Below are 135,568 nucleotides of genomic sequence, written 5' to 3' on the forward strand. Positions count from 1 at the left end.
CCGTAATTACATCGTTTTGTGTGGTATAAGATTACCCATATTATTTTAAATATATTATTTTATATGTGTGTGGGGGAATAGAGACGGTCGTTATTATTGTGAACGTATGTATATGTCTCGGTTGTAACACACTTGTAACAAAACGTCATCTCCCGGACGTGACGTGTGTGTCACAAGAGAAGGAAGTTACCTGTCCAGGTAGGTGTGTTGTGTCTCGTCTCTCATTTTGTTCCCTACACACAGATAAATGTTAGATATTCAGGGTGAAAACTTGCACGAGTAAGTCAAGATACTATCAGGCTGCTGAAGGTGGTGCCTATACCTTGATTCGTTCTGCGTGTATCTTCAATGTTAGTGTTAGTTGACTGCCACACAATCCTACTTTCGGTTTACAGCGTGGCCGGGCTTCATGTTCATAAGTAATGACCCACTTTTACTGTTAAAGTGTATAATAGAAAACCCTCGGCCGTGTCGCCGTGTTTAACAGAGGAAGGGTGTGTACTCGTTAACACAAAACCTATCTTGAAAATATTTAGATGACAAATACCTATAGAATAGGCAGTATAAGATTAGATTGTTAGCATATATTCTCTTTCTGTTGTACCACCATGCAGCCTGTTAGTTGTTGGCATACATACAGCTGTTCCTGCAAAATCTATAGTTCAATGTTATATTTGCAAGAGCCATTACTTCCTGCAGGTTACATTGTTTGTGATGTGTCTTTACTTATTGCATGTTATAGAACGATTTGCAGCTGATTACAGTAATGTTCAATGTGCTTGTGTCATATAGAGTTGTGAAAGAAACTTTCTTGAGAAGTCAGAAACATATATCTTTCATTAACTATTCTGGAAAGATGAAGACACATGTATAGCGGTATCACATCTATGTAATGACGACGAATACTTGTTGGGGATTCATGGGATTTATTCTGTCTATTCAGATCGGTGAAATGGAGATCCCACCACAATATGGCTATGGATGATGTTTCCCTAAAATATAATATAATAAGGTTGAATTAGTAATATACAATTACAAGAATCTATAATTAAACAAACATATTACATTTACTGTTTACCATGAACATGAACTTAAGCATATATTATCACAGTATTTGTTACAGCTACAAATCCCATGTATATGATGCAATACACTTCAAAATATAACAATATATCTATACAACTATAAGCACATAAATACCAACCTCGTCTTAGGGACGCAGGCTCATCACGTTAATACCAACACTATGGCTTTATATGTGCCTCTAAGTCTAATAATGAAAAGACACAATTAAGTAAAATGTATATAATACGCACACAAACATGCTTTCTCTCTCACACTCACACGCACACACACATACACACACACAGAGTAATTTAAACCTAATATATATACATATTATATATATATATATATATATACCGCAATACCACAATATATATATATATATATATATATATATATACACACACACACACATACACACACACAGGTCACGATATGGCTGAAATATTGCCGATGTGACTCTAAATATTTACTCACTCACTACACATACAGAGTAATTTAAACCTAATATATATACATATAAATATATATATATATATATATATATGTATATATATTAGGTTTAAATTACTCTGTGTGTGTGTATGTGTGTATATTGATGCACTACATCAGAACATATTTACTAACACTTCACTTTGATAGAACTATGTACATAATCATCAACAAACTCATTCAAGACTTTATGTACTAAAATGCTGTACAATATATTATTACATTTATAGTTGAAAGCTTCAAATTATTGCTAATGATAAATGTATTCTAACAGATACAGCTACTTTCAACTATATAAATTACTGAAAGCACCTTATAACAATATGGTTGCTTAACACTAATTACATTATATTCTAATTGGTTACTCTAGCAATGACTTAATATTACAATTCACATTAAAGTATCATGACTTTGAAGAATATGTGATATATTAACAACATTGCGTATCGTTTGGATCATACTGCAAATTATACTATATAACAAACATGCAATTAAAATAAGTGTGCTTAACAAGACTAAAACATCAGACCCTGACCTCCTTATGATAAATATAAAAATACTTAAGAAGTCTAAATTAACTTACCCCAATCAGTGCAGTGCTGTGAGTTGAAATGCAGGAGTGACCAGAGAAGAGAATTATTGAAGCGTTTAAGGCTAAAAACCTGGTCACATGTTACAGAAACAACAAGATAGGCAATCACTGGACAAGCGTGCTCAGGTTAGTTAAAGGAGCTTCTATCATGCTTAACTCAATTATTTACCTAAGTCTAAAATACCTAAGTTAAAATACACACAATTACATTCTGCTACACACATACAAATGTTCTTGTATTCTGACACAGGTTAGACACTGAACCGTGTTCACACATGACATGTCAACGCAGCTGACTTTACAATGGTCAACATTTCCATCCTTTATGTAGCAATTGAAGTGATTGGTTTCATAAATACCGCACTAGTCTTTCTCCTATCATGACATTGTTACGTGTCGATTCCAAAATTGAAACAAAATGTTAGCCCATAAAAAATGTACATACAAAATTTTAGCGTGAAACCGACAAACAACCAGCACAAAAATCTCTTTTGCATAATTAACTAGTTTTACAAATCAATAGAAATTACTGCACAGCAATTACAATGGCAGTGTGCAATAGAGTGGCAGAACAATAATCAGTGAGAGTATCAACTACAACTATGAGGACAGTGGACATAGTTAAAAGTTAAGTGATAATAATATTCACCTATACCCAACAGTGGTCAAACTTCCGAGATATGCCTAAGCTGGGAATCCGGGGTGATAAGTGATCTTCACACAACCACTGGTCTAGATGTAATGTCAGATGAAATGTCAGTAATATATAGATTATTCAGTGCATTGCGAAATAGTCACATGCCATCAATATTCTATATTTTGACTTCTGAGAAGTAATCTTTATTTATTAAAATAATATTTGTTTTATTAAATTTGGATCAAATATCAAATACACCCAATGCCGTTCGAACTATGAAATGCGTTATATTGAGATACATGTTAACGCAGAGTATCTGCATAGTTGTTTCTGAACGAATGTGCGAATGAATAGCTGTATGACTCATTCTACGCAGTTGGTTTGTTATCAATGGTGGCCTGGATACGGGGTTGTAACCCTGTACTGTGGGAGTTACCTAATATCAGCTTTCAATTCAGATCAGAGGGAACACGGATTTTTAGGAGAGTAGCGACAAGGAATGCAGCTGCTTTGTCGAAGTGTTACGTCTAAATGCTCGTCCCTTGCACCCTTGTCGTTTTGTTAAGGTGACCGAAGAATTAAGTTACTTAAACATCAGTAAGCTGAATTGTTTCAGCATAAGGCGCTCTAAAGAGGGTGAACGATTTCAAACAGTCGGTGCTTCAATAAACAAGGGCCAATTGAAGAAATATTAGTTCACTTTCATTCCTGATAGAAAATTTCACATTACTATGTAAAAATGTCCTGTTGTTTTCAATCATACTAAGTTTAGGACCAAAACGAATACAAAATTTGAATATTTTCATGAACATAACTGAATTACTTTGTTGAAGGTGTTTTGCGTTTCATGTAGGGAATCTTTTTAAATCGTGAAATTTGTGCAAATTGATTTTAATAATCAAATCTCCAATTTCGCAATTTTAAATGAGTATAAATTCACTATATCGTATCAGTAATCACCACTAATATAAACTAGCAATGTGATTTCCATTACTAGTATATAATTGGGGTATTTTTTATTCCGTTTGACCTTGAAAACACTTTGAACTTTTGTTGATATATTAGGATTACAATTCGATGTTACGTTGAATATGAAGGGACATGATTCATGTATTTGCGATGTACACGCTGATGATTTTCTTTCCATAAAAGATCGGCAATGATCACCCCCCACAACAGGTGCGCGTAATGGGCGTGACAAACTGTGTTTCAAAATAACATTCATGCATTGCGAAATAGGACAAGATGTATAAAATAAAACACTATATACATACATCGTCAGTGTTAGTTTCGCATTAAGTTTGGGATAGTTAAAGGATTGTTCCTTTTAAAGCAGTGTAGATTTTATTCCTGGGATGTGTCACCAAATAGGTAGACTTGTTCACTTGGCAACACATTTAACAATTTGGGTATTTGAATACATGTCAGAATTTCACAAACTTCAACATAAGAAAAACTCTTTCTTTTAGTGTTACATTTTATGTACCTATTATGTATTGGGTGTATGCGTTTCTTTCAACTGTTTGCTTGTCTGCAATCCAGAAATGTCGCAGTTAATTTTCAGGATACCACACTCATACCCCGTTTGTCAGATACCCCAGAGATGTTAGAGATTTACCTGTTGTGGCAATGGGCCAATCTCCATAGACAATTTAGAAAGATGTTTGAAGTTGGTAGGTGAAATAATTGATCATCTCAGATACAATAGGATTATATATTGTTTTATTTTTTACTCGCACAGATTTATCTATATATCTATCTTTTATCATTAGATCATGACAACAGTTAAAGTTCTCACCTCAGCTTTTTAAAAACCGAGAAAAAATCGGTTTTCTCAATTTACATGCTTTTACTAAAGTGTAAATATTGACAGATAGGGGTGGTGGGGTAGCCTCGTGGTAAAGCGTTCGCTCGTCACTCCGAAGACTCGGGTTCGATTTCCAACATGGGTACAATGTGTTAAGGCCATTTCTGGTGTCCCCCGCAGCGATATTGTTTAAATATTGCTAAAAGCAGCATAAAGCCATAAACACTCACTCACTTTTGACATATATATCTGAAATTGTCACAAACATTACAGGTCTGCAGAAAGTTGACGTTGTTGCGTCACACAGAGGCACGCCGCAGGTATATTTTCAACTTTGAACTACATGTAGCTATTGCGATGCGGCCTCGTCCACGCGCGGGTTGTCTACGGCTACTGGCATCCTGAAAACTGGTAGAAGTCAGCGTGCAGTGGCAAATGCGTTCAACGTGTCACCATCATTAATTAGCAGGCTATGGAAAAGATACCAACAAATCCACAATGTTGACGATCGTCTCCGTTCAGGTTGCCACCTGGGATCAAAAGGAGGACGGGATAGATTGATACGAAACCAGGCTCTACGAAATCTAACTAAAATTGTCAGGCTACTGGAGTTCAAAATACGGGTCAGACGATTCGAAATCTTTTACATGCATATCCATACTCTGTTGAAAAATGTTGTGTCGGCCTTTACAAATTGTTATATTGCCATCAGGCCTCAACAGTGCACACAACGTCGAAACTGGGGTTATCGTCGCCGATCACGTGTCACAACTATCAACGCCATAGCTATAGACATCCGACCTATTTGGTTTGCCTGGCGGAAGCTGGCAATTGGGAGACTCGTACACAGAATGCCTCGTCGAGTAAATGAATGTTTGACAAACCGTGACGGTATCACGCACTCCTTATGCAAAAACGTAAACTTTGAAAATTTTCCATCTTACATGTACATGTACCTCTATCGTCCTTCAATTCGTAGGGGGTCATAACGTCTACTGTTATACTTCACTATCAGACTTTTCTGTCTACCTTAATTCAGGGTATGAAACTCCAAAAAATTTCAGCCAGACCACAGACAACTTTAAATCAAATTCATTGAACATGAAGTAATGCAAGAAAAGAAATAGCAAACACTTGTTAGGTTAGATTTGTATTTATTATATCTTAGAATACATCATGTAAATAATGCTTATCATCCGGAAATATTTAAAATATTTTTACATATGAATATAACCCGACCGTCGGGCAGGGGGATTTGAAAATCTGACAGCCCGAGTTGAAATCAACCCGTCTCGGACCGTCGGGCAGACAGGTATTTCGAACACTGTTCAGGCTGAAAGTACAGTGATGTATATCGGAGCTGCCTGGCTTAAGTTGAGTAGAGTGTTGTATTATGTGGTTGTCTGTCTTCTTGGGATAAAATTGGTGTATATAGGGGATGCCTGTATTCAGTGGAATGCAGTTCTGCATATAGGAATGGAGTTTTGTATAGGGGCTGTTTGTCTTTACTTGAGTATGGTGATGTATACCGAGGGTGGCTGTCTTCCGTGGAGGACTTTGTTGTATATCGAGGTTGCCTGTTTTCCGTGGAGTAATGTGTTGTATATCGAGGTTGCCTGTCTTCCGTGGAGTACAGGGGGCACGGGTGGCCAAGTTTCCGCGATTCGCTGTGCAGATATGCGTCCCCTGGCACGCCAGAAACCTATGAGTACAGTGTTGTATATCGAGGTTGTCTCCGTGGAGTAAAGTGATGTTTCTCGAGGTCGTCTGTCTTCCGTGGAGTACAGTGTTGTATATAGGGACTGATTGTCTTCACTTGAGTAGAGTGTTGTATATCGAGGTTGTCTCCGTGGAGTAAAGTGTTGTTTCTCGAGGTCGTCTGTCTTCCGTGGAGTACAGTGTAGTATATAGGGACTGATTGTCTTCACTTGAGTACAGTGTTGTATATCGAGGTTGTCTCCGTGGAGTAAAGTGTTGTTTCTCGAGGTCGTCTGTCTTCCGTGGAGTAAAGTGTAGTATATAGGGACTGATTGTCTTCACTTGAGTACAGTGTTGTATATCGAGGTTGTCTCCGTGGAGTAAAGTGTTGTTTCTCGAGGTCGTCTGTCTTCCGTGGAGTAAAGTGTTGTATATAGGGACTGATTGTCTTCATTTGAGCACAGTGTTGTATATCGAGGTCGTCTGTCTTACGTGGAGTAAAGTGTTGTATATATCGACTGATTGTCTTCACTTGAGTACAGTGTTGTATATCGAAGTTGGCTGTCTTCGATGGAGTACAGTGTAGTATATTGGACTGATTGTCTTCACTTGAGTACAGTGTTGTATATTGAGGTTGCCTGTCTTCCACGGAGTACAATGTTGTATATAGGGACCGATTGTCTTCACTTGAGTATAGTGTTGTATATCGAGGTTGTCTCTCTTCCGTGGAGTAACGTGTTGTTTCTCGAGGTCGTCTGTCTTCCGTGGAGTAAAGTGTTGTTCATAGGGCTGCTTGTCTTCACTTGAGTACAGTGTTTTATATCAAAGTTGGCTGTCTTCCATGGAGTACAGTGTTGTATATAAGGACTGATTGTCTTCACGTGAGTAGTGTTGTATATCGAGATGGTCTCTCTTCCATGGAGAAAAGTCATGTATATCGAGATTGTCACTATTCCATGGAGAAAAGTCATGTATATCGAGATTGTCTCTCTTCCGTGGCGTAAAGTGTTGTATATCGAGGTTGTCTGTCTTCCATTGAGTAGTGTTGTTTTTAGAGGCTGCTTGTCTTCACTGAGTATATGGAGGTCTGTCTTCCGTGGAGTAGTCTTGTATATAGACAAGATTCCACTGGATGGAAAAGGCAAAACAGGGGTGAACATTATACAAATGGATCACCGAAATTCATTGTAAGAAACCTGGAAGTAATGCATTTCGAGATAGAGATGTGTTTATGGATTGATGTACATATACTGCTGTAACAATGTGATAGTATATTAAATGATAGAACTTATATTATTATAAATCAACTGCATATATGATGTGCAACACTTGAGTGGATTGTGCTCGTTTGCTCTGTCACGAGTGGCAGAGCTGACTAGAGATTGTCATATTTTCCAAGCCAAGCATTATCATTAATTTTGTGTTTTTCATCCACAAATATTGCGGTTTTAATGAATACGAAATTGGGAATCTTTCAAGAAGGGGCGATAACTCTATTCAGTTTGTACACTTAATTCTCCTTAACATTTATTACTTCAAAATTAAAAACTGTATCATACACAAGCACGGAAGCACGTCCCGCGCACTCACGCACACACATTTCATATGAAATAGAACAATTATCACTATTATAATATGTCGAAAATACACCCGGACCTTATAATATTATGATTAACATGTATGATTAATAAACATATGGAGGATATAATTATAATTATCCTGAAATGTATGAATATATCTTGATCAAATAGAGTTAGTAAACATACAGATGAAAAGGAATGTACAATTGTTGATGGAATGAGACAAAATCTAATATGAAATAATCAATACCTGTGCCTGAGGCTAAATTGTGTGATATTTAATTTATGCTTTGTGGCATAATTTTGAGATCCAAATAAAAATTGCCTATTCTTCTTTGGTATAAGTAGAAATTAATTGCATATATCTCACTGGTGAAGTTCAATATGTCAATTAGAATATTGGAATATTTAAGGCAGCAATATGAATAAATTTAACTTGGCTTCTGGCATAGTTTCTACTTGTGCATGCCTTCTTTAGTATTGCACCTGAAGCCACCAATTGTAACACTATTCATATATACATCCACTGGTCATCCAAATCATAATTTCATAATGTTTCGATCCCTTGTATTAAAAAAATAACTATATGTGTACAGTATCAGACTTACAAGATTGATATATGTGAATAATGTTCATTACGATAATATAAGTTTAAGAATGTTTTAAATAAATAAACTCATTGTAAAATGACACCAAAACAATAATTGATCAAGACATCTGACAAACCCTTTTAGCGGGCTTAGAATATCTTGAGCATGTTCATGTTGTCTACATGGACTTCTTTAGATATTACGAATATAAACAATGTTATCTAACCCTAATTTCACAAATAAAATGGAATAAAATATTGGAGAAAATTTTACCACACAGCCTGTTGTGTCATTTATAAATATACAAAAGGTACAATTGGAAGTGAAAAAACTATTTGACTTAACATCACCCTCCCATCTCCGCCACTCAAAAGAGGAAAAAATGTTCTGTTTCCCATACATGTAAGAAATTACATTCAGAAATCAGTCAAATTATTATTATTTTGGCACCCTGTAAACCAAATAATAAAAATCAAGCCCAATGTGTAGAACAGCCAAACAAACACGCATTAACATTATGGTTGGGTATTAGTGACAAGTGCAGCTATATAAAACATTCTGGATTTCAAAACAGATAGTGGTATGTCATTGTACCAGGTGTCTTTTGATCTTAACTGAAAACAGAGTATTCTGTGTAAACAAAAGATGCATTGATTTAATAACATTATGTTCTGTCTGCCTCATTGACCACATTGTTTTCAGAGTAATATTTCACAATAAATAAGATGTGCATTTTCTTGCTCATTTGACGAGAAAATTGTTTCTTTATTTTTCGTTACTTCTGGTCTTGAATGAAATTTATTAATGATTACGCCACTTGATTTACAAAAGAAGCTTTCAAGAAATACGATAAGAATAATCAAACACTACTTATTGATGTTTTTATTTCATATAATAAGCACAAATATCACTTAATGTATAGTAGCATGTACAGTCAATTATGCTTTTTATGACATGTGCTTGCATAAAAGAAATTATTTTATTTCAAAGTTTTTAAACAATATATTGTTGTACATAAAACAGGGATCACACCAGATTGGTTTCTGAGAACCTACATTAGTTCTCCTTCAAACATTACTTACTTAACCGAATTATATGGTATCGTGCATGACAATACGAAAATATGTAAAATCTTTAAAATCTGTAGAAATTAAAGATCAAACAAAAAGGTATCAATATCATATGAAACCATCTTCCCGAGGAAAGGGAGTTGGCTGACGATAACATAACTTTCAACACCAGGCAATAATTCTGTGTCTCCTTCGTAGCGCCACCAGTCGCTTTTATAAGCTATTTCCCTTCTTGGTCCCCGCTATTGACCAATCAGATTCCGTCTCTCATATCACCTGCATTTGCTTCAACAAAATGGCGACACCAAAATCAATCTGATCTATTAATCAAGCTCTTTATTTTTATAGAACGGGTCTTAATTCGCGATAGCATCAAATCATTTGAGCACTTAGATTAAAAACATGAAAAGATTTGGAAAATATCTAGATCTGTCGACGCCAAGTTGATGGCCCACATGCTCTGAAAATCGTGCAATTGACTGAAATTTGCACAGCAGCCGCCATGTTCTTTATAAATCGGTTGTCGAGTTTGTTACACGATTTGATTTGACTTTGCATAGACTCGTTAGTCCAGCCAAAATGTAACTCCATAATTTCAGCCTAGTTCGGAATGTGAACTGTTATAGTCAGTTAACTCCTTTGCCTCGGGAAGATGTATGAGACAGAAGATATCTGAAACAGCCTCTTGAAGAAAGACCCTGAACTGATTATATGATAGATCATTAATAATAACATGGGGGATATTAATAGCATTACCCCGAACTTTATGAAAATATCTTGATAAGATACAGCTAAAATAAAGATGAAAAGGAATCTTCTTCAGCCAGTGATCAAACCAAGAAAGAAGAAATGTATGAATTATATCAGTCGAATAGGACAAAATATAAACATAAATATTCAGTAAATCTAACTCCCTGTAAAAACGTAAATATATGTGATGTGTATTCATGAAATCTCTTTGAAAGCCAAATATAAGTTCGTTTGCTGGGCAATATATCATTATTATAAAGAAAACAAGGTAGCAATCTGGATGTGTAGAACATCTATGTATATTTAGATGTGTCGTGTCTCGTCTCTCGCCTAGTATGCCACTTGAGAGATAAGCCAAAACTTGCATGTACATGTGCATATGCTTTGATGATCCCTAACAGGTACACATTCCTCTGTTTCATAGTGTTTCATAGACTGTGGAGCCTGTAGTTTACTATAACGTGACTACACTATTTCTCTTCTTCATTTTACAAGGACGACGGGTAAGCCATACTTACAAACCATGACACACTCAAACTACTGCTATGTTTTGTGTAGATAACGCGAATAGCCTTATGTGCCGTTTAATTTGTATTGCATAGGATGATAATTTATGTCCGTAATACATATTAGTGGCTTGTAATTGTAAGTCTTACCCTGGGCCCACTTGCACGGATAGATGTCAGTGTTAAGATGATCGCAAATCCAACACTTTAACAATCACAACTGAGCATGAGCACGAAAGGTCAAGTAGTCTGAGGTACTTCAGTTCACCATGCAGAGTTGCGTCCCTTGGGAAATCTAGAAACCCAGGACTGTAGGTTCGAATTACGCTTCGCCATGATTCCTTTCCATGTTTGTCAATGTGCTCGTGGGTTTTCCAAAGTGGTGAACGGGTAAACTTCAGAGACCTGCATCACGTCCGGCTTTCCTTCCACATTGAGCTGAATGTGGCGTGATATAACTTGAATACAGTTCAAAGCGGCCATGATCTATGCATGGAAACATGTCCATCTTACCATATTTCCTGTAAGTGCTGGAAGTACCAATGGCAAATGTGTAAAATTCCAGGTGTAGGCGCTCCTCGCTAATGTCAGTTGAGTAGATGTTTTTCTGTTATCTGTGCACAGATCCAACGAAACGAGATAGCAAATGACAGAAGATTGTTGTGTTCCGATTACAATTGAACAGTTACTTCTTTCAGATGTATAGTATTGTTCTGTATATGGTGCAGATGCAGTGATCATTGTGAAATACATTGACAAATTTCGACATTAGCCTGTGTAAAGTTTTATACACACAGGAAACAACAAGTCAGGCTTGAGCAGCAAAAACTTCCGGAACTTCCCTCTCGGACAGACAATTCCTTTCTTTACTTTTTGAAAGAAGGATTTCTCGCATTCATTACCTCTGTGTTAGGTGTGGTAGCGCTATTATAAAAACAATAACAACGACATCTTAAATTGTTTCATCAATATTTTATCAATTTAAATTCTTACCCATAAGACCAGGCTCACAATTAAGATCTTAAATGTCTCATTGTGGATTGTTTCTAAGCAAATACATAATCTGTGCGCTTTACATTGTCCACATGTATACATTTACATTTGATGCTTAACACATAATTCCCCATTGTCTCACTCTGCTAGCTTAAGCATACTTGGCCATAGTTTTAATACTTCATTTACGAACAGTTATCTGCCATTGGTTTGATCATTTTATGCATCTGTGGTACAAACCATACGGGTTTCTACTTATCTATAATGACATACTTCTGTGCATTCCATCACGTAGATAACATTCATGTTTATGATTCTAAGTGATACTTTAGCTTCTAATCAACTAGGATACACAACCTGGTGCAGAGAGACTCTGGAGAAAGAACATGAATCATGCAGAAATTATCAGAAAGAACCTACCTGCACTCAAAAGTGAGCTGCACCCAGAAGAGGTGCTTGACAACCTGTGGTCTACCGGAGCATTCAGTGAGTTGGAGTATAGGAGCTGTAAAGAAGAAGACAAGAAACGAGCAAAGATTGAAAAGCTGCTGGAAATATTGATGAAAAAGGAAGAGGATGTGTATAAACAATTCTGTGTTGTGCTACACGAAAACCACAGACACCTCAAAGAGCAGTTGGACAAAACAGCGAAACATGAAGGTAGACATTGTGAAAAAAACTATCTGACTTTAATATAACCTTACTTGATTTGGTAGTGTGTATATCTGACATTGCTAATGAATTAGGTAAAACCTTCTTGAATGCTGCCATTAATGTCATCATACCAAATGCCGATTGGAACCCTACATATCAATATGATCAATAATTAGCATTTTTATAACTCCACAGAGCATGATCAATAATTGAATTATTTTGCAACTGGCTTCCTGTGTGGCTTGGAACCTTGAAAAGAGGTTAGGATTGCACTTGGGAACATGGTAATTAAACTGCTTTAACTGATTGTGAATCAAAGTCGTTTAACACTCCTCCTACACCGTCCCCCTCCCTCTGTCCTCCCAAAGGTATTGAATGAGCTTGTTAAAATTGATAGAATTGACAGACCTTATGTTTTTGGCTTATTTAGTCACAGTGTGCATGTAACATTTTCGGTTTTGTTCAAGATTCTCCAAGCCTGGTATTTGTCAGTGAGACAGAGGTACAGGAGCGGGTGTATGTAATGGAACAGAAGGTTGCTGTCTTGCAGGAGGTAGACATTAATTTTGTAATGGCCCTGGAGGTTTTATTCTTGTAGTAATTGTTTTGATAAGTTAACAAAGGTTTATTATTTTCAATTTTTAAAACATATTTTATGAAGGGGATTATTTGAGTGGCTGTTAGGTGTATATATACCACCAGTATGAGTAAACGGACCTTACATGAGACCAGATCCTAAAAATGCAACATTCGCTTCAAGGCACTAGATGATTCGAGACAAGAAGCACAACATACCAAGGCTGAATGGGAGAAGGATGTCAAAGAATTAAATGTGCAGCATGGACAGCAGGAAACATCTTTAAAGAAGGAAAATAGCATATTGTCAAAGCAGCTGGAGCAGGAGAAGAACAGGACGAAAGCGGGTAAGACATCATGATACAAGATACCATTCCACTATTTGTGTTCTGTGTATAGTGTTTGGTGTAGGCAATAGAACCTAACGTGTCTATCGGAATCAAAATGTATGACATTTACTAAAAGAAGAATATACAAATATAAGTTTAAATAATGCATTTAGATGGCAAGGTTTTGGAGGATGTTTGTTTTAAAATATTCCTTGATTGGATTCGTCATTTTGTTTTCGTTTTTATTCAAGTTCAAGCATTGTTAGAAGAGGTGAAAGGCAAAAATGAAAGTATGTCCAAGGTAAGCCTTCGTTACAGTAGGCAGGTGGTGCTTATGGTGGTTCATTATCTGTTATTAATTCGTTTCATTGGTTGGAAGGGCAAAATGCCATGTCGCTGGGCGGCGTCGGGTACCTTAGGTATGAAACAAACCTATGCGTCTTGTGAGTCATGTGGGAACATAAAGGGACATTACATGACACGCTGTGATATACTTCAAGTAATGTTTAAAGCGACATTGGACCACGCGCACACGGTGATTGGAATGTACAGTTTCTTTTTTCTGCTTCAAATGTCCTTCATCATCACATGAATTCCACAAAAATATTGATGTCATTTTGCATATTATGCGTAGTTGATGTAATCTCAATATGTCATTATAAACATTTATTTGGTATAGAAATTATTATAGAATATATTTGTTAATTTGCTTAATTTCAGGATTTGAAAGAAATTGAGCAAAAGTTTGAAGCCCTTACCACCATTCACACTGACAGAGAGACCAGAGAAAATAGTGGTTCAATAACATCTCAAGGTTGGTCTTTTTAACATGTACTGATATGCTTCCTTGCAACTGTTAGGTTTATCACTTATACACTTTTATTAACGCTTTCAGCGACTCTAGTGGAGGAAACTGGGTGTGTTCTGAAAACTTCTTCAGGTTGTGACACCAGACAACTGCTCCTGTTGCCATGTCTCCATGCCGCCTGTAAACCCTGCATTGACCAGCTCGACCAGCAGAACATTGTGTGTTCATGTGGGCGAGACATCAACATGGTGGAGGAAAGTGGAACAGTCGACTTCGTGAGAAGAAATGAAATCACATTTGCAAAAGAAAAACCTGAATGTGAATACCAAACAGAACAATGCAAGGGGGACGTTGTACATCATTGTAAGACGTGCAACATATCTATGTGCGCTAATTGCACAACGAAACACGAGACGGCAAGAGCAAACTCTGAACACACGGTTGTACTGGCTGAGGAGTTTAAGAAAATGCCAATTCGGGAACGACTAGGTCTCTCGACCTGTTCAACTCATCCTCGTGAAATTGTCAAATATTTTGACAAACAATGCAACACATCAGTTTGCGATGTGTGTATCAGAGGAAACCACACCGACCATGGTATTAAAGCACTGGATGTAGCATTTAAAAAAACTGAAGAGAGTCTTGTTAACAAAGTTCGTCAGCACAAGGAATATCTGGAGAAGATAAAGGCCTCCTCCAGACAGCAACAGATCCGGGTTACAGAGCTGGAGGAAAGGGCAGATCAAGTGAAGAAGGAAATAGCTGATGTCCATAGCGGCCTTGCTCTGAGTTTGGTTCAAAGGTTAAAGCATCACACCCAGAAAATAGAAAATCAAGTAGAGGAAAACAGAAGTATTCTCCGGAAAGATATGGAATGTCTGGAGACCAATAGCTCAGCTGTACTGACTACATTAGGTTATGCTGAAAGAGCCATGGCATCTACAACACACGCCCAATTCATGAATCTGTCATCTACCATTGTCAGCAAGATAGACGAAGACCTTCTCCGGTCTCTTCCCGAAGATTCAGTGAAGTCACAGTCCATGAGTTTCATTCGTCAAGGACATAGAGCTCTTCACGAATTGGTTGAAATGTTTGGCACCTTCAGCACCTCTGACAAGGGCGTAGATGAACTAGATACCATGCCGACCATAACAGGTAATTTTCTTTCTTCATGTGGTATAAATTGAGTTCGTGTGTTTGAAATCATTATTTAATTCTATAAATTATTATATAAATTTACAAAACATCGAAATATCTTATATCCATTATAATGGGTTGAAAACCAAAACCACATCATGATATCTTTCTAGATTACACTCACCATATATATTTTTTGTTATTGTAATTTCTAGACTTGCAAAATGAGATCGTCATTTTCAAAGATCAGGAAAAGGTAAATAAAAGAACAAACAACATGTTAAACTTTTCATTTTTTGTCTCCGGTGTATTTTCTCCATGAATATACAATAAATTAATTATGGATTGATAAACATATGTAGTGCACATGTTATCCCACCATTCGTACATGACGTAAGTAAATGACTTCACTTTATATCAGATGTTATTTTCACACTGGCAAGTTTTCCCAAGAGATTTTCTCTAGTATAGTTGTAGTACATATATTAGTATAACATGCTATGTCATAATTTTGTATGATAATACACGCCCCTTAAAATTCTTAACTTAACATGAAACACACGAAGTCGTATCGCAACAACCAATGTTATATTAGAATTTGTTTCTGTTTTTAAATTAGGACTTCAAAATGGAGAGGAAACGCTTGATAGAAAATGCCACGTTCTTAAACCTGGAATCCCTAGGTAAGATTCATCATGTTAATTTCAAGTGAAGTGACTGCTTATTATTGCTAATGGTGTTTACAATTCTTCAATCATACTAGGTCATCTTGTTAGTTGTAATGTGTTTTTGTATTGCGATGATACTAATTTAGTTTCGTGTTCCAGTGTGACTTTCAGATGTGAGGATAGGAGTGCCATCCCTAACACCCTAACACCTCAACCCCCACAGGATACTTGAGATTTCTGATTTTTTCAATAATAATTTCAAGAATATAAACAGGTTTCCGTGGAATTCATTACTTGATAAGAGGAAGACAAAGAACTCCAAACAACTAATCATAACTCAGATGTTAGAATATGTTATAAATAACATACTTCCTCTGGAGCCAAGCTCGATGTGTCATGTCGACATGCAGTCTAGGATGCAGATAACTGCACATTGTCATGTAAAATACCTAGAGAAATATCGATGCTTTGGTACTTGCCAACGTACGAGTTATTGTAGTCATGAAATGATTCTGAAATACATTGAGTTTTCTCTTCTTTCAGGAATATACTTCCTGGATGCAGGAAAGATTGACTGGTCATCTATCCTTCAGTGTAAGTACATGCAACATATGTTACTGTTGTCATATCCTGTCGTATGTGGTTGAAGTTTACATGGTAACACATAAATACCTCACTTTAGTTCTAAGTGGAGGTAGGGCTAAAATATAGCCTCACTCTGTTGATTAGGGAAGGCAGGGATACAATATAGCCTTCCTCCATTTTCTTCTTCTTCTTCTTTTTTTTTTTTTTTTGGGGGGGGGGGGCTACAATATTCCCCAACTCCATTAATTAGGGGAGGCACGGCTACAGTATATCCTTATTTCATTAATCAAGGGAGGCAGGGCTGCAAGATACCCTTATTTCATTAATTAGGGGGGCAGGGCTACAGTATGCCCTTATTTATTATTTATGGGAGGCATGGCTGCAATATACCCTTATTTCATTAATCAGGGGAGGCAGGGCTGCAAGATACCCTTATTTCATTAATCAGGGGAGGCAGGGCTACAGTATGCCCTTATTTCATTAATCAGGGGTGGCAGGGCTGCAAGATACCCTTATTTCATTAATTAGGGGAGGCAGGGCTGCAAGATACCCTTATTTCATTAATCAGGGCAGGCAGGGCTACAGTATACCCTTATTTATTCTTTATGGGAGGCATGGCTGCAATATACCCTTATTTCATTAATCAGGGGAGGCAGGGCTGCAAGATACCCTTATTTCATTAATCAGGGGAGGCAGGGCTGCAAGATACCCTTATTTCATTAATCAGGGGAGGCAGGGCTACAGTATACCCTTATTTCATTCATTATGGGAGGCATGGCTGCAAGATACCCTTATTTCATACATCAGGGGAGGCAGGGCTGCAGGATACCCTTATTTCATTACTTAGGGGAGGCAGGGCTACAGTTTACCCTTATTTCATTCATTATGGGAGGCATGGCTGCAAGAAACCCTTATTTCATACACCAGGGGAGGCAGGTCTGCAAGATACACTTATTTCATTAATCAGGGGAGGCAGGGCTACAGTATACCCTTATTCCATTCATTATGGGAGGCAGGTCTGCAAGATACCCTTATTTCATACATCAGGAGAGGCAGGGCTGCAAGATACCCTTATTCCATTAATCAGGGAGGCAGGGCTGCAATATACCCTTATTTCATACATCAGGGGAGGCAGGGCTGCAAGATACCCATATTTCATACATCCAAGTAATTTTCCTGAAAACCTCAATAAGGGTATATTGCAGCAGGGCGTCACTTCATGGGGTATTATCAAGTCGCTCTCAACGTCATATGGCAACGTCGCATTGCAACCCCACCCGTTCGACTGAAAATTACACTTTTTGAAGTGCCAAACATTCGGGCAACTTCGGAATATTGACGTCTACCCTCTATCGTGTTCACAAGTCGCCATTTGGTCTGTTAATTGAGATACTGCCTATGTGGCATGCTTTAGCGTGTGTTTAGCTAAAATGCATTTTTGGCGCGGTTTCTCGTTGCAAATGCGCCTCACTCTTACTTTCAAGACATTATAACTCTCTCCACTTGAAATATCACGTCGCAATGATTAATTAACGTCAGTTGTTGTCGATTTGTTGTTCAACGCCGCACTCAGTAATATTCCAGCTTATATGAGGGCGGTCTGTAAACAATCGAGTCTGGGCCAGACAATCAAGTGATTAATATCATGAGCATCGATCCACGCAATTGGGATCGATGACATGCATCAACCAAGTCAGCGAGCTTGACCACCAGATCCCGTTAGTCACCTCTTACGACAAGCGTCGTCTCTTGATTAAGAAGAAAGCTTAATGTGTGCCAATATGTATTGAGTGAAATCAAGCCTTTCCGCCAATAGAAATATTACTTACGATAATGTAACAAAATTTAAAGTGCGATTTTCAAGAAATGTTCATTTTCTTTGCAATAAAGATCATCATTGGGTTTAAAAATGGGGGAAATTCTACAGTCAGGTGACTGCGAGCGTAATATTTAGCAGTGACCTTGGTCGATGGCCCTTTAAATACTTCATCTGCACGTACTCTCCTTTCAGTTCGTGCTGGTAATGTTCGTACGCTCCAAAACGCTGCTAAATATATAATCGCTCGCGGTCAGTGACTGCCGATCCTCAGTCGCTTTCTGACAACATGACCAAAACGCAATTAATAATTTGTATTACTGTAAGTCATATTCCTTATCAGCGAAATGTCCAGTTTTCGATTTATAAGTATCAGCACTCATGCAGCTAACTTCGTTAATAAATAATCGCGATATTTCGTGACTCTATGTCAGGAGGCGAGGACTTTAGTTCCCCTATTATTTGTCGGTAGTATATTTCACGAGCATCACACAGAGGAGACTCACGGTGTGGTCCAACAAGAACTCTGATATGTCTGAAGCTGTGCGACTGTCAGCTATTCACTTGATGGGTCAAGATAATTTATAAAGGAGCCAGCAAAAAGAAAATGTGTTAATCGTATGACGTACAGGCAGGTACAGTGAATTGTTCAACATTCTCCTCATGTTGTTACCATGAACACTGTTAACTGTGTCGCGCCTGTGTGAATCAGTTCGACTGCATTATTATTCTATTTCTTAACAAAATCGCCGACTTATTGACACTTGACAATATACACTGACAAACTTTGTTATGGTTAGTTTGTTGGTTCGTTAACGCCGCATTCAGCAATATTCCAGCTGTATGATGGCGGTCTGTTATAGATACACTACCCGTCGCTCACATGTAAATACACAACGTATCAGATGATTATCCCAATGTTATAGAACTAGCATTGCTACACGTTGAACATGCCGTAGACAATGTGTGTGGCCCCAATCTCAAAAACATGAACATCTGGGTTCAGTAATCACGATTTAAGACACTGGAACTTCCACATGTTCGTCCTGTCATTCCGCCTACTGACCTGGAGATGCGTTGAGACGTGGACCTACCAGTGACCAAGCCTGACAACGCGATCCATGCACTCGCCTCTTGGCTGCTGGGGAAACATACTGTGGCCCAGAATCACCATGCCGTTAATTAGAAGAAAATGCATGCCAAGTTAAGTGTAATCAGCTGTAGGATGATGCATTTACACTGATGGCCTCCCCTTGTTTGGCTCCATGATACACCCCGTTATAACGCGCAAAGCAACGAAGTTGACGATCGAAATGACACGGTGGGATGACAGTTGCCATTTTAAGTTTGATGTAACTTCCATAGTTTGTTCAGGAAAGAAAGCCAAAAGACGAACCGGACAATTTACAGAGAGAAAATAAGGTGAAATAGATTCCGAATATTGTAAATTGTCCAAGATGATAGATAGATACTAGTATAGAAAACATAAGACGAATAGTTATTCATTAGATATCTCACACCATGGCCGAGGCATGAATAAAAAATGCAATGTGTGCTAATAAGTAAACCTAACATTATTTTGGTATCATTGCACCAATTTCCCCAATGAAGTAGACGAATACTCACTCACTCATCGCCCACGCGAATAGCTGCATTACTAGTGCTGGTAATTTTATAATAAGCAACAGTAAAACACTCACTCCCATGTTATGTCACGTTAATTTATGGAAAGGGTTTTGTCGATTGTATTTACAATATTTCAATCGTTTCTAATGGAAAATGCTATTTAACAACCTCTTTTTACACTTATTCAATATTCCTTAACTGCATATATAAATCGGGAAACCACAGTAAATAGCTAGAGTTATTGATTAGTATTTACAGATTTTATTTGGATAATTGTGTTTGCGACCATTGACAAAAATTATTAAAAATATTTCTTATAGATTATAATCAATAAAATAAATGATCCCGATCCCTAGGTCACTCGTGTGATCACAACTGGACATGGTACAGTTAGTTGAGTTCTATTTTCACTCTTAATACCCTCTCTGTGGTATAATAGAACTTTTTCCATGCACTGACACGTGTACTACGCTTAACATCCGAGTTTCAAATAACCAACGATAGTCATAGAGTAAACTTTGATTTGCGACTATTGTTTTTGAGAAATAAATACGTAATTTCATTGGTCAGTCAAAGTTCGAGAAAGGTCGTTCTGACGTGACCTGTAATGAGGATGTCCTCAGCGGTAGCGAGTATCCGATTTTAAGAGATTAAGGTAATCTAGGCATGTGATAAATCCTGTTTTGTTTATTTAAAGCAGTAATTGTTTATTGATAAGCAAGTTTATCTGTGCAGCCGTTGAAATATGCAGCTACTCGACGATTCGTCTCGTATCAAAACACAGACTGTGTACTCGCAGGGAGATGACCACGGAGTACGCTGATCACTGTGTCGGATTAACGAGACTGATTAATGAGTGATTTCGGTAATTTGCTGCAAGTTAGGTGTGTCGGAGTCGGAGTGCGAGACGGTCGGATTAACGGGTCTAAATAGCACTGATTTAATCGGTTTCCATCATTAGTGTCGGATAAAGCCGACTGTCGGATTAACGAGTGTCGGTTAAAAGAGACTTGACTGTAGAATGAAATTTGTAACCATTTTGTCGTCTGCTCGCATCTGCTTTCTGAGCTAAGGGCGGTGTCGTCACGAGTTGCACGTGCTTGACCGGCGGCGAATCTATTTCGCACGTGAAGCGCGATGTTCCTTGTCACAACAACAAGCTGGAAGTTTTGTTCTGTTTATTTGTGTGTTTGTTTAACACCACACTCAGCAATATTCCAGCTATATGACGGCGGTCTGTAAATAATCGAGTTTGGACCAGACAATCCAGTGATTGACATCATGAGCATCGATCCACGCAATTGGGATACGATGACATGCATCAACCAAGCCAACGAAACTGACCACCCGATCCCGTTTGTCGCCTGTTACCACAAGCAAGGTTTATTATCAAGCCGGATCTTCACGGGTCTGCGGGAAGGTTGTTCGAATAATATTTGTATATTTACATTCAATTCAGCTGCTTTTAGTCTCAACAAGTTCTTCATAAAGAAACCAGAAGGACTTTATAACATATATGTAACATCTACTCCAAATTACAATCTACAAGAATATTCTAGAAATATATCAAAATAGTGTGGTTTATTGTGTTATTTATTGTTTGTGGTTGTTGTTGGTTTGTTGTTTAACGCCGCACTCAGCAATATTCAAGCTATATGACGGCGGTCTGTAAATATTCGAGTCTGGACCAGAACATCCAGTGATTGCTATCATGAGCATCGATCCACACAATTGGGATCGATGACATGTATTGATCAACCAAGTCAGCGAGCCTGACCACCCGATCCCGTTAGTCGCCTTTTACGACAAGCATAGTCACCTTTTACGGCAATCATGGGTTGCTGAAGACCTGTTCTACCCCGGAATCTTCACGGGTCTTATTGTTGGTATCCTCTACTGACAATGCTGCCTAACCATACTATCATCCATCGTCAACCCACGTGCGTCCTGCAACGTGCCACACAATACTTCACCAGCTTCTAGATGACGTCACCGGGTCACGTGACACTGTGATCTCAACATTGACATGCAATCTACATGTTCCTCATTATACCACGTTCATTAGTGTCTCTGAAATAACACGGTGTACATTGTGATTGCGTCTGTTCGCCCATTGTGTGATTGTCGTGCTCTGTATATCCCCACGTATTTGTAATTCAGTATCTCAACTGCAAATATTTTTTTACTTGTGTGACGTAATTAAATTAATGTTGATGTCGTGTGTCTGCCGTTCTGAATAATTTGACAACTGACGAGCCACGCACTAGACCTGTCACTTACTAATTCTACAGTCGGGTTAAAGGATTATCAGTGAATCCAATGTAAACACAAGGTATTACACAGTAGGTTTTATGTTCTTACTACTCCACTGTGATTATATTATACTGTTTGTATATGAGTAAATTGTGAATTTCTTTTATTTAAATATCATTATAGAACTTGACTATCACTATTTGTCTTATGTTTTATTCACAAGTAAACTACATTCATATGTTGTAGGTATACATCTGAAGTATGACAAAGACAGAGTCAATCTCGACTGGGCTCACATCAACACAGAAGGAGACCTGGTCAACAGGGAGTCGGACACCAGACCTGCAGGGGAGGGGAGACTGAAGAAGTACTGGGGCACATGTAGCACTGCCCCCCTCCCCCGGGCTGGCTGTCCCCAGTACTGGGAGGTGTTGAACAGGGTCAGTCTGGACAAACCACTCACAGAGGGCGTCCTCATCCTGGAGGTGGGTGTATGCAGGGAGGAGCAGAGGGACGTGTATCATTCTATCAATGCACGATCCAGCTCCTACAGCCTGGATGTCTCCCTCTGTCCTACACACGGCGGGATATGCAGGAGGACACGGAAGGAGGAGGAGCGTGTGCTGTGTCTGCCTGACACTCTCCCCAACACAGCAGGGGCATCACACACACTACATTACGGTGTTGTCTATGATGACACCAGGAAGAAGATTGTCTTCATTGATGTGAAGGAGAACAAAGTGATGTCGACGTTAGACAATGTAGACTCTAGTCAGACACTGTGGCCGATGTTCGGGGTGTATAACCCATCTGTCCTCACTGTCAGCATGACACTTGTAGTGGGCAGCGACATCAACATGACAGAGGAGAAGAAATCAATGATTGTCAAGGCGCTGTCGTGATGGTGCCAATGATTGTCAAGGGCTGTCATGATGGTGACAATGATTGTCAAGGCGCTGTCGTGATGGTGACACTGATTGTCAAGGCGTAGTCGTGATGGTGACAATGATTGTCAATGCGCTGTCGTGATAGTGGCAATGGTTGTCAAGGCGTAGTCGTGATGGTGACAATGATTGTCAAGGGCTGTCATGATGGTGACAATGATTGTCAAGGCACTGTCGTGATAGTGGCAATGGTTGTCAAGGCGTAGTCGTGATGGTGACAATGATTGTCAAGGGCTGTCATGATGGTGACAATGATTGTCAAGGCACTGTCGTGATGGTGACAATGGTTGTCAAGGCATAGTCGTGATGGTGACAATGATTGTCAAGGCGCTGTCGTGATAGTGGCAATGGTTGTCAAGGCACTGTCGTGATGGTGACAATGATTGTCAAGGCGTTGTCGTGATGGTGACAATGAGTGTCAAGGCGCTGTCGTGATGGTGACAATGATTGTCAAGGCGTTGTCGTGATGGTGACAATGATTGTCAAGGCGTTGTCGTGATTGTGACAATGATTGTCAAGGCCCTGTCGTGATGGTGACAATGATGGTGATATGAACACACAGATTTGTAGTAGACACTCACTGCTCAGGAACAACTGCGGACTGTGGTAAATACAAGCATTATCAACTTATTGTATCAAATTGTGTATATCTTTTGGTTTAACGTGAAATATGTTGTATGCAATGAGTAGATTTAGCACAAAATATCAAATATATATTTAAATACACTCTCAAGCATTTCTATAAGACATTTTGCTACAACAATTCCTCTTGATCATTTCTTACGACAATAGTCCAGAACGTATTTTACATCCGCTTCAGTTGGACGCAAAAAACCCACATGCACCCAAAGTGATGCTCCAACAACGAATTTATCTTATAGACATGTTTTAAACTCATTGCAAAAGAATTAAAACAAATCCAAAATTGATGGAAAACAGCTGTTCGAGTGAGCTGAGGTTAAATTTAGGTATGTCACGCGACGTTGCGTGACTCGAAAAAAATATATTGTGTTTTCTTTTGCTTCGAAGCGTGGAATAAGGGACTTGTTCGTTCCCACAGAAATCAAGTACAGCTTGTCTTGTTCGAGGCGGAGCATAAGGAATTTATTCTGCCGCTCAAAAATTGATTTTTCTCCCAGACGGGATACATAGATTTTTATCAAGATCACGTGATCCAATCAGATCTCATCACTCTGACATGGTGTGGTGGGGTGAAATGAGGTTTAACGTCGCGTTCAATTATATTTAGATAGTGGACTAGCCTCTGAAATAACTGACTCGGATTTTCTGTCATTTCTTTCAAACATTATATTTGTTTGGAATAACAGAGACATGGTTTCAGGTTAGCTCGGGCAGCAAACCACGGAAGACTGTTAGGGGGTATTACCCCCAGTTCGAGAAAATCATCATTCAATCATAGATATACCTTTACAGGAGAGAACGCTATTTTCTTAGTGCTGCACAAGTCTTTGTTTGATTTAGAAAAGGGTGTCTTTAGTGTGTTCTTATATCAATCCTGTGATTGCGTGTCCACCATTGCTTACACATTGCTCTGCATTCAATGTCATGTCGAGGTCAGACTCGTTACCCCTGCCACTAACTTACAGATTTTGGTCCAGAAACTGAACTCTTATCTGATGGAAAACAAGTTGAACCAACCTCACCACACACTGACGATCCTTTCGCTCAAACAGAAGCTTGAATGACGAGTTGATTACAGATTTTACGAACACTTCCAGACTCTTCCAGACTTCCTGATTTTTTAGATACAGACTTGAGAGATCACGATTGACCGTAGCCTTACTACAAGTTGTGACCACAAAATAATTTAATGGTCTCTGCTACAAGGTTGCCCTGTGTGTTTAGTAAGCCTGCCCTTACAAAAGGCAAGTCTAGATAAGTGAACTGTACGCCAGTCTTATAGGGACAACTTGTTCTTATTATTTATATAATCTAGAAATTAGCAAATAAGTCTGAACACATGAAATGAGCTACATGTATTTTACTCACTCACTCAGCCACTGATTCACTCACTCGCTCACTCACTCACTCAGCAACTGATTCACTCACCACTCACTCTGTTTCACTGGTTCACTTACTCACCCACTCATCAACTCGCTTGCTAACCAAACCACTCAACTCACTCTCATTCACTCGCTCATCTTTGATCAATATATGTCGACTGTAATTATTTCCCATTAAACACAGTTACGCGACGAAATATGTTTTTTATGGAATAATAATCACTGACCTAACCAGAAATACCAGTTTTGTAATATTTCATGTCCGAATAAACATATGTTCTTTACTGTAAACAATGGTTATTTTGTAACCGTCAACATGTGGAATAGATCTTCAGCAACCCTTGCTTGCCTCAAAAGGTGACTGTTCTTGTCGTAAGAGGCGACTGACGGAATCGGTGGTCAGGCTCGCTGACTTGGTTTGATGCATGTCATCGCATCCCAATTGCTCGGGTCGATGCTCATGATTTTATATATATTTATATTTTTATATTCGTCAGCAAAAGATATGATCACTGATGGATATCCTGTGACGCCCAACATCACCTTACACCTACTAGTTTATATGTATACTTGTATATTCGTCAGCCTAAGATATGAGCACTGATGGTTGTCCTGTGACGCCCAACATCACCTTACACACACTAGTTTATATGTATATTTGTATATTCGTCAGCCAAAGATATGAGCACTGATGGATATCCTGTGACGCCCAACATCACCTTACACCCACTAGTTTATATGTATATTTGTATATTCGTCAGCCTAAGATGTGATCACTGATGGATATCCTGTGACGCCCAACATCACCTTACACCTACTAGTTTATATGATTGTATAGATGTATATTCGTCAGCCTAAGATATGATCACTGATGGATATCCTGTGACGTGAAACACACATGTCACATTGATACAACATTAAGTCTGAGGTGAGGTATGCAAGGCGTGAAACAGACGTCACATTGATACAACATTGATTGGTCAAGTTTGCTCATACTATCAGTCACTGGTTTGTATGGTCAAGACTCAGTTATATAAAGGTCACGGCCTCATAGATGAGTGTGACGTTAAACAACCAATATAAACGCATCTTTTAGTTCTACTGTAAAACCCTACAGTGAACAAGACTGGTGATGACGAACGGGTAAGGGGAACAACTCTTGTTGGCTTAATATTACTCAGATCTGTCAGAACAGGTACATTCACTAGAGTGAGCGTCTCTCCTATGAAAGCGCATGTCCGTGTGTGTGTGTGTGTGCGTGCGTGCGTGCGTGTGTGCGTGCGTGCGTGCGTGCGTGCGTGCGTGCGTGCGTGCGCGCATATGTGTGTGTGTGGCTGATTCCACCAGTCCGGACCTTTGTGTGTGTGTGTGCGTGCGTGTGTGTGTGTGTGTGTGCGTGTGCGCACGCGCTCTTGTATGTACGAGACTGGACTCACGAATAAGTGTTTTTTGTCAAAACAGACTGAACTTATAAAGTTATGTTATTGGCTGGGCTTATTAAATAATGTCTGTAAGGGCTTATTTGAGTCTATGTTTATGTAAACAATATGTTGGTGGGTGTATAAACAGCTGATCGCCATGCTAGATGAACTGGCCACCGAGCACATCCCACATTGGATGGATACCGCCTGTTGTCAGACAGAGGAAAAGTGTAGCAAGACAATGATGTCGCCTTGAGAATATGTCTAGTAGGTTAAACAAACACGTGTTTAACCGGGCTGATAGATACGCTGTAAATGGTTGTACAAATTGGAATGGTAAGGTAAGAAAGAAGTTTACTAATATGGATTTAGGACATCTATTAAACGCTACAGGTTTTATTGATAAATTTTCTGTTTGTACATAGGTGGAACAATGATGTAAGAATGAATATGTTACCCGTTGGAGTGATATGTTAAGAAAGGAAGAGGGTCGAAATGGGCTTAATAAATGGAGAATGTACCGATGTTACAAACAAGTATATGGGACAGAATACTATGTTTCAAATAAGATGCTCAGAAACTATAGATCGGCACTAGCCAAGTTTAGATGTGGCGTGGCTCCTATTCGAGTGGAAACCGGTCGGTACGAAGGTGTACCTGTCAACAATAGAAAATGTTTTCACTTTAATGACAGCGGAGAAGACGAAGTCCATGTTTTGTTTCACTGCGTATTATATGATGATATCAGGGCAACTCTTTTTAATGAATGTATTGCTAAATCTTATGTTTTAGATATACCTGATATCGACAAACTTTGTTTAATTTTCAGTGACTCCAGTGTGTGTTTTGTACTTGCCAAAGTCTGCTTTTTAATTCTTAATCGTAGAAAAACATCGTTTATATGGATAACTTCTTACTATATCATCTTTATATCATTTATGTATAAATTCTGTGATAATTTGTCTCTCATAATTCTATTGAATTGTTCTGTACATTTTATCTATGTCAAGTTGTACAAAGCTGTTTTATGTATGTACAGAAGTGAGACGTTAATAAACTATTGTCTTTCTGTCTGTCCCACGTCCATCGGACCAGAAGGACTGATGATGACGTTTGTTTAACAATCCCATGTTACCCAGGGGTCAGGCGGCCGGGAGACGTACATGCTTACTTCAAATATACGTCTTTACTAATTAAATATTATATGTATCCAGATGCCAAGAAGTGATGTTCATCGTTAGTCAAGTCACACCATGATGCGCCCAGCAATTCCCTTCTCAAGTCAGGATGTAAAGGTTACAAACAGGATTAAATCGAAATCAAAACCAATCGTCACAGCAGGACCAGTGCCTGGTTGGACAAGGGCGCGTTCTCCCGTGTTGGTTGTGTACTATGTACGTGGGGAATGTATGATGACTATGTAGAACTTCATATTGTTTCTGTCTTGTCAATGAGTTATCGCTCCTGATATGGGGCCTCAAGTGAATTGTTTAAAATGAAAATGGTGTCATTTCGAAATTATTTGTTGTTTATATTTCCCGAGGAGAGAATTACTGCTTGTGTAATGGTTCATTTATGTAAAGAACATTGATTGCATTCTATATAACAATTCTTAATTCAAAATTAAGAAATCATTTTAAGTATATTTTAAAAATCAGTAAATGGGTGTTAGTACTTGTGTGACTGGCACTGTGTCCGAGATCGACTCACATGATGCAGATGTCATTGTATATAATAACTGATCGACATGGGTGTTATGCGACTGGAACAAAGAACTGCTGTCGTCTTACCAATGTTTCTCTGAGTGACATGACACACTTCGTCCGAAGTGTGAAGAGAGACTTTAGTAGGGTGGTATAATATTCACAGTGTGTTGTGTACCTTGACGACCATCTTTCTTTCATTTCAGTCAGTTGAGGTGTGAGTACAGTGAGTCGCGTGTCAACATTTGGATAACTGAACAGCGAGACGTCGTTTATCTTGCGGTTAGAGGCAGCATGTGCAGTAATGGGTGGATGGAGATGCGCAGGTGTAAATGCAGTTGTAGAGCGAAGACAAGCTGTTTATTAAATAAAGATCAAAGCAGCCTCCTCTAGTCTTATCTAACAAATAAAGGTCATGCGATGACACCCTTCGTCAACCCCATTCCCTCAATCTCCTCACTAACACATATTTACCAAAATATAGCCTCGTGGAATCTCACTGAATGAACTACATGTTACGTTCAAATTATAGTTTGGTCTCAGGTTAGGCTGAGGGGTAAACCCCACAGCAACAGTGACTGCATGTGCATAAACACACTACACTGATATATATATATATATGGGAATAGACACAGTCGTTATTATTGTGAACGTATGTATATGTCTCGGTTATAACACACTTGTAACAACACGTCATCTCCCGGACGTGACGTGTGTGTCACAAGAGAAGGAAGTTACCTGTCCAGGTAGGTGTGTTGTGTCTCGTCTCTCACTTTGTCCCCCTACACACAGATAAATGTTAGATATTCAGGGTGAAAACTTGCATGAGTAAGTCAAGATACTATCAGGCTGCTGAAGGTGGTGCCTATACCTTGATTCGTACTGCGTGTATCCTGAATGTTAGTGTTAGTTGACTGACACACATTCCTACTTTCGGTTTACAGCGTGGCCGGGCTTCATGTTCATAAGTAATGACCCACTTTTACTGTTAAAGTGTATAATAGAAAACCCTCGGCCGTGTCGCCTTGTTTAACAGAGGAAGGGTGTGTAACTCGCTAACACAAAACCTATCTTGAAAATATTTAGACGACAAATACCTATAGAATAGGCAGTATAAAATTAGATTATTAGCATATATTCTCTTTTAGTTGTACCACCATGTAGCCTGTTAGTTGTTGGCATACATAAAGCTGTTCCTGCAAAATCTATAGTTCAATGTTATATTTGCAAGAACCGTTACTTCCTGCAGGTTACATTGTTTGTGGTGTGTCTGTACTTATTGCATGTTATAGAAAGATTTGCAGCTGATTACAGTAATGTTCAATGTGCTTGTGTTATGTAGAGTTGTGAAAGAAACTTTCTTGAGAAGTCAGAAACATATATCTTTCGTTAACTATTCCGGAAAGATGGACCACAGGCCAAAATCGTACAGATACCTGAGTGACGACACATGTTACAGCAGTATCACGTCTATGTAAAGACGACGAATACTTGTTGGGGGTTCATGGGATTTATTCCGTCTATTCAGATCGGGGAAATGGAGATCCCACCACAATATGGCTATGGATGATAATTCCCTAAAATATAATATAATAAGGTTGAATTGGTAATATACAATTACAAGAATCTATGATTAAACAAACATATTACATTTAATGTTTACCATGAACATGAATTTCAGCATATATTATCAGAACAACAATCAGTTGATTATTTATTACACCTACAAATCCCATTTATATGATGTCATACACATCAAAATATAACAATATATACATACAACTATTAGCACATAAATACCAACCTCGTCTCAGGGATGCAGGCTCATCTCTTCAATACCAACACTATGACCTATAAGTCTATTAATGAAAAGGCACAATTAAGTAAAATGTTTTTAATATGCACACAGACATGCTTTCTCTCTCACACACACGCACGCACACGCACACGCAGAAAGACACACACGCACGCACACACAGTAATATAAACCTAACACACACACACATATATATATATATATATATATGCACTACATCAGAACATATTTACTAACACTTTCATAGAACTCTGTACATAATCATCAACTAACTCATACAAGATTTTGTGTACTAAAATCCTGTACACTATATAATTACATTTATAGCTGAAAGCTTCAAATTATTGCTAATGATAATGTATTCTAACAGGTACAGCTACTATAAACTATATAAATACTGAAAGCACCTTATAACAGTATTATAGGAGCTATTAACTCAACTAATTAACTCATGCTTAACTCAATTATTTACCTATGTCTAAAATACCTAAGTTAAAATACACACTATTTACATTCTGCTACACACATACAAAAGTTCTTGTATTCTGACACAGGTTAGACAATGAACCGTGTTTACACATGACATGTCAACACAGCTGACTTTACAATGGTCAACATTTCCATCGTTTATGTAGCAACTGAAATGATTGCTTCATAAATGCCACAATAGTCTTTCTGCTTTCATGACACTGTTACGTGTCGATTCCAAATTGAAACAAAATGTTACCCCAAACATCTGTACGTAAAAGAATTTATTGTGAAACCAACAAACAACCAGCACATGACATTCTTTCAAAAATTCTTTTGCAGAATAAACTAGGTTTACAGATCAATAAAAATTACTGTACAGTAATTACAATGGCAGTGTGCAATAGAGTGGAAGTACAATATTCAGTGACAGTATCAACTACAAATATGAGGACAGTGGTGAAAGCTTAAAGTTAAGTGATAATAATATTCACCAATACACAACAGTGGTAAAGCTTCCGAGATAAGCTGGGAATCCGGGGTGAAAAGTGATCTTCACACAACCACTGGTCTTGATGTAATGTCAGATGAAATGTCAGTAATATACAGATTATTCAGTTCATTGCAAAATAGTCAAATGGCATCAATATTCTAGACTTCTGAAATCTTTATTGATTAAAGTGATATTTTTTGGATAAAATTTTGATCAAATATCAAATACACCCAAATGCCGTTAGAACTATGAAATCTTGAGTTACATGTTCGCGAGTATTTGCATAGTTGGTTCTGAACGCCTGTGCGAATGAATATCTGTATGACTCATTCTACGCAGTAGTTTTGTTATCAATGGTAGCCTGGATACGGGGTTGTAATCCTGTAATGTGGGAGTTACCTAATATCAGCTTTCAATTCAGATCAGAGGAAAACGGGAGTAGCGACCAGGAATGCAACTGCTTTGTCGCAGTGTTCCACCTGAATGCCTTTCCCTTGCACTCTCGTCGTTTTGTTAAGGTGACCGAAGAATTATGAAGATATTTTCTATGTTTACACATATGCATACGCACTTTGCATTGTTTGCGATATGTTGGTGCATTATAGAATACAGATTTTTTCGTAAGATATATCATCCTCTCCTTAAGTTACTTAAACATTAGCCAGCTGAATTGTTTCAGCATAAGGCGCTCTAAAGAGGGTGGACGATTTCAAACAGTCGGTGCTTCAATAAACAAGGGCCAATTGAAGAAATATTTGTTTACATTCATTACTTATAGACATTTTCACATTACTATGTAAAAATGTCCTCATGTTTTCAATCATACCAAGGTGAGGACCAAAACGAATGCAAAATTTGAATATTTTCTTGAACTTGCCTGAATTACTTTGTTGAAGGTGGTTTGTGTTTCATGTAGGGAACCTTTTTAAATAGTGAAATTTGTGCAAATTGATTTTAATAATCAAATCTCCAAAATCGTAGATTTGATGTTTTCTATCAGTAAATAACAGCGCGATGTTAAATAATGAACCATTTCAGTAAATGTATTATCCAAACGTTAAACAGAAAACACCTCAATTTTCGGGGTCATCATGTCAGTTGCAGAAATACGACCATTCGTGTTCATCTAACGTGTCATGTTATTTGCAGGAAAAATTAATGACTCATAAATATTCACCAAACTAATTTCAAGTGTTTTGATTGAATATTTACGATATACGAAAAAACAAATCCTGTGTAATGATGCTAGTAGACGTTCGGAAATCAAACATGGCGCGCTTCGTCCGACCTCGGCATAACTTATTGCTATTTTAATATCAACAAAGTTAACATTGCCTTCATATATATGCCTTTGTGAAAGTTGACGATCTTCTCAATCGAAGAATGTATCATTTGTCATTTTCCGTTTAATATGACGAAAATAAAGATCGTGAATTCTGACAGCAATTATTTCAGTAAGTGCAAAGGTCACCAGATGTGATGTCACTGAAAGGAGTAGTCTGCTGATAATTTTTCGTTACAAAACAATAAACGTAAATTTTGAAATATTTCCCCTGTCACATACAGAATAAACCCAAATCACTACAAAGTATCAGTTATCACCACTAATATGAAATAACAATGTGATTTCCATTACTAGTATATAATTGGGCTATTTTTTATTCCGTTTGATCTTACATGCTCCCGTGACCGGTAACGGTGGACGATGAATTAACATGCCACGAGCAAGTTTCTTGGTATCTTTTATTTGAACTTTTGTTGATAGATTAGGAATACGATTCGATGTTACGTTGAATATGAAGGGACATGATTCATGTATTTGCGCTGTACAAGCTGATGATTTTCTTTCCACAATAATACGTATTTCCCACGCAATACGTCTGTAGATATCGTCGATCGGCAATGATCATCCCCCACAACAGGTGCGTGTAAATGGGCGTGACAAACTGTGTTTCAAAATAACATTCATGCATTGCGGAATAGGATAAGATGCATAAAATAAAATACTACGTCAGTGTTAGTTTCACATTAAGTTTGGGATAGTTAAAGGATTATTCCTTTTAAAGCAGTGTAGATTCTAGCATGATTTTAGAACAATTTCACAAAGAATTTTTAAATTTATTCCCTAAATATATAGATCGCAATGGTTGCGTTATGATGAAAGATTTGTTAAGGTTTAATTTTTTACACATGTTCACAGCTTTTAAAATTGTTAATTATATTGTCATAATTAGTAGTTATTTTTTCCACAATGGATATGTGTATGGATACTAAATATTTGTCAATGCATCAGCACAGTGTTACTGATGTAACTTTGAATTGTTATCTCTCACCTGTACATCAATAATGTGAATAAGTAATTATTTTGATGTCATATTACATTTTAGTATTCCATGAATTATAAATATGTCGATAACATCATTAACATATACATACAAAACTCATGTTGACACTACTCTTGTGTATTTAGTGGTTTGTTTCCCAACAAAACAATTCTAAAAAATGTTGTAATATGAATTTGATACATTAATTACTTGTAACAGTGATATGTCCTTGTTTAATCACAAGAACCGCCTTTGTTTGTTTAATCACAAGAACCAGGGTGACACTTCAGCTGGTGAGTTAGCCATATATTATAAGAGGATGTTATCGTTTGAAAAAGGAATAGAGCAAATACATATACATTGACAATTCTTGCATTTCTGTTCTGTTGGAAAAAAGTAGATGGAACATATCCTACCTTATTTTTTTTTTCTGGTGTCTCACCAATGACATAATGTGTAATTAGTCAAGCAGAACTTTTTAGGTTTGTTGCAGTATGCTCAGGTGTGTGACAGTGATACTCATGCATGTCCCTTAAGGAACATGAACCATGAATTGTGAAGTGTGGTCAACAGATTTTGTTCTACCAGTCAATGTGATGTTTTAGAAACATCCTTAATATTCTAAGTTGTCATTCTTGCAACAACAGACCACTCACAATATTATGTTGTTAATATTATGGCATATCTCAATATAGTTTTCCATATTTGCAGTGTTTCTTCACTTTGTTCAACTAAACAAATCGCAAGTTGGGCCACGCCCAAAAGTGTCACTGACGTTTGTCGGCGTGAAAGTCCGAAAGTTTAACAAACGAAATCATTTGCAAAATCTATGAAAACGAGATATTTTTTACAAAGATTTATACATCGGAGTCAATAAATCTAGAAAACTAAGTTAGATGTCACAAAATGATTGTAATAGTATAAGGGGATCACAATGTATGTGGAGTTGTTTGTTTACCACCGTTGCTATGATCGCAAATGTTCCATCCAATCGATTATGTAACGATTCCGATTGTTTTTGTTTATAATTAATTACACCGAAATTTGCTTTTTTTAGAAATTAAGGAACTTGAGTGTGTTTTTTCGTCAGCTTACAAACAATTATGACAAAATGTGAAAAATGATAAGATTATAAAGAAAATATCGGAATGCATGGCGCTCAACGTGAAGTGCCAAAAGTCAACAATGGCCGTTTCTGGTCGTTGTGTGCCGAGAAATTTGGCAGATACTTTTTTTCTTTTCGAGGTAAATAAACTACTGATAGTCTTGATTGTTTTCAAGCTGAGCATTTATGCATACCATACTTAACTTAAAATATACGCAAAGTGTAGTCGTTGAACAGTTATAGCGAGTTTCATTTGTGTGTGTCCTTCGACTATGCGCCTGTCGACTGGGTTAGCATTAAATACAGAATTTAAAACAGTTGTCCTCTCTAGAGTTTGTTTAAGTGGAAGTAACCCATATTATGATTATGTACAAGAAAGCATTTCTACAGTTATGCCGGTTTTTAAATATAAATATGGGCCTCAGAATCGTTGCCACCCTATTCACGTCAACCTCAGTTTAGCAAGTAGTTTTCCATGCAGTAATACAGGATAATCATAATCGTAATGTACTACAAAACAATATTTAATAGACAGCAGTGATTTATCTGAATATGTATAAAACGTTTTACCAAGTTGAACATTTTATTCCTGGGATGTGTTACCAAATAGGTAGACTTGTTCACTGGGCAACACATTAAACAATTTGGGTATTTGAATTTGGGTATGTCAGAATTTCACAAACTTCAACATAAGAAAAACTCATGATTGTTATTCAGTGTCTTTTTGTGTTACATTTTATGTACCTATTATGTACTGGATGTATACGTTTGTTTTAAGTGTTTGCTTGTCTGCAATCCAGAAACGTTTAGTTAATTTTCAGGACACTACGTTCATACCCCGTTTGTCAGATACCCCAGAGATGTTAGAGAGTGGGGTAGAAATGGCTTGTCAAGACCTGAGATTTATCTGTTGTGGCAATGGGCCAATCTCCATAGACAATTTAGAAAAATGTTTGAAGTTGGTAGGTGAAATAATTGATCATCTCAGATACAATAGGATTATATATTGTTTTATTTTTTACTCGCACAGATTTATCTATATATCTATCTTTTATCATTAGATCATGACAAAAGTTGAAGTTCTCACCTCAGCTTTTTAAAAACCGATAAAAATTCGGTTTTCTCAATTTACATGCTTTTACTAAAGTGTAAATATTGACAGATAGGGGTGGTGGGCGATATTGTTGGAATATTGCTAAAAGCAGCGTAAAGCCATAAACACTCACTCACTTTTGACAGATATATCTGAAATTGTCACAAACATTACAGGTCTGCAGAAAGTTGACGTTGTTGCATCACACAGAGGTATGCCGCGGGTATATTTTCAACTATGAACTACATGTAGCTATTGCGATGCGGCCTCGTCCACACGCGGAACGTCTACAGCTACTGGCATCCTGAAAACTGGTAGAAGTTAGCGCGCAGTGGCAAATACGTTCAACGTGTCACCATCATTGATTAGCAGGCTATGGAAAAGATACCAACAAATCCACAATGTTGACGATCGTCTCCGTTCCACCTGGAGTCAAAAGGAGGACGGGATAGATTGATACGAAACCAGGCTCTACGAAACCTAGCTAAAATTTTCAGGCTACTGGAGTTCGAGTTACGGGTCATATCCATGCTCTGTTGAAACATGATGTGTCGGCCTTTACAAATTGTCATATTGCCAACAGACTTCAACAGTGCACACAACGTCGAAACTGGGGTTATCGTCGCCGAACACGTGTCACAACTATCAACGCCATAGCTATAGACATCCGACCTATTTGGTTTGCCTGGCTGAACCTGGCAATTGGGGGACTCGTACACAGAATGCCTCGTCGAGTAAATGAATGTTTGACAAACCGTGACGGTATCACGCACTCAACTATGCAAAAACGTAAACTTTGAAAATTTTCCATCTTACATGTACATGTACCTCTATCGTCCTTCAATTCGTAGGGGGTCAAAACGTCTAATGTTATACTTCACTATCAGATTTTTCTGTCTACCTTAATGAACAGTGATGTATATCGGAGCTGCCTGGCTTAAGTTGAGTGGAGTGTTGTATAATGTCGTTGTCTGTCTTCTGGGGATAAAATTGTTGTATATAGGGGATACCTGTATTCAGTGGAATGCAGTTCTGCATATAGAAGTGGAGTTCTGTATAGGGGCTGTTTGTCTTTACTTGAGTACAGTGATGTATACCGAGGTTGGCTGTCTTCCGTGGAGGAATTTGTTGTATATCGAGGTTGCCTGTCTTCCGTGGAGTAATGTGTTGTATATCGAGGTTGCCTGTCTTCCGCGGAGTAAAGGGGGCACGGGTGGCCCAGTTTCCGCGATTCGCTGTGCAGATATGCGATATGCAGATATTCACCGAAGTGGTAAACGTCAAAGACCTGCATCACTTTGGGCTTTCCTCACACATTAAGCTGACACCCCGCGATATAACTGGAATACTGTTTAAAGCGGCGCTATACCCAACTCACTCATTTACTCACTCCGTGGAGTACAATGTTGTATGTCGAGGCAGGCTGTATTCTGTGGAGTACAGTGTTGTTTATAGGGCCTGCTTGTCTTCAAATGAGCACAGTGTTGTATATCGAGATTGTCTCTCTTCCGTGGAGTAAAGTGTTGAATATAGGGACCGACTGTCTTCACTTGAGTACAGTGTTACATATCGAGGTCGTCTGTCTTACGTGGAGTAAAGTGTTGTACATAGCGCTGCTTGTCTTCACTTGAGTACAGTGTTGTATATCGAAGTTGGCTGTCTTCCATGGAGTAGAGTGTTGTATATATGGACTGATTGTCTTCACGTGAGTACAGTGTTGTATATCGAGCTTGCCCCTCTTCCATGGAGAAAAGTTATGTATATCGAGATTGTCACTCTTCCGTGGAGAAAAGTGTTGTATATCGAGGTTGTCTGTCTTCCATTGAGTAGTGTTGTTTTTAGAGGCTACTTGTCTTCACTGAGTATATGGAGGTCTGTCTTCCGCGGAGCAGTCTTGTATAAAGACAAGAGTCCACTGGATGGAAAAGGCAAAACAGGGGTGAACATTATACAAATGGATCACCGAAATTCATTGTAAGAAACCTGATGTAATGCATTTCGAGATAGAGATGTATTTATGGATTGATGTACATATACCGCTGTAACAATGTGATAGTATATTAAATGATAGAACTTATATTATTATAAATCAACTGCATATATAATGTGCAACGCTTGAGTGGATTGTGCTTGCTTGCCCTGTCACGAGTGCCAGAGCACAATGAATAAGATGTGCATTTTCTTGCTCATTTGACGAGAAAATTGTTTCTTTATTTTTTTTTACTTCTGGTCTTGAATGATTTATCAAATTTATTAATGATTACGCCACTTGATTTACAAAAAAAGCTTTCAAGAAATACAATGGTCAAGATAGTTAAGAATTATCAAACACTACTTATTGATGTTTTTATTTCATACACTAAGCACAAATATCATGTAATGTATAGTAGCATGTATAGTCAATTATGCTTTTCATGACATGTGCTTTCATAGAAGAAATTATTTTATTTCAAAGTTTTTAAACAATATATTGTTGTACATAAAACAGGGAGTCTCAGACCAGATTGGTTTCTAAAAAATCCCACATTATTTCTCCTTCAAACATTATTTACTTAAGCAAATAATATGGTATAGTGCACGACAATATGAAAATATGTGAAATCTTTAAAATCTGTAGAAATTAAAGATCAAACAAAAAGGTATCAATATCATATGAAACCATCTTCCCGAGGAAAGAGATTTAGCTGACTATAACGTAAGTTTCAACCCTAGGCAATAATTTTGTGTCTCCTTCGTAGCGCCACCAGTCGGTTTTATAAGTTATTTCGCTTCTATGTCCCCGCTATTGACCAATCAGATTCCATCTCTCATATCACCTGCATTTTGCTTCAACAAAATGGTTCTGAAAATCGTGCAATTGACTGAAATTTGCATAGCAGCCACCATGTTCTTTATAAATCGGATGTCGATTTTGTTACACGATTTTGATTTGACTTTGCATAGACTCGTTAGTCCAGCCACAATGTAACTCCATAAATTCAGCCTAGTTCGGAATCTGAACTCTTATAGTCAGTTAACTCCTTTATCTCGGGAAGATGTATGAGACAGAAGATATCTGAAACAGCCTCTTGAAGAACGACCCTGAACCGATTATATGATAGATCATTAATAATAACATGGAGGATATTAATAGCATTACCCCGAACTTTATGAAAGATACAGCTAAAATATAGATGAAAAGGAATCTACTTCAGCCAGTCATCAAACCAAGAAAGAAGAAATGTATTAATTATATCAGTCGAATGAGACAAAATATAAACATAAATATTCAGTAAATGTAACTCCCTGTAAATACGTTAATATATGTGATGTGTATTCATGACATCTCTTTGAAAGCCAAATATAAGTTCGTAGCTGGGCAATATATTATTATTATAAAGAAAACAAGGTAGCAATTTTGGTTGTGTAGAAAATCTATGTATATTTAGGTGTGTTGTGTCTCGTCTCTCGCCTAGTACGCCACTTCAGAGATAAGCCAAAACTTGCATGTACATGTGCATATGCTTTGATGATTCCTAACAGGTACAACCTGTGTTTCATAGTGTTTCATAGACTGTGGAGCCTGTAGTTTACTATAACGTGACTACACTATTTCCCTACTTCATTTTACAAGGACGACGTTAACCACAACCCGAGACGTTGCAGCAGTTGGCTTTTGCGTTGCAGGCTGAGTGGGCTACCATTCCCAAGGATGATATTCGCATACTCGTCTCTTCAATCGGCAGGATATGTCAGGCCGCTATCGATTCCAACAGGAGACATACGCGTTATTGATGGTAGCTGACCTCCACCTTGGACTTTTCATATGTACCGAGTGTTCTCTTCACAACATTTTGGCTCAAACCCTGTTCCATATCCAGTGTCAAAACTTGCATGTATATGTCAAGACACTGTCAGGCTACTGTAGGTGTTACATATACCTCTATTTTTACAGTGAATATCCTGAATATCAGTGTTTGCTGATTGCTACCCATTCCTACTTTCGTTTTACAACGAGGCCGAGCTTCATTCAAACAAGTCATGACCCACTTTTGCTGTTATGGTGTATAATAGAAAACACTCGGCCGCGTCACCTTGTATAACAGTAGGGTATAGACAGATATGTCCTTGCTTACACTACAGCGATATTGACTGTATTTAGACGGCTAATAACTGTAGAATACACACACTGTGTAAGATAAGAGGGAGTTATTTTCTGTTATTGTGAATTATCGAATGGCGATGCTTATCATGTGTACACCCTATTGATTCTATGTTGTTGCTGAATGTACATGTACAGTGAGGATCTCTCATAGGAGGGTAGGGTAGCTGTGTGTATGCAATGAGTGGCCTTGAACGCTGCTTTAGGCTTTGTTTGTTTGTTGTTTAACGCCGAACTCAGCTATATTCTAGCTATCTGACGGCGGTGTGTCAAAAATCGAGTCTTGACCAGACAATCCAGTGATTGACACCATCAGTATCGATCCACGCAATTGGGATACGATGACATGCATCTACCAAGTCACCGAGCCTGACCACCCGACCCCGCAGTCGCAACTTACGACAAGCACAGTCGCTTCTGCTTTAGGCAGGCTGTAAACAGATGTTTATACATTAGTAAAGACAGAGTGTTGAATTATTTTGTTAAAATGAGATTGGAGATGGTGGAATGTAGTGTATATGCGGTATTGATAATACTGATGCTGCTTGTTCTGGAGTATATGTATATGGGTGTATATTGTACCTGAATATACGTGTATAGTGAGAGGTGCATGTACTGGTGCTATGCACTTTGTAGCCTTTCATGCATTAGTGGATTCTGTAAAATGAGTAGGTACTTATTGAGGAGTATATCAAGACTAAGTAAAATACACATCCACCCATTGTGATATGGCCCTTATTCATTTTGTCAGTGTAATACCTGTCTAACACAAATACCAGTAGGTGTTTGCGACATTGCCCTACATGCCGTTTTGATTCTGCGAGCATAGTGTGTAGATAAGAGAGTGGGGTAGTATGGTTTCTCGCAGCTTTCAGCAAAAGTCACCGGTAATTGGTTTCGCGCATTGTACCCATGCTGGGAATCGAACCAGTCCGGACTAGTGACTGCTCCACCTACTAGGCCACCCACCGCCCAGCGGTAGATAAGACATCTAGAAGTAATTTGTCTGTATGGACCCGCCCACTACATTTGCCCCTGTCTCTACTATTATATTGTAAACACTGTTTAGGAACAATTTTCTGAATTTATATTTAGTTTTTGCACCCGTTTCTTATTGTGCGTCAGATTCACAAGTGAACCTATGCCATAATTTAATATCTGACACTAAAACGGGTCAACAGAATCAAACCAACCATGTTTACAATGATGTTTCATGTAATGCAAAGATGGTCTCAGAAAAGCATGTTATTACCCTGTCTGGAAATGAGTGCCAAATTAAAAAAGTACCACATATTCAGGGAAACTTAAGTTGATCAACACAAACCTGGCATGTCTACACCAATGCAAATTTGGATATGTATCGCAAAGTTGGTCAGTATTGTTTTCTGTCTTTCAGAATGGACACCTTCCCCAAGTGTTCCGTCTGTCAGCAGCAGTTTACCCTGAAAGGTCCAGTCCCCTACTTACTGCCTTGTCTACACGCTGTGTGTGAGACGTGTGTGACATCTGCAGCTGGCGGTGTGATATCATGCTCTACATGCCAGAGGGAGGTCAACCTCACAGAGACAAGTCTCCAGAAGGATGCAGTGAGACAGAAGGAGATATTCCACCTGACAGTCAAACATCGTCCAACAGAGCTTCTCTGTACAAATGAAGATGATGGAAACCAGGCTGTGTGTTGGTGTGAGGAGTGTGAAGACTTCCTCTGTGAATACTGCCAGAACATGCACAGCAGCGTCAAACGTACCGGAAACCATCCCGTGCACAAGTTTGGGGATATTATTCCGCAAAATCTCGAAAATGAAACAAATTGCAGTATTCACAACCGTTATCCACTAGATTTGTTTGACAAAAGCTGCAACATGTCTATCTGTGGTCGATGTAGCAGAGGAGAGCACGCGGATCACGAGGTTGAGGATCTGGATGAGGCTGCTGAAGGTGTTAAACAGCGGATTGAACAACACGGGAAAGATCTGTCGGCGCTACTGTCTCGTCAGCAAACACACCTTCAGAGTATCAGACAAGATACAAAGTTAGCAGACAGTACACAGAACACATTGAGAGAGACAATAGGACATACGTTCCAGTCTTTAAGATCACAGCTTGACCAAAGGGAGAAGGAACTCTTGATTGATCTTGAAAGTCAGACCAGGGAACCCAAAGCAACTCTCCGTGCTCTTCAAACCTCATGTGAAGAGGATCAAGCAAAATGCACCGGGGTTTTAGATTACATCAGAAAAAGTGTTGTCTATGCTTCCAAATCGTTTCTCTTGCAACTAGAGAGTTCTGTTGAGGGGATAACTCGGACTTGCCTGGAGACTGCTGCACCTCAAACACACGATGTACCCACAGCGGCCTTCAACACCAACGGTTTGTCCAAACTGAAATCAGATATGTCTGGATTTGGTACCATCACTGCTTTGAAAGAAGAGATTATTGACACAGGTGATGGTATGTAAATAAAGACATTTCTTGTCCTTTGAGAATGATATGTGCCAAAAGTCTGCAAAACAGAATTCATGTTTTTCATGTGCTTTTCACACAGTATTATTTTCAGTTCCTACTTTTTCAAAATTTGCTTCTTCAATTTCAGATAAGCAAACACAGACTGATGATGACTATTTGGCGGACCTGGAACAGAAACACGAAATGGTATGTAAAATTAGCTAAGGATTCATATAGGAAGAAGCCCACAGTCAAGTCTTCACCATACCAATCATAATAGTGTATGCATTTTATCTGAATATTTTAGAAGCACCTTGAAGACGAAAATAGCATTCTGCAGAATCTGTCAGATTTTAAAGTGTCTGACATCAAAAGATAAAGATTCCATACAGAGTGTCAGATAGATGATATGCTGATATTGATGGAGCTGACTTGTTAGAGCGTGGCGTTTGTGTCTTCTCTCCATTCTGGTGGAGTGTCTGTTGATGCAGAGAGCAAACTGATACATGATGTTAATCCAACTGTTCTCATTGTCCACATCATCCCTCCAGCCTGGAGAGACCTGCTGGATTTCATGTACGAAATCTAGCAGCTAACGTCATTATCAGTATCAGATCAACTGACAGATAGTATCAAAACAATGTGTTGGAGGACAGTATCAGAGATGGTGGCTGGGGATACTGGACAGATCAGAGCACTACTTCCAGAACGTGAAGTTAGCTTTCTTTACTTCGTAGGCCCAAATCATGTGATGGACATAAACTCTTGATCACACAATACTTGCATCAACCTGATGTAACTGTAAGAAAGTCTTTTTGCTGCTTGATTTAAAAGTATTATTTTACAGCCTCGAACTTCTATCAAAAGGTATGTTTTACTTTTCAGGAGCTTGCAGAACTGAAATCAAATATCGCTTCAGACAAGGAAAGAATTGAATTACTACAAGCCCTAATGGACAAATTGAATGATGAAGCAAACAGCATGAACATGGTTTGTATATCATTTTGTCACACTCAATAATCACAGGCATATTGTTATATCATATTCCAACTATTGGAGAGAGAGAGAGAGAGAGAGAGAGAGAGAGAGAGAGATCGTGAGTGAGTTAGTGAGTGAGTGAGTGAGTTTGGTTTTACGCCGCTTTTAGCAATTATCCAGCAATATCACGACGGGGGACACCAGAAAATGGCTTCACACATTGTACCCAAGTCGGGAATCGAACCCGGGTCTTCAGCATGACGAGCGATCGCTTTAACCACTAGGCTACCCAACCGCCCCAGAGAGAGAGAGAGAGAGAGAGAGAGAGAGAGAGAGAGATAGAGAGAAACAGAGAGAGAGAGACAGAGAGATTCCGAAAATCACTGGTAATGACACAATGTAACAGTGTCTGCTCCAAATGAAACTTCCGCGCATTGAATACTCAATGATACCCGCAATTCTGGAAACACATGCTGTCACCTCCTACACCATGTCCACAATACAATATCGTTTGTGCACAAAGGAGGCTGACATCGGTTAATTGGTCTACACGTTTGTTTCACATTTTCAGATGACACTTTGTGTGACATCCTCCCAGTAATCCAGGATATTTGTTGGCACAACAAACAGGGATTGGTTTGCATTGAATAACACTTTAATGTGTAATCCGGGGGAAGAACTGCCAGCTATAACCTGACTGATTGACCCTTCTGTTTGTTTTGTCCAGACTTGATATCTCCAAGCTCCCTTTTTCCAATTCACGGAAAAACAACCATTTTTCCCATCAATAATGTTTTTTATTTGTTTCTTACAGTGATATACATATCCTTGATATAGATATTAATATCCCAATTGGTTTATATCTCATGACCAGCCAGTACATTTTTTTCCTTTCTAGACGCTAGCTGAGAAAGACGAAACCTGTAAGATCGCCTCAGAGACCATTGGCCGTCTACATACATCCTTGATTGGTATGTCCAGAAATATTTCTGAATACCTTTGCCAATCTCAGTTACATGTACACAACGCTTTTCTATTGAAACTAAAAGATGGGGAAAATACCTTTTACTGAAAGAAAATGTCAATTTTGTAAACTATTTGATTTAGGTGATGAGTTTCACTATCTATTTATCTGTCCACTATTTCAAAATGAGAGAAATCAGCTAATTAGAAAATCTTTTTACATTTCACCAAACATGTACAAAATGAATTTGCTTTTTAATAGTAAAACATAAGGAACACTTAGAAACTAATGTTATTTAACTCTGTCAGTATGTTTCGTAACTGAACCTTTTCTTGTATCTTTATTTACTGAAGCCACTGCTTGGTGAATCTGTTGTTATTTATTGTATATATGTATATAGTAATGTATCCTCGTTTTTTGCATCTGCGCAATGTAATCGAAAGCACAACAAATTAATGTATATCAACTTCCGGTGTTTCCGGAGTAAATATCGTCCTTATACAATCCTTATATTCTTCCTGATTACATGAAAAGAAATATTATTTCAAAAACACACTTTAATTTGTAATCGAGTGATGTATACTAGCTACAGTCATGACATCTTCGTACCACGTAGATTCTATGGTATCTTTCTCTGTTCATGTGCTATTTAAAAGTGCCAGAAATGCTATAATCAGGGAAATGTGTCGATATAATAGAATTAAAATAATGTGAGTGAAGATTCTTTACTATTTTCCCTCCATACTGTGCAAGCGAGATCATGCCTTCGTTCCAACAGCAGACATTCAACACTCAAGATTCGAGGACACGTCTGATATATATTGGGGCAGTTTGACAAGAATGCTTATTTGTTTGAAGAAAGTTAGTGATGACAACATCTTCGTATTACACCCGGAAGCAAACAAGACCAAAAATGTTTAGAAAAAGCACATCTATGGGTGTCAAGCACAAGCCCAGGCACGATTCTTTAAAGTTTCACAACTGGATTTTGTTGTTTTGTTGTCAAAATAATTCTTGCTGCTTGTGTTCAGAACGTTTAAAAATTATTCATATCAAGATCTGTTAAGGTCAAAATTTGAAAATGACAATCTGTTTGGATATTTAGCATATTCAAGTTGTTTCCCGTCGTCAATCATGCCACCTGTTAATGTGAACTTAAAGATCAGTCTCCTTTAGTGTTTACCTAGAATAAGAAAAACTTACAAAACTGCCTTATTTAATTTCAGTTTAGGTGGGTATAACAAAGGTGTCCGACATTTTACAAACGCACTTTGTTCGAGTGTCAATCAGCATTTGAAACGTACATTTTCAGTCGCTTCTAAATCTGTGTTTTTGACTAGTGACCCAAATATTGTACACGTATTTAGTAGCAGGAAAGTGCCACTGTATCTGTGTGATACACAAAGAAAAATATATAATATAAATGCCCACTGACAGAGTGTACTATCAAAGTAAGTAACCTCAGTGCTTCCATATTTTGGCACTACTTTATCATCACTTTTTCATACTATCATGACATCCGGTCTGTGGTGTGCTCCCGATAATGTTCCTGGTTTGATTCCCTGTCATGATAGCTGAAATGACGTCATGATGGCCTACATGTACCAACTATGTTTTTCGCTCGAGATAAAAAGACCCAGCAGCATGTGACACCAGTACTTCTGTAACTACTCACAGGACAATTCCACAAGCTCTGTATATGCTGTTGTTGTCTTGCAGGATTCCCTACTGACGGCTGTGTTCACCTGATGAAGACAGGTGTAGCGGACAGATGCATGGTCCTGCATTGTGAGTACCTCAATAACTCCGTTCAGGAGATATATACACACGTTTAATCTGATGAACCACTGCACCTGATGAGTAAAGACAGGTATGTACAGGATATTCCATGTGTTTAGTGAAACAAAGATGAGAGAAACATGGTATTTCATGAGACACAGGGAATATCCTATGTATTATACACTTTTTTGTGGAGATGACTACCTGAAAATGTTCTATTTCATTAAAATATAAAACCTTGAAACTTCACATGCAGGGACGTGTCAATACCTTTCGTAATTGCAACTTGAAAAGTATTTCCGCGTTCGCAAAATCTTTAAAAACCCATGCACAAAAGTAACAAATAATATTTTAAGTCAATAAAAGTCATACATTTGAATATGGCTACATACAAAATAAAGTCGAACAAAACATATTTTTTGAATCTTGGAGACCACTGTTGGAAGCGAAAAAGTACATACTGATTAAGACACAAAAATGGCGCTTTGCGAAACGAACAGTCTCGATTGACAAGTTAAATGAGAAATTTATAATTTTATAATGAAACATTTTCCAGAGAATAACAAACCACAAGAAGCGATATTAACTCCATTAATGGCCATCTGCCTTTATTTTGCCTTGTCAATGTGGAACTAAAGTGAAAAGGAAGCCAACAGGGGAGATAATTTGAGGGTAGGTAACTCCTGTAAGACAATGTTCATAGCAGTGAAATATTAAGTGTTATGTTCACTGCAAAGAAAATGTCACTTTCTCAAGTTCAGAATACGAAGTCTTTCACACTGAAGTATATAATAAAGCCCTCTCCTACAGCAATGCATATGATTTGGTTAAGTTGGTTCAAATTCGTTAAGTGTGTACCCAATACTTGCCTTGTGTCTCAGTGTCACGGAAGACTGAGTGGACGCCACTTTGAACATGTCCAGTACTTCACAAATGCGATGGCATGTCAGCTCGTGTAGGAGAAAAGCACAAAGGATAAGATATGAAGTAATTCTTTAAATCCTTAAAGTTTGGCATGAATTATCCAGTCTCGATTATCCGCTGAAACAGATTCGATTATGCCTAAACGGCGAAATATCCGTAAAAATTATATGAATGGATAACTGAAAACAGTGATGACACAAGGTGTTCGCGAAAGCATGTCCTGCCCTACCGATAGTACACGTCACTCACAAAATGGGCATAAAAAGTTTTTCTGGACACACTCGCATATCAGTACTCCTGCCATGCATTGGCGGCCTGTACACAAACCAGACAAGCGATGGACCAGACAGAGAAGCCACTGACATGACAGCGCATACTAAAAGACGGTGTCAGAGCAGACTTATTAGACTTACAAGTAGAGACATTTAAGAAAAGAAAACGTACAAGAAATATGTTTGTTTTCTTCTGGTGATACAATGTTTTTCAACATAGCAATCTCAGATCAAACAAAGTTCAACGTTGAAACAATGCCATGTGCCTGCTGGGTCATGTGACCAATCTGTGGGCATCGATTGGATGATAATGAGACACTAACGTCTTCATCTACTCGTTGAAGTACAGCCATAATCCAGTGAGTTTCAGCGCAACACCTGTCACGTGACAGGGCTTCTTGATTTTGTGACTTGTGATATACTCTCTATTATATTTCCTTAAGTATATGTTCTTTATTTCTATCATGTTATGTATACGAATATCCGCTCTAAAGAGACCAGGCTGAGCTTGACCAAATGACCTGGTGTGGCCTGGTCCGTACTGATTAGTGTTGAACAGGGTCGTTCTGCACAATGATTCCAGACAACATAGACACTGATTTAGGACATTCCTGGGGACTCTGTTCTCTTCTGTGCCGCTTCGTGTCATAACGCTGAATGTGGACCAACAAAAACTGTCGTGTGTATGCAGCTGTGCAACATTCAGGACGTCTGCTGAGTCAAGATAACATATAAAAGGGCCAGCAAAATGAAAATGTTCTCAGTGTTAATCTATCACGTACAGGCAGGCCCAATACATTGTTTTACGTTCCGCTCATGTTGTTACCATCAACACTGTTTACTGTGTCGTGCTTGTGTGAATCAGTTCGATTGCATTATTAGTTTTTTTTCTGTTTAAATCACCGACTTATTGACACTTGACAATATACACTCACAAACTTTCTTATGGTTTGTTTGTTGGTTGGTTAAAGCCGCACTCAGCAATATTCCAGTTGTATGATGGCGGTCTGTTATAGATACACTACTCGTCGCTCACATGTAAATACACAACGTATCAGATGATTATCCCAATGTTATAGAACTAGCATTGCTACACGTTGAACATGCCGTAGACAATGTGTGTGGCCCCAATCTCAAATACATGAACATCTGGGTTCAGTAATCACGATTAAGACACTGGAACTTCCACATGAACGTCCTGTCATTCTGCCTACTGACCTGTAGATGCGTTGAGACATGGACCTACCAGTCACCAAGCCTGACCACGCGATCCATGCACTCGCCTCTTGGCTGCTTGGGAAACGTACTGTGGCCCAGAATCACCATGCCGTTAATTAGAAGAAAATGCATGCCAAGTTAAGTGTAATCAGCTGTAGGATGATGCATTTACACTGATGGCCTCCCCTTGTTTGGCTCCATGGTACACCCCGTTATAACGCGCAAAGCAACGAAGTTGACGATCGAAATGACACGGTGGGATGACAGTTGCCATTTTAAGTTTGATGTAACTTCCATAGTTTGTTCAGGAAAGAAAGCCAAAAGACGAACCGGACAATTTACAGGAGAGAAAATAAGGTGAAATAGATTCCGAATATTGTAAATTGTCCAAGATGATAGATAGATACTAGTATAGAAAACATAAGACGAATAGTTATTGATTAGATATCTCACACCATGGCCGAGGCATGAATACAAAATGCAATGTGTGCTAATAAGTAAACCTAACATTATTTTGGTATCATTCCACCAATTTCCCCGATGAAGTAGGCATATACTCATTCACTCACCACCCACGCGAATAGCTGCAATACTAGTACTGGTAATTTTATAATAAGCAACAGTAAAACACTCACTCCCATGTTATGTCATGTTATTTTATGGAAAGGGTTTTGTCGATTGTATTTACAATATTTCAATCGTTTCTAACGGAAAATGCAATTTCACAACCTCTTATTACACTTATTCAATATTCCTTACCTGCATATATTATATCGGGAAACCACAGTAAATAGCTAGCGTTATTGATTTGTATTTACAGGTTTTATTTGGATAATTATGGTTTGCAACCATTGACAGAAATTATTAAAAATATTTCTTATTGATTATAATCAATAAAATAAATGATCCCGACTCCAAGGTCACTCGTGTGATCACAACTGGACATGGTACAGTTAGTTGGGTTCAATGTCCACTCTTAATACCCTCTCTGTGGTATAATAGAACTGTTTCCATGCACTGACACATGTACTATGCTTAACATCCGAGTTTCAAATAACCAACGATAGTCATAGAGTAAACTTTGATTTGCGACTATTATTTTTTAGAAATAAATACGTAATTTCATTGGTCGGTCAAAGTTCGCGAAAGGTCGTTCTGACGTGACCTGTAATGAGGATGTCCTCAGCGGTAGCGAGAACTCGTATCCGATTTTAAGAGATTGAGGTAACCTTGGCGGTTCCCTCCCATAACGTAGACCTCCAAAATGCAGCCCTCCCAAGAAGCAGTTAAAATTAGCTCACTAATTAATTGGGCCATGCTGGTCACACCTAATTAATGAATGGACTGGTCCACTTCCCCTGCTATGAGGGATTATCAATGAGCAGTAGTGGACAACAACAACATTGTCTTAAATAAAATCCTCCTTTCTTTAATCTGCTCCCGGTACATCACAAATCTTATTCAAACATTACCTTTAAACAAGTTGTGGGATTTGTGTATGAATATACCAATGTTCTCAATCACTAATACTTCCTTCTCTTGTGTATGGTATAACATACAAGTAGAGATTGCTGCAGAGCATCAATAGCTCCCCGCCATATAATGTTATGTGCAGAGGAAGGAAGTGTAAGCTATGGGAGGAGAGAATTTGTGTTAAGTACAAATTGGTTGTTATTAATGTACTTATCTTTGGAAAGCACAATAAAAGAAACAGTGTCTTTAATGTGGTCAGCACAAAGAAAACCCAGGCAAGAAAACTGGGCCTGTCAGGCAAAACTTGATGTATACCCACTATTAGTAACAATTAAAAAAATCCTATATAGATAACACAACATGCAGCAAATATCAATATTTCTGGTCAAAATGTTGGTTGGTTTAAATAAAGCAAACTTTTAAAATAGTAAACACAAAAAATGTAATGAATACACTCTAAATATACTTCAGTTCAAATGTAAAAATTCACGCAATCATTAATGGATTCCCATTTATCTAGCAGCAAGTTAGGAACATACAGTTTGGTCACGTTATCTATAAATATTGAGAATTATCTTACATATTGTAAAAACAAAGGCCATTGGTCACTTTTCTCAAAACTTCGTTTAAGTAATCACAAACTAAAAATTGAAAAAATTGTAGATATATAAAAACACCAACCCCATTTGAACAACGTCTCTGTGAAACATGTGATGTCTCAGAAGATGAACAACATTACGCACTGTCTTACATAATACAACCAAGAAAGAGAATCACAAATAATCCCCAATCATTATAAAGAATTTGGTACACTCTGTTAAAAGGAGCCGATTCTTAATAAGTTACCAACAGTTATCCAGAAACAACTTCCAAGATCTGTTAACATATCAACAATTACAAACAAATTCCTTGTACATGTATGTACTACATTACCATAGTTTTGCTCAATTCTCATATTGTTTCCATATCATTATAAAACACTTGTTTTAGAAATTAAATTCTACCTCTTTTGAATGTTGAATGTTCCTGTGTTTTTTAATTGTCGTTTATTGTGCATGTATTTTGTAGTTTGTGATTGTGCAATATTGCCACTGTTTCTTCATGGAATGTTCCGCAATACATATCTCATCTAAAACATCTTTGTTGTATAATAGTTTCTTACAGTTGTTTACGGGGACATGGTTGGCCCAGTCGCCGAAGGCGCTGCAATTCGCTATGCAGAGTTGTGTCCCTTGGGCAAGCCAGAAACCTATGCCAGTGTGTTTGAATCTCGGTTCGCCCCGATTTTGTTTTCAGCACAAAACCCTTCACTGCAAACACGAAAACGTCGTTTTTTTCCGTATATGGTCATTGGACGGAAAAACGACTAAAAATTCATTAAAATTGATTAATTGGTCATCGTCTAGAAAGTGTCCAGAAAAGGGTCGAGTTTTTCAAGCGTAAAATGGACGGAAAAACGATGCTTTTTGCTCCGCCTTGTACAACTGTTAACGGCCAATCAGATGGCGCTGGTCCCCCGACGCACGTGATGTCCAAGGCACCCTTTCGGAAGCTTTAGGTTTCGTATTTCTGGCATGCCTTGCTCTAGTATCTGTCGCGCGCAGTGCAGCGAGATTTGCTGATAAGCTAGTTTTAGGATATGTTACATGTTAATGGAATTCAGACACGCGCCAAGAAGTCAAACCAAACAATGTTACTAAGTTTATTGTGGTAACGGCTATGTACAGTTACCCCTATCGGATAATGGGTTGTGTTTCATTTGGTTATAACAATAACTATTTTTTTAATGTGAAGTTTACAAGATATACGACTTGGACGCAAGGTCGGTCACATGACGTTCTTCACGTGACTGTATTCTTGAAAAGGCGTAAACACTGACTACTTCCACATTCCTGGGGAAAACCCTTGGAATTCCCTGGTACGAATTCATACAGAAGCGTGGTTGCAAGCCCATTTAAGGATACCCTCGCTACAACCCATCCCAGAGAGAAAAAACACGAAAAAAAATCCAAACTGTCGCAGTGACAATTTACAGAAATCTATGAATTTACCTTAGTATCTATTTGACACATCTTCACAATCACCTTTCAATGATCGGCCAATTGATCAGTGATGCCAAAGGCTTGAAATAGCCACAGGTTAATTAACAACTTCGAAAATATCTCCCGTCACGTTTATCGTGTCGGCCATTTTGACGTATTGTACTTGATGTAAATGTATTACGACACTCTGTCATTGTAATTGACTTACTGAGGTAATTCTGTAAAAGATCTTCTCATCTAATGAGGATATTGTTTGGAATATATTTCTTGTAAAAATACTAAAACATATGTTCCTCGCTTTGGGGGGAACTATTTTATTCCGGGGTGGCCCATTAAATCTAGTAGTAAGTCAAGGCACCATGCGTGATCTGTTATAATTTTTATGTGTTTAAATTACGATTTGGGGCGTTAATAAAATACACTGACGCAAGTATATTCTATTCAAATCAATTGGATAATTGAATATGCTTTAAATTCTTTTACATATTACATAACATCACTGCACAAAATATGAACAGTTGCAGTAACACACTACGGTAATCGCATTAAACATTATTTTCAACTGTACAGTATTTCAGTATTTCAGTTATATCATGGTGTATCAGACTGATGTGGGATAAAAATCCGAAGTGGTTCAGGTCATCCAATGGGTGTTCGGGAAAAGGTGAGCGTATCCTGCCACACAAGTGGCACCCGTCACAAACACATGCAAGGACAAGTCAATTGTTCACCTGAACAAAGCACGGAAACACACAATGATGCCCGTCCTCAGTTATACCGAGCATGTAAATTATTTTGTCCGTCAAAAACATGGACGAGTATAAACAATATGTTCATTCACGTAATACATGTCATACATTTGACAATTATTGTTAATCACAGCGTATGCAGTTGATCTCATCACCCATCCCATTATTGATAACCCTTCTTGAAGATCTATGAAATCAGAAGCTGCAACACTCTATCTTTTAACTGGCATGTCAGACTTCTATTTCACTACTCAGTTTTATTTGCACGGATTACTATGGAAGGGACATTGTCTCGTTGTCGCATTGTCGCATTGACGCCTTTACAAAAACAAGCAAAACGTGTCAAAATTAACCAAAGCGCGACAATTGGCCATTTGTCGCATTGTCGCGTGTTCGCATTGTCGCTCTTTGATAATCCTTTTCTTTATTTTACAAAAGGGCGACGATGCCGTAACGCGACATTTTCAAGGTCAAAATATGTCTCGTTGTCGCATTGTCGCCCCATCACAAATGTGTATAAAAGTTCAGTTATTGTTACAGTTAGGAAGTTCAACCTGATAAATGTACGTCTTGAAATGAAAACACAAGTCCGTCCGCGAGTCCATAACGTTTTATTGTGAGCTCTTCTCTAAAATTGCTTAGTGTTCAACTCCCAGTTCCAAACACGTAGTACCTCCTCAATAATCCACATACCTCCAGTGCAGTGGTCTTCCGGAAGATCTTACTCTTGACCGTATTAGACAACTGACGAGTGCACGCCTGACCTGTGACCTCGTTGCAACCCTCGTGATGTGTTTGCCGAAGGGAGAGGTGTAGGAAATGTGTGCTCCAGCCCAGCGCAGAGCTCGCGACACACTGTATACTGATGTATACAGTATATTGCAATTGATATACTGTATACTGCATGTGATACTTATTTGCGGAAATGTTACAACTTTCAAGATTCAATTTGCATATATTTCATATACAACAGACCGCCGTCATATATCACTGGAATCACTGAGAGCGGCGTTAAAACAAATTGTTTTCATAATGGAGCGCTGCAGTCATTTAAAATAGAACCGTATATATATGTACATGTAGTACCAACTCACTCTATTTGTCTCGAATATTCAGCAGAAAATATATTATTAACCAGGTCTTTGGGAAAAGATATCAGATTTTTATAAGCAGCCACATAGGGATGATAAAGGACCCCTCGCTGAATAGGTTCTTGTTTACTTAAGAGCAGAGTTGGCCATGTTAGATGATATAACCAAAATCCGGGAGCTCCGGCGGGGGGCAAGCTGGTCTTGTTAGTGTATGGTATGAGCCGTGACGTTGACCCAAGAGAATAATGTAAAACATGAGACCAACTCAAGTCTATAATGATTGGGAAAGTCTAGATTTCCACAGCTCTAGCCTGAAATTAAGAATTGTTCTATGCTCCATTTTAATTGTATTATTTTCATTTTGTAGACATGGATGGACCAACCAGGAAAGAAATTGATGGAATATTAATATCACATGTTACCACTGATCCAGTTAAGTTCATCACACAATAATAAATTAGTATTTGACATTACGGCATTTGATTATTAGAGCATGATCATGTACATGTTCACTGTAGTAATGTACACACCAGTCAACTTGATTATAATTTTAATCAAAGTGTAGCGCGGCATCAACGATTACTTTATGATATCATCACTTGTCATCGATGTATTGACATCGAACAATGGACGGCAATTCGAAATTCTTATGGATAGCTTCAATAGGGACAGCGCCGGTGTCAGTACAATTTTCCTAGTTAAAATAAGTATCTACAAAATATAATCTGAAGCAGACAAGAACAATATTTTGTTATTAATGATTACTTTCATGGATAGAATTAAGGCAATCTAGGCTTGCCAAATCGTTCTAGACTTGAGCTGGATTCCTTTTAAATTTATTCTGTATGGTCTGGGAGACGAACGGGCGTCAGTATCGCATGGAGAACTGGGACAGCCTTAACCAGTGTAATCGGATATGTTGTGGAGTTTCGGTTTTGGGCTGTTTGCTGAATGTATAGAATTTCGAGTTATGTATACTCTGTATTCTTTCGTCATGGTAGCATATATTATAGTTTCTATGTTGCTTTTTGAATTATCTACAAATAATGAGAACTACAATGTAAACCTCTCTCTGGAGATATGCAATTATACTACTGAAGGGCATATCTGGAAAATGGGACTTCTCGACAAATATTTCTCTCTTAAATACTACCCGTTACAGGCATTCTGATCATTATATCATACTTTGTACAGTTTAAAAGTCAAATTATGGCAAATTGTGTATCTTTCTACATTTTGAATTAATTATATTTTCTGAAATAAAACCTTAGCATCAGATAGTGATATACACGAATATGATCTATAGTATTATAAATGAATTATCAATTTCGTATTATGAATTAGATAAACAGAAATATGATAGTAAAACAAATTATTTTAATCTATTCTTGTGAATAGGTAACGAGAGATATGGGCAACGCACTAACGTAGCCATTTATGAAAAATGAAATATTAAAAGTTTAGGGGTTTGAACATGCACATTGAATGACAGGGAAGAAAGCAACGCAATAATTAAATAATGAATTAAATTATGTTATAAATATAACAGAATATTTAGAAAATATAAGTTTAATTTCTCATTGTTGGAAGGTGTTTAATAATTATATAGATTTTGTTTGATTGTTTGTTGTTTAACGCCGCACTCAGCAATATACCAGCTATATGACGGTGGTTCGTAAATAATCCAGTCTGGACCAAACAATTTAGTCATTATCATCAAGAGCACCGATCTACGCATTTGGGATACGATAACATGCATCAACCAAGTCAGCGAGCCAAGTCGCCTTCGTACAAGCATGGGTTGTTGAATGCCTATTCTAACCCGGATCTTCACGGGTATTTTTTTAAATAATAAGGTACAATGAAATTCTGTATATGTCCATAATAAGTGTGTACACGTATAAGTAGATGGATAATATGTCCAAACACGCCAAGTAAATGGTATATGCATTAATTTAAATGCAAATGATTCAATGATGAGTTCTTTCACAAGTCCATATTTCAAGGCATGTATTTGATATAATTCATAATAACTCCACAAAAGCTACACAATGGCAACAAAACGGAACCAGCATCACAGATACCAATAATACATGAGATACATATAATTACTTAAAGTTAAAACATGTATCTAAATAGAAAATTAGAAGGATACACTTCCGACATTTTTCGTATTTTGTTTTCGTTTGGAGAGAGAAGTTGTGATTGGTATCTGATTGGTGCAAACAGGTGTTCCCTTCCGCCCAGGCCTTGCGGCAATGCTATAGCCCAAAATGAAACAAGCCTTGTTCAACAGGTTCAGACTCAAATTTCTATCCCACTTGGGCTCCTTTTAAATTTAAATATAATTTCTCGTGTCGATATGTGTCAGAAGAAATGAAATATTACAGCACTGGTGAATAGGTTATATGCGCATGTCAGCGTCGATCCTATAATATCCTTTTATGCAAAATACATATAAACTGATGAATTAAGGTAGTAATACTACGCAAATATATGTCCAGATGCATACATCAGTATCATCTCGTGATCTTAATTCGTGCTTTGAGCCCTTTTTCTACCGGAGATTCTGGGGTGTTACATCACACCAGAAAGCCAGGTCCAAATTCAAGTCATAATTTCATGGTCCGTCTTGTATGCTGGAAACCAATATCGCAATATGGCTAAATATTGCTGAACGTGGTATTAACCCGATTACTCACATAATTATTCCATTTTCTACAGTCATCTACGAACACTATCTTTAAGGAGGTATATATCTGTATCATCCAAATGTCCATACATATATGTCCACATTTATATGTATAAAGCAAGTCGTCCTGCACTCTTCCTTAAAAGATAAATGTTAAGCATTTCCTCCATGTGGATTTATATAATGTAATATCGTTTTAATGTACTGCTGATGCAGTAAACGTACCACAGACCTGATGCTAGAATAACATCTAATTTCTGAAATGAACATATTTTACAGAAAAAAAACAGTTGTTTAAACAATAATTATAAAATATAAGAACAAGGAGCCAAGAGCCAAATATTGGGCTGTGTTGGACATATGTGTTTCGGGGTCTTATGGCAGACAAACCTAATGCCTTTAAGTATAAAGATAAGTAAGTATAGATGTTGTACATATTCAAATATGTTCGTGATTAACCCAACCTTGAAAAATATTGAAAGATGAGTGGTAACTATTTATGCCATTATTTCAAATTAGAATGAGAGCACATCAGGAAAGCATGGTACTTTAATATACATATCTTGTTAACCCAATATTCTTTTTTAAGTAAGAGCAGCATGTATATCGAGAGTATAGGTTTGGTGCGTGACTTATCACACAGTACTTTCAGAAAGTGTGCATATTCTGTTTATCGGCAATAAATAACATAAGACGATTCATACGGGTAAATACGATTTACTTCAGAACTAGTATAAATTATTTAAGGTTAGGGGGAAATGTATGTAATTAACAGAACTTTGGCCGGGTTTGAAGGATTTTGGTCCTGACTTGGGCTTTGTGTTGGACGTGTAGACGGCATATCCAGGTTTGAAGTATCAATGACAAAAATGATGTCAGATGCAATTCTCTGCCTTTTCGGGTGAACAATTGGCTTGCCTTTGGGTGTGCTGTGGCGGGTGCCACTAGTGGATCGGAATGAGCTCGCGTTTTTGCGAGCATCCAATGTCATCATTCATTATGATGAATCATGAAACATGCTCCTGATGTTGTCGCAATGGTGCAGTTGGCGCTACTTTTGGCAAGGGTTTCTCATGATTATGGAAATGCTTATGTCGCTTTTGTTGACCGATAAACATGAAAAGATATAATGTTAGTGTATATGGTCATGTAATTAAGAAAACAAACGACGAGTGGGAGTTGTTTATTGTACGATAAACAACGACCGAGACTCGTTTATTTCTCTATGAGATATCAACATTACGTACAGCCTCTTTTAGGGTGTTAAATTAGGAAAAAATACACGCTTTACAATATTTACCCGTACTTAAATAATGATGATTTCTTGAATAGAATCCGACAGCGGCCATGCTAGATAAATCCATTTTAGGATTTGAGTTTGGTCCCGCATATTCTCACAATTTTCTCGTCAATCATCTGTACCTTTTCTCCCAATACCGATTGTCATATCACTCTCACATTCGGATTCTCCAGCAACATTTATTGGGAACAACTCACTAGACACATACCTCTCAAAAATAAGGTCAAATTTACAAATTTTACTTTTCAAGTTGCGAGTGCATGTTCGAATCTCAATAAATGACGTCATGATAGAACAATGTTTTATCGTGAAATAAATATCGCTTCCTTCTTTGTTCTTTGTGATTTATCGCGTAGCTATCGTATATCATCAAATGCCAATTTCTAATTGCTTTATCATGACGTATCCGTGTCATTCAGCAATAACATAGACAAATATCGTTGACTTCGACGTAGAATAGTGTCATGAAATATGATTATCCTCTTGTGTGCAATATTTCTGGTTGATAAATCTAACATATTCTTACTTTAAGAATAGCGACTATACATTATTATATATCCCTTATCAGGTCTCTGTAACATTTGCAAAATGATACAAATATAAAAATACAACTGAACCTAAATGTAATGTTTTAATATCCTTACGTTGCTGAGTGCAGCATTTAACAACAAACAAACAAAACATAATATCTTTAAGAATTATGTTAACAATTCCGATGCTAAAAATAATCTCACAATCTCCATACCTCTTTCTCTCTATGAAAACATAATAACTTTTTTTTTAATAATCTGAAGCAATAATAATGGCAATACTATCATAATTATCATCATTATTTATGTTACTTACCCTCAAGTAGTCCTCCACACTATACATTCAGTGAAGAAGCCCATGAACATATGAACTATGTAACATACATTCATGGAAATTAGATGAACAGTTGAAGTTGGCAAATGATATTATTCGGTCGAACGTCTATCAGCTACTATTCTATTCATGAAGAACATTTCACGTGGGACTAACAGAGGGAATTATGACTATCGACTTGCTAATTATTGTTTATATTCTGACCAGCTCAAACGATCTATTGGCTTGATTTATTGTTATGGTATCCACAAAATAAGTAGGATCCGATTTATTCCGTTTTTGTTGAAATAAAACTGAATAATATTTGCTGTTTACATATCAAAGTTTGCCAAATTTTTACAAAATGTTTGCCCACAGCAAGGCTACGTATCCCCAACATATTGTGCTAGGCACAGTATCACTGGACTGAGGGAGGGCGGTATTCTTCCTTGTGGGTCACCTGCTTGGCAATATGGGACGGGAAAACTGCAGGGGGTGAGGGCAGTTAAGTTGATGGTACAGACAGATAAGAGAGATCATTTTACAAATGTGAAACCTCAGTCCACAAAGGAAGAGGCGAAAGCTGAAACTTGGTGAGGTTTACAGAACAAAGGCAGTTATTTCTAGTTTCTTACTGACACTCGAAGATACATTTAATAAAACAATTAATGCGTGTGTGTGTGTGTGTGTGTGTGTGTGTGTGAGAGAGAGAGAGAGAGAGAGAGAGAGAGAGAGAGGTAGAAGAAGAATTGTACACCATAAAAATGGCTACGTATGTAGTTGGGGTAGATATGTTGAATGCCCGGCCAGTATGACCTTTGAGTCACTTAAATCATGAAAATGCGTAAAACAGTATTTGAGTGAAAGAAAACACTATAAGTGAGTGAAACAAAGGACCTCAGTACAGGCACACCCAGTTCCCCAACCCCAAGTCTGCATGTACCAATACTCATACCTGCCACATCCTCAACCACTTCACTTACTCACACAATCATCTGACAACATGTTCGCCAACCCTCGTATCACAATGCATGCACGCATGCACGCACGCAAACACACACACACACACACACACACACACACATACACACACACACACATCACATTCTTCTTTCCCCACCATTATGTCTACGTCAGCCATCATTGATCCATGCGCATGCTTTCATACATAATCCATCCTCCCACCATTCCCCAACATCCATCGAACTATAACTATATCCGCCCTCATGTATCGGTATTCGTGCTTTCATACATACATACACCCCCCTACCATTCCCCTACATCCATCGCAGTATAACTATGACTATAACCGCCTTCGTGCATCCGCACTTATGTTCACATTGCATTGCATATGCATCGAATTACACGTTTAAAATATCGTAAATATTTTACAACATGTACATATTATATATCAGCAAACAGAGATTATTATAACGCAATAGATTTCACACGTCAAAACATCACAGAAAGAGGGGCAGCCTGGAATTTTACAATGGCATCTGAATGCACTAAGACGTTCAACTGGTCAGGAGATGAGAGTTGCGGAAGATTACGGTAAACTTCAGTTACAGATCTCCATTACGAATATCTAAAGTATGAATAAAGATCACAGCTTGCTATGACGTGTACTTCATGCCGCAGAATTAGCAATGTCCTTAGCTTTAAATTATATGTCTAAATGCTTATGTAGACAAAGACCCAAATGTATATAGGCATGACCATATTATATTCTACGCAAATATCACCACATAGATTGAGTCTTTGAAGGGCATTAAGAACTGATACACACAAGGAAAAATGTTTATGGATGTCAACGGAGGAACACTGCGTTTCGGAATATGTACTTTCTCCTTCATCAGGTGCATGTTATTAAATGCTATGAGGCAGAGAACATATATTTGTACCTGTAAGAACAACAAAAGTAAAACGATAGCAAAGAAGGGAACGCAACAAGGGTAGCCAACAGATAACTGGCATGGCGCTGATTACCCCGCCTCTCGTTTGCCCAATGTCCATTTCCCATTACCAATCATTCATAAGTTAAGTTTTTGCTTTAATTTGTCCATTGATAATCAACCATCAACGTCTATTATCTCCACCCTAAAAATATGTAGTTTACTGAGAAAGTGGTATCCAAATATAATGTGTGTTACTGTTGACCACTTTCTTAAAGGTATTGTTGGTTCAATGCTTTCGGTCATAGAAGCCGTGCCATTTTTCTCTTGTCAGAGGAGTACACAAAGTATACGTCATCTGGACTAACATTTTTGGTTCGGTGGCTGGGCTAGATCGCCAACTTTGTGTTCTGTTGATTGGGTGCCTCACTCACAGTGTGGGTTCAAATCCCGGACGGGACTCAACCCAAGAAAGTACGATAATCTGTACTTTACTCAGAAAGTGTTATCCCAATTATAACATTTGTTGACAAGAAAACACAATAAATGTATATTCGGCTTTGGATGGATAATGATATCACAGACATATACGGATATTGATGATGACTTGGAGGAGCTTCGTAACGCACGTCTTCTCAATTCAGGGATTGGTAAATCCAAATATGTGTGTGCGCGTGCGTGCGTGCGTGCGTAAATGTGGGCCTGTTTGATGTTACATAAAACATTCATCTTGAGCGAGATGGTAGTTCGAGTTGGATTAGCATGTTAACTATATGATCTTCTTTAGGCAGAGAATGCCGCGCATGAATGTATTGATGAAATTCCTAGGTACATGGGGCCTTTTCGTCCCCAGGAATACCCACAGTGGAGACTTCAATGGGGATAGGGTGTACACAATGTGCTACCTGGTAGATTGTGTGTCATCAGACCGGACAACGTTGGTCTTTGACTGATTGTGGCGTAAAACACACTTATTCATTTACTTATATCGGAAATTGAATGTTCATCTTAATTGTTATTGTTAAACATGTAATATATTATTAAAGAAATAAAACAGTGACATAATAACTACAACTTTATGTGAGCGCGAGTAGCTTTTTTGGAATGAGATGAATAAGTCTTATAAAGTTGTAAGCTTCTTCACAACCGTGTAACTGTGAATTGACTTTATTGGGTAATCAAAAAAGAGATAGGACCTAAAATAGCCAAATTGTATACGATTTTACTTGTCCGGCATCTTGGATGCAAGGCGAAAACATTTCAGCGCGTTTGAAGCCACTGAGAATGCCCCCTGCAGAGTTGGACGAACATTCTGCGGTGGCGCGGCTGAGGCGGCTGAGTTGACCTGAGGCTAAGATCAGCAGTATTTCCTGTCCAGGTTATTTAGGTCAGTTGTTTGTGTGTGTGTGTGTGTGTGTGTGCGTGTGTGCGTGTGTGCGTGTGTGCGTGTTTGCGTGCGTGCGTGCGTGCCGGTGGGGGGCGGGGGGGGGGGGGGGGTGAGATTGGGGGGATAGATGATAGATTTAGCAACAAGTAAGGTCATCTTGAGTGGGAGGGTATTCGCAGATGGATTAGCATATGAACTATGATTCTCTTTAGGCAGAAAATGAGGATCCACGATGTTCGACCTGGTAGAAGTGTGTTATCAAACCTCACAGCATTGGTTTTTTGACTGACTGTAGCGTCAAAACAAACTCATTCATTTACTTGAACTGAATGTTCATCTTAATTGTTATGGATAGTCACGGTGCCATGATCCAGAGTACAGGGTGTCATTAGATAGAAATAAACTAAGTAATAATAGGATTACCAGAAAAACGGGGTTTTACACACAAGCCAATAAACTTCGCTCATTAACACCAGAGTAAGTCAGTACAAGATTGAAAACTGCCCCATAATTATGTATGACATGCTTGTCGGGTATTGCTACATATATGTGAAAACAAAGTTATTAAAATGAAGAGCAAAACTGATGAAAGTTAACAATAAACGTGTATACGTGTTATATCGTCACTGCAAAAATAATGATTGTTTGTCTTTAGTATTAACATTCAAATACGTTATATCTGTATTAGCGATATTGTCTTTGTTCCACCGGTGAGTCAGCGTTAGCCGTACTATCTCGTAGTATAATTGTATTTCTGAAGACATCACGATACAGTTTTTACGATGCATCACGTCTGCACTAGCGCTTGATAACAGCCTTGTGTTTGGGTGTTTCAGTGGTTTAAATCGCTGCTCTTGATATTGGTTGACTTTAGAACGGTAACATACTAATAGTATATAGGATGACATAAACAGAACAATGAGAAGTTCGTACAGATTAGTGTATAGGCAACATTTAATAAATAAAATAATTACATTCAACAACTCCCCTTTTAAGTCCATTTTCCTGACTTATAAGTAAATGCAAGAACAATCGGCCGGAATACAATGTATAGTTCTTGTCCACTTCCATATGACTATATAGCATACAATAAGCTATCGGGTCCCGTTTAGATCGGTTTGGGTGGCAGCCTAGATAGCCATAGAATAGTTTCATCTTGGAATCTCCCATATCACTGGGGATACTCTTCAATTTAAATGGAGTTACTCGTTACGATTCCGAACCTTCACGTGACTGTGTTTATGAACCATTGTCAAATAGTGGTGACATTAAATCTAGGAAACAATACGCGAAATCGCGCATGCACAGAACAGAAAATTTGGTCAAGGCATTAAGTAATCCGCATGCGCAGAACGATTGATTTCAGTACTTCCGCTAAGCGCTTCGAGTGCAGCGTCAAACGCGGGCCTGTAATCTAACACGCGGGGACTGACCAATGAAAACTGAGAAGTAGAAATACCGGTAGACGCTGTTGCTTGATTGACAATGTCAATCAAGAAAGGGAGGAGCTTAACGCTATCGTTCTCTCCCAGTAAATTCCGATGTCAAATAACGACGTTATTTGGACGGAAAAACGATGGTTTGAAAACGTCCAAATAACGTCGTTTTTCCGTCCAATGACCATATACGGAAAAAAACGACGTTTTCGTGTTTGCAGTGTTATTTCAAATTCGAGATAAAAATACATAGCGCCATCTCGAACTCCCAATCTGACTTTACAATAGAACTGTGTACCATGATATCGAAGTTTGAATTTGCCAAAGTCACAGCTTTAAGAAATCTTAATTAGAATTTTACTTAACTGTAAACAATTCTCCTCGAAACAGGTTGGGGAATCCGTAATGAAGTCAAAGAAAGTTATCATTTGCAACATTGTCAAACTTAGTTTCATCCACAGAAACCACGGACCTTTTTCGCAAAACTAAAATTCAACTCAATCCTTCATTTGTTTTTCTGTCACAATGTTTATTGATCATTACCTGCGAAATACATTTCAATTAGTCATCGAGATACATTTCAATTAGCTAAACCTTACACCTGTTGTATTCTGAATTGATCGTCTATGCAATCGTATTTCTATGGATCTATAATACACAGTCTGTTACTCAGTTTTATTTCGCTTATTGACTTTCTACATAGGTGAACAGGGACATATATTTTACATGCAAACAACATGTTATTCAGGAAAATATAATTTTGACAGCCCGGACCAAGTCGGACCCAACACAAGCCAAACACTTTTGATAGAGACTATGTTGAGAATGTAGAGGGGACAGGGTTTTACCTTGAGCACCTTGTTTTCTTTAAATACGATGTACTGTGACATTATAAAGTGGCATACAGGCAGATAAAATACTAAGCTACAGATGTAAACACATTTGATGATACATCTGTGTGTGAAAAGTTGATTTTGACAGCCCGGGCCAAGTCGGACCCAACACAAGCCAAACACTTCTGATAAGAGACTATGTTGAGAATGTAGAGGGAAAAGGGCTTCACTTTGAGCACCTTGTTTGCTTTAAAAACCGCGATCTGAGACACTAAAAAGATATATTTAGGTAGATATAATACTTATCTATAGGTGTGAATCCATTTCATGTTACATCTGTGAGGTTTACGTTGATTTTGACAGCCCGGGCCAAGTCGGACCGAACACTTGTGAGACTGTTGAGAGTATGGGGAGAAGAGGTCTACTTTAACCAACGTGTCTGCTTTATACACGATGAACAGTGACATTATTAAGTAGTATTTACATAGATATAGTACTACCCTATAAATATATACGCTATGCCGACAGATGGAAATTTGTATCGCGATAACTAGAAGGATTGGATACGTTTCAAATCTTATTTCGTTTAAAGATTGCTCTTTTACATGTTACCTAGATCAGCGACGCTTACACACAGCTCCACTTTCTGCTTTTCAAGCGATTTACTCCGAAATACCTAATTATGTTGCACGTTATGGGTTAGTGATTGTTCAGTAATGTCATGTGTGTATGTTGCATCCGAAATGAAGTAATTAGCCAATAACACTTTAGCCCGTCTTGGCCCGACTTTTAGGCAATGCCGAGCTGCCTCGGTAATTAAGGGCTGGAATGTTTTTGTGAAGGCAGTTAGAGCAAACGAATTTCCCCCCTCGCTGTATAATGACGCTAACCATATATATGTTCATTTGTGAAAGCAAACCCTTTTCTCCTGAACGTTAAAAGACAAAAGATTTCTTTTTGTCTGGAATATCAACGTTGAAATCGTTTATATATTCGGAAATCCATATTATGGAAAATATTTATTAAATGCATGTCCTGTTTTGTATATATGTATATATTATTATGTTTACATGGACAATGGTAAAAGTTTAAGTGCTATTCACAAATGTATGTAAATCTGCTTCGTGATGAATGAAGCATTGCAATAAATGTATGCATCTGATTCTTTATTTGTTCTGTATTCTTTGATGAGAATGAGTTTCGTTAATGATGATTACTCTCTCAGATTATTTGAAAAGAGGACAGGACTTTAACTGGTAAATAGTTATGAAATATATATATATATATATATATATATATATATATATATATATATATATATATATATATATATATACGCATAGGCGGTCTGTGCACATGTGGTGAAACTGATACCTCATTGATTTGATAATCGGGACTTGGAAATCAAAGTCTGTGAACTTATCTTATCTTATATAAAGTAAAACAAGTATTGATAATTCCTGAATTCCAATTGTTCAATGAACAGAATTACTCAAAGCTCTGGCGTGAGACAACAATAAATTAGATGTTACCAAAGATTGTCCATTTTATGATCTTTAGGAACATGTCGGCGCACTTACATGTCAGCCGTCTAGGCGACTGTCTATTTTATAATTAAATGGCAGCTGCCATCCAGCCGAAAACTTAATCTTGAGACCTATTATTGTCTTGATGCGTCGAGTGCGGGTCTCTCTCTCAACTAAGGGAGAATACGACTGTAAAAGCCCCTCGCTAGACAGACAAGTAGTGAATGTTTGAGATAACACTGCAAACACGAAAACGTCGTTTTTTTCCGTATATGGTCATTGGACGGAAAAACGACTAAAAATTCATTAAAATTGATTAATTGGTCAGCGTCTAGAAAGTGTCCAGAAAAGGGTCGAGTTTTTCAAGCGTAAAATGGACGGAAAAACGATGCTTTTTGCTCCGCCTTGTACAACTGTTAACGGCCAATCAGATGGCGCTGGTCCCCCGACGCACGTGATGTCCAAGGCTTCCTTTCGGAAGCTTTAGGTTTCGTATTTCTGGCATGCCTTGCTCTAGTATCTGTCGCGCGCAGTGCAGCAAGATTTGCTGATAGGCTAGTTTTAGGATATGTTACATGTTAATGGAATTCAGACACGCGCCAAGAAGTCAAACCAAACAATGTTACTAAGTTTATTGTGGTAACGGCTATGTACAGTTACCCCTATCGGATAATGGGTTGTGTTTCATTTGGTTATAACAATAACTAATTTTTAAATGTGAAGTTTACAAGATATACGACTTAGACGCGAGGTCGGTCACATGACGTTCTTCACGTGACTGTATTCTTGAAAAGGCGTAAACACTGACTACTTCCACATTCCTGGGGAAAACCCTTGGAATTCCCTGGTACGAATTCATACAGAAGCGTGGTTGCAAGCCCATTTAAGGATACCCTCGCTGCAACCCATCCCAGAGAGAAAAAACACGAAAAAAAATCCAAACTGTCGCAGTGACAATTTACAGAAATCTATGAATTTACCTTAGTATCTATTTGACACATCTTCACAATCACCTTTCAATGATCGGCCAATTGATCAGTGATGCCAAAGGCTTGAAATAGCCACAGGTTAATTAACAACTTCGAAAATATCTCCCGTCACGTTTATCGTGTCGGCCATTTTGACGTATTGTACTTGATGTAAATGTATTACGACGCTCTGTCATTGTAATTGACTTACTGAGGTAATTCTGTAAAAGATCTTCTCATCTAATGAGGATATTGTTTGGAATATATTTCTTGTAAACATACTAAAACATATGTTCCTCGCTTTGGGGGAACTATTTTATTCCGGGGTGGCCCATTAAATCTAGTAGTAAGTCAAGGCACCATGCGTGATCTGTTATTTTATGTGTTTAAATTACGATTTGGGGCGTTAATAAAATACACTGACGCAAGTATATTCTATTCAAATCAATTGGATAATTGAATATGCTTTCTTTTACATATTACATAACATCACTGCACAAAATATGAACAGTTGCAGTAACACACTACGGTAATTGCATTAAACATCATTTTCAACTGTACAGTATTTCAGTATTTCAGTTATATCATGGTGTATCAGACTGATGTGGGATAAAAATCCGAAGTGGTTCAAGTCCTCCTATGGGTGTTCGGGAGAAGGTGAGCGTATCCTGCCACACAAGTGGCACCCGTCACAAAACATGCATGGACAAGTCAATTGTTCACCTGAACAAAGCACGGAAACACACAATGATGCCCGTCCTCAGTTTTACCGAGCATGTAAATTATTTTGTCCGTCAAAAACATGGACGAGTATAAACAATGTGTTTATTCACGTAATACATGTCATACATTTGACAAAATGTATTGACTCGGAGCATTATTGTTAATCACAGCGTATGCAGTTGAACTCATCACCAATCCCATTATTGATAACCCTTCTTGAAGATCTATGAAATCAGAAGCTGCAACACTCTATCTTTTAACTGGCATGTCAGACTTCTATTTCATTACTCAGTTTTATTTGCACGGATTACTATGGAAGGGACATTGTCTCGTTGTCGCATTGTCGCATTGACGCCTTTACAAAAACAAGCAAAACGTGTCAAAATTAACAAAAGCGCGACAATTGGCCATTTGTCGCATTGTCGCGTGTTCGAATTGTCGCTCTTTGATAATCCTTTTCTTTATTTTACAAAAGGGAGACGATGCCGTAACGCGACATTTTCAAGGTCAAAATATGTCTCGTTGTCGCATTGTCGCCCCATCACAAATGTGTATAAAAGGCGTAAAGTTCAGTTATTGTTACAGTTAGGAAGTTCAACCTGATAAATGTACGTCTTGAAATGAAAACACAAGTCCGTCCGCGAGTCCATAACGTTTTATTGTGAGCTCTTCTCTAAAAGTGCTTAGTGTTCAACTCCCAGTTCCAAACACGTAGTACCTCCTCAATAATCCACATACCTCCAGTACAGTGGTCTTCCGGAAGATCTTACTCTTGACCGTATTAGACAACTGACGAGTGCACGCCTGACCTGTGACCTCGTTGCAACCCTCGTGATGTGTTTGCCGAAGGGAGAGGTGTAGGAAATGTGTGCTCCAGCCCAGCGCAGAGCTCGCGACACACTGTATACTGATGTATACAGTATATTGCAGTTGATATACTGCATGTGATACTTATTTGCGGACATGTTACAACTTTCAAGATTCAAGATTCAATTTGCATATATTTCATATACAACAGACCGCCGTCATATATCACTGGAATACTGCTGAGAGCGGCGTTAAAACAAATTGTTTTCATAATGGAGCGCTGCAGTCATTTAAAATAGAACCGTATACATATGTACATGTAGTACCAACTCATTCTATTTGTTTCGAATATTCAGCAGAAAATATATTATTAACCAGGTCTTTGGGAAAAGATATCAGATTTTTATAAGCAGCCACATAGGGATGATAAAGGACCCCTCGCTGATTAGGTTCTTGTTTACTTAAGAGCAGAGTTGGCATGTTAGATGATATAACCAAAATCCAGGCGCTCCGGCGGGGGGCAAGCTGGTCTTGTTAGTGTATGGTATGAGCTGTGACGTTGACCCAAGAGAATAAAGTAAAACATGAGACCAACTCAAGTCTATATTGATTGGGAAAGTCTAGATTTCCACAGCTCTAGCCTGAAATTAAGAATTGTTCTATGCTCCATTTTAATTGTATTATTTTCATTTTGTAGACATGGATGGACCAACCAGGAAAGAAATTGTTGGAATATTAATATTACATGTTACCACTGATCCAGTTAAATTCATCACACAATAATAAATTAGTATTTGACATTACGGCATTTGATTATTAGGGCATGATTATGTACATGTTCACTGTAATAATGTACACACCAGTCAACTTGATTATAATTTTTATCAAAGTGTAGCGGCATCAACGATTACTTTATGATATCCTCACTTGTCATCGATGTATTGACATCGAACAATGGACGGCAATTCGAAATTCTTATGGATAGCTTCAATAGGGACAGCGCCGGTGTCAGTACAATTTTCCTAGTTAAAATAAGTATCTACAAAATATAATCTGAAGCAGACAAGAACAATATTGTTTTATTAATGCTTACTTTCATGGATAGAATTAAGGCAATCTAGGCTTGCCAAATCGTTCTAGACTTGAGCTGGATTCCTTTTAAATTTATTCTGTATGGTCTGGGAGACGAACGGGCGTCAGTATCGCATGGAGAACTGGGACAGCCTTAATCAGTGTAATCGGATATGTTGTGGAGTTTCGGTTTTAGGCTGTTTGCTGAATATATAGAATTGCGAGTTATGTATACTCTGTATTCTTTCGTCATGGTAGCATATATATTTTCTATGTTGCTTTTTGAATTATCCACAAATAATGAGAACTACAATGTAAACCTCTCTCTGGAGATATGCAATAATACTACTGAAGGGCATATCTAAAAAAATGGGACTTCTCGACAAATATTTCTTTCTTAAATACTACCCGTTACAGGTATTCTGATCATTATATCATACTTTGTACAGTTTAAAAGTCAAATAATGGCAAATTGTGTATCTTTCTACATTTTGAATTAATTATATTTTCTGAAATAAAACCTTAGCATCAGATAGTGATATACACGAATATGATCTATACTATTATAAATGAATTATCAATTTTGTATTATGAATTAGATAAACAGAAATATGATAGTAAAACAAATTATTTTAATCTATTCTTGTGAGTAGGTAACGAGAGATCTAGGCAACGCACTAACGTAGCCATTTATGAAAAATGAAATATTAAAAGTTTAGAAGGTGTTTAATAATTATATAGATTTTGTTTGATTGTTTGTTGTTTAACGCCGCACTCAGCAATATACCAGCTATATGACGGTGGTTCGTAAATAATCCAGTCTGGACCAAACATTTAGTCATTATCATCAAGAGCACCGATCTACGGATTTGGGATACGATGACATGCATCAACCAAGTCAGCGAGCCAAGTCGCCTTCGTAGAAGCATGGGTTGTTGAATGCCTATTCTAACCCGGATCTTCACGGGTATTTTTTTAAATAATAAGGTACAATGAAATTCTGTATATGTCCATAATAAGTGTGTATAAGTAGATGGATAATATGTCCATACACGCCAAGTAAATGGTATATGCATTAATTTAAATGCAAATGATTCAATGATGAGTTCTTTCACAAGTCCATATTTCAAGGCATGTATTTGATATTCATAATAACTCCACAAAAGCTACACAATGGCAACAAAACGGTACCAGCATCACAGATACCAATAATACATGAGATACATATAATTACTTTAAAGTTAAAACATGTATCTAAATAGAAAATTAGAAGGATACACTTCCGACATTTTTCGTATTTTGTTTTCGTTTGGAGAGAGAAGTTGTGATTGGTATCTGATGGGTGCAAACAGGTGTTCCCTTCCGCCCAGACCTTGCGGCAATGCTATAGCCCAAAATGAAACAAGCCTTGTTCAACAGGTTCAGACTCAAATTTCTATCCCACTTGGGCTCCTTTTAAATTTAAATATATCTTGTGTGCAATATTTCTGGTTGATAAATCTAACATATTCTTACTTTAAGAATAGCGACTATACATGATTATATATCCCTTATCAGGTCTCTGTAACATTTGCAAAATGATACAAATATAAAAATACAACTGAACCTAAATGTAAGGTTTTAATATCCTTACGTTGCTGAGTGCAGCATTTAACAACAAACAAACAAAACATAATATCTTTAAGAATTATGTTAACAATTCCGATGCTAAAAATAATCTCACAATCTCCATACCTCTTTCTCTCTATGAAAACATAACATTAACTTTATTTTAATAATCTGAAGGAATAATAATGGCAATACTATCATAATTATCATCATTATTTATGTTACTTATCCTCAAGTGAAGTAGTCCTCCACACTATACATTCAGTGAAGAAGCCCATGAACATATGAACTATGTAACATACATTCATGGAAATTAGATGAACAGTTGAAGTTAGCAAATGATATTATTCGGTTGAACGTCTATCAGCCATCTATTCTATTCATGAACAACATTTCACGTGGGACCAACAGAGGGAATTATGACTATCGACTTGCTAATTATTTTTTATATTCATGCCTGCTCAAAGGATCTATTGGCTTGATTTATTGTTATGGTATCCACAAAATAAGTAGGATCCGATTGTTTCCGTTTTTGTTGAAATAAAACTGAATAATATTTGCTGTTTACATATCAAAGTTTGCCAAATTGTTACAAAATGTTTGCCCACAGCAAGGCTACGTCTCCCCAACATATTGTGCTAGGCACAGTATCACTGGACTGAGGGAGGGCGGCATTCCTCCTTGTGGGTCACCTGCTTGGCAATTTAGGACGGGAAAACTGCAGGGGGTGAGGGCAGTTAAGTTGATGGTACAGACAGATAAGAGAGATCATTTTACAAATGTGAAACCTCAGTCCACAAAGGAAGAGGCGAAAGCTGAAACTTGGTGAGGTTTACAGAACAAAGGCAGTTATTTCTAGTTTCTTACTGACTCTCGAAGATACATTTAATAAAACAATTAATGTGTGTGTGTGTGTGTGTGTGTGTGTGTGTGTGTGTGTGTGTGTGTGTGTGTGTGTGTGTGTGTGTGTGTGTGTGTGTGTGTGTGTGTGTGTGTGTGTGTGTGTGAGACGTAGAAGAAGAATTGTACACCATAAAAATGGCTACGTATGTAGTTGGGGTAGATATGTTGAATGCCCGGCCAGTATGACCTTTGAGTCACTACAGTTGCAGTCATTAAAATGCGTAAAACAGTATTTGAGAGAAAGAAAACACTATAAGTGAGTGAAACAAAAGACCTCAGTACAGGCACAACCAGTCCCCCAACCCCAAGTCTGCATGTATCAATACTCATACCTGCCACATCCTCAACCACTTAACTTACTCACACAATCATCTGATAACATGTTCGCCAACCCTCGTATCACAACGCATGCACGCATGCACGCATGCACGCACGCACGCACACACACACACACACACACACACACACACACACACACACATCACATTCTTCTTTCCCCACCATTATGTCTACGTCAGCCATCATGGATCCATGCGCATGCTTTCATACATAATCCATCCTCCCACCATTCCCCAACATCCATCGAACTATAACTATATCCGCCCTCATGTATCGGTATTCGTGCTTTCATACATACATACACCCTCCCTACCATTCCCCTACATCCATCGCAGTATAACTATGACTATAACCGCCTTCGTGCATCCGCACTTATGTTCACATTGCATTGCATATGCATCGAATTACACGTTTAAAATATCGTAAATATTTTACAACATGTACATATTATATATCAGCAAACAGAGATTATTATAACGCAATAGATTTCATCCGTCAAAACATCACAGAAAGAGGGGCAGCCTGGAATTTTACAATGGCATCTGAATGCATTAAGACGTTCAACTGGTCAGGAGGTGAGAGTTGCGGAAGATTACGGTAAACTTCAGTTACAGATCTCCATTACGAATATCTAAAGTATGAATAAAGATCACAGCTTGCTATGACGTGTACTTCATGCCTGCAGAATTAGCAATGTCCTTAGCTCTAAATTGTATGTCTAAATGCTTATGTAGACAAAGATCCAAATGTATATAGGCATGACCATATTATATTCTACGCAAATATCACCACATTTAAAAACAAAGCTAGATTGAGTCTTTGAAGGGCATTAAGAACTGATACACACAAGGAAAATTATTTATGGATGTCAACGGAGGAACACTGCGTTTCGGAATATATACTTTCTCCTTCATCAGGTGCATATTATTAAATGCTATGAGGCAGAGAACATATATTTGTACCTGTAAGAACAACAAAAGTAAAAAGATAGCAAAGAAGGGAACGCAACAAGGGAAGCCAACAGATAACTGGCATGGCGCTGATTACCCCGCCTCCCGTTTGCCCATTGTCCATTTCCCATTACGAATCATTCATAAGTTAAGTTTTGGCTTTAATTTGTCCATTGATAATCAACCATCAACGTCTATTATCTCCACCCTAAAAATATGTAGTTTACTGAGAAAGTGGTATCCAAATATAATGTGTGTTACTGTTGACCACTTTCTTAAAGGCATTGTTGGTTCAAAGCTTTCGGTCATAGAAGCCGTGCCATTTTTCTCTTGTCAGAGGAGTACACAAAGTATACGTCATCTGGACTAACATTTTTGGTTCGGTGGCTGGGTTAGATCGCCAACTTTGTGTTCTGGCGATTGGGTGCCTCACTCACAGTGTGGGTTCAAATCCCGGACGGGACTCAACCCAAGAAAGTACGAGAATCTGTACTTTACTCAGAAAGTGTTATCCCAATTATATCATTTGTTGTCAAGAAAACACAATAAATGAATATTCGGCTTTGGATGGGTAATGATATCACAGACAAATACGGATATTGATGATGACTTGGAGGAGCTTCGTAACGCACGTCTTCTCAATTCAGGGATTGGTAAATCCAAATATGTGTGTGCGCGTGCGTGCGTGCGTGCGTAAATGTGGGCCTGTTGGATGTTACATAAAACATTCATCTTGAGCGGGATGGTAGTTCGAGTTGGATTAGCATGTTAACTATATGATCTTCTTTAGGCAGAGAATGCCGCGCATGAATGTATTGATGAAATTCCTAGGTACATGGGGCCTTTTCGTCCCCAGGAATACCCACAGTGGAGACTTCAATGGGGATAGGGTGTACACAATGTGCTACCTGGTAGATTGTGTGTCATCAGACCGGACAACGTTGGTTTTTGACTGATTGTGGCGTAAAACACACTTATTCATTTACTTATATCGGAAATTGAATGTTCATCTTAATTGTTATTGTTGAACATGTAATATATTTTTACAGAAATAAAACAGTGACATAATAACTACAACTTTATGTGAGCGCGAGTAGCTTTTTTGGAATGAGATGAATAAGTCTCATAAAGTTGTAAGCTTCTTCACAACCGTTTAACTATGAATTGACTTTATTGGGTAATCAAAAAAGAGATAGGACCTAAAATAGCCAAATTTCATACGATTTCACTTGTCCACCATCTTGGATGCAAGGCGAAAACATTTCAGCGCGGTTGAAGCCACTGAGAATGCCCCCTGCAGAGTTGGACGAACATTCTGCGGTGGCGCGGCTGAGTTGACCAGAGGCTATCAGCAGTATTTCCTGTCCAGGTTATTTAGGTCAGTTGTTTGTGTGTGTGTTTTTGTGTGTGTGTGTGTGTGCGCGCGCGTGCGTGCGTGCGTGTGTGTGTGTGCGTATGTGCGTGTTTGCGTGCGTGTGGGGGGTGGGGGCGGGTGAGATTAGGGGGATAGATGATAGATTTAGCAACAAGTAAGGTCATCTTGAGTGGGAGGGTATTCGCAGATGGATTAGCATATGAACTATGATTCTCTTTAGGCAGAAAATGAGGATCCACGATGTTCGACCTGGTAGAAGTGTGTTATCAAACCTCACAGCATTGGTTTTTTGACTGACTGTAGCGTCAAAACAAACTCATTCATTTACTTGAACTGAATGTTCATCTTAATTGTTATGGATAGTCACGAAGCCATGATCCAGAGAACAGGGTGTCATTAGATAGAATTAAACTAAGTAATAATAGGATTACAAGAAAAACGGGGTTTTACAAACAAGCCAATAAACTTCGCTCATTAACACCAGAGTAAGTCAGTACAAGATTGAAAACTGCCCCATAATTATGTATGACATGCTTGTCGGGTATTGCTACATATATATGTGAAAACAAAGTTATTAAAATGAAGAGCAAAACTGATGAAAGTTAACAATAAACGTGTATACGTGTTATATCGTCACTGCAAAAATAATGATTGTTTGTCTTTAGTATTAACATTCAAATACGTTATATCTGTATTAGCGATATTGTCTTTGTTCCACCGGTGAGTCAGCGTTAGCCATACTATCTCGTAGTATAATTGAATTTCTGAAGACATCACGATACAGTTTTTACGATGCATCACGTCTGCACTAGCGCTTGATAACAGCCTTGTGTTTGGGTGTTTCAGTGGTTTAAATCGCTGCTCTTGATATTGTTGATTAAACTTGATACTATGAACAATATAATGTTATGTGAGAGGTTGACTTTAGAACGGTAACATACTAATAGTATATAGGATGACATAAACAGAACAATGAGAAGTTCGTCCAGATTAGTGTATAGGCAACATTTAATAATTAAAATAATTACATTCAACAACTCCCCTTTTAAGTCCATTTTCCTGACTTATAAGTAAATGCAAGAACAATCGGCCGGAATACAATGTATAGTTCTTGTCCACTTCCATATGACTATATAGCATACAATAAGCTATCGGGTCCCGTTTAGATCGGTTGGGATGGCAGCCTAGATGGCCATAGAATAGTTTCATCTTGGAATCTCCCATATCACTGGGAATCCTCTTCAATTTAAATGGAGTTACTCGTTACGATTCCGAACCTTCACGTGACTGTGTTTATGAACCATTGTCAAATAGTGGTGACATTAAATCTAGGAAACAATACGCGAAATCGCGCATGCACAGAACGAAAAATTTGGTCAAGGCATTAAGTAATCCGCATGCGCAGAACGATTGATTTCAGTACTTCCGCTAAGCGCTTCGAGTGCAGCGTCAAACGCGGGCCTGTAATCTAACACGCGGGGCTGACCAATGAAATCTGAGAAGTAGAAACACCGGTAGACGCTGTTGCTTGATTGACAATGTCAATCAAGAAAGGGAGGAGCTTAACGCTATCGTTCTCTCCCAGTAAATTCCGATGTCAAATAACGACGTTATTTGGACGGAAAAACGATGGTTTGAAAACGTCCAAATAACGTCGTTTTTCCGTCGAATGACCATATACGGAAAAAAACGACGTTTTCGTGTTTGCAGTGTAAGTTTATTATTTATTATGTATAGTTTAAACTCAATAGAAAATTCAGTCTTTTTATTGTTCAAATTACTAATAAAACATATTTTAATGTGTTCCTTCTAAACATACTTACAAACAATTCCAAACAATTCCAAGTCATTCCAAACATTTCCTGTGTTGGAAATATGTTTGGAAATGTTGCCAATCCAATTTTGGATTTTACGTAAAGATCGATCCTTCCAAGCTTTGGAAAGGTTGGAATGAACGATCTTTCCAAAGCAATCCAACGTTCATTCTAAATTGGAATGGACGCTCCTCGGTCTTGTGAAATGCACCCACACGTACACCTCACTCAGCGTGTAGACCATGATTAGTCTGGTCAAACACTCTCTTGAACACACAGGACGTAATTGCCTTTTCAAAGATCTGCTTCTCAGGTTCTTATTTGTTCCATAGCAATTGGCCAGCATCTTGAAATAACCTGTAGCCATATGTTTCTGTACATGTGAACGGGTCGTAAAACCAGTGTATTCACGGCCTAATGACCGTACCGCTTCCCTCTCTCCGTGAATATCCAGGTTGGAATAGGTCTTCAGCAACCCATGCTTGCCGTAAAAGGCGACTATGCTTGTCGTAAGAGGCGACTAACGGGATCGAGTGAGCAGAATTCCTCACTTGTTTGATGCATGTCATCATATCCTAATTGCGTGGATAGATGCTAATGATGTCAGTCGCTGGATTGTCTGGTTGACACTCGATTATTTACACACCGCCGTCATATAGCTGGAATATTGCGGTTTTAAACAACGAACAAAACAAAAATTGCCCGGCGTCGTCACCGTTCAACAAACTCTGTGGGTCATCGTACTCCAGTGTCTTTACGTTCATTGTAAATATTATTCTCTAGCGCTTATTATTCTCAGACTCCATCTTAAATATTTTCCATATTAATAGGCCAGAATGTTGAAATAGCCTATCGCCATATGTTTGGGTACGTGACTTTGGTGCCTGTGACGGGGTCGTAAATCTAGTCTTGTCACGGTCTAGTGAAAGTACTGCTTCCCTCTCTCTTAATTGCCCGGCGTCGTCACCGTTCGGCAAACGGTTGAAAAACGACCGAATCTGTTCTGACAGTGTCCCGATTCTCCCGAATGCGATCCGACAGAGATCAGACTGTGGCAGAACAGTGAACCGACAAAGACGGTTCGCATTCGGCAAGATCTGGACGCAATCTGGACTCAATCGCAAAGAAACGACAATGAACAATTCATGCACGTAATTCGACTCGGCAAAATCGGCAGAGTTTCCCGAATGTTACGGGACGCACCATACTGTCGGGAGTGCTTGGCCGACCTCTCTGGATCTTTCGCGATTCGTAGGACTCTGTTACGAACGTTTAAGGCTGCGTTCAGACTGTGACAGGACATTCAAGATCATTGAGGACAGTAATCCGACTTTTTCACTTTTTGTATCGAAGCGCTGTCTGATCTCAAGAGGTAGCCATAACGGCACTGTGTGAACCTGGCCTTAGAGAATTAATAACCTTAAAAGAAATTCACTAGGAGTTTAATCGCATACACTTATCATGGATGTATTTGTTATATGTTACCTAGTATATCTATACAAATTTATTAATTTATTGAAATTGTTTTAGTTACTTTGATTTTCACGCAATAGCCCTACAGTATTGACCTTTGGCGAAATCTTTACCTCCAGGTATCGCTAGACCATCATGCTTACTTACTGGTTAAAGGGCAGTTTTCTGTCTGGTACTGACGTATTCTATTGGTATTTAGCTAAAACGTATTAGCTAGGCTTTTATATTTACATTTTGTACCCCATTTTCCAAGTAATCCGTCGATAACCAACTTTCCCGTGATTGCTTACTTTAGGTCAAGTGCCTATTTACTATCAGGAGTCAAGTTACGTTTTTCAATTATTACTTTATTCTTGTTTAAGGACATCCTGGTCTCAGGAGCACAGCTCCGTGACAGAACCCCTAGAAAATGTTGATCTTTTGATCGGAGAGAACGTGTGCTCTACTATAAGTTCCAAAAAAGGATTGGTCGCCTCTGAGTCTGTATACTGTCTGAAATGAAAAGCTAGAAAGGTTTAAAAAAATATTTCATCTGACGTTGTTCAAGAATCACTTGACAGTGCATTTACATGTATTGATACAAGCCCAGAATATATTGTAGAGCCATGTTGTCCGGCTTCATCTGACAGGAACAGAAAAACTGGCGAAGTGAGAAATGAAGTCAACAATTGCTTTGACCACAGAAAGTTTCAGATCTTTCAATAAATTTAGAAAATATAAAGATACAGATTATAAGAATAATACAGCTTCATGTAAGACAATATCTAATTAAATGTTTTCTGAAGTTTTCCGTAATGAGTACTGTGTCTGGGTGGGGTATCCATGCCGAGTGGCATCAGTGGTCTGGCACTATAAAATCGCTATATAAGGCATGGATTTACATCTTAGTATCTGATTTACCACTTGGCCTGTAACCGTAGGTACACCAGAAGTATTATTCCGGCTGTCTTACTCAGCAAAATTCAAGCTGGTATTCACCACCCGATCCACCTGTCGCTTGTCGAGGGAAGGCAAGGGTTTTCAAGCCCGGATGTTATTAGACAGCATTTCTATGTTCCATTCATATTATCTGCACCCGATATTTCCTGGACACTGGAATCTGTTTCGGTGGATAATCGAGCTTGGTTATTCTCTGGCGTTGACGTTTTTACTGTTGCCAATGATGCATTCGTGATAATGAGTTAAACAAGGATTCCGTCAATTAATGCGTGTCGTAAGAGGGTGGTAATATGCATGATTGCATGTCATCGTACCGTATCGGCGCGGATATGACATGGTCGCAGTGCTTGACTATTTGTTGTCTTTCTTAGACTCTTATGGCTGGTCAGCGACGAGGCAGTATGTAGAGCTTGAGACAGACACCCAGTATAACTACCAGTCATTGCAGGAGGTGGATGTGAAGATAAGATCACAAGCCACATCCTTCAATTTCAAAGTAAAGTATCTTATTTCATCATTCCTCGTCACCTTTCATTATTTCAGAGTCAGAATGCATCCCCAGTATGAGGCTTGTCGTGAGGGCAACCCAAAAGGAGTATTGGGTGGTTACAGTACATGCTTGCGTTCTTTTCATTAATGTTCAGTTCGTTCACACGGGAAAATAAATGTTGCTGAGTTTTTCCACAAACACCAAGAGCTCATTCACCGACATTTTAAGTATTGAGTCACTTGGTATTGGGTTCAAATTGCTGGATTATGGAGAGCTTTTAAACCTATATTTCTTTGGTTTCATAATATTTTAGTCTTGGGTGTTTTTCTTTTGTTAGAGCCTAGATGTGTTTTTTGGTCACTACATCAAAACTATGAAAAGAGGAGACAGTCCTTTTCCACCGTGGTTTGAGAACATCCAGCATGCCGAAACTGTAATGTATCTGGCAGCTAATTCGTCTTATTACGATCAATAAAATTTAGATTTCATTACTTCATATACATACATTCTTGTTCAAAATTATTGTGAATTTTAATGTCATATTCAAGGAAGCATACATAAAATATCAATATTGACAAGCGTTTAAAATTGAGGTAGGGGAAGCAACTCTTCTTCAATTTTAGAAGTAGCAAATTATCTCCCTTGATTAAGGACCAGACGACCTTTCCTGATATAAATCAGGAGTGAGTGCAGAGGAGAAAAGAAGGTTGATTCTACAGCTCCATGATGAAGGCATCACTGATGCTGCTACATTAGCAAAGAGCACATATACTCCTCTTTCTACAGTGCATAGAGTTAAGAAGAATATTGAGAATGGTTCAGGAATCGAGCACAGAAAAGGAGCGGGGAGACCTTGAAAACTGGTGTTTGGTGATCGTGTGAGAATGGGTATTTTGGCTTCTAAAAACAGAAGGGCGAGTATCTCAAAAATCCAATATGAAATGGCAAACAGAGGGACAGTAAACTTATCCAAATCTACAGTAAGAAGAAATTTGATTGAACTTCGATGGGAAAAAAAGAAAGGAATTGCCTCCCCGCTCTTTAAACAAGAACACAAGGATAGACGTGTAGAGTGGTGTTTGGCGCATGAAGACTTTGACTGGAACAGTGTTATTTTCACAGATGAGAGCTCTGTATGGGTATATCCTAACAATGTTAAAATGTGGACAACATGTCATTCCGTTCCACTGAACCAGAGACCAAAGTACAGTCCGAAGTTCATGTTTGGGGAGGGATATCTTCACTTGGAACTACGCCCATGTGTGTTTTCGAGGGTAATTTAACCAGTGAAAGGTATACAGACTTTTTGGAAGCTCACCTGATCCCAAATGCAGAATTTTTTATTGAAATATTTGGATTTTGCAACAGGATAATGACCCCAAACACACCGCAAGACATGCGCGGCAGTGGTTTGTGGACAACAATGTGACAGTTTTGCACTGGCCTAGCTACAGCCCGGACTAAAACTTATAGAAAATATGTGGGGGACTCATGAAGGAGTCGGTGAACCAAAAGGGATTGATAAAAGTTGATGACATGAAGCGCGAGGTGGTGCGATATTGGGACTCTCTCACCCACGAGACTCTAACCTCTCTAATAGGAAGTATGCCCAATCGTATAAAACTGTGTTTGGAAGCAAATGGTGGTCTGATAAAATATTGATGCTTCTGTGATGTGATTAAAGAAGGTTTGTGCTCACATAAAATATGTTATATTTTGGGGAGAAATTTTCATATTTACAATTTTAAAGATTTTTCAATTCTCAATAATTATGCCTCATACTGTATAACTCTATAAGGTTAAAACAATGCTGATGCAACGTTCTAATGTGCTCACCCAAGCATTTGTATGTCTCTGATTACTATTAGGCTGAAATGAAAATATATGTAAAAATGCTTACAGATCCAGGCTTCAAATGACGCCCACGTGGCTTTGCTCACCTATGATGGCGAAACGGGACAGAACATGTACGAAATCGTCCTCGGTGCATATGGCAATACGCGATCGATAATCAGAAACAGCAGACAGGGAACCAACAGGGTCGAAACATTTCATTCTCTTCTCAGTTCCACGGAATTCCGCGACTTCTGGATCAGTTGGGAAGGAGGTGTGATATCAGTGGGCACAGGGACGACTGTTGGCGCAGGACAGTTCATGACCTGGACGGACCCAGCTCCCTATGAGGTCAACTATCTCGCCGTCACAACGGGGTTCGGGTCTTCTGGGTCCTGGCAGTTTGGTAAGGATTAGTACAGAGGAAATAATATGTCTTTAGTGTCTTTGAGTGGTATTCCAATGATATCATCAATGGAATTGAAAACTAAGAACAAAAAAGTAATATTTCCATTAACATAATAAATAACAGCAACAAAACCCATTCCATATTCATAAGATTCCATTGAACAATTCCGACCATATCATGAGCATGTGTCTTTGAATCATTGTGATGACCCTATGGGTTCGCAAAAAGGTGAGTGTATCTGACCCACCGCTCCTACCCGTCATATGCAAATGCAATTCAATTGCTCACCTGGGGCAACATGGCAACACTTAGTACAAGTCACACCAAGATATTTTATAAGCACTGCTGAGGACTTAAATGTTGTAACCAAGATCAAACACTTTTTGAGCAAGAGTCGTATGACGCTCTTTGAAATCGTGGTGGAAAGAGCATGCTCGATTGAACCTTAAAAGTTGTGAAATGTAGACACCAAAGGCTGTAGCTGCTGGAATATTGCTGGAAAGTTGTCAGTTGACTAATGGAAAGATTAAGTCATTCCTCTTGTCATGAAGGCTCCTTTATTTCTAGTTCAGGTGTTATAACAGTGAAAGGGACTATTTCGATAATGAAGCCTTTCAATCCCAACCAGGAAGAAACTTCTGAAACCACCCTAAAAATGAATAAAAACTGTAAATGTGTTTTTAGATATATTTTGGAAAATGAAAACCTTGAACGGTTTAAAAAAATATTTCATCCGACGTTGTTCAAGAATCACTTGACAGTGCATTTATATGTATTGATACAAGCCTAGAATATATTGCAGAGGCATGTTGTCGGCTTCACCTGACAGGAACAGAAAAAATGGCAAAGTGAGAAATGAAGTAAATAATTGCTTTGACCACAGAATGTTTCAGATCTTTCAATAAATTTAGAAAATGTAAAGATACAGATTATAAGAATAATACAGCTTCATGTAAGACAAGTCAATATCTAAGTTGATGTTTTTCTGAAGTTTTCCGTAGTGAGTACTGAAAATTATTTCTTGTTGAAGCAAAGTCTTGAAGGTTTTGTAATATTCATAACGTGAACTATCCTCTCAAGTGGAATGCCATTATTGATAGAGCATAATTATAGACCTATTTTGAAATTTAAGAAACATATTTACATTTCCAACTGACTGATACAGCCATATAAAACTAAAATTTCTTATGTGCGAGTATTCTTTACCATGTAACGGCCATGTATAACCTTGTGTGAGGAATAACCATAATGGTTCTTCTGATACCTTCTATGAACAACTCGGAGCGAGGTTATATACTGAAGTAGCAACTCAAATTTAAAACTACCACACCAGTGTGATACAATTCTAACCGGATATAGTTTTCATTTATGTCTTCTGTTATTTGAAGATGATGCATTATTCAGAAACAAATTCAGGAATTACAACATTATGGAAAATAATGTATATTAACGTTAAAATGGATAAATAAACCCAACTGAAAATGTGATATGAACCTGATACTCGTGTACGACAATGTTACCCTGAACCTGAAACCATTGCACGACTTGTTGTTGGCCTTGCAACCAGAGTGGAATAACATCCCCCAGACAGGTCATGCAGACTTTTGTTGACCCTACTGGTCTGTAGTATGATGCTGTCATTGAATCCTTCTTTTTTTGGCTGGAATATTATATTTTACTATCAACAGAACATTTTGTTTTGTATGGCATCTATGAAATTTATCTTCCTAGTTTGCTGAACCTTCGCTAACTGAATTATGTATGATTTGCTCTCGTCACTACATTTTAGGATACTACCAATGTGACGTTAAGTGTTCAAAAAAAAGACTATGTATTTTTAAGATGTAATGTTTTTACCGCTTTTACCTTCAGACTCCGACAGCACCTTGTTTACACAGACTTTCTAGTACAGATATAATTTGTCTACCGCTCCTGTCCTGCAGATTCTGATGGAGGCATGTCCAGTGGGGTACCTATAGCAGGTGTTGCAACAGACAATGTCTACCAGTACCAGACTGTTACCACCCGTGGCGTCCGCTTGACACGAAAAGGTAACTGTATTCCGGCCCTCGTGTTCTGGGTACGGGCCTCTAACGACGCCCACATTGCCTTGGTCGCCAACGACGGCGACACTGACAATAACATATATGAGATCGTCATTGGAGGATTTGGCAACACAAAGTCTGTCATCCGAGAAAGTAAGCAGGGCACAAACGAGGCATTTGCTCTTCACAAGCCTCTCTCTCCAGATCAGCATTTACCATTCTGGATAAGCTATGAAGATGGTCGAGTAGCAGTGGGATATGGCATCACTGTCGGAAGACGGGAGTTCATGTCGTGGACAGACGCAACACCCAACAAAATCAGATACGTCAGCATCACCACGGGATTTGGCTCTGATGGACACTGGCTCTTCTGTGAGTATTTGAAAACGTGTTCTAAACATAACGGATACGTGTGTATCAACTATGAGAATTAATGTGTGAATATCAAAACGTGTTGTTGGATGTTTTATGCCACATATTATGCATTAAACATAGGATGCTGATATTGCTATAACTGTTATATGAAAGCGCCTTCAACCCATCGAACAATACAATGACCGATTTCACATAACATGCATCGATTCACAAGTTTTAGTTACATCAATACAGTACCTCAAAAATCACATATATATATTGATAAAACAAAAGGCAAACTTTTGGGATCAGGCCATGCTTAATACACTTTGAGTAGAACATTTTATTTGCTTGTGTCAGTAATTCTCAGTATGTGACCCTGAACACAAAGGAATCAACCCAGTAAGTACACATTTTATTGTTTTGTTTTCAGATCAGAGATACATTTAATTGGATGAAGCCCCATTATATTTTGATTTATATTCTTCTTCTTTTTATCGCAAACAGAAACTGTTTCCAATGCGCTCTCTCTCTCTCTCTCCCTCTCTCTCTCATAATAAAAGACGTTAAAAGATAATAAGTGTTGTTATAGTGTATAGTGTCTGGCGCTCGGTATTAAATGGGGGGGGGGGGGGGGGGGTGGGGGGTGGGGGGGACGGGGGGTGTGAATTAAACAAGGACTGGTCGGCTAGGTCAGTATAACTTCTTTGAGTGGTCAGTATACTGTGTCTGAGATTCACGTTAAACTGCAGCATATTATCTCTGTGGGGTAATACTATCAAATCGCCATTAGTTGGCATTAGTCCGGTCTAGGACACTCCATCTCCCCGAGGCAAGAGAGTTAACTGGCTAAAAAAAGGCCAGTTTCCACCCTTGACGAGCTAGGCTGGAATCAGTGGGCTCGATCGTAGCGCAACCAGTGGTAATTACCAGTTATGTCCCTTCTGAGCCTCTCAATGGACCAATCCGATTCCACCACTTGCATTTTATATTCTATTCTGTGCCCGAAAAGCTAAAAAACATCTTCATATCAGTTTTTTTCAAGACCTAAATGATCACTGGGCATGCTGAATGTTCTGCAAACAAACACACATAATATGTACTGAACTGAACAACTCACCACTTATACAGCATATGATTGTGTTAACGTTATTATCTGTATGCAAGCCCATGCATACACATATTATGTAGACATGTAGACACAAATACATATATACTGCAAAGTGTATTGAAAACATTAACAGTCCTTTGTGTATAAGCATAGCTTTCGATGAGCTCAATATGAATTTAAACAGCCAGGGCAATGCGTAAACCGGTACACAGACACGTAGACATATACTGTAAATCTGGAAATTACCAGTGGAATGATTCATATCCTTGCCTTGCCTTGCCTTGCCTTAATCCACACTTGCCTTAATCCAATCAAACAGCAGGGTAAACATATAAACATATAAACCCTCTGTTGTTTAAGGCGCTAAAAACAACACAGAGTTTATATGTTTACCCTGTTGAATTGGCATTAAGGTAGTTCAAAGGCAATTCAATAATTGAACTGACAACTGTTCACTGATTGGTCTGCAGAGAAGGTGTCAACATGCTTGACACGAGTGGGTAGATAACTCACTGGATGCCCATCGTGAAAAGTTTATTACACACTTTCGCAAATAATTCACGCTTGCATTAATGTCAAGATTTACAGATCCAATTGTCACTGCCAGCATTCTGACGTGTGATTGTAGAGCACAGAAGTCCCTTATATTAGTAATCAATGGAGCTGTTGATGACTTCCGCTCAAGCTATTCCTTTGAAATGGCAACACACTGGCAGGTGTACAATATGAAGACATATCTACACACAGACATGCTTACCAGTACCTGCATTCGCGCGCGTCCACATCCTGCACAGAGCTTCTCTAGGGTTTTCATACGAGTTTTGCTGAAGGCCAAGACTTCGCCATCATGTTTATGGAGAACCCCATTGGTTGGTTATTTGGTGTAAGTGGCCAATGCCTCAACGTCGTCGATACTGACTGATGTGTGGAGACCAATGTTTTGCCATTATTTCTGTAGAGACCCCGTTCCTGAAAAACTAAATGTAACGTGTAGTGCCCAAAGCCTCCACATAGCCCACCTGCTACTGAATCTGTACGACTGATCCACTGACAATTCATAACCTTTGCTCACCAGGAAGTCCCATACCTTCCTCTCAGTCGTCTGTGATGCAACCATCACCGGTGTTCTCCCCTTTTGGTCTCTGCTCTTTAAGTCAGCTGTAAGATACAGTAAAGTCCCGTTAATCCGACATGGTTGGTTGCATATGATTATGTCGGATTAACGAGTATGTCGGATAAACGAAATTAAGTAGTATCAACGTTCGTGATCGAAAATAGGAACTACACAATAGATAATGATACAAACACGTAATAAAAAAATGAAAGTGAAATATTCATATTGTTGTGTTATGTTGTTAGCGGAATATGTTTCTAATCATGCAACCTCTGAAGCTCAACACCAAACAACGTTTACGGACTTTTGACTTATTCAAAATACATTAAAAAGCATAGTCTGAAATGGAAGTCCCAAGTTTGAAACTGGTACCGCAAAGCTTAAGAAAGCTGCTTTCTAAGTGGCTAACGTTGACTTCCTGTTAGTCATTTCATTTGTCGATCATGGTTCGCGAAAGGTTGTTCTGACGTGACCTGTAATGGGATGTCCTCAGCGATAGCGAGAACTTGTATCTGATTCCAATGGGATGGAGGCAATCTAAGCATGTGGTTAATCCTATTTTCTTTATTTGAAGCATTAACTGTTTTATGTTAAACAGGTTTATCTCTGAAGCCGTTGTAATATGCAGCTACCAGCCAACCCTCAACGTATCAAAACATGGGCTGTGTACTCTCGGGCAGATGACCACGGAGTACGCTGGTCACTGTGTCGGATTGACGAGACTGATTAAGGAGTGATTTCGGTAATTCGTTGCAAATTAGGTGTGTCGGAGTGCGAGACTGTCGGGTTTTCGGATCTAAATAGCACTGATTTAATCGGTTCACATCATTAGTGTCGGATAAAGCCGATTGTCGGATTAACGAAACTTTACTGTACATAACAATATCAATATGAACATTGTCACCCAGGTATGTAGAATGTTTCCATCTCTATTATTCACCTATGACAACCTGCATCATTCGCTCACCAGTACATTATTGGTTTAAACATATTTATTTTTACAAAAGTGTGAAAATGAATTGGTAAACAAGCAATGCGCTTATGTTAATACCCCTCAATTACACATACAGTGTAGGATATATTACAATAAATACATCAATGAAGGTTAGATGTAACAAATGAATTGTACATGTCAATCTAGATGTGTATATATAATAAATCTTTTTGCAGTTTATATCAAACAATTCATTTAACTGAAAAACTGCCAGTTTTTAATGTGAAGTTTTGAATAGAACCTAATATTAGGATTTGCTCTTCCTCACTCAAATATGAATTTCCGCATTGCACCGTTTGTAAAGAATAACCATGTTGGTAAAAATACATTCTCATTTCAAAGAACATGGTAATTTGTACATACAAAAAAGAAGTGTAAATCTTCTTCTACTTCTGCTCTCGATGTCACAGATTACACATCTCTTTACCCTTAAGGCGAATTTCATAATTGGAGTACAAAAATGGTTTAGTGCTGTGCTTAACTTATGCAGTATGTCCAAAGTAATCGGAGCACGAGAATCTGGTTTGCCTTTGCCACCATGATGACGAGCAATATTTTTTCTAAGTATGAAGTGATCAGTGGTGTCTGCAAGCTTCATTACTTTGTGATACCAGCAGATCACTGCCATATGTAATGATGCAGTTGAATGAGGTCTGTTGTGCAGAGATAAATATACTCAACAACCAAAGTTCCTGTGACACCAATGTTTTAGTGTATTTTTCAAACAAGTAATGTTTGGTTTTCAATATTGTAGTACATGTATGGAATCAAGTCACAAAAACGCAACTGCTACAGAAAAGCATGCATTCCATGCAAAAGTTGACTTTTATGCAAGCCCGATGCATTTCACTACCCAAGATTCACTGACGTTTTCACCTCAGCCACAGCGATGGACGGATTCGAGTGTACCGACGTGGAGGTGAACGTTACGTCAATCATTGTGTCATGGAAGAAGATCGGTTCGGGGGCGGCAGCGTTATGGTATGGGGTTGGATTACAGCAAGTCAGAGGACCCGTTTGATAGTGGTAGAGGGAAATCTCAATGGACAGTGCTTCCGCGACGAGATGATCGGCCCTGTTCTTCTACCGTTTTTGCGTCGTCACGGCCCAGGAATTACCTTCCAACATGACAAAGCCCGGCCTCATATTGCTCGTTTTGTGCAGGATTCTCTTCAACAAAACAACGTGAATGTCATCTCCTGGCCGGCTCGCTCCCCTGATCTCTCACCAATCGAGCACATGTGGGATGATTGCCTTCGATGTCAACCACCTGTTCCACAGACACTCCAGGAACTTAGAAACATGCTCCAGCAGATGTGAACAGATATCCCACAGGACTTTGTGCGACGCCTGGTCCATTCCATGAGACGAAGATGTGTTGCTTGCATCGCAACCAGGGGTGGACACACGCTATTGATTTGTAAATTGACATTTTGGCATGTTCGTGTTTTTTTTATGAAATCACGCATTTTCTGAAGTCAGTATGGCCAATTAAACCATTTGAACACTTACAGGAGTCGTTTTTCTGTTGCAAACCGAAATTGTTTCAGATTTGGTAAAAAAACATAACTTTGCATTAAATCTTATTCAATGTCACAGGGACTTTTGTTGTGCAGTATATGAAACATATTGAAGTAAGTGTTCTATAGGGGCTTGCCATAGCTCTGGTATGTTGTAAGTTGATCTTAACCTGACAAAGGAATGCAAAGCAATTGTATAGGCTTTCTTAGTGTTGTCAGCTTGTGAAAGCTCCAGTAGCATGATAGCTTCTGTTTCCAGTTGTCCCAGTGTTCCCTGAAAACGAGGAATAGCATCTGCGATGACATTCTTACTACCTGGGATATACTGTCCTCTTACTAAAATGTTGCGCTGTAAACAGTGAAGCACAAAAAGACCTAACAAGAACCATGACACGTGCAGACTTAGATGTCAAATTGTGCTGATTGGTTGTCCGAATGAAACATAATTTCCTTGTTAACTAGCTGATCTGCCCACAGCTGTACTGCTACCAGAATTGGAAAGAACTCAAAAAAGGTTATGTCCTCTGTAAAACTCGGATGGCCAACCACCATAGGACCACTGATACCCAAAATATAGGCCGAAACCTCTCCCCTCACCTTCAGCGCTATCCATTGTGCTGATGCAGATATTCCTGCGACACTTGTAAATCCTTTTTGACTTCTTGCGTCAATGATGATTGGTTTTTTTTTTGCATGTCGAGTAGCATCAATTAGTCTGCGAGAGAAAGGACGGCCTATTGGTATGGTCCTGCAGATAAAATTCAGTAAACCCAGTAGTGATTGTATTTGTTTTGCCTAAGTAAATCTGTCATTGCTTGCTGACATTGTATGATTTTCTCAGCAGGGATTCTTGCTTCCATTGCCTCTGTGTCTATTTCCATGCCAATCAAGAAAGGGAGGAGCTTAACGCTATCGTTCTCTCCCAGTAAATTCCGATGTCAAATAACGACGTTATTTGGACGGAAAAACGATGGTTTGAAAACGTCCAAATAACGTCGTTTTTCCGTCCAATGACCATATACGGAAAAAAACGACGTTTTCGTGTTTGCAGTGCTTGCTCGTTGGTTTCACCAAAGTGGTGAACGTCTAAGACCTGCATCACTTCAGACTTTCATCCCACTTCAAGCTGACACGGAATACTATTCAAGACGGCGTTAAACCCAACTACCTCACTCACTCTTGTGTATGGTTCCGTTTGGTTAACTGGGTTTGTGTTGTGATTGCTTCCGGCTTAGATTGGAAATTTGTTTAGAAGAATGTTACTATGTTCAACCCAAACATCGTGAAAATATCATGCAACCGTATTATCTTTTTGGAAAATAATTGCAAACTACAGACCAACCTGTTGATTTCCTATGTATCCAGAAGCAAAGAACATATACGGGTGTATGATCTCTGCTGGAAGTTAATTTTTTTTGTCAAAGCAATAAACCATGCAGAAACGTAAACCGCCGCATGAAACGGTATGTACCATACATTACATACAGTGAAGTATTTAAAACAATGCTGTGCTCAACTATGCACAGCAAGAGCCATACATGTGATTATGAAGACAACTAATAAAAAATTTCTCATATCAAACCCGTTGTTTTACATGTGTTGTTTATTGAAGAATGTCATACTTTATAGAAGCCTGTTATTTAATCGTGTTGAACAATATGTTTCTCGATGGCTGCCTGAATAACATACGATACATTGCAAAGGCAGTGCGCAATTGAACTGTTCGGGGAAGGGAGATAATCACTCACTCTCACTGATACAGCTTGAATAAGATACGATGTAAAGCAATGCAAGGTCAGTGCGTGAATTTATCACTTCTATACTACGCCTATAGCTAATGGAGATAATCGCTCAATGCGCAATAGTTTATTCTTACAAAATATAGACCGGTTAACTTTAGCGAAATGGGATCATATTTAGCTCTTTTAAAAACAAAATGAACAAATTTCATGGGTTATCAGCATTACGAAAAGTGACTAAGTCTCAGAATAGCAAGACGATTTTGAAGTATATCTTATTGCTGGAAAAGATAAACATCAACATTTCACGCACATTTCACATGGTTTGTATGTTTCGTTTCGGTAACTGTGTGGCTTGAAAATCTAAGAAACCAACATGTCGACTTGCATGCTCCAAAATTAACCTCTCCCGTATACTTCCCCGCCTTAAGGGCGGGGAAGAATAAATATATTTGAACATGAGCGTCAACCTCCCGTGTGCGACCTACGCTTGCAGTCGGAAAGCACACGTTAAATCTCCAATATAAGTAAGTAAGTAAGTAAGTAAGCTTCAACCTCGTCCAATTAAGCTATGGCCGGACTTACGAAAAATGAGTATGTCTTGTCCCAGAAAGGTGCCCCACAAGTTCTCCTAGACGGCTACACGTATGCTAAGTACAGGACGAAGAATGAAAATGTGTACTGGAGGTTACGACATGGGTGGATGACGATGCCGGGTTCCCACCTCGACTGTGGATATACCATGCGACACAAGGGCCCCGTACAAACAACAACCTAGTAGGTTTCCACTCCAGAACTGATCCAGAAGGTAAACATTTCGGAGAGAGCGAAACTAGCGCAGATTTAATTTGGAGCCGCACCGCCACCCAGGAAGGTTGTCTACAGAGAGAAGGAACAGCTTCATCGCCGTGAAAAGACACCCCTTCAGTACCTGGATGCAGTTGGTCCACTGATGATAAACAAGTGAAAATGACTGATAATCATGAAATAACATTTGAATAAAAAATTGTGAACTCTAACCAGCTTTCTTTCTTGTTACATGGGTGAAACCATTTTACTTAAGGGTACAGAGTACTAAATACTGATGCAACCAGCCATAACGAGTGTTGTTTTAACGGGTCTGCGTTTTGGCAGGTCTACGATTTGGGAGGATACCATCTAGGCATGTGATTAATCCTGTTTTGTTTATTTAAAGCAGTAATTGTTTATTGTTAAGCAAGTTTATCTGTGCAGCCGTTGAAATATGCAGCTACTCGACGACTCGTCTCGCATCAAAACACAGACTGTGTACTCGCGGGCAGATGACCACGGAGTACGCTGATCACTGTGTCGGATTAACGAGACTGATTAATGAGTGATTTCGGTAATTTGTTGCAAGTTAGGTGTGTCGGAGATCCAATCCAGTGATTGACATCATAAGCATCGATCCACGCAATTGGGATACGATGACATGCATCAACCAAGCCAACGAAACTGACCACCCGATCCTGTTAGTCGCCTGTAATGGCAAGCAAGATTTATTATCTTCACGGGTCTGGGGTAAGGTTGTTCGAATAATATTTGCATATTTACATTCAATTTAGCTGCTTTTAGTCCCAACAAGTTCTTCATAAAGAAACCAGAAGGACATTATAACATACATCTACTCCACATTACAATCTACCAGAATATTCCAGAAATATATCAAAATAATGGGGTTTATTGTTTATTTGTTATTTATTGTTTGTGTCCTGTACTGACAATGCTGTCTTACCAAACTATCATCCATCGTCAACCTACGTGCGTCCTGCAACGTGCCACACAATACTTCACCAGCTTCTAGATGACGTCACCAGGTCACATGACACTGTGATCTCAACACTGATATTCAATCTGCATGTTCCTCATTATACCACGTTCATTCGTGTCTCTGTTAAAACAAGGTGTATATTGTGATTGCGTCTGTTCGCCCACTGTGTGATTTTCGTGCTCTGTATATCCCCACGTATTTGTAATCCAGAATCTCAACTGCATATATTTCTGATTTCTGTGACGTAATTAATGTTGATGTCGTGTGTCTGCCGTTCTGAATAATTTGACAACTGACGAGCCAGGCACTAGATCTGTTACTTACTAATTCTACAGTCGGGTTAAAGGATTATCAGTGAATCCAATGTAAACACAAAGATCCAAGGTATTACATAGAAGGTTTTATGTTCTTATATTATACTGTTTGTATATAAGTACATTGTGAATTTCTTTCATTTAAATATCATTATAGAACTTGACTATCACTATTTGTCTTATGTTTTATTCACAAGTAAACTACATTCATATGTTGTAGGTATACATCTGAAGTATGACAAAGACAGAGTCAATCTCGACACAGTCCACATCAACACAGAAGGAGACCTGGTCAACAGGGAGTCGGACACCAGACCTGCAGGGGAGGGGAGACTGAAGGAGTATGATGGCACATGTAGCACTGCCCCCCTCCCCCGGGCTAGCTGTCCCCAGTACTGGGAGATGAAGTCGAGGGTCAGTCTTGACGAACCACTCACAGAGGACTGGCTCATCCTGGAGCTGGGTGTGTGTGGGGAGGAGCAGAGGGACGTGTGGCATTGTATCAGTGGACAACCCAGCTCCTGCAGCATGCAGGTCGCCCACTGTCACTGTACTACACACGGCGGGATATGCAGGACGACATGGAAGGAGGGGAAGTATGTGCTGTGTCTGCCTGACACTCTCCCCAACACAGCAGGGGCATCACACACACTACATTACGGTGTTGTCTATGATGACGCCAGGAAGAAGATTGTCTTCATTGATGTGAAGGAGAACAAAGTGATGTCGACGTTAGACAATGTAGACTCCAGTCAGCCACTGTGGCCGATGTTCGGGGTGTATATGCCCTCATTGGGTAATGTCAGCATGACACTTGTAGTGGGCAGCGACATCAACATGACAGAGGAGAAGAAAGCAATGATTGTCAAGGCGCTGTCGTGATGGTGACAGTGATTGTCAAGGCGCTGTCGTGATGGTGACAATGATTGTCAAGGCGCTGTCGTGATGGTGACAATGATTGTCAAGGAGCTGTCGTGATGGTGACAATGATTGTCAAGGCGCTGTCGTGATGGTGACAATGATTATCAAGGCGTTGTCGTGATGGTGACAATGATTGTCAAGGCGCTGTCGTGATGGTGACACTGATTATCAAGGCGTTGTCGTGATGGTGACAATGATTGTCAAGGCGCTGTCGTGATGGTGACAATGATTATCAAGGCGTTGTCGTGATGGTGACAATGATTGTCAAGGCACTGTCGTGATGGGGACACTGATTGTCAAGGCGCTGTCGTGATGGTGACAATGATTGTCAAGGTGCTGTCGTGATGGTGACAATGACGGTGATATGAACACACACAGATTTGTAGTAGACACTCACTGCTCAGGAACAACTGCGGACTGTGGTAAATACAAGCATTATCAACTTATTGTATCAAATTGTGTATATCTTTTGGTTTAACGTGAAATATGTTGTATGCAATGAGTATATTTAGCACAAAATATCAAATATATATTTAAATACACTCTCAAGCATTTCTATAAGACATTTTGCTACAACAATTCCCTTGGATCATTTCTTACGACAAAATTCCAGAACGTATTTTACACCCGCTTCAGTGGGACTAAAAAAAAACACATGCACCCTGAGTGATACTCCAACAACGAATTTATCTTACCGACATGTTTTAAACTCATTGCAAAAGAATTAAAACAAATCCAAAATTGATGGAAAACAGCTGTTCGAGTGAGCTGAGGTTAAATTTAGCTATGTCACGCGACGTTGCGTGACTCGAAAAAATATATTGTGTTTTTTTTTTGCTTCGAAGCGTAGAATAAGGGACTTCTTCGATCCCAAATCACGTACAACCTGTCTTGTTCGAGGCGGAGCATAAGGAATTCATTCATTTGTTTTTCGTTTTGTGTGTGTGTGTGTGTTGGGGGGGGGGGGGGGGGGGGGACTAGCCTCTGAAATAACTGACTGGCATTTTCTGTCATTTCTTTCAAACATTATATTTGTTTGGAATAACAGAAACATGGTTTCAGATTAGCTCGGGCAGCAAACCACGGAAGACTGTCAGGGGGTATAACCCCCAGTTCGAGAAAATCATCATTCAATCATAGATATACCTTTACAGGAGAGAACGCTATTTTCCTAGTGCTGCACAAGTCTTTGTTTGATTTAGAAAAGGGTGTCTTTAGTGTGTTCTTATATCAATCCCGTGATTGCGTCTCCACCATTGCTTACACAATGCTCTGCATTCGACGTCATGTCGAGGTTAGACTCGTTCCACCTGGCACTAACTTATAGATTTTGGTCCAGAAACTGAACTCTCATCTGATGGAAAACAAGTTGAACCAACCTCACCACACACTGACGATCCTTTCGCTCAAACAGAAGCTTGAATGACGAGTTGATTACAGATTTTACGAACACTTCCAGACTCTTCTAGACTTCCGGTTTTTCTAGATAGAGACTTGAGAGAACACGATTGACCGTAGCCTTACTACAAGTTGTGACCACAAAATAATATAATGGTCTCTGCTACAAGGTTGCCCTGTGTGTTTAGTAAGCCTGCCCTTACAAAAGGCAAGTCTAGATAAGTGAACTCTACGCCAGTCTTATAGGGACAACTTGTTCTTATTATTTATATAATCTAGAAATTAGCAAATAAGTCTGAACACATGAAATGAGCTACATGTATTTTACTCACTCACTCAGCCACTGATTCACTCACTCGCTCACTCACTCACTCAGCAACTGATTCACTCACCACTCACTCTGTTTCACTGGTTCACTTACTCACCCACTCATCAACTCGCTTGCTCACCAAACCACTCAACTCACTCTCATTCACTCGCTCATCTTTGATCAATATATGTCGACTGTAATTATTTCCCATTAAACACAGTTACGCGCCGAAATATGTTTTTTATGGAATAATAATCACTGACCTAACCAGAAATACCAGTTTTGTAATATTTCATGTCCGAATAAACATATGTTCTTTACTGTAAACAATGGTTATTTTGTAACCGTCGACATGTGGAATAGATCTTCAGCAACCCTTGCTTGCCTCAAAAGGTGACTGTTCTTGTCGTAAGAGGCGACTGACGGAATCGGTGGTCAGGCTCGCTGACTTGGTTTGATGCATGTCATCGTATCCCAATTGCTCGGGTCGATGCTCATGATTTTATATATATTTATATTTTCATATTCGTCCGCCAAAGATATGAGCACTGATGGATATCCTGTGACGCCCAACATCACCTTACATCCACTAGTTTATATGTATATTTGTATATTTGTCAGCCTAAGATATGAGCACTGATGGATATCCTGTGACGCCCAACATCACCTTACACCCACTGGTTTATGAATATTTGTATGTTTGTCAGCCTACGATATGAGCACTGATGATATCCTGTGACGCCCAACATCACCTTACATCTACTAGTTTATATGATTGTATAGATGTATATTCGTCAGCCTAAGATATGATCACTGATGGATATCCTGTGACGTGAAACACACATGTCACATTGATACAACATTAAGTCTGAGGTGAGGTATGCAAGGCGTGAAACAGACGTCACATTGATACAACATTGATTGGTCAAGTTTGCTCATACTATCAGTCACTGGTTTGTATGGTCAAGACCACATAGATAAAATATTGCTGAGTGTGACGTTAAACAACCAATATAAACGCATCTTTTAGGTCTCCTGTAAAACCCTACAGTGAACAAGACTGGGGATGTCGAACGGGTAAGGGGAACAACTCTTGTTGGCTTAATATTACTCAGATCTGTCAGAACAGGTACGTTCACTAGAGTGAGAGTCTCTTCTATGAAAGCGCATGTCCGTGTGTGTGTGTGTGTTCGTGCGTGCGTGCGTGCGTGCGCGCGTATGTGTGTTTGTGGCTGATTCAACCAGTCCGGACCTGTGTGTGTGTGTGTGTGTGTGTGTGTGTGTGTGCGTGTGTGTGTGTGTGTATGTGCGTGTGCGCACGCGCTCTTGTATGTACGAGACTGGACTCACGAATAAGTGTTTTTTGTCAAAACAGACTGAACTTATAAAGCTATGTTATTGGCTGGGCTTATTAAATAATGTCTGTAAGGGCTTATTTGAGTGTATGTTTATGTAAACAATATGTTGGTGGGTGTATAAACAGCTGATCGCCATGCTAGATGAACTGGCCACCGAGCACATCCCACATGGGATGGATACCGGCTGTTGTCAGACAGAGGAAAAGTGGAGCAAGACAATGGTGTCGCCTTGAGAATATGTCTAGTAGGTTAAACAAACACGTGTTTAACTGGGCTGATAGATACGCTGTAAATGGTTGTAAAAATTGGAATTGTAAGGTAAGAAAGAAGTTTACTAATATGGATTTAGGACATCTATTAAACGCTACAGGTTTTATTGATAAGTTTTCTGTTTGTACACAGGTGGAACAATGGTGTATGAATATGTTACCCGTTGGAGTGATATGTTAAGAAAGGAAGAGGGGCGAAATGGGCTTAATAAATGGAGAATGTACCGATGTTACAAACAAGTATATGGGACAGAATACTATGTTTCAAATAAGATGCCCAGAAACTATAGATCGGCACTAGCCAAGTTTAGATGTGGCGTGGCTCCTATTCGAGTGGAAACCGGTCGGTACGAAGGTGTACCTGTCAACAATAGAAAATGTTTTCACTGTAATGACAGTGTAGAAGACGAGGTCCATGTTTTGTGTCACTGCGTATTATATGATGATATCAGGGCAACTCTTTTTAATGAATGTATTGCTAAATCTTATAATGTTTTAGATATACCTGATATCGACAAACTTTGTTTAATTTTCAGTGACTCCAGTGTGTGTTTTATACTTGCCAAAGTCTGCTTTTTAATTCTTAATCGTAGAAAACATCTTTTATATGGAGAACTTCTTACTATATCATCTTTATATCATTTATTTATAAATCTGTGATAATTTGTCTCTCATAATTCTATTGAATGGTTATGTACATTTTATCTATGTCAAGTTGTACAAAGCTGTTTTATGTATGTACAGAAGTGAGACGTTAATAAACTATTGTCTTTCTGTCTGTCCCACGTCCATCGGACCAGAAGGACTGATGATGACGTTTGTTTAACAACACCCGGTTACCCAGGGGTCAGGTGGCCGGGAGACGTACATGCTTACTTCAAATATACGTCTTTACTAATTAAATACTATATGTATCCAGATGCCAAGAAGTGATGTTCATCGTTAGTCAAGTCACACCATGGTGCGCCCAGCAATTCCCTTCTCAAGTCACGATGCAAAGGTTACAAACAGGATAAAATCGAAATCAAAACCAATCGTCACAGCAGGACCAGTGCCTGGTTGGACAAGGGCGCGTTCTCCCGTGTTGGTTGTGCACTATGTACGACTTGGGGAACGTACAATGACTATGTGGGTACTTAGACTGTCAGTAAAATACTCTTCAGATTTGTCAGGCGCCTTCCACAGCAATGAGCATCGATGTCCTTTCTTTCTAGTTTAACAAAATAATCACGGGCTTGACGCTTACAGCAATTGACAATTCTGACAGCGGTAAATATGCATATAAAACTATAGATTTTCCGCTACTGTGTTGAGAAAGAGTTCATTAAATGCAAATCGCGGACTCCTGATGTAAGCGACCACTTAAGTGACATAATCGCTCCCAATGAAATCCCCCACTTGACTTAATATTTTATCGAACGTAATGTGTATGGAAAATAAGCCACAATATGAATCAATGCTCTCGTCTGTGTGTGAGCAGTTTCACCCCAGTGTACCGTCATTAACATTGTTGCCGGAATCGAGTACTCTTCATTGTAGAACACAAGTCATATTGACTGTAGCAGATATATCTCCGTTATTCATATTAACCGTAGCAGATATATCTCCGTTATTCATACAGGGCTATACAATTCATATTGACTGTAGCAGGTGTATTTCCGTTATTCGTACAGGGGTATTCAAGTCATATTGACTGTAGCAGATATATCTCTGTTATTCATATTAACTGTAGCAGATATATTTCCGTTATTCATACAGGGCAATACAATTTATATTGACTGTAGCAGATATATTTCCGTTATTCATATTAACTGTAGCAGATATACCTCCTTTATTCATACAGGCTATAAATTCATATTGACTGTAGCAGGTGTATTTCCGTTATTCGTACAGGGCAATACAAGTCATATTGACTGTAGCAGATATATCTCCGTTATTTATATTAACTGTAGCAGATATATTTCCGTTATTCATACAGGGCATTACAATTTATATTGACTGTAGCAGATATATTTCCTTTATTCATATTAACTGTAGCAGATATACCTCCGTTATTCATACAGGGTAATACAATTCATATTGACTGTAGCAGGTGTATTTCCGTTATTCGTACAGGGCAATACAATTCATATTGACTGTAGCAGATACATTTCCGTTATTCATACAGGGCAATACAATTCTTATTGACTATAGCAGATGTCTCCGTTATCCATATAAAGTGTAGCAGATATATCTCCGTTATTCATACAGGGCAATACAATTCATATTGACTGTAGCAGATATATTTCCGTTATTCATACAGGGCAATACAATTCTTATTCACTGTCGCAGATAACATTTCCGTTATTCATATAGGGCAATACAATTCATATTGACTGCAGCAGATAATATCTCCGTTGCTCAATACAGGGCAATACAAGTCATATTGAATGTAGCAGATAATATCTCCATTGCACAGTACAGAGATAGACAAGTCATATTGACTGTAGCAGATATATCTCCGTTGCTTTGTAAAGGGCAATACAAGTCATACTGACTGTAGCAGATATATCTCCGTTGCTCTGTACAGGGCAATTCAATTCATATTGACTGTTACAGATATATCTCCGTTGCTCTGTACAGGGCAATTCAATTCATATTGACTGTTACAGATATATCTCTGTTGCTTTGTAGAGGGCAATTCAATTCACATGGACTGTTACAGATATATATCCGTTGCTCTGTACAGGGAAATACAAGTCACATTGACTGTAGCAGATAAATCTCAATTCCGCAGTACAGGGCAATACAAGACTAGTCATATGGACTGTAGAAGATATATCTCCGTTGCTTTGTAAAGGCCAATACAATTCATATTGACTGTAACAGATATATCTCCGTTGCTCTGTACAAGGCAATTAAATTCATATTGACTGTTACAGATATATCTACGTTGCTCTGTACAGGGAAATACAAGTCACATTGACTGTAGCAGATAAATCTCAATTCCTCAGTACAGGGCCATACAAGACTAGTCATATGGACTGTAGAAGATATATCTCCGTTATCCAGTACAGGGAATACGGGTGGACGTATTCGACACATCAGCATGGGTGGATGTATTGACCATGACGGCATGGGTGGATGTATTGACCATAACTGCATGGGTGGATGTATTGACCATAACGGCATGGATAGATGCATTGACCATATCTGCATGGGTGGATGTATTACCCATAACTGCATGGGTGGATGTATTTACCATAACGGCATGTATGGATGTATTGACCATAACGGCATGGGTGGATGTATTTACCATAACGGCATGAGTGGATGTATTGACCATAACGGCATGGGTGGATGTATTGACCATAACGGCATGGGTGGATGTATTGACCATAACGGCATGGATGGATGTATTGACCATAACTGCATGAGTGGATGTATTGACCATAACGTTTCATACGTTTCAACTTTTGACGTGTTTGAAATATTATTCTGTTAAACTCAATTGGACTATGCCGTGGATCGTGTAGGTGTCAGCCTATTCATACTCAACAGTATTATTTCAAAAATTGTTATAAATGGCAAGTAATAAATAAAATACTAAACGAGCTCCCGTGTAAAATTGGTATTACACGGGGGCTCGTTTAGTATTTTATATTTATCAGATAATGGGTAGGTTTCTCGGCAGGATAAAGCCAACGGATAAAAACGATATCCGTTGGGGTCATATGCGGATAGAGATGCAAATATCAAAGGTCAAGTAGGGACTACTTTCACTGTTTATAAACAAACATGGCGTCGCCCTTGTCATTCGGGGATCGAGTCAGAATTAACCATCGGGAATCTGGATAAACTACAGGGATAATTGCTATCATTATGAAAAGAACAGTCTAATATACTGAAAATCTGTGTCTAACTGTGACGTAGCTAAGGCATTTTATAAGTTTTGTCAACTTTGGAGATATAAATTTCGAAACAATTTGGCGAGGGCACGAGGCCTAGCCAAGCGGGATCAGTAGCCATATCTGTGCTTGTAGACCTCTGCGGCTTGAAACCTCCTCGACAAATTAAAATAGTTGGATTTCGCGGAAATATGTTTGAATTGTTACCTTGTTTCGTTTTGTTGCTGTGTGTACATCTGACTACACTTCTTATTGTAATGACAGGACAAACCGACTGTCAACAACGTCTGACCGTGGCCGTGACGTCTCATAGACTAGGGTTAGAGTAGCTTCCCTTTGACAAAGGGCAGTTACTCTAGCGGACAGACCGATGGATTGCCGCGAAAGGCAATTAAAAACAATTGTTGTTTTGCGTATATGTTGCTTCGCCACTGTATAAGAAACAGGTTTCAGTTGGAACTATATTGGCTACTGTCACTGTCCGACTGACACAACACTTACCCTGTGACGTAATAAATATTAATGCGCGCATTCCAGGAAAACTCGCAATGTTTCGGTAATGTTTGTGAGAGAGGGAAAGCGATTTTGAAGCACAGAATTAAAGAATGACATTATATGATAAAGAGGTTATCAAGCTTGTGTGTTTGGGGATGGTAAATATCCTGTATTAGGAATAAACACTATGTATTTAGCTCGCAAAGGCTCGCTAAATACAATGTTTATTCCTAATGCAGGATATTTACCATCCCCAAACACACTCGCGTGATAACCTCTATATATCTGTATATTCGTCTGCCTAAGATATAAGCACTGATGGATATCCTGTGACGCCCAACATCACCTTACACCCATTAGTTTATATGTATATCTGTATATTTGTCAGCCTAAGATATACATAAGCATGTTTCTTGCCTGCAAGTCATTGGCACCGAGATCACTTTGAGGAACTGGTCAGTCAGTCTATAAGGACAGAATAACAAATGATATAACATACATCCCAGAATTTTTGGATCGGGCGATAACTTTCAGCTGCAGGTAGTTAGTGTTGTTTGGTTTGGTGCTGGTAAATTCTCAGTTACATAGTTTTGGCATTCTTGTAAACGGGGAAGAAGGTCCTTTGTCTACAATACGTTCCGGTTGCATGTGACGTCATTGTTACTGTATATATGAGATAGCTATACGATAAATCGGAAAGAACAGTGAAGAACGAATCGTGGTTTATTTAGGAGATAATCCTACTGTGTTTTGAAATTTGATGTAGTCCCACAGTAGAGTAGATACCTCTTATTTTAATTTGGAACCGAGCGCAGGGAGAATAAACCATGAGGGTCGCAGCAGTGTTTTATTGTGTGATAAACAATGACCACGTGTCGTTTATTTCTTAAAATTACAACCCGAAAAGTTGTACCTGCCGAATACTGTGTGTGTGTGTGTGTCTGTGTGTGTCTGTGCGTGTGTGTGTGTGTGTGTGTGTGTGTGTGTGTGTGTGTGTGTGTGTGTGTGTGTGTGTGTGTGTGTGTGTGTGTGTGTGTGTGTGTGTGTGTGTGTGTGTGTGTGTGTGTGTCTGTGTGTGGCTGATTGTACCAGTCCGGACTCTGTGTGTGTGTGCGTGTGCGTGTGTCTGTGTGGGTGTGTCGGTGTGGGTGTCGGTGTGTGTGTCTCTGTTTGTGGTTGTGTGTGTTTGTGTGTGTGTGTCTGTGTGTGTATGTGTGTGTGTCTGTGTGTGTGTTTGTGTGTCTGTGTGTGTGTGTGTGGTGAGGTGAGGTGAAATGGGGTTTAACGTCGCGTCCAAGATTATTGCACTTATATAGCGACGTGCATGCACGTGTATATGTGTGTATGGCTGCTTGTACTAGTCCGGACTGATGCCGATTTATAGTGCTACATCACTGAGATACCATGCCGCAGTTTAACATGAATACCCCACTCAGACACAGTATACTGACTCCGAGCCGACCAGTCCTTGTTTTAGCCCCTTAATGCCGAGCGCCAGACAGGGTAACAGCAAGTACCATCTTTTAACGTCTTTTGGTATGACGCGGCCGGGGATTGAACCCCGGACCTTCCGCTCTCCGGGCAGACGCTCTTCCACTAGACCACGGAGGCGGTCTGTGTATGTGTGTGTGTGCGTGTGTGCGCGCGCTGTGTGTGTGTGGATGATTGTACCAGTCCGGACCTGTGTGTGTCTGTGTGTGTGTGTGTGTCTCTCTCTCTCTCTCTCTCTGTGGCTGTGTGTGTGGCTGATTGTACCAGTCCGGACTGTGTGTGTCTGTGTTTATGTGTGTGTGTGTCTGTGTGTCTGTGTGTGTATGGCTGATTGTACCAGTCCTGACCTCTGTGTGTGTGTGTGTTTGTGTGTGTGTTTGTGGGTGTGTGGCTGATTGTACAAGTCCGGACTGTGTGTCTGTGTGTGTGTGTCTGTGTGTTTGTGTGTTTGTGTGTTTGTCTGTGTGTGTGTGTCTCTATGTGTGTGCCTGTGTGTGTCTGTGTGTGTGTGACTGATTGTACCAGTCCGGACTGTTTGTCTGTGTCTCTGTGTGTGTCGGTGCCTGTGTGTGTTTGTGTGTGACTGATTGTACCAGTCTTGACTGTGTGTCTGTGTCTGTGTCTGCGTGTGTGTATGTGTGCGTGCGTGCGTGCGTGCGTGCGTGCGCAGGCCCGCTCTTGTATGTACAAGACTGGACTCACGAATAAGTGTTTTTTGTCAAAACAGACTGAACTTATAAAGCTATGTTATTGGCTTGGCTTATTAAATACTGTCTGTAAGGGCTTATTTGAGTGTATGTTTATGTAAACAGTATGTCGGTGGGTGTATAAACAGCTGATCGCCATGCTAGATGAACTGGCCATCGAGCACAACCCACGTCCATCCGACCAGTAGGACTGATGATGACGTTTGTTTAACAACACCTGGTTACCCAGGGGTCAGGCGGCCGGGAGACGTACATACTTACTTCAAATATACGTCTTTACTTATTAAATATTATATGTATTCAGATGCCAAGAAGTGATTTTCATCGTTAGTCAAGTCACACCATGATGCGCCCAGCAATTACCTTCTCAAGTCACGATGTAAAGGCTACAAACAGGATTAAATCGGAAAAAAACCAATCGTCACGGCAGGACCAGTACTGGGTTGGACAAGGGCGCGTTCTCCCGTGTTGGTTGTGTACTATGTACGTGGGGAATGTATGATGACTATGTAGAACTTCATATTGTATCTGTCTTGTCAATGAGTTATCGCTCCTGGTATGGGGCCTCAAGTGAATTGTTTTAAATGAAAATGGTGTCATTTCGAAATTATTTATTGTTTATATTTGCCGAGGAGAGAATTACTGCTCGTGTAATGGTTCATTTATGTAAAGAACATTGATTGCATTCTATATAACAATTCTTAATTCAAAATTAAGAAATCATTTTAAGTATATTTTAAAAATCAGTAAATGGGTATTAGTACTTGTGTGACTGGCACTGTGTCCGAGATCGACTCACGTGATGCAGATGTCATTGTGTATAATAACTGACCGACATGGGCGTCATGCAACTGGAACAAAGAACTGCTGTCGTTTTACCAATGTTTCTCTGAGTGACATGACACACTTCGTCCGAAGTGTGAAGAGAGACTTTAGTAGTGTGGTATAATATTCACAGTGTGTTGTGTACCTTGACGTCCATCTTTCTTTCATTTCAGTCAGTTGAGGTGTGAGTACAGAGAGTCGTGTGTCAACATTTGGATAACTGAACAGCGAGACGTCGTTTTTGTTGCGGTTAGAGGCAACATGTGAAGTAATGGGCGGATGGGGATGCGCAGGTGTAAATGCAGTTGAAGAGCGAAGACACGCTGTTTATTAAATAAAGATCAAAGCAGCCTCCTCCAGTCTTATCTAACAAATAAAGGTCATACGATGACACCCTTCGTCAACCGCATTCCCTCGATCTCCTCTCTAACACATATTTACCAAAATATAGCCCCATGGAATCTCACTGAATGAACTACATGTTAGGTGCAAATTATAGTTTGGTCTCAGGTTACGCTGAGGGGTAAACCCCACAGCAACAGTGACTGCATGTGCATAAACACACTACACTGTTATATTTATACACTGTAGCAACAGTCATATTTAATGGACATGTGATCACTCAAATTGTCACAGTGTTGAACACATCTGCAAAATTATCATTCCAAGAATTACCATTATTACATCATTTTGATTGGTAATATATATATATATATATATATATATATATATATATATATATATATATATATATGGGAATAGACACAGTCGTTATTATTGTGAACGTATGAATATGTCTCGGTTATAACACACTTGTAACAACACGTCATCTCCCGGACGTGACGTGTGTGTCACAGGAGAAGGAAGTTACCTGACCAGGTAGGTGTGTTGTGTCTCGTCTCTCACTTTGTCCCCCTACACACAGATAAATGTTAGATATTCAGGGTGAAAACTTGCATGTGTATGTCAAGATACTATCACGCTGCTGAAGGTGGTGCCTATACCTTGATTCGTACTGCGTGTATCCTGAATGTTAATGTTAGTTCACTGCCACACATTCCTACTTTCGGTTTACAGCGTGACCGGGCTTCATGTTCATAAGTAATGACCCACTTTTACTGTTTAAGTGTATAATTGCCGTGTTAAACAGAGGAAGGGTGTGTATTCGCTAACACAAAACCTATATTGAAAATATTTAGACGACAAATACCTATAGAATAGGCAGTATATAATTAGATTGTTAGCATATATTCTCTTTTGGTTGTACCACCATGCAGCCTGTTAGTTGTTGTCATACATAAAGCTGTTCCTGCAAAATCTATAGTTCAATGTTATATTTGCAAGAACCGTTACTTCCTGCAGGTTACATTGTTTGTGCTGTGTCTTTACTTTTTGCAAGTTATAGAAAGATTTGCAGCTGATTACAGTAATGTTCAATGTGCTTGTGTTATATAGAGTTGTGAAAGAAACTTTCTTGAGAAGTCAGAAACATATATCTTTCGTTAACTATTCCGGAAAGATGGACCACAGGCCAAAATCGTACAGATACATGAGTAACGACACATGTTACAGCGGTATCACGTCTATGTAAAGACAACGAATACTTGTTGGGGGTTCATGGGATTTATTCCGTCTATTCAGATTGGGGAAATGGGGATCCCACCACAATATGGCTATGGATGATAATTCCCTAAAATATAATATAATAAGGTTGAATTAGTAATATACAATTACAAGAATCTATGATAAAACAAACATATTACATTTAATGTTTACCATGAACATGAATTTCAGCATATATTATCAGAACAACAATCAGTTGTATATTTATTACACCTACAAATCCCATTTATATGATATCATACACATCAAAATATAACAATATATACATACAACTATTAGCACATAAATACCAACCTCGTCTCCAGGCTCATCTCTTCAATACCAACACTATGACCTATAAGTCTATTAATGAAAAGGCAAAATTAAGTGAAATGTATATAATATACACACAGACATGCTTTCTCTCTCACACACACGCACGCACACGCACACGCACACGCACACAGACACACACGCACGCACACACAGTCATATAAACCTAACACATATATATATATATATATATATATATATATATTTATATATATATGCACTACATCAGAACATATTTACTAACACTTTCATAGAACTCTGTACATAATCATCAGCTAACTCATACAAGATTTTGTGTGCTAAAATCCTGTATAATATATAATTACATTTATAGCTGAAAGCTTCAAATTATTGCTAATGATAATGTATTCTAACAGTTACAGCTACTATAAACTATATAAATACTGAAAGCACCTTATAACAGTATTATAGGAGCTATTAACTCAACTAATTAACTCATGCTTAACTCAATTATTTACCTATGTCTAAAATACCTAAGTTAAACTACACACTATTTACATTCTGCTACACACATACAAAAGTTCTTGTATTCTGACACAGGTTAGACACTGAACCGTGTTTACACATGACATGTCAACACAGCTGACTTTACAATGGTCAATATTTCCATCGTTTATGTAGCAACTGAAACGATTGCTTCATAAATGCCACAATAGTCTTTCTGCTTTCATGACACTGTTACGTGTCGATTCCAAATTGAAACAAAATGTTACCCCAAACATCTGTACGTAAAAGATTTTAGTGTGAAACCAACAAACAACCAGCACATGACATACTTTCAAAAAATTCTTTTGCAGAATAAACTAGGTTTACAGATCAATAAAAATTAGTTTTGTTATCAATGGTAGCCTGGATACGGGGTTGTAATCCTCTAATGTGGGGGTTACCTAATATCAGCTTTCAATTCAGATCAGAGGAAAACGGGAGTAGCGACAAGGAATGCAACTGCTTTGTCGCAGTGTTCCACCTGAATGCCTTTCCCTTGCACTCTCGTCGTTTTGTTAAGGTGACCGAAGAATTATGAAGATATTTTCCATGTTTACACATATGCATACGCACTTTGCATTGTTTGCGATATGTTGGTGCATTATAGAATACAGATTTTTTCGTAAGATATATCTTCCTCTCCTTAAGTTACTTAAACATTAGCCAGCTGAATTGTTTCAGCATAAGGCGCTCTAAAGAGGGTGGACGATTTCAAACAGTCGGTGCTTCAATAGACAAGGGCCAATTGAAGAAATATTTGTTTACATTCATTACTTATAGAAATTTTCACATTACTATGTAAAAATGTCCTCATGTTTTCAATCATACTAAGGTTAGGACCAAAACGAATGCAAAATTTGAATATTTTCTTGAACTTGCCTGAATTACTTTGTTGAAGGTGGTTTGTGTTTCATGTAGGGAACCTTTTTAAATCGTCAAATTTGTGCAAATTGATTTTAATAATCAAATCTCCAATATCGTAGATTTGATGTTTTCTATCAGTAAATAACAGCGCGATGTTAAATAATGAACCATTTTAGTAAATGTATTATCCAAACGTTAAACAGAAAACACCTCAATTTTCGGGGTCATCCTGTCAGTTGCAGAAATACGACCATTCGGGTTCATCTAATGCGTCATGTTATTTGCAGGAAAATTAATGACTCATAAATATTCACCAAACTAATTTCAAGTGTTTTGATTGAATATTTACGATATACGAAAAAACAAATCCTATGTAATGATGCTAGTGGACGTTCGGAAATCAAACATGGCGCGCTTCGTCCGACCTCGGCATAACTTATTGCTATTTTAATATCAACAAAGTTAACATTGCCTTCATATATATGCCTTTGCGAAAGTTGACGATCTTCTCAATGGAAGAATGTTTCATTTGTCATTTACCGTTTAATATGACGAAAATAAAGATCGTGAATTCTGACAGCAATTATTTCAGTAAGTGCAAAGATCACCAGATGTGATGTCACTGAAAGGAGTAGTCTGCTGATAATTTTTCGTTACAAAACAATAAACGTTAATTTTGAAATATTTCCCCTGTCACATACAGAATAAACCCAAATCACTACATAGTATCAGTAATCACCACTAATATGAAATAACAATGTGATTTCCATTTCTAGTATATAATTGGGGTATTTTTTATTCCGTTTGATCTTACATGCTCCCGTGACCGGAAACGGTAGACGATGAATTAACATGCCACGTGCAAGTTTCTTGGTATCTTTTATTTGAAATTTTGTTGATAGATTAGGATTACCATTCGATGTTACGTTGAATATGAAGGGACATGATTCATGTATTTGCGATGTACACGCTGATGATTTTCTTTCCACAATAATACGTATTTCCCACGCAATTCGTCTGTAGATATCGTCGATCGGCAATGATCACCCCCCCACAACAGGTGCGCGTAAATGGGCGTGACAAACTGTGTTTCAAAATAACATTCATGCATTGAGGAATAGGATAAGATGTATAATACTACATACATACATCATCATGATAGTTTCACATTAAGTTTGGGTTAGTTAAAGGATTATTCCTTTTAAAGCAGTGTAGATTCTAGCATGATTTTAGAACAATTTCACGAAGAATTTTTAAATTTATTCCCTAAATATATAGATCGCAATGGTTGCGTAATGATGAAAGATTTCTTAAGGTTTAATTTTTTACACCTGTTCACAGCTTTTACAATTGTTAATTATATTGTCATAATTAGTAGTTATTTTTTCCACAATGGATATGTGTATGGATACTAAATATTTGTCAATTTTATAATGTGAATAAGTAATTATTTTGATGTTATATTACATTTTAGTATTCCATGAATAATAAATATGTCGATAACATCCTTAACATTTACATACAAAACTCATGTTGACACTACTCTTGTGTATTTAGTGGTTTGTTTCCCAACAAAACAATTCTAAAAAATGTTGTAATATGAATTTGATACATTAATTACTTGTAACAGTAATATGTCTTTGTTTAATCACAAGAACCGCCTTTGTTTGTTTAATCACAAGAACCAGGGTGACACTTCAGCTGGTGAGTTAGCCATATATTATGAGAGGATGTTATCGTTTGAAAAAGGAATAGAGCAAACACATATACATGGACAATTCTTGCATTTCTGTTCTGTTGGAAAAAAGTAGATGGAACATATCCTACCTTATTTTTTTTCCTGGTGTCTCATCAATGAAATAATGTGTAATTAGTCAAGCAGAACTTTTTAGGTTTGTTGCAGTATGCTCAGGTGTGTGACAGTGATACTCATGCATGTCCCTTAAGGAACATGAACCATGAATTGTGAAGTATGGTCAACAGATTTTGTTCTACCTGTCAATGTGATGTTTTAGAAACATCCTTAATATTCTAAGTTGTCATTCTTGCAACGACAGACAACTCACAATATTATGTTGTTATTATTATGGCATATCTCAATATAGTTTTCCATATTTGCAGTGTTTGTTCACTTTGTTCAACTAAACAAATCGCAAGTTGGGCCACGCCCAAAAGTGTCACTGATGTTTGTCGGCGTGAAAGTCCGAAAGTTTAACAAACGAAATCATTTGCAAAATCTATGAAAACGAGATATTTTTTACAAAGATTTATACATCGGAGTCAATAAATCTAGAAAACTAAGTTAGATGTCACAAAATGATTGTAATAGTATAAGGGGATCACAATGTATGTGGAGTTGTTTGTTTACCACCGTTGCTATGATCGCAAATGTTCCATCCAATCGATTATGTAACGATTCCGATTGTTTTTGTTTATAATTTATTACACCGAAATTTGCTTTTTTTTAGAAATTAAGGAACTTGAGTGTTTATTTTCGTCAGCTTACAAACAATTATGACAAAATGTGAAAAATGATAAGATTATAAAGAAAATATCGGAATGCATGGCGCTCAACGTGAAGTGCCAAAAGTCAACAATGGCCGTTTCTGGTCGTTGTCCTTCGACTATGCGCCTGTCGACTGGGTTAGCATTAAACACAGAATATAAAACAGTTGTCCTCTCTAGAGTTTGTTTCAGTGGAAGTAACCCATATTATGATTATATACAAGAAACCATTTCTACAGTTATGCCGGTTGATTATTTTTTAAATATAAATATGGGCCTACGTTATATATACGTTGCCTTCCTTTTAACGTCCACCTCAGTTTAGCAAGTAGTTTTCAATGCAGTAATACAGGATAATCATACGTAATGTAGTACAAAACAATATTTAATAGACAGCAGTGATTTATCTGAATATGTATAAAACGTTTTACCCAGTTGAACATTTTATTCCTGGGATGTGTTACCAAATAGGTAGACTTGTTCACTGGGCAACACATTAAACAATTTGGGTATTTGAATTAGGGTATGTCAGAATTTCACAAACTTCAATATAAGACAAATTCATGATTGTTATTCAGTGTCTTTTTGTGTTACATTTTATGTACCTATTATGTATTGGGTGTATACGTTTGTTTCAAGTGTTTGCTTGTCTGCAATCCAGAAACGTCTCAGTTAATTTCCAGGACTCTACGTTCATACCCCGTTTGTCAGATACCCCAGAGATGTTAGAGAGAGGGGTAGAAATGTCTGGTCAAGACCTGAGATTTACCTGTTGTGGCAATGGGCCAATCTCCATAGACAATTTAGAAAGTTGTTTGAGGTTGGTAGGTGAAATAATTGATCATCTCAGATACAATAGGATTATATATTGTTTTATTTTTTACTCCGAAAATTTCTCTATATATCTATCTTTATCATTAGATCATGACAACAGTTGAAGTTTTCACCTCAGCTTTTAAAAAACCGATACAAATTCGGTTTTCTCAATTTACATGCATTTACTAAAGTGTAAATATTGATAGATAGGGGTGGTGGGGTAGCCTCGTGGTAAAGCGTTCGCTCGTTACTCCGAAGACTCGGGTTCGATTTCCAACATGGGTACAATGTGTTAAGGCCATTATCTGGTGTGCCCCGCCGTGATATTGTTGGAATATTGCTAAAAGCAGCGTAAAGCCATAAACACTCACTCACTTTTGACAGATATATCTGAAATTGTCACAAACATTACAGGTCAGCAGAAAGTTGACGTTGTTGCATCACACAGAGGTACGCCGCAGGTATATTTTCAGCTATGAGCTACATGTAGCTATTGTGATGCGGCCTCGTTCACACGCGGAACGTCTACGGCTACTGGCATCCTGAAAACTGGTAGAAGTTAGCGTGCAGTGGCAAATACGTTCAACGTGTCACCATCATTGATTAGCAGGCTATGGAAAAGATACCAACAAATCCACAATGTTGACGATCGTCTCCATTCAGGTTGCCACCTGGGATAAAAAGGAGGACAGGATACATTGATACGAAACCAGGCTCTAGGAAATCTAGCTAAAACTTTCAGGCTACAGGAGTTCGAGTTACGGGTCAGACGATTCGAAATCTTTTACATGCATATCCATGCTCTGTTGAAACATGTTGTGTCGGCCTTTACAAATTGTCATATTGCCATCAGACTTCAACAGTGCACACAACGTCGAAACTGGGGTTATCGTCGCCGAACACGTGTCACAACTATCAACGCCATAGCTAAAGACATCCGACCTATTTGGTTTGCCTGGCTGAACCTGGCAAGTGGGAGACTCGTACACAGAATGCCTCGTCGAGTAAATGAATGTTTGACAAACCGTGACGGTATCACGCACTCCTCATGCAAAAACGTAAACTTTGAAAATTTTCCATCTTACATGTACATGTACCTCTACCGTCCTTCAATTCGTAGTGGGTCATAACGCCTACTGTTATACTTCACTATCAGACTTTTCTGTCTACCTTAATTCAAGGTATGAAACTCCAAACAATTTCAGCCAGAACACAGGACTGGCTAGCTGAAATACTTGCCAGCCCTGACCAAAACCTGCCTGCCCACTATAATCATATGTTTCTCAGGATAATTTAATTAAAACTTTAAATCGAATTCATTGAACATGAAGTATTGCAAGAAAAGAAATAGCAAACACTTTTTAGGTTAGATTTGTATTTAATATCCTAGAATTCATCATGTAAATAATGCTTATCATCGGTAAATATTTAGAATATTTTTACATATGAAATATAGCCCGACCGTCGGGCAGGGGGATTTGAAAATTTGGCAGCCCAAGTTGAAATCAACCCGTCTCAGACAGTCGGGCAGGCAGGTATTTCGAACACTGCTCAGCCTTAAAGTACAGTGATGTATATCGGAGCTGCCTGGCTTAAGTTGAGTAGAGTGTTGTATTATGTGGTTGTCTGTCTTCTTGGGATAAAATTGTTGTATATAGGGGATGCCTGTATTCAGTGGAATGCAGTTCTTCATATAGGAGTGGAGTTTTGTATAGGGGCTGTTTGTCTTTACTTGAGTACAGTGATGTATACCGAGGGTGGCTGTCTTCCGTAGAGGACTTTGTTGTATATCGAGGTTGCCTGTCTTCCGTGGAATAATGTGTTGTATATCGAGGCTGCCTGTCTTCCGCGGAATACAGGGGGCACGGGTGGCTCAGCTTCCGCGATTCGCTGTGCAGATAGGCACGCCAGAAACCTATGGATCGATTGCCGGGTCGCCCCGATTATGTTTCTAGGTTTGTCAGCACCATACCCGTGCTCGTGGGTTTCACCGAAGTGGTAAACATCAAAGACCTGCATCACTTCGGCCTTTCCTCACACATTAAGCTGACACGCCGCGATATAACTGGAATACTGTTAAAAGCGGCGCTTTTTCCAACTCACTCATTTACTCACTCTGTCGAGTACAATGTTGTATGTCGAGGCACGCTGTATTCTGTGGAGTACAGTGTTGTTTAAAGGGCCTGCTTGTCTTCAAATGAGCACAGTGTTGTATATCGAGGTTGTCTCTCTTCCGTGGAGTAAAGTGTTGAATATAGGAACCGATTGTCTTCACTTGAGTACATTGTTGTATATCTAGGTCGTCTGTCTTGCGCGGAGTACAGTGTTTGACATAGGGCTTTTTGTCTTCACTTGAGTACAGTGTTGTATATCGAAGTTGGCTGTCTTCCATGGAGTACAGTGTAGTATATAGGACTGAATGTCTTCACTTGTGTACATTGTTGTCTATGGAGGTTGCCTGTCTTGCGCGGAGCACAGTGTTGGATATATGGACTGATTGTCTTCACGTGAGTACAGTGTTGTATATCGAGATTGCCCTTCTTCCGTGGAAAAAGTCATGTATAGCGAGATTGTCACTCTTCCGTGGGGTAAAGTCATGTATATGGAGATTGTCACTCTTCCGTGGAGTAAAGTCATGTATATCGAGGTTGTATGTCTTCCGTGGAGTAAAGTGTTGTATATCGAGGTTGTCTGTCTTCCGTTGAATAGTGTTATTTTTAGAGGCTGCTTGTCTTCACTGAGTATATGGAGGTCTGGCTTCCGAGGAGTAGTCTTGTATATAGACAAGATTCCACTGGATGGAAAAGGCAAAACAGGGGTGAACATTATACAAATGGATCGCCGAAATTCATTGTAAGAAACCTGGAAGTAATGCATTTCGAGATAGAGATGTGTTTATGGATTGATGTACATATACCGCTGTAACAATGTGATAGTATATTAAATGATAGAACTTATATTATTATAAATCAACTGCATATATAATGTGCAACACTTGGGTGGATTGTGCTCGTTTGCTCTTTCACGAGTGCCAGAGCTAACTAGAGATTGTCATAGCAAAGCATTATCATTATTTTGTGTTTTTCATCCCCAAATATTGCGGTTTTAATGAATTGAAATTTTGAAGTTCCTCAAGTGCAAAGGGAATCTTTCAAGAAGTGGCGATAACTCTATTCAGTCTGTACACTTAATTTCTTCTTCTAACATTAATTACTTTAAAATTAAAAACTGTATCATACACAAGCACGCACGCACGTCCCTTGCACTCACGCACACACATTTCATATGAAATAGAACAATTATCACTATTATAATATGTCGAAAATACACCCGGACCTGATCATATTATGATAAACATGTATGATTAATAAACATATGGAGGATATAATTATAATTATCCTGAAATGTATGAAGATATCTTGATCAAATAGAGTTAGTAAACACCCAGATGAAAAGGAATGTACTTCAGTTGACTTAATTGTTGATCGAATGAGACAAAATCTAATATGAAATAATCAATACCTGTGCCTGAGGCTAAAGTGTGTCATATTTAATTTATGCTTTGTGGCATCCTTTTGAGATCCAAATAAAAATTGCCAATTCTTATTTGGTATAAGTAGAAATGAATTGCATATATCTCACTGGTGAAGTTCAATATGTCAATTAAAAACTTGGCTTCTGGCATACTTTCTACTTCTGCATGTTCTTTCTTTAGTATTGCACCTGAAGTCACCAATTGTAACACTATTCATATATACATCCACTGGTCATCCAAATAATAATTTCATAATGTTTCGATCCCTTGTATTAAAAAAAATAACTATATGTGTACAGTATCAGACTTACAAGATTGATATATGTGAATAATGTTCATTACGATCATATAAGTTTAAGAATGTTTTAAATAAATAAATTCATTGTAAAATGACACCAAAACAATAATTGATCAAGACATCTGACAAACCCTTTTAGCGGGCTTAGAATATCTTGAGCATGTTCATGTTGTCTACATGTACTTCTTTCGATATTACGAATATAAACAATGTTATCTAACCCTAATTTCACAAATGAAATGGAATAAAATATTGGAGTAAAATTTTACCACACAGCCTGTTCAGTCATTTATAAATATAAAAAAGGTAGAATTGGAAGGGAAAAAACTATTTGACTTAACATCACCCTCCCATCTCCGCCACTCAAAAGAGGAAAAAATGTTCTGTTTCCCATACATGTAAGAAATCTCATCCAGAAATCAGTCAAATTATTATTATTTTGGCACCCTGTAAACCAAATAATAAAAGTCAAGCCCAATGTGTAGAACAGACAAACAGACACGCATTAACATTATGGTTGGGTATTAGTGACAAGTGCAGCTATATAAAACATTCTGGATTTCAAAACAGATAGTGGTATGTCATTGTGCCAGGTGTCTTTTGATCTTAACTGAAATCAGACTATTCTGTGTAAATAAAAGATGCATTGATTTAATAACATTCATTTTGTCTGCCTCATTGACCACATTGTTTTCAGAGTAATATTTCACAATGAATAAGATGTGCATTTTCTTGCTTATTTAACGAGAAAATTGTTTCTTTATTTTTCTTTACTTCTGGTCTTGAATGATTTATCAAATTTATTAATGATTACGCCACTTGATTTACAAAATAAAGCTTTAAAGAAATACGATGGTCAAGATAGTTAAGAATTATTAAACACTACTTATTAATGTATTTATTTCATACACTAAGCACAAATATCATGTAATGTATAGTAGTATGTATAGTCAGTTATGCTTTTCATGACAAGTGCTTGCATAGAAGAAATTATTTTATTTCAAAGTTTTTAAACAATATATTGTTGTACATAAAACAGGGAGTCTCACACCAGATTGGTTTCTAAAAAAAACACATTATTTCTCCCTCAAACATTACTTACTTAACCGAATAATATGGTATAGTGCCTGACAATATGAAAATATGTGAAATCATTAAAATCTGTAGAAATTAAAGATCAAACAAAAAGGTATCAATATCATATGAAACCATCTTCCCCAGAAAAGGGAGTTAGCTGACTATAACATACCTTTCAACCCTAGGCAATAATTTTCTGTCTCCTTCGTACCGCCACCAGCTGCTTTTATAAGTTATTTCCCTTCTAGGTCCCCGCTATTGACCAATCATATTCCATCTCTCATATCACCTACATTTGCTTCAACAAAATGGCGACGCCAAAATCAAGACGATCTGATCTATTAATCAAGCTCTTTATTTTCATAGAACGGGTCTTAATTCGCGATAGCATCAACTCATTTGAGCACTTTGATTAAAAACATGAAAGGATTTGGAAAATATCTGTTGATGCCAAGTTGATGGCACACTTGCTCTGAAAATCGTGCAATTGACTGTAATTTGCACAGCAGCCGCCATGTTCTTTATAAATCGGATGTCGATTTTGTTACACGATTTTGATTTGACTTTGCATAGACTCGTTAGTCCAGCCAAAATTTAACTCCATAATTTCAGCCTAGTTCGGAATCTGAACTGTTATTGTCAGTTAACTCCTTTGCCTCGGGAAGATGTATGAGAAAGAAGTTATCTGAAACAGCCCCTTGAAGAAAGACCCTGAACCGATTATATGATAGATCATTAATAATAACAGGGAGGATATTAATAGCATTACCCCGAACTTTATGAAAATATCTTGATAAGATACAGCTAAAATATAGATGAAAAGGAATCTACTTCAGCCAGTCATCAAACCAAGAAAGAAGAAATGTATTAATTATATCAGTCGAATGAGACAAAATATAAACATAAATATTCAGTAAATGTAACTCCCTGTAAATACGTTAATATATGTGATGAGTATTCATGACATCTCTTTGAAAGCCATATATAAGTTCGTTTGCTGGGCAATATATAATTATTATAAAGAAAACAAAGTAGCAATCTGGGTATGTAGAAAATCTATGTATATTTAGGTGTGTTGTGTCTCGTCTCTCTCCTAGTACGCCACTTGAGAGAAAAGCCCAAACGTGCATGTACATGTGCATATGCTTTGATGATCCCTAACAGGTACATATTCCTGTGTTTCATAGTGTTTCATAGATTGTGGAGCCTGTAGTTTACTATAACGTGACTACACTATTTCCCTTCTTCATTTTACAAGGACGACGGGCAAGCCATACTTACAAACCATGACACACTCAAACTACTGCCATGTTGTGTGTATATAACGCGAATATCCTTATGTGCCGTTTAGGCCTGTAATGTAAGTCCTAGCCTGGGCCCACTTGCACGGACAGATGTCAGTGTTAAGATGATCGCAAATCCAACACTATAACAATGACAGCTGAGCATGAGCATGAAAGGTCCAGTAGTTTGAGGCGCCTCAGTTCACCATGCAGAGTTGCGTCCCTTGGGAAATCCAGAAACCCATGACTGTAGGTTCGAATTCTGCTTCGCCCCGATTCCTTTCCATGTTTGTCAATGTGCTCGTGGGTTTTCCAAAGTGGAAACGGGTAAACTTCAGAGACCTGCATCACGTCCGGCTTTCCTCCCACATTAAGCTGAAAAGACGTGATATAGCTTGAATACTGTTCAAAGCGGCCGTGATCCATGCATAGAAACATGATCATCTTTCCATATTTCCTGTAAGTGCTGGAGTGAGTGAGTGAGTGAGTTTAGATTTCGCGTCACATCGGCAGTATTACAGCCATATCGTGACTGTAAGTGCTGGAAGTACAAATGTGTAAAATTCCAGGTGTAGGCGCTCCTCGCTATTATCAGCTGAGTAGACTATTTCTGTTATCAGTGCACAAATCCAACGAAACTGTATCTGTCACAGCACATGGAGGTAGCCAATGACAGAAGATTGTTGTGTTCTGATTAAAATTGAATAGTTATTTCTTTCAGATGTTTATTGTTGTTATATTATGTTAAATGTCTTAATGTCTTAAATGTCTCATTGTGGATTGTTTCTGAGCAAATACATTTACATTTGATGCTTAACAAATAATTCCCCATTGTTTCACTCTGGTAGCTTAAGCATGCTTGGCCATAGTTTTAATACTTCATTCAAGAACAGTTATCTACCATTTGGTTTGAGCATTTTATGCATCTGTGGTACAAAACATACAGGTTTCTAGTTATCGATAATGACGTACATCTGTGCATTCATGTTGTTTATGATTCTAAGTGATATATTAGCTTTTAATCAACTAGGATACACAACCTGGAGTAAGAACATGAATCATGCAGAAATTATCAGAAGGAATCTACCTTTACTCAAAAGGGACCTGCACCCAGGAGAGATGCTTGACTACCTGTGGTCTACCAGAGCATTCAGTGACTTGGAGTATGGGATATTCAAAGAAGAAGACAAGAAACGAGCACAGACTGAAAAGCTGCTGGAAATATTGATGACAAAGGAAGAGGATGTCTATGAAAAATTCTGTGTTGTGCTACACAATAACCACCCACACCTCAAAGAGCAGTTGGACAAAACAGCGAAACATGAAGGTTGGCATTTTGAAAAAAAACCATCTCACTTTAATATGACCTTACTTGATTTGGTAGTGTGTATATCTGACACTGCTAATAAATTAAGTAAAACCTTCTTGCATGCTGCCAATAATGTCATCATACCAAATGCCGATTGGAATCCTACATATCCATATGATCAATAATTCGCATTTTTATAACTCGACAGAGCATGATCAATAATTAAATTATTTTGCAACTGGCTTCCTGTGGGGCTTGAAACGTTGAAAAGAGGTTAGGATTGCACTTTGGAACATGGTAATTAAACCGCTTTAACTGATTGTGAATTGAAGTCGTTTAACACTCGTCCTACCCGTCCCCCTCCCTCTGTCCTCCCAAAGGTATTGCATGAGCTTGTTACATTTGATAGAATGGACAGACCTTATGTTTTTGGTTATTTAGTCACAGTGTGCATGTAACATTTTCGGTTTTGTTCAAGATTCTCCAAGCCTGGTATTTGTCAGTGAGAGAGAGGTACAGGAGCGGGTGTCTGTAATGGAACAGAAGGTTGCTGTCTTGCAGGAGGTAGACATTAATTTTGTAATGGCCCTGGAGGTTTTGTCAAAGCAGCTGGAGCAGGAGAAGAACAGGACGAAAGCGGGTAGGACATCATGATACAAGATACCATTCCACTATTTGTGTTCTGTGTATAGTGTTTGGTGTAGGCAATAGAACCTAACGTGTCTATCGGAATCAAAAGGTATGACATTTACTAAAAGAAGAATATACAAATATAAGTTTAAATAATGCATTTAGATGGCAAGGTTTTGGAGGATGTTTGTTTTAATATATTCCTTGATTGGTTTCGTCATTTGTTTTCATTTTTATTCAAGTTCAAGCAATGTTAGAAGAGATGAAAGGCAAAAATGAAAGTATGTCCAAGGTAAGCCTTCGTTAAAGTAGGCAGGTAGTGCTTATAGTGGTTCATTATCTGTTATGAATTGGTTTCATTGGATGGGTAGGCAAAATGCCATGTCGCTGGGCGGCGTCGGGTACCTTAGGTACGAAACAAACCTATGCGTCTTGTGGGCCATGTGGGAACATAAAGGGACATTTCTTGACAGGCTGTGGTATATTTCAAGTACTGTTTTAAGCGAAATCGGACCAAACGCACACTGTGATTGGAATGTACAGTTTCTTTTTTCTGCTTCAAATGTCTTCAAAACCACATGAATTCCACAAAAAATATTGATGTCATTTTGCATATAATGTGTAGTTGATGAAATCTCAATATGTCATGATAAATTTTTATTTGGTATAAAAATTATTGTAGAATATATTTGTTGCCTAATTGCAGGATTTGAAGGAAATTCAGCAAAAGTTTGAAGCCCTTACCGTCATTCACACTAACAGAGAGACGAGTGAAAAAAGAGATTCATCAACATCTGAAGGTCGGTCTATTTAACAAATAGTGACACGCTTCCTTGCAACTGTTAGGTTTATCACCTATACGCTTGTATTAACGTTTTCAGCGACTCTAGTGGAGGAAACTGGCTGTGTTCTGAAAACTTCTTCAGATTGTGACACTAGACAACTGCTGTTGTTGCCATGTCTCCATGCTGCCTGTAAACCCTGCATTGACCAGCTCCACCAGAAGAACATTGTGTGTTCATGTGGGCGAGACATCAACATGGTGGAGGAAAGTGGAACAGTCGACTTCGTGAGAAGAAATGAAATCACATTTGCAAAAGAAAAACCTGAATGTGAATACCAAACAGAACAATGCAAGGGGGGCGTTGTTCGTCATTGTAAGACGTGCAACATATCTATGTGTGTTAATTGCACAACGAAACACGAGAAGACACGTGCAACCTCTCAACACACAGTTTTACTGGCTGAAGAGTTTAAGAAAATGCCAATTCGGGAACGACTAGGTCTCTCGAACTGTTCAACTCATCCTCGTGAAGTTGTCAAATATTTTGACAGACAATGCAACATTTCAGTTTGCGATGTGTGTATCAGAGGAGACCACGCCGACCATGGTATTAAAGCACTGGATGTAGCATTTAAAAATACTGAAGAGAGTCTTGTAAAAAAAGGTCGTCAGCACCAGGAAGATCTGGAGAAGATGAAGGCCTCCTCCAGACAGCAACAGACCCGGGTTACAGAGCTGGAGGAAAGGGCAGATCATGTGGAGAAGGAAATAGCTGATGTCCATAGCGACCTTGCTCTGAGTTTGGTTCAAAGGTTAAAGCATCACATCCAGCAAATAGAAAATCAAGTAGAGGAAAACAGAAGTATTCTCCGGAAAGATATGGAATGTCTGGAAACCAGTGGCTCAGCTGTACTGACTACATTAGGTTATGCTGAAAGAGCCATGGCATCTACCACACACGCCCAATTCATGGATCTGTCATCTACCATTGTCAACAAGATAGACGAAGACCTTCTCCGCGCTCTTCCCGAAAATTCAGTGAAGACACAGTCCATGAGTTTCATTCGTCAAGGACATAGAGCTCTTCACGAATTGGTTGAAATGTTTGGCACCTTCAGCACCTCTAACAAGGGCGTAGATGAACTAGATACCATGCCGACCATAACAGGTAATTTTCTTTCTACATGTGGTTTAACTTGAGTTCGTGTGTTTGAAATCATTATTTCATTCTATAAATTATTATATAAATTTACAAAACAACGAAATATCTTATATCCATTATAATGCATGGAAAAGCAAAACCACATAATGATATCTTTCTAGATTACACCCACTATATCTTTTTTTTTGTTACTGTATTTTCTAGACTTGCAAAATGAAATCGTCATTTTCAAAGATCAGGAAAAGGTAAATAAGAGAACAAACAACATGTTAAACTTTGCATTGTTTGTGTTAGATACGTCTCTATGAATATACAATAGATAAATTATCGATTGATAAACATATGTAGTGCACATGTAATCCCACCATTCGTACATGGCGTAAGTAAGTAAATGACTTCACTTTATATCAGATGTTATTTTCACACTGACAGTTTTCCCAAAATATTTTATCCAGTACAGTTATAGAAAATATATTAGAATAACCTGCTATGTCATGATTTTGTATGATAATACACGCCCCTTAAAATTCGCTTCTAAACTTAACATGTAACAAGCACAGTCTCTATGACCCACCGCCACAACCATTGTTATATTAGAATTTGTTTCTGTTTTTACATTAGCTCTTCGAAATGGAGAGGAAACGTTTGATGGAAGTGACCACGCTCTTAAAGGACAACCAGGAATCACTAGGTAAGATCGATTATGTTAATTCAAGTGAAGTGACTGCTTATTGTTGCTGATGGTGTTTACAATCCTTCAATCATACAAGGTTATCTTGTTAGTTGTAATGTGTTTTTGTATTGTGATGATTCCATTTTCATTTCGTGGTCCAATGTCATTTTCAGAGGTGAGGATAGGAGTGCCATCCCTAACACCCTAACACCTCAACCCCCACAGGATACTTGAGATTTCTGATTTTTTCAATAATAATTTCAAGAATATAAACAGGTTTCCGTGGAATTCATTACTTGATAAGAGGAAGAAGAAGAACTCCAAACAACTAATCATAACTCAGATGTTAGAATCTGTTATAAATAGTACACTTCCTCTGGAGCCAAGTTCGATGTGTCATGTCGACATGCAGTCTAGGATGCAGATGACTGCACATTGTCATGTAAAATACCTAGAGAAATATCGATACTTTGCTACATACACTCACGCCATAACATACAGGGGCGGGGCTACAATATTCCCCAACTCCATTAATTAGGGGAGGCAAGACTACAATATGCCTTTACTCCATTAATTAGAGAAATATACCCTTATTTCATTAATTAGGGGAAGCAGGGTTACAACATACCCTTATTTCATAAATCAGGGGAGGCAGGGCTGCAAGATACCCTAATTTCCTTAATCAGGGGTTGGTTGGTTTGTTGGTTGGTTCTATAACGCCACACTCAGCAATATTCCAGCTATATGACGGCGTTCTGTAAATAATCAAGTTTGGACCAGGTAATCCAGTGATTGACATCATGAGCATCGATCCACGCAATTGGGATACGATGACATGCATCAACCAAGCGAACGAAACTGACCACCCAAACCCGTTTGTCGCCTGTAACGACAAGCAAGATTTATTATATAGCTGGATTTTCACGGGTCTGCGGGAAGGTTGTTTGAATAATATTTGTATATTTACATTCAATTTAGCTGCTTTTAGTGTCAACAAGTTCTTCATAAAGAAACCAGAAGGACATTATAACATACATCTACTCCAAATTTCAATCTACAAGAATATTCAAGAAATATATCAAAATAATGTGGTTTATTGTTTATTGTGTTACTTATTGTTTGTGTCCTGTTCTGACAATGCTGTCTTACCAAACTATCATCCATCGTCAACCTACGTGCGTCCTGCAACGTGCCACACAATACTTCACCAGCTTCAAGATGACGTCACCAGGTCACGTGATACTGTGATCACAACATTGACATGCAATCTACATGTTCCTCATTATACCACGTTCATTCGTGTTTCTGTTATAACACGGTGTACATTGTGATTGCATCTGTTCGCCCACTGTGTGATTTTCGTGCTCTGTATATCCCAACGTATTTGTAATTCAGAATCTCAACTTCAAATATTTGATTTGTGTGACGTAATTAATGTTGAAGTCTTGTTTCTGCCGTTCTGAATAATTTGACAACTAACGAGCCACGCACTAGACCGGTCACTTACTAATTCTACAGTCGGGTTAAAGGATTATGTAAACACATAGTTCCAAGGTACTACTACTCCACTGTGATTATATTATACTGTTTGTATATTAGTACATTCTGAATATCTTTCATTTAAATATCATTATAGAACTCGACTATCACTATTTGTCTTATGTTTTTTTCACAAGTAAACTACATTCATATGTTGTAGGTATACATCTGAAGTATGACAAAGACAAAGTCAATCTCGACTGGGTCCACATCAACACAGAAGGAGACCTGGTCAACAGGGAGTCGGACGTTGACACCAGACCTGCAGGGGAGGGGAGACTGAAGATGTACTGGGGCACATGTAGCACTGCCCCCCTCCCCCGAGCTGGCTGTCCCCAGTACTGGGAGATGGTGTCTAGGGACAGTCATGTCAAACCACTCACAGGGAACGGCCTCATCCTGGAGGTGGGTGTATGCAGGGAGGAGCAGAGGGACGTGTCTCATTGTATCAGTGGACAACCCAGCTCCTACAGCCTGGATGTCGTCCACTGTCCTACACACGGCGTGATATGCATGGAGACATGGAAGGAGGGGAAGCATGTGTTGTGTCTGCCTGACACTCTCCCCAACAAAGCAAGGGCATCACACACACTACATTACGGTCTTGTCTATGATGACACCAGGAAGAAGATTGCCTTCATTGATGTGAAGGAGAACAAAGTGATATCGACGTTAGACAATGTAGACTCCAGTCAGCCACTGTGGCCGATGTTCGGGGTGTATAACCCATATCTCCTCACTGTCAGCATGACACTTGTAGTGGGCAGCGACATCAACATGACAGAGGAGAAGAAAGCAATGATTGTCAAGGCGCTGTCGTGATGATGACAACGATTGTCAAGGCGTTGTCGTGATGGTGACAATGATTGTCAAGGTACTGTCGTGATGGTGACAATGATTGTCAAGGCGTTGTCGTGATGGTGACTCTGATTGTCAAGGCGTTGTCGTGATGGGGACAATGATTGTCAAGGCGTTGTCGTGATGGTGACACTGATTGTCAAGGCGTTGTCGTGATGGGGACAACGAATGTCAAGGCGTTGTCGTGATCGGGACACTGATTGTCAAGGCCCTGTCGTGATGGTGACAATGGTTGTCAAGGCGCTGTCGTGATGATGACAATGATTGTCAAGGCGCTGTGGTGATGGTGACAATGATTGTCAAGGCGCTGTCGTGATGGTGACAATGATTGTCAAGGCCCTATCGTGATGGTGACAATGATTGTCAAGGCGCTGTCTTGTTGGTGACAATGATTGTTAAGGCGCTGTCGTGATGGTGACAATAATTGTCAAGGCGCTGTCGTGATGGTGACAACGATTGTCAAGGCGCTGTCGTGATGGTGACAATGATTGTCAAGGTCCTATCGTGATGGTGACACTGATTGTCAAGGCACTGCCGTGATGGTGACAATGATTGTCAAGGCGTTGGCGTGATGGGGACACTGATTGTCAAGGCGTAGTCGTGATGGTGAGAATGATGGTGATATGAACACACATAGATTTGTGGAAGACACTCACTGCTCAGGAACAACTGCGGACTGTGGGAAATGCAATCAATATCAATCTGTTTAAAGTGTTTATATCTTTTGGTTTTAAGTAAATAATGTTGTGTGCAATAAGTATATTTAGCACAAAATATCAAATATATATGTAAATACATTCTCAAGCATTTCTATAAGACATTTTGCTACAACAATTCCTTTGGATCATTTCTTACGAGAAAATTACAGAACAACTTTTACACCCGTTTTAAGTGGTACGCAAAAAACCACCGATGCACCAAAAGTGATGCTCCAACAACGAATTAATCTTACCGACATGTTTTAAACTCTTTGCAAAGGAATTAAAACAAATCCAAAATTGATGGAAAACAGCTGTTCGATTGAGCTGAGGTTAACTTTAGCTATGTCACGCGACGTGTGTGGTTTTTTTTGCTTCCAGGGTATAAGAGACTTGTTCGTTCCCACAGAAATCACATAAAGCCTGTCTTGTTCGAGGCGGAGCATAAGGAATTCATTCTGCCGCTCAAAAATTTGATTTTTCTCGAAGGCGGGATAAATAGATTTTTATCAAGATCACGTGATCCAATCAGGTCTCATCTCTCTGACATGGTGTGGTGAGGTGCGTGCGTGCGTGCGTGCGTGGGTACGTGCGGGCGATTGTTCCAGTCCGGACTAATGCCGACATTTTTGGTATGATGCGGCTCTACCACTTGACCATGGAGGCGTTCTCATTCTGACATGGAGGTATGGACCCCTGAAGATCCGGGGTAGAAAAGGTCTTCAGCATCCCATGCTTGCCATAAAAGGCGACTATGCTTGTCGATTGGGGCGTGTATTGGGATCGGATAGTGAGGCTCTCTGACTTAGTTGATATGTGTCATCGTAATCCAATTGCGTAGATCTATGTTCATGATGTCAAGAACTGATTTGTCTGGTTCAGACTCGATTATTTACAGACCGCCGTCATACAGGTGGAATATCGCTGAGGGCGGCGTTACACAACAAAGGAAAAAGTATGGAGGTATGATGACATCCCGGGGAACACCAGAAATGGACTTTAGACATTGTCCCATGTGGACAATTGCTGTGAACGCTTTAACCATCATAACATGTGTTTTGAATATGTGTACAGTTTCCGTATATGCTGTTGAAATAACGCATAAGCTGTTTGATATTTGATTCCTTAATGTGAAACATTGTATAAACCTTTTTGTTTTTTGTTTTGTTTGTGTGTGTGTTGTGGGGGGGGGGGGGGGGGGGGGGGCGTATAGTGGACTAGCCTCTGAAATAACTGACTCGGATTTTCTGTCATTTCTTTCAAACATTATGTATGTTTGGAATAACAGATACATGGTTTCACATTGCTTACACAATGCTCTGCATTCGATGTCATGTCGAGGTCAGACTCGTTACACCTGCCACTAACTTTTAGATTTTGGTCCAGACACTGAACTCTCATCTGATGGAAAACAAGTTGAACCAACTTCACCACACACTGACGATCCTTTCGCTCAAACAGAAGCTTGGATGTCGAGTTGATTACAGATTTTACGAACACTTCCAGACTCTTCCAGACTTCCTGACTTTTGAGATACAGACTTGAGAGAACACGGTTGACCGTAGCCTTACTACAAGTTGTGACCACAAAATAATTTAATGGTCTCTGCTACATTAAGGTTGCCCTGTGTGTTTAGTAAGCCTGCCCTTACAAAAGGCAAGTCTAGATAAGTGAACTGTACGCCAGTCTTACAGGGACAACTTGTTCTTATTGTTTATATACTCTAGAAATTAGCAAATAAGTCTGAACACATGAAATGAGCTACATGTATTTTACTCACTCACTCACCCACTGATTCACTCACCACTCACTCTCATTCACTGGCTCACTCACTCACCCACTCACCAACTCGCTTACTCACCAAACCACTCATCAACTCACTCTCATTCACTCGCTCATCTTTGAGCAATATATGTCGACTGTAATTATTTCCCATTAAACACAGTTACGCGACGAAAGATGTTTTTTTATGGAATAATAATCACTGACCTAACTAGAAATACCAGTTTTGTAATATTTAATGTCAGAATAAACATATGTTCTTTACTGTAATCAATGGTTATTTTGTAAACGTCGACATGTGGAATAGATCTTCAGCAACCCATGCTTGCCTCAAAATGTGACTATGCTTGTCGTAAGAGGCGACTAACGGCTCGCTGACTTGATTTGATGCATGTCATCGTATCCCAATTGCGTGGATCGATGCTCATGATGTCAATCACTGGATTGTCTGGAATATTGCTTAGGGCGGTGTCAAACAACACACACAAATTTACGCAGAGTTGCGTCCCTTGGGCACGCCAGAAACCTATGATCGTGGGTTCCAATACCGACTCGCACCGATTATGTTTCTAGGCTTGTCAGCACCATAACTGTGCTCTTAGGTTTCACCAAAGAAGTAAGTGTCTCAGACAACCAGAACTTCTGGCTTTCCACATTAAGCTGACACGTCAGACAACTGGAATACAGTAAAATGCAGCGTTTTACAACTCACTCACTCTCATCAAATCTGAAATGAGCACTGATGGATATCCTGTGACGCCCAACATCACCTTACACCCACTAGTTTATATGTATATTTGTATACACTGTATTCGTCAGTCTAAGATATGAGCACTGATGGATGTCCTGTGACGCCCAACATCACCTTACATCCACTATTTTTTATGTATGTTTGTATATTCGTCAGCCTAAGATATGAGCACAGATGGATTCCTGTGACGCCCAACATCACCTTACACCCACTAGTTTATATGTACACTACTGCCTAAAAGTTAATTCCCCTAACACGCGTTGAGAACGCGTGTAACACGCATGTGACACGGGTGCTCAACGGTTGCACACGCGTGTGCCACGCGTGTGCCACGCGTGTAACACGGGACCGGGTTCCAGTTGAAGTTGACAAATTTATCAAATGAATAGTGAGATAAAACAAAACAGTGAGATGTGAAATTTGAGTTAATGAGCGGCCATTGAGCTGTGTTCACCAGGCCGTAAATACAATGTCGGCCCGTCTTAATTAGTGTTCGGTTGCTAGACTTTTGTGGCATGAACCATTCCACTAGGGTCCAGTCTAGCCATTTTTGCTAGCCGACAGTAGAACAGTAGTGAATTTAGATGCGAGTTTATTGCTAGGGGAACCCCCGTGTTGACACGATTGTCGCGGGTTGGTAAATGTTCGCCATTAATAAAATGATTGTTTGTGGATTGCGAACATATTCATTTGCCCACACGAGTCATTCCACTTGATTGCAAATATAACGTTTTTCGTTCGCCAAATTTATGCTTTACAGACAGTACAATTATGATATAGCCGTCACCACTACTAATGTCTCATTATTTCACGTAGGAATATGTCCCATTTCCCAACACCCCACTTTCTGTTTTGTATTTTGAAAGAATAAATAAAAGGAGGTTTTGTGTGGGACACTTTTATACTAATTATAAGAGGATTTTGTGAATGAATATGAACAGCCATGCTGTTTGACTGTTGATAGAATTTGAGATCTTCACAATCACCGGATGTGACCATGTGACAGAATCTCGTTAGGGTTTGTGATTTTCACATTTGCCCAATGACCATAGTGAGTATTGCTGGGGATACCAAACGTAACAGTTTATTATTAGAGGTTGTGAGTATCTATACCACGTAGATAGGATATCTTTAGGATTTTAATCCTTCTTTGAGAGGCATTTAGAAGTTGGAGTACTACGTTAGGATAAGATTTATGGGTGACTTTAATCCTTTCTTTCTCTGTGGGTAATCCTTTCACGTTGATTGGGGGAAGTCACTCAACCAGGTCATGACAGGTCGTGAGTTTACTCACTAACTACTGTGAGCGTTTGGGCATGACATCTTTTCTTGTATAAACATAGAAACGATGCTCACTCACTCACTGTTAATCTTCTGCAGTTTGCTGGCAAAGTGGGGATAAACCCCAGTGTCAAAGGCGATCAAACTTTGGGGACATTTTCATAAACTTGGCAAGTGATGATGAATTTTAATATTAATATTATTATAGTTTATGAAATTGTTAATAAAACTTTAATAAAATTGTGCTTCACTCTCACGAAAACTGTATTGTCTGTGATTAAATTTATATGTCACGTTACTTCGGCATTTTTCAGTGATATTTGGACTACATTTCTGATACAGGTGCTTGACTGACTGAGTAGTTCATGATCAATTAGATATGTTTAAATCAGTCAAGTTTGCAACAATAGATGAATAAGTTGATACATTTGGACCGCAGTTACCGATTAACAACTTAAGACATAGAGACAGGGAGGAGATATATAACCAAACCTATGGTTCTGTTGAGACAGTTGACAGTTAGAACGTTGGATTAAATGACAGTAACTAATTTGAACATTCCCCAGTAATATCATAAAATACATCATAACTCATAACAGTCCGAGAGACAGCTTCCAGCCATATACTAGTATTGAAGGGACAATCGCTTTTGACAGTTTAAAAATAAACTCACCTTAAGGTGCTTGGCAAGTCAAAACTGACCTCCCTGAATATGTTTTTTAGGTTTGACAGCAACTATGCTTGTGGATTTCAGAGATAGACATGATGTGTTAGCTAGATATTATTACAATAAGCGAAAATGTCTTAAAAGTCCACAGTTTGTTTAATAGTGCAAAAGTGTGTTATAGATCAATCAACGTTTTCTTTTATTGAAAACATAATATTGGCACTATATTGCTGTAAGCTGTAAATAATCTAGCCTCCCCATGTACGTAACTTACATATATTTATGTATGACCAGAACAGCAAATAAAGTTCTGGTAGATAGGTACCTCGGAGATTTAACGTGCGCTTTCCGACTTTAGCCTATCTCGCACACGGGGAAGCACTTATACTATTAGGGTAAAAAAGCGTAATGATTAAATAAAGAAGTGCACCCCCCAAAAAAATATAAGTTTACAGCCTATTCTAATAAAGTTAAGGGGGTTGGGGTTTGGCTGGGTGGGAGTGGGTGATAAAAGAATATTCAATAATATGGAAAAGTTTGGGCCTGGGGGTGAGGGGGCAAGCGTGGGAAGGCACGGCGTCGGCTGGCGAGCGTGTGTGGCTAGAAGTCTAGCGGTGGTATCCTCCATCCTTGTAGTAGTCTCTTGGTCAGCTTCTCATCCTGGGGGTCGGGATTCTGGTAGAGACTCTTGGCAAGGAGGGCGGCGGTATTGGCGACGAAGTGGTTTGAGGTCGGTACACCACTACTTTCGAAGAAGTGGTACAAGTCTGTGTAGTTTGTGATGTCGTACTCGATGTCCTGTCCCCCCTTCTTGTGCACCATGACGAAAGGGACTCCTTGTTTGGCGTAGAGATGTTCCTTTGGGGTGTTGATCTGGTAAACCTTGAGATCCGACCGGGCCTTGTAGTGGTTGATCGGAATGTCTGACTTTTCCACTGGTAAATAAAGTTCTTTGGTATGACCTCTTTTATTCCTGCTGACGTTATCCTAATGTTCAATTTCAGTCTGCCTCACCAAGCGTAAGAAAGCATTGTACATGTTCTGATAAACCACACTGATGCAATTAAGCAAATGAATATTTGCTGTGGGCAAATATCTATTTTCTATATATATTTTTGGATATGAAGCATTCTAGTTAATTGTGGATACACTGGGCAGACAGAATTGTGTTTATTTCCAGGCCATCCTGATCGTCGTTTACTACTATAAGGTGTATGGTTGGAGGCAAGATCAAAGGCGCCGCACAGCATTTATTAGATAACAGACGGGGTCGTCCGTTTCGCTTTGAACAACAACCCCACCCTGTCTGTAGGAGTTATATAATCGGTGCGCAAATAACTGTGTCAAGTCCACTGCCGGGCTGATGCGGTGTCAGTGTCAGCGATGAACATGAATGCTCAAATTATAGACCTGTAGCACTCACAAGTTGCTTAGCCAAAATATTTGAAAAGTGTATATTCAATTCTCTGATAACAGCAAATATAACCTTAGAAATAGATTCAACATACAAACAATCAAATGTAGAACACAGACCTATATTTCTTCTGGGTATGATCAACCTGCGGAACCCTCTATCCGATGAAGTAACTAATGCTCGCTCATTAAAAGAAATCAAATCCTTAATTAATCGTTCTGATGCAATTATTAATAATTTTGACTTTGATATTTTCATAGATCATGCCAAATTGTCCACTGTCGCCTTAGGCTCGGCTGCAGTGACTTAAACGCTGATAAGTTTAGACGACATGTATCAGACATACCAGACTGCACTTGTGGATATCACCTTGAAGATGCAATTCACTTTTTCTATAACTGTCAAAAAATACGATAATATCAGAAACACTATGTATTTCTACACACATGGGTATGGTCTAAAAATGATATTACATGGCAGTAGTTAAGCAGTTCTACAAACATGACTCTTCTTAAATCAGTTCACGACATCATTATCAAAAGCAAAAGTTTTGAGTAGCTTAAGGAAAACTGCATTACCTTATTTCACAGACACCACTTGCTTCAGTGTATTGGCTTCTTGTATTTCATTTGTGCATTTTGTATGTTTATGTTCATCACTCTCTTATATATATCCAGCTGTTGTTAAGTTGTTACATGGAGAGGTATTACATAAGCAAGTTTTGCTTGTTTACCGATCCAGATTTCTTTTGAAATAAAAATACATTTAAGCCAACACAGCTAACCCTAAAACACATGATTGTAAACTATTCACAAAGGGGCACTAATCTCTGGCTTCTTCTCCGGTGTCGGACTCAAACTCAAACTCATTTATTCTTAGAATAACATGACATACAATTATCTACAATTTTTATTATGTGCAATTTAACAAAAATAATAAAAATAGGATACGTGGATACTAATACAATTTACCAATTGTATTGTACACATTGTTAAGGAATTTAGATAGGCCTTTTAGATTTCTTACACTGTTAGGGGTCATAATTTTCTTAAATGTTTGGAAACTTAAGATATTGCTTATTCAAGAGTTCATATCGCCGTTGGTGAAAAGCTTCACATCGGAATAAATAATGCAATTCATCTCCCACAGCGATAGAATCACAGAGTGGACACTGGCTGTCTTCCCTGGGAATGTTCAGCCATCGACCAGTTTCAACTGGTAATCCTTGGTTAGAAAGTTCTGACTTTTAGTATTGGGAGAAATATTGATTTTGAGAGCAGTAGAAATTTCTCAAATGAAGGTTGATTCTTCAGGTAATACGACCTTTGGATTTCCGCTTGGGCTTTCTAGCTGCCGTGAGTCAATTTGCTCGTTAACGCAACCGAGCGTGACAAGAGACTGGGCTACCAGTCTGTAAGGACAGCTAAATAAACTTACGCATTTTTAAAAAATTGATTGGTTACCCGTGATCTATGAAGATTTCGACAAAGGGCGCATGGTAATTAATTTCTTCAGCCTAAACAAACAGACAAATAACGGCGAAAGCTCATCGGATGTCGTTATTTGGAAATACCCCTGATGGTTACAGTTTAATAATAAAAAAGTCACATTGTGAAAGCATTTGCGGATTTCGGATTGCGTGGATGATACAATTACTACTCCCTTGTTGTCATCCACATTTTCTGGTATAACCCTACACTTGTGTATTTGTCGTAATTCACTTGCTGCTGAGTTAATGAATTTATAACATGTTAACTTAGTTGTAGCACCACTCAGATTACCCGATAAAGGTCCAAATTTGGTCTTTCTTGTACCTTGGGTAATTATTCAATCTAAATCCAGGTTTGAAGTGAGGTGGAATGTGATTTATGTTATATGCACGTGGCAGCCCAGCAAGAGATGTATGATCAGTTGCTTTACTTTTTTTGTAAATCAAAGCCTGCTGGTACATCCATATGATTATCAATGTGACTGAGTATGACTGAACAGTCGCTTTTTAGGCTGCAGACGAGCCGGATATTTTGAAACGAGGAATCTGAACAATGTGACCTATTAATTTCAAGATTTCACGAATCCAAAGCCAGATAGTGACAGAACTTAGACATTTGTGGCACAGAAACAGAAGCTCGTGTATGATGTTCTTAATTGTGCGTGTTCTGAAATGAATTTCATCAAGTTTGCTAAGCTGTCACTTCAGTTGCGACATTGTTTTCGTGGACTTTCGAGGGTGAGTGTCATCTGATGGACTTTCAAATCCCCTCCTGCCAAATTCTAACAGTGGTGGTTGACGGAGATGGCAATGAATATCGATATGAAAAAAGGTTTGTAAACAACATGTTGTCATGAATGAAGTTTTTTCAAATAATGTTTTTAATGTTATATTTTACTTTCATTGTCGGTTGTTTCAATGAGGAAAAAGCTTAAATTGTTCCGATTCTGGTCACGATAGAACATTTCTCTAACAGTTTCATAAACATTTCATTTGAATGCAAAAGATATGCCTACGTTAAATCTTTTAATGTCATCATCGAAGCAGTCAGGGTTGCAGCCTGGAACGCTCCAAACATCCGATATTTACCGTATTTCCTCTATTTGACGCTACGTCGTCCATTAATTTCGCTAGAGCCCTTGACCCGGCATGTATTAGAGACCTGTCTGCTATTAGAGACCCAGCGTGTATTAGAGGAACTATGGATATGTTTTACAGTTCTTATGGGGGTGACCGATCGGCAGCCATTTTCTATGAATCGATATGTAGGCTATCTATGTATTCATACGCACGTTTTTTTGTGAAAAGGCTTAATATATTTGAAAGGGGTTCCATAGCAAAAAGGAAACCTCTTTTTAACGAATCAGAATCAAGCATTCACCAATGTCATGGTAGAACACTGTATATAAGATAGCGATGCGATAAATCGCAAAGTACAATGAAGAATGAAGCATGGTTTATTTCATGATAAAGCATGTTCTGTCATGACCTTACTTCTGGAGATTCGAATATGTGCTCGCAAATAATATTATTTGAGAGGGAAGTTGTATAGTAAGTTTTTTACCACAAATGTAGCTGGGCTACGCAGATAAACGCAGTGGCTGAACGATCACACCCAAAAGAGGGAGAGATATGACAATCGGTCCAAGAAGAAAACGTACAGATGATCGACGTGACGGCATGTAAAAGTGAAGGCGAGTAGTGGTGATATCGCTGCTTGTTTATATGATGAAAGAAGTTATTTGATTGGACGTCTATTTTCAGCGTCGTGTCATTCAAACCGGACTCACAACGATGCTATTGTGGAGAATGGGTAAAGGTGATTAAACATGACTAGGTATAAATGGGAGTGATCGTATTCATAAGATTGTATAAAATGGACTTATATCATCCAAAGCTGGCTTCTAAAGAAAATATCGCCCGTGTAGGATCATACGTATCTCATAGAAGTTATCACTACCAGGATGTGCATTACAGTGCTTTGATGGCCATTGAGACGTCACCACTCAGTTATGACATCACAATCTAATCCCTAATCTCTTGGCCACAGAAGCTAATGATAGACAACAGAACTCGCTGCTTCAGGTAAACGTTGTCATTCCTTAGAATTTCATAATACAACTGACAAAAGATCATCTCCACACACACACGCACACACGCACACACGCGCGCACGCACGCACGCACGCACGCACACAAACACACACACACACACACACAAAATCATTCCAATAACACCATGAAAACACACAACACAATCAAGGTAACATTCCATACTTATAACTGTCAACTTTAATGGTACAATTCACGCGCTGTCGGAATGAGAGTTATCTCCCTTCATATATAGAGAATAGGTGATACATTCCGTATTGATATAACTCCATGAGAAGTATTTGCATGAAGCCTGTTAAAATATTAGATCTGTGCGATAGTAGTTGTGGATTTTTCAGCTTGGAGGTTGTACATACCTGCATAGTTCTTTTTGTATATTTGTCATGCGTAAAACTTTCTAGAGGCAGTAGAATCTGTTGTAAGTATGTTTGTATTAACTTTTAGTGGCAAGCACATGACCAGTGGTAAACAGATACCAAGTGTTGTCGTGACTGCATTTGAACCGCACTCAACCACAGCGAATGGAACTGTCCAGAAGGACAATAAACTGGAATAAGAGTTATCTGCCCTTGTTGTATGCATGCTTCATCATTCTATACGTTTCTGGATCGGACAGTTTCTAGAAGGCAACTGGATTCGGGGCCGTTTCGACATGGACTTTTTCATTGTACCTGCCAATTGAGGATTGGATACTTATTTGGACACGCTCAATTCCCACCAGCTTCCAACAAGTTTCTGGATTCCAGGACAGAGACAGGCCTCTCTCAAGAGTATCAACAGTGTCAATATTCTGAAACCAGTTCTAGGAGCTGTTGCCACTTATTTGACTCATGGCATTGACTGATTTGATTGTAAACCTAAAATGGCGGGATTATTATTATTTATTAATCTTGTGATGTCATTTAGTTCTGTGCATGGTGAATTCTGGGTTAACCTCTGAGTTTCAATTTGGAAATTGAACTTCGTAACAATATTTCAGCATATAAATACATTGGAATACAGTAATAAGGTACCTGATCATGAATAGTCATTGACAGTTGTTGTGGGTCTCGGTTGCATATGACAGAGGCAGTATCAATGAAGGGAGCCTGCTACCTTCTATGCTGTGTAACATGTGCCCCTAACAAATGACATGTCCATCTTATTAAAGTCAAGCGCAGCAGAAACATCTATGGTGCTGTATTGTGAACATATTTACTTTTCTAACACTGCAATGTTATGATGACACAACAAATTTTCTAAAAAATGTATCCTCAGGAAAACGTATATATTCCACCATAAACAATAATATGTGGTGTTTCGCCAATGAGATATCAAATGTGTGCCCTCAGGTTGTTCAGAGAGCTCAGGGCACCAGCTGTAGTATGACGTAATAATTTGTTTTCCTGTAATATGCACTCGCAACTGTTTCAACCGGTTCCGTAAAAACAACACATCACCACGACATATTGATATGTGTCAATCTGGTACCCACACATACGTATTTTGCACTTCCACCTGTTTAAAAGTGCACTAGACATCCACATTTTACACAACCATATTTCAAATCGGTAACCTGACATGCACACTTTACACAATGGTTCAAACAAGTATATTAGCCATTCCAATTCCACGCCACAACGTGTTGAACAAGTACACCAATC

At 38.6% G+C, this 135,568-nt stretch overlaps 3 protein-coding genes across 3 annotated transcripts in view; all 3 read left to right on the plus strand.

Annotated features, from left to right (window-relative positions):
- LOC124123914 overlaps positions 1 to 23,503 on the plus strand; it is a 48,086-nt gene extending 24,583 nt beyond the window's left edge. Inside the window, exons 5-10 of the mRNA XM_048387158.1 lie at positions 14,060 to 14,153; positions 14,235 to 15,305; positions 15,503 to 15,543; positions 15,907 to 15,970; positions 16,499 to 16,549; positions 22,482 to 23,503. Of these exons, the coding sequence (XP_048243115.1) occupies positions 14,060 to 14,153; positions 14,235 to 15,305; positions 15,503 to 15,543; positions 15,907 to 15,970; positions 16,499 to 16,549; positions 22,482 to 23,137 (1,977 nt within the window). The 3' untranslated portion in view covers positions 23,138 to 23,503. The remainder of the gene's footprint in view (positions 1 to 14,059; positions 14,154 to 14,234; positions 15,306 to 15,502; positions 15,544 to 15,906; positions 15,971 to 16,498; positions 16,550 to 22,481) is intronic.
- Positions 23,504 to 29,043: 5,540 nt separating this feature from the next.
- LOC124123916 lies at positions 29,044 to 93,266 on the plus strand. The gene is made up of 10 exons (XM_048387155.1): positions 29,044 to 29,073; positions 41,164 to 42,218; positions 42,361 to 42,419; positions 43,098 to 43,202; positions 44,089 to 44,161; positions 45,874 to 45,942; positions 78,956 to 79,080; positions 80,977 to 81,313; positions 83,260 to 83,733; positions 92,517 to 93,266. The coding sequence occupies exons 2-10, from the start codon at positions 41,165 to 41,167 to the stop codon at positions 93,176 to 93,178; spliced, it is 2,958 nt and encodes a 985-aa protein (XP_048243112.1). The 5' UTR covers positions 29,044 to 29,073; position 41,164; the 3' UTR covers positions 93,179 to 93,266.
- A 27,273-nt stretch (positions 93,267 to 120,539) lies between these two features.
- Positions 120,540 to 124,064, plus strand: LOC125376007. Its single transcript, XM_048387169.1, has 3 exons — positions 120,540 to 120,668; positions 121,284 to 121,353; positions 123,035 to 124,064. The coding sequence occupies exons 2-3, from the start codon at positions 121,293 to 121,295 to the stop codon at positions 123,694 to 123,696; spliced, it is 723 nt and encodes a 240-aa protein (XP_048243126.1). The 5' UTR covers positions 120,540 to 120,668; positions 121,284 to 121,292; the 3' UTR covers positions 123,697 to 124,064.
- Positions 124,065 to 135,568: the final 11,504 nt, after the last annotated feature.

Source organism: Haliotis rufescens, unplaced genomic scaffold (assembly GCF_023055435.1).
Source record: "Haliotis rufescens isolate VD_foot unplaced genomic scaffold, xgHalRufe1.0.p SCAF_67, whole genome shotgun sequence".
NCBI lineage: Eukaryota > Metazoa > Mollusca > Gastropoda > Lepetellida > Haliotidae > Haliotis > Haliotis rufescens.

Coding starts and splice junctions, on each gene's coding strand:
- LOC124123916 (XM_048387155.1), top strand. CDS start 41,165: ATGGACACCTTCCCCAAGTGTTCCGTCTGTCAGCAGCAGTTTACCCTG. Junction 43,203..44,088: donor AAGCAAACAGCATGAACATG/GTTTGTATATCA, acceptor TTTCCTTTCTAG/ACGCTAGCTGAGAAAGACGA. Junction 44,162..45,873: donor TCTACATACATCCTTGATTG/GTATGTCCAGAA, acceptor GTTGTCTTGCAG/GATTCCCTACTGACGGCTGT.
- LOC125376007 (XM_048387169.1), top strand. CDS start 121,293: ATGGAGAGGAAACGTTTGATGGAAGTGACCACGCTCTTAAAGGACAAC. Junction 121,354..123,034: donor GGACAACCAGGAATCACTAG/GTAAGATCGATT, acceptor CATATGTTGTAG/GTATACATCTGAAGTATGAC.